This window comes from Botryllus schlosseri, chromosome 11 (assembly GCF_051294905.1).
Source record: "Botryllus schlosseri isolate E-star chromosome 11, Bs_hap1, whole genome shotgun sequence".
Classification (NCBI taxonomy): Eukaryota; Metazoa; Chordata; class Ascidiacea; order Stolidobranchia; family Styelidae; genus Botryllus; species Botryllus schlosseri.
This window is the reverse complement of record NC_137246.1, coordinates 26615058-26759236: the sequence shown is the minus strand read 5'-3', so window position 1 is coordinate 26759236 and position 144179 is coordinate 26615058. Positions and strand designations below refer to the sequence as shown.

Here is a 144179-nt window from a genome sequence, read left to right as displayed (position 1 = left end):
AAGAATTATTCACGAGTATTCGGGTTCGGAATAACTCAGGAACAGAACAGAATCCGATCGAATTCGGTGAAATATCGCGTCTTTAATACATAAATACACTTGAATTTCCGACAAAATCGATACATATATAATTGAAGAATTTACCCATGGTGGGACCCTAAAGGAAGATATTCAACCCCATCTGTGGACGTAAGTACCCCTAATAAAGAATTATTCACGAGTATTCGGGTTCGGAATAACTCAGGAACAGAACAGAATCCGATTGAATTAGATGGAATATCGCGCCATTCAATACATAGATAGACTTGACTTTACGACAAACTCGATACATATATAATTGAAGAATTACCCATGTTGGGACCCTAAAGGAAGATATTCAACCCCATCGGTGGACGTAAGTGCCCCTAATAAAGAATTATTCATGAGTATTTGGGTTCGGAATAACTCAGGAACAGAACAGAATTCGATGAAATATCTCGCCGTTCAATACTTAGACACACTTGAAATTCCAAACAAATCGATACATGTATAATTGAAGAATTACCCATGTTGGGACTCTAAAGGAAGACATTCAACCTCATCTGTGGACGTAAGTACCCCTAATAAAGAATCATTCACGAGTATTCGGGTTCGGAGTAACTCAGGAACAGAACAGAATCCGATTGAATTCGATGGCGTATCGCGCTGTTCAATACATAGATACACTTGAATTTCCGACAAACTCGATACGTATATAATTGAAGAATTACCCATGGTGGGACCCTAAAGGAAGACATTCAACCCCATTAGTGGACGTAAGTACCCCTAATTAAGAATTATTCACGAGTATTCGGGTTCGGAATAACTCAGGAACAGAACAGAATCCGATCGAATTCGGTGAAATATCGCGTCTTTAATACATAAATACACTTGAATTTCCGACAAAATCGATACATATATAATTGAAGAATTACCCATGGTGGGACCCTAAAGGAAGATTTTCAACCCCATTAGTATCCGTAAGTACCCCTAATAAAGAATTATTCACGAGTATTCGGGTTCGGAATAACTCAGGAACAGAACGGAATCCGATTGAATTCGGTGGAATATCGCGTCGTTCAATACATAAATACACTTGAATTTCCGACAAAATCCATACATATATCATTGAAGAATTACCCATGGTGGGACCCTAAAGGAAGACATTCAACCTCATCTGTGGACGTAAGTACCCCTAATAAAGAATCATTCACGAGTATTCGGGTTCGGAGTAACTCAGGAACAGAACAGAATCCGATTGAATTCGATGGCGTATCGCGCTGTTCAATACATAGATACACTTGAATTTCCGACAAACTCGATACGTATATAATTGAAGAATTTACCCATGGTGGGACCCTAAAGGAAGATATTCATCCCCATTAGTGGACGTAAGTACCCCTAATGAAGAATTATTGTTGATCATTATGCTTCGTAATAACACAGGAACAGAACAGAATCCGATTGAATTCGGTGGAATATCGCGTCGTTCAATACATAGACACACTTGAATTTCCGACAAACTCGATACATATATAATTGAAGAATTACCCATGTTGGGACCCTAAAGGAAGATATTCATCCCCATTAGTGGACGTAAGTACCCCTAATGAAGAATTATTGACGATCATTATGCTTCGGAATAACTCAGGAACAGAACAGAATCCGATTGAATTCGGTGGAATATCGCGTCGTTCAATACATAGACACACTTGAATTTCCGACAAAATCGATACCTATATAATTGAAGAAGTACCCATGGTGGGACCCTAAAGGAAGAAATTCAACCCCATCAGTGGACGTAAGTACCCTCAATAAAGAATTATTGACGATCATTATGCTTCGGAATAACTCAGGAACAGAACAGAATCCGATTGAATTCGGTGGAATATCGCGTCGTTCAATACATAGACACACTTGAATTTCCGACAAACTCGATACATATATAATTGAAGAATTACCCATGGTGGGACCCTAAAGGAAGACATTCAACCCCATTAGTGGACGTAAGTACCCCTAATTAAGAATTATTCACGAGTATTCGGGTTCGGAATAACTCAGGAACAGAACAGAATCCGATCGAATTCGGTGAAATATCGCGTCTTTAATACATAAATACACTTGAATTTCCGACAAAATCGATACATATATAATTGAAGAATTACCCATGGTGGGACCCTAAAGGAAGACTTTCAACCCCATTAGTGGACGTAAGTACCCCTAATAAAGAATTATTCACGAGTATTCGGGTTCGGAATAACTCAGGAACAGAACGGAATCCGATTGAATTCGGTGGAATAACGCGTCGTTCAATACATAGACACACTTGAATTTCCGACAAAATCGATACATATATAATTGAAGAATTACCCATGGTGGGACCCTAAAGGAAGATATTCAACCTCATCTGTGGACGTAAGTACCCCTAATAAAGAATCATTCACGAGTATTCGGGTTCGGAGTAACTCAGGAACAGAACAGAATCCGATTGAATTCGATGGCGTATCGCGCTGTTCAATACATAGATACACTTGAATTTCCGACAAACTCGATACGTATATAATTGAAGAATTTACCCATGGTGGGACCCTAAAGGAAGATATTCATCCCCATTAGTGGACGTAAGTACCCCTAATGAAGAATTATTGACGATCATTATGCTTCGGAATAACTCAGGAACAGAACAGAATCCGATTGAATTCGGTGGAATATCGCGTCGTTCAATACATAGACACACTTGAATTTCCGACAAAATCGATACATATATAATTGAAGAAGTACCCATGGTGGGACCCTAAAGGAAGAAATTCAACCCCATCAGTGGTCGTAAGTACTTTCAATAAAGAATTATTGACGATCATTATGCTTCGGAATAACTCAGGAACAGAACAGAATCCGATTGAATTCGGTGGAATATCGCGTCGTTCAATACATAGACACACTTGAATTTCCGACAAACTCGATACATATATAATTGAAGAATTACCCATGGTGGGACCCTAAAGGAAGACATTCAACCCCATTAGTGGACGTAAGTACCCCTAATTAGGAATTATTCACGAGTATTCGGGTTCGGAATAACTCAGGAACAGAACAGAATCCGATCGAATTCGGTGAAATATCGCGTCTTTAATACATAAATACACTTGAATTTCCGACAAAATCGATACATATATAATTGAAGAATTACCCATGGTGGGACCCTAAAGGAAGACTTTCAACCCCATTAGTGGACGTAAGTACCCCTAATAAAGAATTATTCACGAGTATTCGGGTTCGGAATAACTCAGGAACAGAAAGGAATCCGATTGAATTCGGTGGAATATCGCGTCGTTCAATACATAAATACACTTGAATTTCCGACAAAATCGATACATATATAATTGAAGAATTACCCATGGTGGGACCCTAAAGGAAGACATTCAACCTCATCTGTGGACGTAAGTACCCCTAATAAAGAATCATTCACGAGTATTCGGGTTCGGAGTAACTCAGGAACAGAACAGAATCCGATTGAATTCGATGGCGTATCGCGCTGTTCAATACATAGATACACTTGAATTTCCGACAAACTCGATACGTATATAATTGAAGAATTTACCCATGGTGGGACCCTAAAGGAAGATATTCATCCCCATTAGTGGACGTAAGTACCCCTAATGAAGAATTATTGACGATCATTATGCTTCGGAATAACTCAGGAACAGAACAGAATCCGATTGAATTCGGTGGAATATCGCGTCGTTCAATACATAGACACACTTGAATTTCCGACAAAATCGATACATATATAATTGAAGAAGTACCCATGGTGGGACCCTAAAGGAAGAAATTCAACCCCATCAGTGGACGTAAGTACCCTCAATAAAGAATTATTGACGATCAATATGCTTCGGAATAACTCAGGAACAGAACAGAATCCGATTGAATTCGGTGGAATATCGCGTCGTTCAATACATAGACACACTTGAATTTCTGACAAACTCGATACATATATAATTGAAGAATTACCCATGGTGTGGTCCTAAAGAAAGACATTCAACCCCATTAGTAGACGCAAGTACCCTTAATAAAGAATTATTCACGATCATTAAGCTTCGGAATAACTCAGGAGCAGAACAGAATCCAATCGAATTCGGTGTAATATCGCGTCGTTCAATTCATAGACACATTTGAATTTCTGACTAAATCGGCACATATATAATTGAAGAATTACCCATGTTGGGACCATAAAGGAAGACATTCAACCCCATTAGTGGACGTAAGTACCCCCATTAAAATATTATTGACGATCATCATGCTTCGGAATTACTCAGGAACAGATCAGAATCCGATTGAATTCGGTGGAATATCGCGTCGTTCAATACATAGATAGACTTGAATTTCCAACAAACTCGATACATATATAATTGAAGAATTACCCATGGTGGGACCCTAAAGGAAGACATTCAACCCCATTACTAGACGCAAGTACCCTTAATAAAGAATTATTCACGATCATTAAGCTTCGGAATAACTCAGGAGCAGAACAGAATCCAATCGAATTCGGTGTAATATCGCGTCGTTCAATTCATAGACACACTTGAATTTCCGACAAACTCGATACATATATAATTGAAGAATTACCCATGGTGGAACCCTAAAGGAAGACATCCATCACCATTTGTGGACTTGAGTACCCCTAATAAAGAATTATTCACGATCATTAAGCTTCGGAATACCTCAGGAGCAGAACAGAATCCAATCGAATTCGGTGTAATATCGCGTCGTTCAATTCATAGACACACTTGAATTTCTGACAAAATCGGCACATATATAATTGAAGAATTACCCATGTTGGGACCATAAAGGAAGACATTCAACCCCATTAGTGGACGTAAGTACCCCTAATAAAGAATTATTCACGAGTATTCGGGTTCGGAATAACTCAGGAACAGAACAGAATCCGATTAAATTTGGTGGAATATCGCGTCGTTCAATACATAGATAGACTTGAATTTCCAACAAACTCGATACATATATAATTGAAGAATTACCCATGGTGGGACCCTAAAGGAAGATATTCAACCCCATCGGTGGACGTAAGTGCCCCTAATAAAGAATTATTCACGAGTATTCGGGTTCGGAATAACTCAGGAACAGAACAGAATCCGATTGAATTCGGTGGAATATCGCGTCGTTCAACGCATAGATACACTTGAATTTCCGACAAAATCGATACATATATAATTGAAGAAGTACCCATGGTGGGACCCTATAGGAAGACATTCAACCCCATCAGTGGACGTAAGTACCCTCAATAAAGAATTATTGACGATCATTATGCTTCGGAATAACTCGGGAACAGAACAGAATCCGATTGAATTCGGTGGAATATCGCGTCGTTCAATACATAGATAGACTTGCATTTCCAACAAACTCGATACATATATAATTGAAGAATTACCCATGGTGGGACTCTAAAGGATGACATTCAACCCCATTAGTGGACGTAAGTACCCCCAATAAAGAATTATTGATGATCATTATGCTTCGGAATTACCCAGGAACAGAACAGAATCCAATCGAATTCGGTGGAATATCCCATTAGTCAATATAATAATACTTCAAGTTACTTCTACAACGTGATATGTACAATTCATTCATGTTGTTGTACATGATAACTAACCAAATTAGCGCCGGCTTTACATCGAACACAATTTCTTTTTTAAAACAGTTCCAAGAATATATAATCTACTAGTTAGAGTATAACGAAAAGTAACGATATAGCGTGTGAAATTGTGTTTCCAAATGTATAGGTGGAGGGGGGTATATTCAGTTTATTTTCGTCTACTCATTCGGTATAATTCACCAATGTAGATGAGCAGGCACCGTTGGTTGGATAACTAGCCAGCATTCTATCTAGGATTTCAGAAAACTTTGAAATATAGTCGCTCTTATGATCAAGTATAGTGCGGCGCGGATGGACAAATACTCTGATCTTATCTTTTCAATTCTCTGGCCCTACTTCGGTCCAACTCTAAGGTCGGATTATTGAAATGACCGTGATCCTATCGTAAAACCCCGATATTATTCATTTACTCACACGGCAGTGTTGGGATCAAGTCACTACCTTCGAGTCACGAGTCATCTCGAGTCATTGCACATTTTGACTCGAGTCAAATTAAGTCAATCGATTTTCGAAGGTGACTTGCGTCAAGTCAAATCACTTATTTTTTGGAGGTGGCTTGAGTCGAATCAAGTCGAGTCAAGTTAAGTCACGAGTAAAGTCACAATTCAAGTCAAATTGAATTTTCGAAGTATGAGTGATAAGTCAAAGTCATTAACATCACTCGTTGCGTGAAAGACAGATTAATTGAATTAAATTTGATTGAATCAAACAACGAATATAAATTTAAATACCTGAGTAACCGTGTAGCTGAATGCTACAGTCTGGTAGTATCAGCAGAACTAGGCAGTGGTTCTCAACCTTTTTGTCTCCGCGAACCCCTTGGACCTGTCACAGACCCCCACGGACCCCCAAGTTTTAGATCGGATCTAGCTCGATTATCGAGTAACCGTTATCTGCCTTGTGCAAATATCGACCTTATGCTAGGGATCAAGCAACCAGAATGCTAACACTCCCAACGGATTGTCTGATAGCATGCAAGGTTATGGTTGTCGAAGAGAGATTTCTAAAATATGAAATCTGAAGTTTCAAGCAGAGCAATAACTACCAATGGCATGTATATCGCGCGAAGCGTTAAAAAATTTTCAGTTCAGTGCAGCTTTGCGCCCCACTTCAGATGCTTTCACCTATCCTAGTTTGAGAACCAAAACAGATGAATGTGGAGAGTTGCAAATACTACGAAATCACCGTGATGGACCTTACTACTTCCATTTTTATTCTTTCCCCAAACCCCCACAAAACATTTCTGAGCAGCAATATGTTTGTATCAGTAGGCTGTTGGAAATTAAATTGAGTTCGCGTTGTAGGTTATTTGATCTCCGACGGTCATTCTGATTATGTAAGTCATGAAGTTTTGGTAGTAATAAAGTGAAACTGCCTCTTGATATCCCTAATTAGACAAAAATCCACCCTTTTGCAGATTTAGAGGTCTCGTGGACCCCCTGCAAATGCTTCGCGGACCCCCAGGTGTCCGTAGAGCCCGGTTGAGAATCACTGAACTAGAGGATCGAATAAGAATCTGCGAGAAGTGATACAAATTGATATTGTACAATACAATACCCATCTACACATACATGAGAATACAAACGCATCAACATATTCGTTTGAATCAAACTATACAAGAGGGTTGGTAAAGAGCAGCACCGCGCAATGTGAGCATCGAGCCGTCTGAGAAACAGAGATAGCCTACGTTGCTGTTAGATTAATCTGCTTCTACTATGACAGCGTAGGCTGTGATCATTTCGTTTCCGGAGAATTTATTTGAGATGTAACAATGGAGGTCCAGTGAGAGGTACAAGTACAATCAGTGAATGACTGGTTGCTCTCAGGACAGTCACGAGTGACACCGGCGTATATCGAACAATCGTAACATATTTAAGATTCGGGGATTTAATCGACACTGTGTACTTGATGACTTGATATTTACTCGTAAATTTTACTTCGAGTCACGAGTCAATCCACATTTTTGAAAGGCCGAGTCAAGTCAAGTCATATACGAAAAGGTTGAATCGAGTCATCCCAACACTGTCACACGGTGGTTTTGAATATTGATTGAAACAAAACAAACAGGAAATAAAAAAATAAAGAACAACCCCAACCCTAATCTGAAGTAGCCTAGCTATGTCAACTTGGACTTAGCATGTGGTTTATTTCTATGAATTGCTGTTCAGTGCAACTATTGATGCCAGGGCGGAAGAGAATAAGGCTGCCCTTTTCTTTGTGAAAAAGCACTGTTGTAGCTCCAATCCGGCTCCGGCAGAAATATATAAAATCCACCCGAATATACAAACCCGGCTTCGATCCGTACCTCGCTTTAGATTCTACCCACGAGCAAGCGACCAAGAAGCCGAACCCTCCGCCTCTGCGCTATCTCAGGGGTAAATACAGGACGTCATACGGGGAGAGGCATATGTGAGGCACCGCGTGTGTATGGTTGGTACTTGCATGGCTGACCGGATAAGAATACCGCGTGCCGTAGGCTTTTCAAATTTTCGAACAAAGTCGTTTTTTATTGCTTTACTGAATTTTTATGATTACCTCTGTTCTTTTGGCTCACGTACAAATATTAATTTAATAATTTTGCCGCCACTTTCAATCGTGCACTCGCGCGGAATTTGTAGTAACACATTTTCGTTTTATCGCAGTCTCGTGGTGCTTTGATATGATGAAAGTTGCAATTATATGACGATATCAGTATAATCTGGTGCTGTTTCGACCATATACATACAAGAACAGAGCGTGATACGAATATTCCTCGTTTGAATGATCCTGACAGTTACAGACTGTTCAACGTTATAGGCTAGTAATTGATCGTTTACAACATTTGACCACCACTCACTACGCAATCGGCATATTAATTGTTCAGAAATATATAGTGAAAGAAGAGACGAGACACAGTTGAGGAACAAACGAGCCCAACATCCACCTGATTGCGGACGAAATTGTGTTCCCGCGGTGGTGATATCATACTTTGACAGAGCGACGCGTTCTCTATTAAATTCTGCTGATCATGTGGTAATTGAACGAGAGGACGCGCGTATGTTTTTCTTCACGTGCCTTAATTCCGAAGTGTAGAAGTCGTGGGATTTTTCCGACATTGACCACGATGAAGCTGATACATATAACTAGACGATTTCTAGATTCCTCGTGTCTTTATATGTTCAGAATACCAGAGTCGTTGAGTAGCGATTCATGACAGGCCTTAGCGAGCCTAAGCAATGAAACGGAGAGCCTGATTTTGTAGTTTTGATGGGAATAAACATGGATAGAGTATGTCGAAGCCAAAGCGACAGCGGACAGTGAGCGTCTAAGTCGGCGGAACAGTCCACATTTTTGGTAATCGTGTTTTCGCGACAGTATGTATTTCGCACAGGCCTATTTAACGTAGGAAGTATATTTATCACTGACCAAGTGACCACTGACCAGTGACCATTGACCAGCGATGTCAATGTTCAGTGTGTCACATAATCTCGTGACCATGACGAATCATTGGGATTTACTTACATTGACACAAAGGCTGTTATGGGCCTATTGTGAACTTGAGGCATTTATTTTGGGGTGAGGGCATTCAGCCTAAAATGCGCATTGCGCGTTCAGGCCCAATCCGCCAAAAGACACATCGTTGTCACAGCATGCTGCAATGTATTAAATACATATATATCTACTGTATTGGATGATGCTGTTATCATACTAATATCTTCCATAATATCATGCATCCGCATTTCTAACGTAATCATAAAAACTATAGCACCGGTGCCCGTCACCAGTATCAGATGAATCTTTAGCAATTCTTGGTAGGAACAAATACCTTTTGCTCTTAAGTCAGATTTTACGTAGTTTCGAATTATTTTCTTTGCCGCAAGACGAATAGTTCGCAATATTGTCCTCAAACTCTGGAGGCATGTATTCCACATGTAGTGTATAATTGTATCACGATTACCATTTGAATATGCCGTGAGTTATAGTATTACTAACCTACTTAGGTTAGTAATCTATAGTTATAGGCCTACAATGTCGGGCTGATGATGTTGACGTTGAGTACTGAGTAGTTTTGTTCTCGTGGCTAAGAGTCGGATACATGGATATTCTACAGTTCATGAAACTTACGATGGAGCGACAAAATAACATCATGCTATCTGTAACCACTACCCGTAGTCCCGTGATGTCAATGTCATCACCTCGTACTATTCCATTATAATTCGCCGTTGATACTATTCATTTTATGATCGTTAAAGATATATCTTTCGTGTCTCTAAAGTTTAATAACAATTTATCCGACTATTCATGGTATGACAATGCAAAACTTTCCGTTAATGGAACATCAGACTTCAGCACAAATTATTTATTATGTACTGATGGCGAGTACTGGTTGTGTAAGATCGCGATCGTAACCGTAAGTGTATTCTATATTGCATCACGTTCTGACAAGAACATGCATTTGTCTAATTAGGCGCCATATTGTCTGCCCGAGTCGCCGCGGATTTAGTTGATTCTTGTCAATATCGCTATTTGTAGCCGGCAGCTTGTGCGTGGATTTTCTGTTACATGCTTCTACCTACATCCATCCTCCATTCGTATCTACATATTCTGATACTTGGTTGTATGTAGAAGTGATAAAACAGATCGAACGTTGTGAGAGATGATTAACCAGTTTTGCGAATCCATTGTAAGCCTTTCTGGTGGAATATATCAATACGATTTAGGAATAGCATACGCAGCCAACGCTGAATATTACAGTTGTCATCATGAATTCAGTTACCAAACATGCTCACAGCACAATTTTCACAATATATTTTCGGCCAAACCATCAGAAAGGTGAATGGATACGGTCTTTGGTCTCCCCACGGCTTTACTCGGAAAACGCCTACCACGCGTGTCGCGCATGCATATAGGGGAGATGTGGTACCGATGGATCACTGGGACCGAAAATACTTTGAAAATTCTCTATGGTAATTCCATGATTACACTCCGTGAACTTGTCCACGATGGCATGCTGGCAAAATCTTTCCGCACATACAAAAAAAATCGACGTGCGCGAGCTATGGGGTCTCTCCCAGCTGTTTTTTGTTTTGGGGGGTGTAAACTAAATTTAGATCGACATATACATTTTTCTTTGTAGCCTTCAACACGAACAAACCAGCAATCATTTTTATCGTGAAGTGTAGGGCTTGTATCAGGCTATATAATGGCACCTATTATTTTTTTCAGTACCTTCCTTGAGTGGAATTTTTTTCGATTCATGTAAAAAATTCGTAGGGTGGGGACCGATGATACAATAGCCGAAATAATCAAGCATACTAATCTTGAAACAAATCAAACATGCCTACGTACAGAAAATCTTTATGTAATAAATGCATATGATGTTTTATCGCTATAACGAGGGATTTGGAAGTCACACTGTTGATTTTCGGGCAATATATATGTACTCTGAAATTTATAAGTTCGAGCCTAAATCAAAACGTGATTTTATGACAACATTTGAGTTAATATTTATTCTATTTTTTGACGGTTGTGACCAAACATTCTTCTTTGATGTGCTGTAACTTAGAATATAATACTGAGCAAGAAAAGTCGTCACATCTGAGTTTTTAGGGTATATGTGTCATAGGTCCCCGGGTCGTGAGCCATTGGACCCACCGGGTGGGGACCGATGATACGTTCGAGCAACAAATTTTGAACGTCCATAAATAGTTTTTGAAAAGAAGGATATTTATGTATATGTGCGCGATAGGTAGAGCTTGCATCAAAGTGCTGAGCCAGCAAAAGATCTGCTGTTTTCGGCTGAACATTTTGGGGCCAGCGTTCATTTTCCAATTTTTGATCCATCGGTACCACATCTCCCCTAACTGATTGGCTATAGGCAGGGTTGCCATACCGTCCTTATTTCTAAGATTTGTCCTTATTTTGAAGGGCCACGTCTTAGAAAACTCAACTGTCCTTATTTCTAAGAAATGTCCTTATTTTCGACTTGCGTCCTTATTTTGTCTTATTTTCAACTGCTACAGAACTTCGATCTGTGTTGCATAATATTATAAAATTATGCTTTTCGTCGAGATTTTATGACATCATAAATGAAAGCTACTCTCGTGACGTGCACACCACAAGATTTGACTTCTAAGTGGTGAGATAGCTAGGGCAGTGAGTGGTGGTATAGAAGTTTCGTATATACCAAGCTACCGCAGCGGATGTCATTTTAGCAGTAAACAGCAGTACTAGGTTCCTGCTGTTTGGTCTACAGCAGAATAAGCTCAAGCTGTGGGGTAGGCAGCATTTATTGCGTAGTGAAAAAGGCGCGGTGCAGTCGACACACTGGTTAAAAAGTAGTAAAGCTATAAATCATAAATAAATTTTTCTAAATTATATTGCACTTGTGCATATAGTTTTAGCTGCAAATAAGGCTAAATCCGATTAGTTTGAATGAACAGGCGTAAAATCGTTTTTCGTTACGATTATGAGAGTGAATTCAAAGGTTTCTAACGAAGCTTGAAGGGCGAGGGTTTCGCACATAGCAACATCTGCAATTGTGACATTAACCTGGAGGCCATAGGAAAGACCGCTATTTCAACTCACATTTATACCCCAAAACACAAAAACTGTGTTATGATGATTAATTTGAGCCAGTCGATGAATAATTTTTCCACAAGCCGATCAGCACCAACGACCACAGACTACAAGGCAGCTGCTGCTGAGGGTACCTCGTACCTGGGCATTCCATACTGTCAAACACCAGCAATCATTCCTCACCAACAATTGCACATCGCAATTGTTCAAAGCAATATTCCCCGGTTCGAACATTGCAAATAAGTTTTCTTCGGTTCGTCCAGGACCAAGACTACAACATTGTTACTGGAATTTTTGCTCCATACGCTCAGAAATGATTTTGTCTGAACTTGATGTGTGGCCTACATCCATCTTGGTTGACGCCTCTAACGAGGTGAAGAAGTTTGGTTTATCACCCTATAGAGGGGGGGGGACGAAGACCAACGTTTTTTTTTTGGGGGGGGGGGCTGACGAAGTGCTGTTTCGGCCCGTCAGTAAAGGTAATCCTAGACCTGAGCTGTCGTGACATCCATGAAGCACTTTCTAATAACAAGGAGTTACTGGTGCAGATTGTTTCTGGTGAAAAGTATGGAATGTGATATGCCATAAATTATGTAAAAAAACGCTTTTTCATGCTAATCTCATTTTTTTGTCCTTATTTTTGGGTCGATGTCGATGGCAACCCTGGCTATAGGTGTAGGCTACTTGAAACAAAAATACATTTTCTAAAGAACAAGCGCGTTTCAGATTACGAATTAAACTCGCGAAAAATAAATAATGATAAAAATATACTTGAATGAAATCCATGCCAGGGATATTCCACAATCGAAAAAAAAATTGTAATTGACCAAATTTTTTACTACTATGAATTTTTTACAGTCAGAGAAACTAACCATTGCGAGGAGGCCGCATTTGCGTCCACTGCGTCTCCCAAATGCAATGGAAATATTTCATTGCAGGAGTCAGGTAACTATAAATCGATATAATCATAAAGCCAATCATTTACCCTTATACTACCTCATTTCATTTTAAGCGACCAAACATGCAGAGACTGAGCCACCAGTCAAGTTCACAGGTATTATGATGAGTAAATATTTCGCGTTTTGTGTAGGTACAATATCCAGTTTTCTGCAATGATTGTTTAAATTTTCTGCTCTATATATACGGTAGCGCGGAGCATTTTCTCATTTTTGGCCGGAGCCGGATCAGTACTTTTTCTGACACTGCCGGAGTTGGATCGGAGCTGGTTCAGTACTCTTTACTAATAATATGACAACCTTACCCTCTTCCTACCTCGAATCTATAGTTAAAGTGAAACGTTCACGGAAATAAACCATATGTCTAGTTAAAGTTGACATAATTACTTCAGATAAGGGTTGGCTTTGATATTTGAGTTTTTATTTTCCTGTTTGCATTGTCTCAATCAATATTCAATGCCATCATGTGAGTAGATAATTGTTATCAGAGTTTTTCGAACCGGATCATGGTCATTTCTAGAATCTGGCCTAGAAATCGGACCAGAGCTTTAAATTACAGGATCGGACTAGGACCATGCAATTTGTTGATTCGCTCCGCACTAATATGCGGCCTCTTCTGCAGGAAGATAAAACTCCGTGTCGTAGATATGAGAGAGCATGTTGGCTACTTTGTTTCTCATATTTTACGAATTTACGATGTATTAATTGTGATAATAAAGTAATATAGATTGACCAAATTATTGAAATTGAACTGTTTCAAATACATATATTATAAATATATATGTTTATTCACTCAGATATCAGATTGTTGTGGTTATCACCCATCAGCGACCGAGTGGAAGCTGTTGTCGGTAACGTATGTGTAACAAGACGGAGCTTGTGCTTTCTGTCGCATCAAGGGTGGCTAGATGATCAGGTTCGTCAGACAATACAATTTATGATTTGCTCAGTTTAAAATTCAAGGAATATTGTTTACGCAGATTATGGACGCTACGATGGAGGGATTGTGCATAAAGGTAATTTCGTTGATTTCACTACACATATATTTCTTATAAATATACTATAACTTGTAACATTCTGTTAATGGTAGGCCGGAAAAAGCGGCAGCTGTGTTTCGTGTCACTACTCGACAAAATGGTGGTACAACGGTTCCTACTGTGCCTTAAACACCGGAATGCTGGTACGAAACTATTAAATTATTTACCTGTGGTCAGCATCTATAGTAACCAACTAATCTTACACTTTCAGTTGGAAAGGTCATCCACACAATCAATAGTGACGTCACTGTATGTTGGCAATCACTGGATTTTCATGGTCAGTCTCATTTATTTATAATGTAACTTACATCGATTGTCCCTCTCAAACCCGTTGCACGCGGCTTAAGGGTTGATTTTCACTTTTCCTCAATCATCCCGAATTCATTCAGGCTAGTGACATTAACACTCGAACCCTCCTACTTTACGACCCACTGGGAAATGAGGAGAGCTACGCTCAGAAATTGGAGTTACATTGGAAGTGAGATTCTGCAATTATACTCTACAAGTAGCACAGTCAATAACGACGTAAAATATCAACCCGGTATTATAAATTTAGTGGTTTTTGGCGCCATCACAAAGAGGACTTCGCAACCCCCGGATGGACTATAACGTCTTGCTCTCATGGCTCGCAAGAAGATGGCTTCAACTGTGGTGTTCTCGTGCTGAAGGTAGGCCTTGCAATCATATGTATTCGAAATTTATCATTCATGTTATTTATCGGGTCAAATGTGAATTGTATATTGCTTATTATATTGCAACAAAAATTTGGTTACTTCATGCTGGCTTATCAAATAGTATCCCCGAATACTAAACCAAGTGCAATCAGGAAATGAGGTAGCCCAATATCTCAGAGTATGGGGAGAAATATTCCGCCCACACAATCATCTGCCTTCTACTCACACCGAGCAATGACTATATTAGCGCTATCTCATACAATATGGTTTGAAAAGTGACATCTCCTATTATATTTATACATCATCCTCAAATAAAAACATCTTTAATCGAGACGATGGTTCCCATAACACTATACGTGGTTAGGCCATGTGATTGATTGTAAATATTATTTTATTGGACAGTTTGCAAAGAATTTATTAGGCAATGACGGCTTCAATTTTTCGGCAAAAACTGAAGATTGCAGAAGATATCGAGAAGAAATCGGAAACATGTTGCTTGAGCTAACTGGTATCCTGAAACCTCGTATTAAAATTTGTTTCATCAGAAATATGACCATATGTTTATTTTTCAACCATACAGATGAGACAAACCTTCTCAGAAATCGATGAAGGTAGGTACTACTATAACTACATGGTTTTCTGTGGCTCAGCGATTCCTGACTTGGAATCTAAGGACCCTTAGGATGTCTGCGAAGCTGTATTACGGATTTATCGATACGACGAGTCCGCTTCCGAATGAGCTGTGGAGGCAACATAAACCTTCAATAAATAGACACATAGACACATATCCTTGATCCCGATGGTGTCAAGGCGTTAGAGGTTTATTGTGATATCGCTTCCCCCTCAAATTTCATGTAAAAATATTACACTATACTTGACTTACTCCATGACACGATCTTCTAACAACAGGTGTGTGGAAATTCGGAATTTAACTCTGCCTGCCATCTTCACATCACCACCGATTGCAAACGCTACCATGTCATGTATGCAAGACGATCGTTTGCTCATGCGAATGCTATAAATTTATCATTATTGTTATTGCTATTACAGTGTGTTTACTAATTTCTACATTTCTTTGATAAAACGTGATTATAATGCATTTTCATTTGTTTTATTTGATTTTGTTCTGTTCCCGAGCTATTCCGAACCTCAATGTTCGTGTTCTATTTGGGTACATACGTCCGCTGATAGGGCTGACTATCTTACTTTAGGGTCCCAACATGGGTAATTCTTCGATTAGGCTATATATGTATCGAGTTTGTTGGAAATTCAAGTGTATCTATGTATTGACCGACGCGATATTCCACCGAAGTCAATCGGATTCTGTTCTGTTCCTGAGTTATTCCGAACCCGAATACTCGTGAATAATTCTTTATTAGGGGTACTTACGTCCACTGATGGGGTTGAATGTCTTCCTTTAGGGTCCCACCATGAGTAATTCTTCAATTATATATGTATCGATTTTGTCGGAAATTCAAGTGTATCTATATGCGTAGAACGACGCGATATTTCACCGAATTCGATCGGATTCTGTTCTGTTCCTGAGTTATTCCGAAGCATAATGATCGTAAATAACTCTTCATTACGGGTACTTACGTCCACTAATGGGGATGAATATCTTCCTTTAGGGTCCCAACATGGGTAATTCTTCAATTATATATGTATCGATTTTGTCGGAAATTCAAGTGTGTCTATGTATTGAACGACGCGATATTCCACCGAATTTAATCGGATTCTGTTCTGTTCCTGAGTTCTTCCGAAGCATAATGATCGTCAATAATTCTTCATTAGGGGTACTTACGTCCACTAATGGGGATGAATATCTTCCTTTAGGGTCCCACCATGGGTACTTCTTCAATTATATATGTATCGATTTTGTCGGAAATTCAAGTGTATCTATGCGTTGAACGACGCGATATTTCACCGAATTCGATCGGATTCTGTTCTGTTCCTGAGTTAGTCCGAAGCATAATGATCGTAAATAACTCTTCATTAGGGGTACTTACGTCCACTAATGGGGATGAATATCTTCCTTTAGGGTCCCAACATGGGTAATTCTTCAATTATATATGTATCGATTTTGTCGGAAATTCAAGTGTGTCTATGTATTGAACGACGCGATATTCCACCGAATTCAATCGGATTCTGTTCTGTTCCTGAGTTATTCCGAAGCATAATGATCGTCAATAATTCTTTATTGAGGGTACTTACGTCCACTGATGGGGTTGAATGTCTTCCTTTAGGGTCCCACCATGAGTAATTCTTCAATTATATATGTATCGATTTTGTCGGAAATTCAAGTGTATCTATGCGTTGAACGACGCGATATTTCACCGAATTCGATCGGATTCTGTTCTGTTCCTGAGCTATTCCGAAGCATAATGATCGTAAATAATTTTTTATTGGGGGTACTTTCGTCCACTAATGGGGTTGAATATCTTCCTTTAGGGTCCCACCATGGGTACTTCTTCAATTATATATGTATAGATTTTGTCGGAAATTCAAGTGTAGCTATGCGTTGAACGACGCGATATTTCACCGAATTCGATCGGATTCTGTTCTGTTCCTGAGTTATTCCGAAGCATAATGATCGTAAATAATTCTTCATTAGGGGTACTTACGTCCACTAATGGGGATGAATATCTTCCTTCAGGGTCCCAACATGGGTAATTCTTCAATTGTATATGTATCGATTTTGTCGGAAATTCAAGTGTATTTATGTATTGAACGACGCGATATTCCACCGAATTCGATCGGATTCTGTTCTGTTCCTGAGTTATTCCGAACCCGAATACTCGTGAATAATTCTTTATTAGGGGTACTTACGTCCACTAATGGGGTTGAATGTCTTCCTTTAGGGTCCCACCATGGGTAATTCTTCAATTATATATGTATCGATTTTGTCGGAAATTCAAGTGTATTTATGTATTGAACGACGCGATATTCCACCGAATTCAATCGGATTCTGTTCTGTTCCTGAGTAATTCCGAAGCATAATGATCGTCAATAATTCTTTATTGAGGGTACTTACGTCCACTGATAGGGTTGAATGTCTTCCTTTAGGGTCCCACCATGGGTAATTCTTCAATTATATATGTATCGATTTTGTCGGAAATTCAAGTGTATTTATGTATTGAACGACGCGATATTCCACCGAATTCAATCGGATTCTGTTCTCTTCCTGAGCTATTCCGAACCCGAATACTCGTGAATAATTCTTCATTAGGGGTACTTACGTCCACTAATGGGGTTGAATGTCTTCCTTTAGGGTCCCACCATGGGTAATTCTTCAATTATAAATGTATCGATTTTGTCGGAAATTTAAGTCTATTTATGTATTAAACGACGCGATATTCCACCGAATTCGATCGGATTCTGTTCTGTTCCTGAGTTATTCCGAACCCGAATACTCGTGAATAATTCTTTATTAGGGGTACTTACGTCCACTGATGGGGTGTAATGTCTTCCTTTAGGGTCCCACCATGGGTAATTCTTCAATTATATATGTATCGATTTTGTCGGAAATTCAAGTGTATCTATGTATTGAACGACGCGATATTTCATGGAATTGGTTGTGATTCTGGTCTGTTCCTATTCCTGAGTTAGTTCAAACCATCTTTTATTGTAAATCTGTTTTGCAGTTGGGTACCTGTGTCTACTGATTGAGTCGCATTCTTGATCAGAAATCACTATAACCTGTCACAAAAAAACTATTGTAAAATCTGGCAAGAGGTTTTTGGAATTCTTGTAAAAATTCTAAACTGATAAATACGATGTTGTCCCTGATATTTGTTGTGTTTCACCTGAACATATATAATTCCCGAAAATTCTATTAGAATCACAGTGGTATGGAAATGGTCAGGCCTGGTCACTGGTCAAAGCTGACCAGTAACAGACCACTTACAGTTATTTTGGAGTTCTCAGGCAGATTTTGCCTGCTTGCATTACTTAGACTGAAGTGGTCCTGGCGGAATTTCGGCGGAATATTTGTGATCACGTGAAACATGGCGAATGATCACGTGAAACATTATGGTGAACGATTAGTCAATATTAACCCCTTGCGTATCAAGTGGTCGGAAATGTCGACTTCTCGGGCGGAATTTTTGACTAATCACGACTAATTTATTGGAGAAACTGAATTTGAAGACAGATTTGATGCAGCGTTATTTCCTCGTTATTTGCTATTTTAATAAATCATAAAATTATCACACAAACGGTATTGGATTATTCTTCATTACAAAATAATTTTCAGAGTCTACATAGTCCTGGCTTATTCAAAATATGAGACCGATATTTGTGTACAATTGAAGAGCATATTAATATTGAAATATACCCGAATGGTAATCGTTAACAACTGGCAGAGGATTGGAAAGGACATTGTATACCAACACACGCATCACCAAATATGACGTCACCGGCCTGCAATTCCGAATGACCGGGGCTCAATGTAGTCTACTTGGACAACTAGATAATTTTAGTTGTCTAATTTCATTAAATTAGAGCGAAATGCCAGTAATCTAATTCTAATCTAATCTGGAAAAGTTGTTGACGATTACCCCTGACCAGTGTCAGCTGAAATATTCGGGTATATTTCAATATGAATATATTATTCGATTGTACAGCTCCTTGGAGGTACATAACATCAATGTACATTTGATTAGCATAGTCATATTGAAATGTACCAGAATATTTTCGGCCGAAACTCGTCAGGGGTAATCGTCATCAACTAGTAGAGAATTCACAAGAGCATCGTATATCAACAATCGTATCACAAATTATGACGTCAACAGCATGGAATGTCGAATACGAGAGCGTTCAATGTACTATTTTTAGATGATACGCGAACTCGTTTTGTTGACACAGCGTTGGCTGGTGTATTTTGATAAATGAAAGAGTAAACGACCCTTTCCGAGTATGCGAAATCTGTCGTCTCGTGTCTGCCTACAAAAAGCTCGTCAATATTTTTGGTCTAAATACTTATTATTTCAGGCTTACGCGTCCATAGGAATAGTATTACTAGTAGCTTACTTTCAATATTTTACTTAGAAGTCTGGCACGTCTTCAAATATCACAATGAAACCACCCAGGAATCGGTATTGGATAGTTCTTTAGCACAAAAGTACTTCCAGTCAGAGCTGGGGTGTGAAATTATTTCTCACGAGGGGTCAAATGTGATGCAGAAAATACTTTGTTGAGTCAAACGTTGAATAATAGGTAATAAAGTGAGGTTATTTTACAAAAAATACTATTTATTCAGTGTCATTATTCTTGGTCGTGGTCGCTGCATTCCGAGGTTTGTGCAGTTTGGTAAAATAAGCCTGGTTTGCTAAGTCATCCGAAATTCGCGCTCTCTCTAAGCCTCACCCGAGTGTCTGTATTCCACTAGCAGTTTTTCTCATAATGCCGACTCAACTTATATGCCTTAACCACGGCAACTTGCTCACCACAAACTAAAAGAATGCGTTTATACTTGAGTACAATATTTATCATCATTGGTTTATTAGCAATTTTATGAGTTCAATACACCACAAAAAATGCGATACAATGAATAGACAGGAAGATGTCGAGGCACAAATCTCTGCAAAATGTCGGCCTCCACTTCTGTTTTCATGAAATTCTCGCACGACGCGAAATATAAAGCACGCGGCGTATAATTCTGAATGTAACAATGGAAATTTAAAAAAAAACATGGTTTGAACCAGTGATTCCCAACCGCGACCTCCAGCTAGCCTTCTTGCGGCCACCACAAACATATTGAGAAATCGATGTATGAAAAAATATATATATTTATAAAATACTCTTGCTTGGCTTGGAGTCTTGAGTTTTCAATTAGGATTGCAGGAGAGTTGTAAGTAGACTGCTAAGATTACGTCACTGCTGTTTCAATACCTATAGATAGAGATATAGATATAGGTATTGACAGGACCGTAACTGCCGCACCCCAAGCCCCCCAATTGGGGAGAGAGAGCTCGAAGGGAGCCAAAAATTATTTAGTGAATTAGCATAAATATAGAGTATTTTATGAAATTTTATGCAACTTTTTCCAAAATAATTCGCGCTGGGCGCGGTTTCAAGTTTCCAAGTAGGCTACCTCAATTATTGGGTACTCTTCCACCAAGATAAAACACGCAAGATTTATAGAAGTGGGCATATCGGCGTTGGCCATTACCGCGCCACGACGCACGGAGACATAAAAAGTTTTAGGCCATGTAACATGCGACTCCAAGAAGTGTGCCAGAACGATCGGCAGCGAGAAAACCTTGGCCGAAAAGGACTGCCCTTACGCTGACCGAAAACTTCGTTATGTATATGCAAAATACATATAGGTATAATTGACCATAGGCACCTAAATGACTGGCGCGCCGAATGTTCCTGTCTTGGCAATCTGAACCTCGCGAGACAAATAGGCTACCATCCCACAGGGAAGAATTATATGTCAGTGAAGAACTGCCAATTTGAAATCGTGTGCATCTTTTAGTTTAATACGATTCTATATTTTTTGATATAGCAGACTGGAGGTCACGAAATAACATCATGTAACGAAGTCGTACCAACGGGTCCGCCCGTCCGAATATGTTTAATTATTATTTACGGGCCCTACAGTTTCCAAGACACCTCACTCAGCTTTACCGGTAAATCTGATTACGTGAGCAGAGAGGACAAGTAATTGATAGCAATATATATGCAATTCCCGATCTTATTGACCTATTTTATTTTGAATTATCGAAAGAACGGGGATCCTGATGTCGGGACAGAAGCGAACAACGGACGGGGGGGGGGCGGTTTATCACCCTGTGGGAGCTCAAGACCTAAGTGTTTTGGGTGGCTTGATGAAGTGCTGTTTCGTTCCTGCCAACGAGTATACGCCTGGAGATGTTTAATTATTTATTGAGTGGTCCTACCTTTTCAAACACAACTCACTCGGCTCAACCGGTCAATCTGATTACGTGAGCAGAGAGGAAATAAAAATTGATACCAATATATATGCAATTCCCCATTATATTGACCGATTCAATCATGAATTATAGAAATTTTTCGCGCTTTGCGCGATTAGTCGAGAGAAGCTGCCTAAAACGGACACCCGATGTAGATGATAAATATAGCGGTAAACAGCCATCTAGCCTGAGGGGGGGCTGGGGGGCTTCGAAGTTCGATTTATCACCCTATGGGGGCCCAAGAGCAACGCTTTGGGAGGGCCTGACGAAGTGCTGTTACGGCCCTGGGTATTGATAACTAATTTACGGATAGATGTGCAACAAGTGACTCACGATTGAATACGCCGAGATGCGTAATGCTTAGCCGGCAAAAAGCAGCATAATTGGTAGTCCTATAGCTCGCGACCCAAGCGTCCGAATAATTTGATATGTCGGTGTTTATCGAAAGCAAGTGTCGCACTGATTCCAAAAATACGAATTGAAATCTCGCCACGGCAATAAAACTACTCCTTAATAGCCAGCAAAGGTTGATTGTACCGAACAACGGGAGCGCGGCAACACAATGGCCAATGGCGTCAAGCGAATGATTGTAACAATGCCAATTTTCATATTTTGGTGACTATTTTGGGTTCCTTTCATTGCCCTGGTATTCGTGCGGCCCCGACCGTACTCTGAACTTCTAAATTCGGCCCTGCCACCGAAAAAGGTTGGGAACCACTGGTTTGAACTATACTATATAGAAAGAGTGAGTTGCGACTTTATTTGTTACGGCATACCTTTTTATATTGGCTTTAGTTTGAATCTGGAGTATATGTATGCGATGTACGTAGGCTACGTAATGTAATGTAGACTATATAGTGTTAGTCCCGCATTCACATTTTCCAATCAACTTTTCGCGGAACTTAAAATGTCCAGGTATGGTCTAATGAGTCATTGTGTATTTAAAGTACGAAACTAATATTTGAGGGTAAATAGCCTACTTATTTCTTGCCTACGCGTTCATGCGATTATGCCTTACATTCAACATGCTATTTGAAAGTCTTGCGCGATTTCAGAACAAAAGTAAACTAACAAAACTACCAATGAAATGGAATTGGATAGTTATTCAACAAAAAAGTATACTCAAAATACGAGACGAAAGCTGCAGAAACGTAAGTTATAATTCATTATTTTCGCCATTCATATGGCACCTTCAGATTCTCCAAAACTTCTTCGTATGTCCTCTTCTGAGTAATGGACAGAAACATCAAAGTAACTTCTTGCAACACAACCAACTTGAAATACTTGTCGCTGCTGTGTGTTGGTTCTAATTTCTTCATGAGCTCACTGTCCTCACGCACCACAGCCTTGTTGAAAATTATTCGCGAAAATGTGTTGTATGCGACGTATTCTGTTCCTGTGTCCAAATATCTGATCCATTTCGCATGTAAGATGCCGGTCTTGTTTTTGATATATTGGAATATGACTTTGATTTCTTCAAGGTCATTTTGTCCAACAGGCACGATCATTTTCTGCAATTCAGTGTGTTTGTTTCGGAGAAAAAGAGCATGTCGCTGACTACGGACGTTCTTTTGCGACTCGTGTAATGTAAGATGACAAACATTTACAATGTCCTGAAATATTGTGTCACCGATTGCTTTAGCTTCTTCATTGATATCCATCATTTTTAATGGCAGACTTTTCATGAAATATTCATAATTGCGAGAGTTTTGCAGAGGTAATCTTCGCTTTATTGTTTTGAGATAAATAAAGAGGTATCCATTCCTTGACATGGCATTGAAAGCTTCTTTCGAATCCACAAATTCTACAATTTTGTCGTTGCATAGTCGTACCGAGCATTTCTTCTCGATTAAATATGCGATATTGTGTCCGTCTCCGTCCGATCCGATGTGTGCAACCACAGCCCTGAGCGAATATCCGATCCAACCTTGATCAGGTCCTTGAATGTGGAGGTTCCGGTTGGCAAACACGGTATTTTCCAACTTTCTACCTATAGAGTCCACACGATTGAGGCGCACTGTCACTAGATTCGGAACTTCAGTGAACTTGACATTAGTATTTATCGCGAAACCACATTTTTCACATATGATTTGTGAAATCTGAAATGCTTCTGCTACCGATGCAACTCCGCAATTCACGTTGAAGATTTTTTCTTGGTGGACTGTTGTTCCATTCGTTTGGCATTCGTCGCAGTGGATGATCCTCTCGTATCTCAATTCGTTCTTCCAACAAAGATCTCCCAATACTTGTGGCAGCGAAGATATTGGATAGCAGACATGGGGTGATTACTTTATGAATGTAATCGATTGCGATTACGATTACTTCGGAATCACGCGATTACGATTACGATTACGATTACAGCAAAATCAGGAAGTAGTCGATTACGATTACGATTACATTGGTTTAGTGTCATTTGCCATGATTTCATTAATATTTTGAATCATTTTCTCTGATGGGTTGGGGCAAACAGACATTATATCAGCATACGTCACAACGACTTCGAATTTCGAATTGATCGCTGTGTCTGTCAATTTCGTACCGACAGTCGACAAGGCGTGTTCTTGTATCTTGTATCGACGTTGTCGTCACATTGACTGTCCAGGTTGGAATGAGTTGCTGTTGCTGACAGCAATCTCAAGATTGCGATATCGGGTATAAAACGGAGACTGCAACTCTTGCTTTTTATCGACGGGAATTATTCCAGAAAAATAATCCTCGTCGTGGCTTGGCTCATTGAGATCATTTACAGCAGCATCAGTTGGATTCTCCTGTTCGCTCTGCAGTGATAACAGAGCCGCAAAGCTGGTATTAACAACTGGCGTACATTTTGGAGAAAGCAACACAATACAAATATGGCGCATTATCTCGTCCATTTTTGATAGCATATCTTGCGACAGTAACAGACCGATCCAATACATTGCAGTGGCAACAAATCCCTTTTTGTAGTGCTTGCGACACAGGATGGATGCAGCTTTCATGCTGTGACTGTAGCAATTTATTACGAATGTCTTTTCCATGTCATTTTGCGTAGCATTGCCAGTTACAATGCGATAGCATCGGTAATAATACTGAAGTCTATTTTCTCTAGTAAATGCATCCAAAACTGCATTCCATACCGCTTTACTACCGTCTATTACAATGATTAGAGGTTTCGTGGATCGCTCTCTACCCGAAGAATCGCGTAAGAAGTCTCGCAGAAAGTTTCCAATTGTGATTGCGTCATGCTTGCTTGTGAGAAAGCTTGCTACCGGCATTCCCGGTCGACACTTTCTTGGATTTCGCACAAAAAGCACATAGATTTGAAAATTTCCCAAGCCTTTACTGCTGCGCAAAACACCCCCTGAGCCATCGATAAAAAGGAAATCCACGCGGCACAGCTCTTTATAGATATTTATCTGCCCGTCATTGTACATAGTTACGGTTGGGGGATTCGCGGACCACGCACGCAGAAAATTAGTTTTCTTCTCATTCGTGAATATTTTCACCAATTTCTCCATGCAGAATAGCCAGTTTTTGGAATATTTTACCACTGGACAACCATCTCTTTTGATGTCTTTCAGAACGTCAGTCGAAGGTGCGAATGTATGTGAACCAAAAAATCGTTCATTTTCAGACATTGTATCGAATAAATGTCGATGCACTTGAGTCGGGGTTTTGTAATCAAGCTCCTCTTTCAGATGAAGCCGCTGTTCGCCTTTGACTCTTCTTGATTTAGTACATTCATGTTGATGATGCCTGTCTCCGGTTATATGAAAGTCGATTTGCGCCGAATTTACCATACTGTACAATTGAGCATGGATAGTGACTGTACGATGACTATCGATTGCGGAATCACTCACCCATGTTTCATTAATTTCGCTGTGCCCGGCAGGTTTAGAAATCGACGAAATCTGGGACTCTGGAAGCGGTTTGGTATGATCACATGCATCCCAAGCATTTAACATTTCATCTTGTCCCGTAAACTCATTGAGGAGAGGCGTGGGCGGCGTTGGTTCTTTATCGACATAACGATTGTCAATCTGAGGTGCGTGAGTATAAAACGGGCGCTGTGTGCTTGTGTTATGGTCGACCCTACAGTGCAAGGATACAGTACGCCATTGATTATGATCAAATTTCGATTCTTTACTGTCGGGTCGAAAGGCGCATGTAGGATGAAACCAACATTTGCAATCTTCACACTGTACCATGAATTCACCTCGATACGGTCGTTTGCAGTAACAATATACGGCTTCTGTGTCTTGACAGTGCTCAAGATTTGATTGGTCAATCGTGGAGATCTCCTCTACGCGGGTATTTCGTGTCGCTTCCGAAAGTTCTAGACCACTCTCCACTGCATGTACTTGGAGAGACTCCTCTCGAGATTCATGTACGTCGGTATTTAGCTGATGGTGCTCCTGGAAATATTTCAATACCATGGCCCTGAAGTCAGAGCTATTATTCCACAAATCGTAAACCGTCGTTATATTTCTGGGAGATGCGACTGTACGACGTATTTTCCATGCTTGTGCGACGACGGCACGCTTTAGAGGGGATTGTGGAGAAGGAATAGCATCAAGTGAAATCGCCAAAGAATATGCTACAGCTTTTATGTCAAACTTTGGCTTCTTCTACGCTGAAAGTATCGTATTTTCGTATCAATGGATATATTTGTATGGCGGAAATGCGACGTTACGGACCATCTTGGCGCTCTTATTTTGAATAAACTAAGACCCGCTATACTCTGAAATTACTTTTATATTGTAGAACTATTTAAGCACTTTGCCTTGGTATATTAGTTGTAGTATTAGCAAGTCCGCTCGACTCCCAAATATAACGCTGAAAGTATCGTATTTTCGTATCAATGGATATATTGGTATGGCGGAAATGCGACGTTACGGACCATCTTGGCGCTCTTATTTTGAATAAACTAAGACCCGCTATATACTCTGAAATTACTTTTATATTGTAGAACTATTTGAGCACTTTTACGTGGTATATTAGTTGTAACATTAACAAGTCCGCTCGACTCCCAAATATAACGCTGAAAGTATCGTATTTTCGTATCAATGGATATATTGGTATGGCGGAAATGCGACGTTATACGGACCATCTTGGCGCTCTTATTTTGAATAAACCAAGACCCGCTATACTCTGAAATTACTTCTATATTGTAGAACTATTTAAGCACTTTCCCGTGGTATATTAGTTGTAACATTAACAAGTCCGCTCGACTCCCAAATATAACGCTGAAAGTATCGTATTTTCGTATCAATGGATATATTGGTATGGCGGAAATGCGACGTTATACGGACCATCTTGGCGCTCTTATTTTGAATAAACTAAGACCCGCTATACTCTGAAATTACTTCTATATTGTAGAACTATTTAAGCACTTTCCCGTGGTATATTAGTTGTAATATTAGCAAGTCCGCTTGACTCCCAAATATAACGCTGAAAGTATCGTATTTTCGTGTCAATTGGTATATTCGTATGCCTCAAATGCGACGTTACGGACCTACTTTGCGCTCCTATTTTGAATAAACTAAGACCCGCTATACTCTGAAATTACTTTTATATTGTAGAACTATTTAAGCACTTTGCCGTGGTATATTAGTTGTAACATTAACAAGTCCGCTCGACTCCCAAATATAACGCTGAAAGTATCGTATTTTCGTGTCAATTGGTATATTCGTATGCCTCAAATGCGACGTTACGGACCTACTTTGCGCTCCTATTTTGAATAAACTAAGACCCGCTATACTCTGAAATTACTTTTATATTGTAGAACTATTTAAGCACTTTGCCGTGGTATATTAGTTGTAACATTAACAAGTCCGCTCGACTCCCAAATATAACGCTGAAAGTATCGTATTTTCGTGTCAATTGGTATATTCGTATGCCTCAAATGCGACGTTATGGACCTACTTTGCGCTCTTATTTTGAATAAACTAAGACCCGCTATACTCTGAAATTACTTTTATATTGTAGAACTATTTAAGCACTTTCCCGTGGCATAAAAGTTGTAACATTAACAAGTCCGCTCGACTCCCAAATATAACGCTGAAAGTATCGTATTTTCGTGTCAATTGGTATATTCGTATGCCTCAAATGCGACGTTACGGACCAACCTTGCGCTCTTATTTTGAATAAACTAAGACCCGCTATACTCTGAAATTGCTTTTATGTTGTAGAACTATTTAATTACTTTGCCGTGGTATATTGGTTGTAATATTAGCAAGTCCGCTCGACTCTAAAATACAACGTTGAAAGTATGATATATTATAGTCGACGCTTCTGGTTGCATTCGATAATTTCGCTATAGCGAAGAATATGTTACGAATCATGTCGACTATTATTCTTCGATTTATTTCATATAGCAATGAGCTAATGACGATGTTGCATTAAATTAAGCCTCGAAATTCTGAGTTTTTTCCAAATTAGACCCGAATAAAGAAAAAATTCAACCGTAGTCGATATTTCCTGAGTACACGATACGCTCGGGGTTAATCCCAGAATTAGTGATTTACATTATCATTCGTGGTGTTTCACGTTAGAGCGAAGATTCCACTAGAATTCCGCCAGGACCACTTCAGTTTACTTAGGCTATACTCTAGTGCAGTCACTGCAGTGGTGTCAAACTCAAGTTGTTTCGCGGGCCGCATTCAAACCTTCAGAACATAGGGGATTAGGGGTTCTATTCAAGCGACACGTTTATTCGCAAACAATGGAATTTGCAAAAATACAAATATTGACTGGTTGAATATAGTTACAAATCGCTAAAACAGGGGCTCGTACGACGTTATAAGCATATTTCTATGATCCCCTTGTTTCAGTCGTAATCTGGCGTTAACTCTACGTATGCGTTGGGAGGAGTACAAGAGATTCAACTGTAGACGTGGCCGTTGGAATTCGGTTCATTCAAATCGCGATTCGTTTTCCTCTGGTGGTCAGGAACCTTTTCAGTCAGAAGTGATACAGTAGTGCGAACGCAGATATTTGAATTACATTTTTGTAACTACTGTATTCTCCATATATTCATGTATGCAACGATTTCACATTGGCCTTTTTGCTTCTGTGAATAACTAATTCTAGGTCAATTTTTTCCATAAAACTCTGAACTCAGTGTTCTCCATTTTTGCAAACAGGCCTACTGCTAGAGCGAAACCACAAAATAATACACTACAAAAAAAAAATCAGACAAATTTGGTCTCAAATCGATTTTTTACAAAAAAAAAGTCTTAAAGACCAATAAGTCTTGAAGACCAATTAGTCTTACCAAGTACTTTATGTCTCAAAAGTAAGCCAGAAATTGATCGAAAATAGTAGCAGTGCCTTGGGGGCATCCTTTTCAGTGTTAGGGGTCTGAGCGGAGGAGGGGAAGGATGAGAGAGACCAGAAATTGCAGTGTTGAGATGATCCTGTACTAAGTTTACAAGGTATTCACTAGATATAGTTATCAAGGTACATGCCACTTACTACTCACATGTGCAATTCAGATCAATATATATATGGTTGTCTGAGTCGAAAATAGCATTTATGGTGAGTGGGTAAAATGAGACCATCAGTGAGACTGAAATTGCTGAAAATGAGACCAAATCATCCTCATTTCTCTAATTTGAGACCAAATATGTCTAATTTTTTTTTGTAGTGTAGTTAAAATGTGGCCTATGGACATATTTGACCTTTGTTGCATTGAGGGATTATTTAATAGAAGTTTCACGGACTAAAATTCGGAACATTTGTTAGAAATAGGCAGGACAAGCATTTTTCCATCAACTCAGAAATTTTTTCGCGGGCCGGATAAAATCGTCTGGTCGTATGTTTCACACCCCTGCTCTAGTGGTTATATATCCAGGGTTGCCATACCGTCCTTATTTCTAAGATTTGTCCTTATTTTGAAGCGCCACGTCTTAGAAAACTCGACTGTCCTTATTTCTAAGAAATGTCCTTATTTTCGACCTGCGTCCTTATTTTGTCTTATTTTCAACCACTACTGAACTTCGGTCGTTTTTCTCTGCATAATATTCTAAAATTATGCTTTTGCGTCGGGATTTTATGACATCATTCATAACTGAAAGGAACTCTCGTGACGTACACACCACAAGATTTGATTTCCAAGTGGTGAGATAGCTAGGTCCGTGAGTGGTGATTTAGCAGTTTCGTCTGTACCAATAAGCTACCCCAGCGGACGTCATTGTAGCAATAAATAGCGGGCCCAGATTCCTGCTGTTTGGTCTACAGCAGAATAAGCTCAAGCTGTGGGGAAGGCAGCATTTATTGCGTAGTGAAAAAAGGCGCAGTGCAGTCAACACGTTGGTTAAAAAGTAATAAATCATTGATAAATTTATCTAAATTATATAGCATTTGCGCATATAGATTTAGCTACTAGTAAGGCTAAATTCTGAATCTGTTTAGTTTAAATTAGTTTAAAGGCTGGAAGGGCGAGTGTTTCGCACATTGCAACATCTGCAATTGTGACATTAACCTGGAGGCCATAGGAAAGACCGCTATTTCAACTCACATTCATACCCCAAGACACAAGAAGTGTGTCATAATGATTAATTTGAGCCTGTCGCTGATTAATTTTTCAACAAGTCGATCAGCAGCAAAGACCACAGACTACTAGGCAGCAGCTGCAGAGGGTACCTGGGCATTCCATACTGTCAAAACCAGCGATCATTCCTTGCCAACGATTGCACATCGCAAATGTTCGAAGCAATATTCCCCCGATTCCAACATCGCAAATAAGTTTTGTTCGGCCAGGACCAAGAATACAAGCATTGTTACTGGAGTTCTTGCTCCATACGCTCAAAACATTATTTTGTCTAGACTTAGGGCCTTTTTCCATCTTGGTTTACGCCTCCAATCACAACGAAGTGAAGAAGTTTGGTTTATCACCTTATAGGGGGAGGAGTTCAAGACCAACGTTTTTTTTGGGGAGGGGGGCTGACGAAGTGGTGTTTTGGCCCTGAGTAATGGTCAACCTAGACCTGAGCTGTCGTGAGATCCATGAAGAACTTTCTAATAACAAAGTTGCTGGAGCAGATTGTTCCTGACGAAAAGTATGGAATGTGATATGCCACGGCTCGTATAAATACAAAGTATGTACAAAAACGCATTTTCATGCTAATCTAAATTTTCGACTGTCCTTATTTTTGGGTTGATGTCGATGGCAACCCTGTATATATCTTTGTACTACATCCAATTCTACTTGAAAAAATTTTAGGGAAATAATAATATTTTTTACACTTTGGATTTTGTAAAGTAGAGAGTAGTATTGGCACATGTTTCTATCACGCTTATAAGAATAATTGTCATGATAAATGTTCAAATAGCCCCACACTCCTTGCGAAAAGAGTGTGTATTCACTTCACGCCCGATGGGCGGAGAAGAGTGGTACAAGAAAACATAACCTAACTAAGAATTATATAGCGGTCATAAATCCTACGTGCCTATACGTGCATACCATTCTACCTTCTACGTTACTACGAGCATGCAGAATTTGGATTAAAATGTTGTAGGCTAGGCTACTGTATTTATACCGCGGTTTAAATCTGAGGTACTTTCAGGTTTTGTGTGTCATGAGTACAGTGTCGTTCAAAAATAACTTTTTTTCCAGATTCCAGCCATTCACTGATAAAATTGGTTCAATTCTAACAAGTATATAAGCCACCGCAGAGCCAATTTAAATTTTTAATTTATTAGAAAAAATGTTTGAAAAAATTTCAAATTTTCCTGTCAACCCCCGAAATTGTTGGATTTTCTTCAAAGAACATGCAAAACAAATTTGAATCAATTTTAACTAGTATAAGCGGAGTTATTTGAGTTTTTCGTTGATAATTCTCGGATTGTCTACCAATTATTCCCGAAGAATTCGACACGGCTCGGATTTCGTGCTAATGCGTGAGCCGAACAAAGCGCAGATGGTCGGAGTTTCTCATTTAGCTGTTTAAACAGTATTTACCATGTTTGTCGACTAGGCCTACCTGCGTATTCGATTAAGTTGACCGTCGCAACGCTCTATTTGTATCCGGACATGCTCCGAAGCTAACATCTGCTCATGAAAAAGACGCCAAACCTGATATCTGCGTGCTGGTTAGGGCATTATATGTTCAATGCTCATATAGGTGCTGATATCTGCGCACCATTTGTATCCGGACATGCTGATATCTGCGCACCAAAAGAGCCTAGGTATGTTCCAGACCTGATATCTGCCCACTATTTGTATCCGGACATGCTCCGGAGCTGATATCTGCACACCAAAAGAATCCAGGTATGGTCCAGACCTGATATCTGCGCACTATTTGTATTCGGACATGCTCCGGAGCTGATATCTGCGCACCAAAAGAGCCCAGGTATGGTCCAGACCTGATATCTGCGCACTATTTGTATTCGGACATGCTCAGGAGCTGATATCTGCGCACCAAAAGAGCCCAGGTATGGTCCAGACCTGATATCTGCGCACTATTTGCATTCGGACATGCTCCGGAGCTGATATCTGCGCACCAAGAGAGCCCAGGTATGGCCCAGACCTGATATCTGCGCACTATTTGTAATCGGACATGCTCCGGAGCTGATATCTGCGCACCAAAAGAGCCCAGGTATGGTCCGGACCTGATATCTGCGCACTATTTGCATTCGAACATGCTCCAGAGCTGATATCTGCGCACCAAAGACCCCAGGTATGGTCCAGACCTGATATCTGCGCACTATTTGTATTCGGACATGCTCCGGAGCTGATATCTGCACACCAAAAGAATCCAGGTATGGTCCAGACCTGATATCTGCGCACTATTTGTATTCGGACATGCTCCGGAGCTGATATCTGCGCACCAAAAGAGCCCAGGTATGGTCCAGACCTGATATCTGCGCACTATTTGTATTCGGACATGCTCAGGAGCTGATATCTGCGCACCAAAAGAGCCCAGGTATGGTCCAGACCTGATATCTGCGCACTATTTGCATTCGGACATGCTCCGGAGCTGATATCTGCGCACCAAGAGAGCCCAGGTATGGCCCAGACCTGATATCTGCGCACTATTTGTAATCGGACATGCTCCGGAGCTGATATCTGCGCACCAAAAGAGCCCAGGTATGGTCCGGACCTGATATCTGCGCACTATTTGCATTCGAACATGCTCCAGAGCTGATATCTGCGCACCAAAGACCCCAGGTATGGTCCAGACCTGATATCTGCGCACTATTTGTATTCGGACATGCTCCGGAGCTGATATCTGCGCACCAAAAGAGCCCAGGTATGGTCCGGACCTGATATCTGCGCACTGAATCGACCTAGACATGCTTAAGACGTGATATCTGCGCACAAAATTCCCCAGGCATGGTCCGGACCTGATATCTGCGCACTGAATCGACCTAGACATGTGATATCTGCGCTCTAAACGAAGCGCCCAGGTATGGTCCGGACCTGATATCTGCGCACTATTTGCATTCGAACATGCTCCAGAGCTGATATCTGCGCACCAAAGACCCCAGGTATGGTCCAGACCTGATATCTGCGCACTATTTGTATTCGGACATGCTCCGGAGCTGATATCTGCGCACCAAAAGAGCCCAGGTATGGTCCGGACCTGATATCTGCGCACTGAATCGACCTAGACATGCTTAAGACGTGATATCTGCGCACAAAATTCCCCAGGCATGGTCCGGACCTGATATCTGCGCACTGAATCGACCTAGACATGTGATATCTGCGCTCTAAACGAAGCGTGACTTTTATATGACCTCTATGTCTGCGGTTTTTGGTGATATCTGAGTATATCCACAGTAGTGATATCTGCGATATCTGAGTATATCCACAATGATATCTGCGATATCTGAGTATATCCACAGTAGTGATATCTGCGATATATGCGATACCTGCGATATCTGAATATATCCACGGGGCCCTAACTTCACCCTGGTTTTTTTTACATGTCTTTACACTCTACCGGTATTGTTTATCAGACCTCTTCAATGAGGCTTAGTTGGTCAGAGTTGATGAGAGCAGTGGCTAAAAGTGTAACAAAATAGTATAGGTCTGACGGTTTCATGATTTCTACCTAATCCCCTCCCCCAAAGAAAAATAAGAATAAAATATTAGGTCGGTTATGAAGGCTATATAATGCCACTGGATTCATCCCACATCCCTTATCTCAATTTGCACGTGTGTCTTCCCCAATATGGACTTATCAATAACACATGGGGATAGAGTTATCCCACTGGCGGCGGCGTCAGCAAAGCTTAAGTTTGTTACCGTGAATTATCGCTGATTTCAAATATTTTACTGTTCTTCGAAATTTGCACTTTCCTATGTCCTCTGATGGATATGTTTTGTTGTAATTTATGCCATATTCAGCGGGCGCATCTTTAAGAGCACTGTATGTGATGAGTTTTTTAAGTATCTTCCACCTACCGTATATGCAATCTTTCGGCTTATTACCTATACCATTTTTTTTACAAATTTTGGTCAACTCTGAGTTTATTAACCTTCTCATTCCATTTTCTAAAGCCATCAGGCAAGTTATAACGAATATAGTTGATGATACACTCTGACACAGATGAAGCAGCCACTTTCCAGAGCTCTAAAAATCACATTTTCCACTGTCCAAAGTTACCCCGTTCTGATAAAATGCGTGGTGGTAACTTGAGACATCGCATTTCTGCTGAGATATTTTCCCTGGATTAAGACTAATTAGAAGTAACAGCTACCAAGTTTTGATTCTACGGCTAACATGCTATAGGCTATTAATGTTTGGTTGTAAGAAGTTTAATAACACTGGTCTAGTTCATCTCCTTTTGTTGTAGAGCTCTTGTCATTGACTGGACTGTTTTCAAAGTAGTAAATGTTGCTGCTTGAGTAGATGTAGATAACGCTGTAGATGTCTACTTCGGCTGCCTACACATGCAAGTACCATTGTAGCGATTTCCAAGACATGCCATAGCTACTTTAGTGGAATTAATAAATAAAAGGTACGGCAAGAGTTAATCAGAGCTGTGTCTACTATGAAGTAGTCTAAAGACATATCCACTTGCGTAAGGAGTACAAATAGGCGGAAAGTAATTAAGTAGTTCTGAAAAAGTAGAAGTACTCCGTTACTTATTACCACCTCTGCACGCGTTACGCCGTTACATCACCTTGCAACTTGCAACAGCAGTAATATAACACTAATCATTTATAACAGAGGCCTTTTTGAGCAACTGAATATCCTACCCAGGACCAACCGTAATGTAGGACACTTGTTGGCATGTCACGATATTGTGCGTTGGGATTGACAAGGGTTAAGTTTCCAGTTCTTAATTAATGATTTTAAAACGAATGAAATGCTGTAGGCTACGTTTCTAGTCTAATAGAGACGAGTGATAAATATCTTACAGACATTGGCAATGTGATTTATTGTGAAATATTGACTAATGACTTCATATATTGATTATATTATTGCCTACGTGGCAATCTTTTTCCTAATAGCCCAACTGTCTAGAACGTTATTTTTAAAAGCTGTAACTACAAATAATGTTTTTGTATTTCTTTGTAAACCACAGAGTAGTAAAATGGATATTTATAGAGGAGGACTGTTCCCATAAATGGATGAATTTATAATTCTTCAACGATTATCATGCGTAAGATCTGTTTTATTTTTTAAGAAATAGTGTATATATTAGGGTGGAGTGAAAAATGGAAAATTTTGAACTTCAAAACGGACACTTGATATGTGGTGCCAAATATAAAAAAAATAATTTCTATAATAATTTTGGGCTCGTGCACCCTCTAGTGGCCGTGCAATTGCACCGAATGAGCCAAAAATAGCAAATTTTGCTATATATTGATTACCGCTTATGCTAGAAAGCTGGTTTTGGGCTTAAAAGAGGGGAAGCAACAAGTTTCTATCTCACTTCCACAGAACTTCGTCTTCAAAATGAACAGAAAAAAAGTTACGAGCAAATTTTTGATTTTTAGACCATTTTTCGGTAAAATTACGCGCTGAAGCAGGGTACGATGCCAAAAGCGTGTAGTGATTGATCTTATGACTGACAACTCTATATTAAAAGCACATAAATTGCAAATCCATATTGAAAACACAAAAACATCAATTCTATATTGAAAAAATATGTATTTTGAATATGGTTTCACTACCAGCGTATTAGTATGCACAACATGCAAACGCCCGTCTCCACACCATTTCAGATCAAATTGAAAATTTTCACATCGATCAGGCATTAAATTTGGTGCATAACAAACTTTTTTTCAAGAAAATCGGACAATTCGTTACAGAGTTATTGCAATTTGAAAAATGACATTTTGTGCTCACTCGGCCGTGACGCTATACCGCTTGGAACCTGTGTCTAATTGTAATTAGCATTATAGTCATAGGCGCCGACTTTTATTTTTTTACGAGGTGGCGAAGTGTTGTGACGTCATAATAGTTCCTCATCGATCGCATCATCGCTTCACTAAAACGCACTTTACTACTTGCCGCTGGTGTACGTGCAGGGTTAAACCATTCGCGTTTTTTAACATCAGCCGTGCAGCCTACACTCATTAATGTCAAACCATGCAGACGAGTTATTAAATGGAATCTTAAAACGGTTACTCGAAAGTGTAACTGCGGCCTGCGCTACCAGTATATCTGACGGAATGCATCGAACAAAATCAAAATTTACATCACTGAGAATCTGGCATTGTATCACTGTTATTCACGCGCAACGCGCCGACCTGCCAAGTAACATACGACAACTCTCGAATATTTCAAGCAGACAATGATGATGATTGCAAACGCGATATCGCGCAGCCAATCAGTAATTGTCTCTTTTAAAAATGGTTACTACCATTGAGCTGAATTCTTGATTATTGTGAATATGTGTCTATTAAGTAAATTTGATATATCATCTTGTCACCCGAAACTTATAATCAGAATTCTCGCACTATAGCCTATGTGGAAATATATGCCATGAAGCACCATAACTTGGTGGCTTGATATTGAGAAGCGATAATATAGCCTATCATGCATACAAACTAAATACACTCGGATAGTAATTTTACAAATGCATCACAGGATGTTATTTCATAATTATGGGAAGATTAGATGCGAAAAAATGATGTTGAAATTTTGTGTGGTTGCAGTTTTCATTCTTTTATAAAATAAATCTTTCAAGGAGCTTCTAGCAGGTAGAGAACTTCAATTTACAATTGAATAATATATTGATATTGAAATAAACTAAACTGAACATTTTCGGCTGACACTCGTCAGGGGTACTCGTCAGCAACTAGCAGAGAATTGGAAAGAACATTGTATATCAACAATTTTATCATTAAATATGACGTAACCGGCATGAAATTTTAAATAAGCAATGTGAAGAGATCGCCTAAACTAAATATTCTAATCTTTTATGTATTGATAAGTGAAATATATTCATCGGTTACAGATCACTGTGCTATCTCCTGAATCTTCCGGCCACTCGCCCGTCATTATGATCAACGACAACTTCCAGCCTGCTTATACGCTGTCCTGTCCGAAGAGTTACCTGTTGATCGCGACGTTCGTTGGCATCCTGAGTAAAAATATCAGTAAATGTTGTAAGGCAAAGTTTTGTCGCGGTTTTAACTGGGAGTGCTTATTTTAGGCGGATCCGACTCGTTTGAAGAAAAAGTTCGTCATTTTCGTCAAGAATTGCTCTCGCACCATAAGATACAGCGGTATTCTCGAGGACAAATTCACTTGAATATCAAGAGGAACGCAATACTCAACGATGTGAGTGACTATTACATAGCTTGTTATATCTGTAACTGTAGTCAATATGGAGTCGTTAGTTTTTTTTTATGTTTTTTATTTCAAGGTGTTGTGAAAATATTTTATTAATTTTATTAAAAATTTATTTTTAAAAGTTTATCTTGATAAAATTTGAAAGTAATTTTATTTATTAAATTCAAAAATTTCCATTGGCTCTTCGTTGTCTTCTACTTGTTGAAATTGAGCCAAATTTGGTGAGCAGAGTTTTTTAGGCTACCGAACAGTTTAATCAATAAGTGATTTGTGGTACAGAACTTCAGAATAACGCGAAACAATAACTTCATATTGTTAATTTATTCGCTAAAAGCTTTTCGACTACTCTCATCAGTAGCGAACGTTAGTGATGGGGTGAATCAAATTCGAAATGTAAGAACTATTTTGTCTGTATGACGTAATAATAACAAAAACAAACAACTAGTAGACGGGCTAGATACGGTAGTAACGGTACAAAACAAACGTTACGAGTACATATTCGGTTATAAATAACCGAAAACACAACACATAACATTAATGAAATATTCCAAGAGTGTAGAGGCGTTCCTCCTGGCGACAGAGAATCGGCTTTCGTAGCTTTATGATCGTAGATTCCAGGACCTTTAAATGAAAAAGAGAACGGCCACGAGCAAGTATAGAAAATTGACTGTCGTTGTAATGATCAGCACATTCTGGATGGGATAAGAGATGCTGTCCAATAGCCGAATTACAAGCAGTAACTTGATCATAATCACGCAGTGTGTCAACAGACTGCGATGAAGGAGTTGGAGAAACATTATTTATTCTAATTTGCCGTGGGACATGCTGGCGAATTCTTTGCTGTAAGCGCTGAGACGTGCGACCTACATACCGACTGTCACATCGGCACGTGTATTCATATATTATATTGCTTTGATTTGTCGCAGGTAGCACATCCTTTTGCGTTGCAGGCATCAGAGATTTCGTCGTGAAGATTATCTGAGGTTCTACTTGTGAAAAACAATGGCTCACTGACGATTTAATTTGTTTTTCAAACCTGTTGGACACTTTCCCAATCCAAGGAAGATGCAAATAAACAGGACATTTTCTAGGTCCGAACGGTTTAACTTTTCTGAAATCTTTTAGTTTACGATCTATGGTCATTTTAATGATATGATCAGGATAACCATTTGACTGAAAGATTGACCGAATGTTCTCCAATTCAGAATCAAGTTTGACTTTACTACAAATCATCAGAGCCCTGTGTACCAGAGTTCTTATCAAATTTACTTTACGTTTTACTGGACAGAAAGAATCCCACGAAATGTATTGCCCACTGAATGTAGGCTTACGGTAAACTGATGTAACAAAATTAGCACCCGTCTTTTCCACTACAACATCAAGGAATGCTAATGAATTATTAACCTCTTTTTCCATGGTGAATTTCAGTGATGGGTGAAGACCATTCAATTTGCTCAGAAACAAATCACACTGGGATTCATTTTCAAATATGGCGAAGGTGTCATCAACATATCTTTGATACATTAATGGTCGATCAATATCTTCGAATAACCGTTTTTCGTAATACCCCACAAAAATGTTAGCCAGAATGGGACCAAGCGGCGATCCCATTGCAACACCATCGATCTGTGTATATATGGTGTTATTGAAACTAAATTCGACATCACAAGTGATCAATCGCATTAATTTAACAAAAGAAGACCTTGAGAATGGAGGAGATGGAAGGACACCACCATAGAGTTCATTGGCACAAATCTCTATAGTCTCTTGAACTGGCACGTTCGTGAATAAACTAGATATATCAAACGAACACATAGAGATTTCGGACTCATCGAGATCAACATTACGAATGGTATCAGCAAATGTGAACGAGTCACGAATGCAGTTACCACCATAGAACAAACTCACCGGCTCAAGATATCTCGCAATCCACTTCGCGACTTTGTGATACGCTGATCCAACCATATATAACCATATGTACTCGTAACGTTTGTTTTGTACCGTTACTACCGTATCTAGCCCGTCTACTAGTTGTTTGTTTTTGTTATTATTACGTCATACAGACAAAATAGTTCTTACATTTCGAATTTGATTCACCCCATCACTAACGTTCGCTACTGATGAGAGTTAGTCGAAAAGCTTTTAGCGAATAAATTAACAATATGAAGTTATTGTTTCGCGTTAGTTTAATCAATGAATCCCCGGAATCCAGAACTTCTATGTTACGCTGTCATTACCATTATTCTGATGTCAGCAACTCAAAATGATTGCTTGAAATGCGCTTCTCAATTTCGTGCCTTCGCAATTTCAGTCTTACAGATGCACAGGCCACTTTAAATTGTACTTTTGGGTCTCAAAAGTACAATTTAGTATAAAATAAAATTTCTGTCGAGTATAAAATAAGGATTTTTTGTTTACCGTTTTTCAGTGTTTGTCAGTTCACGGGGTCTCTAAGAAACGAATTGACGGGTTTATCGCTTCCGTTCGGGCCCTGCTGGCTCCCACAGGTGCTGGCTGGCGGTTGGGTGGGGAGACCGGCAGCGGCGGGGGTGCAGACTTGTGTTCAGCAACTACAGAGCTTCGTGAGGAGGATGGCTTCCAGGGTGAATTACAATACGTCAGAGTGGAATCAGTTTCTGTTTCCATGACAAATGTTCAGTAGTTCATTCTCGACTTAGGACTTTTTGTGCAGGCCAAACTTGATGAAATCTCGGAGGCTACAAGGAAAACTGTTCTAAGGGGAGTCGGCCTTCTGGTTTGTACCCTACTTCATGGCGTCTGTGATCTTCTGGCAAACAACGCGGACATCAAAAACAACGAGATACCACCGACGCTCCCGAAGGAGCTGGTTAAGTTGCGTCGTTCAGCTGTCTCTGACTTGGTTCGCGAATCGCTAACAGTCAGGACGGCTTCGAGCAGCTGGGTGGGCCGAAGAAAAACTCGAGGATGTGGAGACGGAGCACGCTTAACTGCGGGACTTTTACAGAGACCATGACAATTTCCGCATTACGTCGGAGGAGGAGGGCCCTGACAGCATCTTCAGGGACGCTTGGGGTGTCCTCGAGGGTATAAACATCCACCTGCCCACCCTAAAGGACTTCTGCGGAACGCTCTCGACCGTGTTTCCAACGACGGCGCCAGTGGAGGCGGATTTTTCCGCCATCGGAATTGAAAAGGATGACTACCGGGAGAGCCTGACCGATTTCTCGCTCGAGGGCTACCTTCATGCAAAACAGTTTCAAGATATGCTGAAACTTGTGTGATTTTTGGTTAGATCATTAAACTTGAAACACCGGCAGGTGGAGTAACGCAAAACACGAGCTTGTTTTCACATAAAAGTCTCAGTATGGTACCCTCCAACGCCAGGAAAGCCATTTTTCATAAAAGTATAATTTAGTATAATTTAAAATTCTGGTTGAGTATAAAATAAGCTATTTTTGCTAAATTGTACTCAAGTAAAATTTAAAGACCCCTGCAGATGCACCAAGCATTTGAGCGTGAAAGATTGGGGTATACTTTTTCAAATCAACTTCGAGGGTGAACTGGGCGTCGACTGGGGCGGCCTTTGCAGGGAGTGGATTTCGGAATTGTGCAAAAATATGTTTATCCCGACTTCTGACGACGGTGAAGCCGTTGAAAGCAAAGCCGGAAGTCTTCAAATGTTCAGAAGGATGAAAGATGACAATCAAGGGCTGGTAGGAGAATTGTCGGATGTAGTTGATGTGTAATGTCTGATTCATTAATATATTGGCATTGAAATGAACCCGAGTATTAGCGGATGACACTCGTCAGGGGTAATCGCCAGCAACTAGTAGAGAAAGGAAAAAAAACTTGATGATAGTGCTGTTTATATGCTAAGTTCTTTTCAATTCTATACTATTTGCCTATGATTACCTCTGGCGACCGTTGTTGAATATATACAGAATATATTTGAATGTATTTGAATATGAATAAATTTTTCACTTTCATGTATTGTAAGCAGGGTTGTAATGACTCGAGTCACGATTTTCTGATGACTCGACTCGACTCAAGTCATTTTCTCAAAATACGGAAACGACTTGACTCAAACCAAGTCATATGACTCGAGACACCGACGGCTAAGACCGATATTTCATCGTGATTTCGAAGAATAGTAAAGTAACCACCCTATTGGGATTTCGTCTATTGGTACTAGTACTTGAAAATACGATCAGAAACTGTTAAAAGGGAGGAAAATTAGTATATTAAAAATGCGAACCATCCAACATCACCAAACACAGTTATAAAAAGTGAGCTTAACAAGATTTTAGCTGGAAACTGAGCAGTCAACACAATGACTTGGACTCGGGCTCGAGTCATAACACCATGACTCGGACTCGAACCTCTGCTCGATGACTCGGACTCGACTCGGTTGTGAGTTTAAAATGACTCGACTTGACTCGAGTCAAAACTATAAAAGCAAAATTGACTTGTGACTCGGTTACAACCCTGCTTGTAAGTCATTTGTAAGTTCTGTATCTCTGCTTCCGCCTAAAAAAGTTTTGACACATCTTCAAAATCGCTGCTTTTGGTATTTGGGTTGAAATTTAGGGTGTTACTCAACTTCTATCCGAGTAGCAACGATGATTACTTTAACCACCTGTATGTAGGTGAAATTTGGAGTTTGTAAGAGTTGAACCCAGTGGCTATCTTGAATCGATCATGTGAATGCAAGTTCCAGTGATTTTTTAGCGTCCGTACGCTGCGTTATTTTGACAAATAATATCTATGACGCAACATCCTTGGCGGGCTCTAATCCTAAATCATTCCGCGCGCAGGTTCTACCGGCTCCCTGTTCCTCGTCGGGCGCCAAAGTCAAATTCTTCGAGTTTGCCGGAAAAATCGTCGGAAAATGCATTCTGGACAGCTGCTTCGAACGCGACCAAGTTAAGTTTATCACGGCCAGGTTCGGACGTTCCTTTCTGGCGCAGATCATCGGCTTGGCAGTCACTTTCAAGGTAAATTATGTCTTGAACGTTACCCGAAATTTATCAACCCTTCAACCTCACACTACGGTTCAAAGTCACTTACGATATGGAATTATGATGAGTGTTATTTAAGGCTTGGCATAATGATTCGAGAACTCAAATCTGAATCGAGTATTCATTCTTACTATCCAAATCAAGTACTGAGAGATGATTTTTCAAGTGCCAAAATGATACGCTTCTTGTCGCTAGAGTTTATTTTTCAACGAAAATTATAGTTACAATGCTGTTTTTCATTTTGAAATTCTGTAAACCTCGATTGGCCGTTTCGCATCATGCAAAACATTACCGGTATTGCATGTGAAATTGATGTATCAGTGAAGAGTGAAGACGCTATCAACCCACGCCATCGTTATAAAGTGTAATGAAATAGGTACGGTCGAAAAAATACCAAATGTTGAACTGGCGTTATATCGTTTGTGGTCGCATAAGAAGGTGTTATTTGAACTTTTTACGTCATTCATACTGTTCTGATGACATAATGGGTGATACTCGATTACTTGACTTGAAGACAAACACTCGATTTATAATAGAATCACTCATTGAAAAGTATAAAACATAATATGTGATACGATTGTTGATATACAATGTTCTTTCAATTCTCCACTAGTTGCTGACGATTAGCCCTGACGAGTGTCCGCCGAAAATGTCCGGGTTCATTTAAGTGTCAATATATTATTCGATTGTATATTGAAGTTCTGTACCTCCAAGATTCTCTTCGGAATTGCTCGCGTACTCGATTTTGCGCAGCCCTAGTGTTGTTGTTATAGCCCAAACCTTTTCACTTGTATGTCATGTGTAAACTGAATTACTGATAAGTTTCTTGATGTGTTTGAAACTGTCCAATTCTGTTCTGTATGTCTCCTGATGGAGACAGATTCAACAAACGATCCGTCTATCTGGTCAGCACTTTGAAAGCGACGATCCAGAGCTTTTTAAGACAAAAATCCGATATATCATGGAAAACGATGTGGCGGATTTCGACTTGTATTTCGCCGAGGAGAAGTATTCGTCAGCTGGACAACTTTCAGAGGTGCGCTGTGGCAAATTATTTCTTCTGTTTTAATGTTGGAGCGTAAATTTGTCGTATTTTGTGTTGGGTGAAAACGGAATTTTGAGACCAATTAGTTTGCCTTTTATGGTATTTTGAAGATTCAACTATCACCGTCTCATGACTTATTCGAATTCATTCTTTTGTCATACAAAGGATGATAATAATCAGCTTCAACTGTGTCATTGAAATTTGCGATCTTGTCAGGTGTCATCTAAAGCAGTCGTTCTCAACCATTACTAACATACTAACCCTCACTCTAATCTGTAAGCCTTCATTGAACCCCAGATTTTCGCCAAGTCACAAAAACAAAAATGTACCACATAACACACATCTAATACATCACTGTCTATATCAGTGGTTCCCAACTGGTAGGGAATTCAATGGTTTCTGGTGGGGAATAGACACATTTGTTAAACACTGTATACAGGACAGTCTACATATTTACGAAGACACATTTGCAATTACCAGTTAACTGCTCTGGAATGATATATTGAAGATTATTGCGTATTGTTCACAAAAACTCATTTTCAACTCCGGATAACCAATGATGGCGGCACAAATGCATCCAGTATGACATGAAATAATGCTTTCGCTGAATTTTGACGGTTATCGGTATCGGTTCACGATATGTTTTATGTCGCAGTTGTAGGCGATTGTCTGGCGTACTGGCGTGGTTTTGTGTCTTGTGCACTCGAACAAGCAAATAGCTGCTTCGTAATGACAAAAGTGTTGGGTAGTGCGGAATGAAGGGTCAGAATAAATCTGAAGTGGGGATTGAAGATAAAAATATTGGGAACCACTGGTCTGTAGAATACTGGTGCACGAAATGAACTGTGCCTCAACAACAGTGTTGAAACAACAAATCCATTAAAACATGATTTTCACACAAAACAAAAAGATTATAATGCGTATTCACTTCGAATCGGCGGGACTTCGGCGACCCCCTGAGGTTTGTGTGATTACCGGTTACAAACCGCTGATATAAAGATTTCTTCCGTATTAGGAACTATGATTGTTATGTCAGTTTGTATCGTTGAAACATACTTTCTGCATTTCATTTCAGGAGGTCCTGCTGAAGAATAACGGGGAGAAAATTCGGGTCACAAACGGCAACAAATTAGAATACCTGAACAGGCTCGCGCAATACAGACTTTGCACTTCCATAAAAGACAAAATCGACTACTTCAATAAAGGTCAGTCTCGAATGAAAAATGATTCGATGATTGATATTGATTATATCCATTGCCCGATTATTCGTAAACATGGTAAAATTGAATAATATCCATATGGAAATACACCAGAATATTTTCGACTAACACTCGTCAGGGGTAATCGTCAGCAACTAGTAGATAAACATCGTTCACCATTCAGGTTGCCTTTGCAATCCAATGAAGACAAGTTTTTGAATAAATTTTTGCAAATTAGTATGTGCGTTTCCCAGAAGTGGTCTAAGCAATCAAGCGTTGTTGCTCACAGTAGAAGTAAGAGGATTTCCGTAAATTTCTACTCAATTACATGTAAAAGTAGCAGTAGCCATTTCCAAGTCATATTTGTGTCTGATCCAGAAATACAAATGACGAATTATCGAAAATATATTCAGTTGGCGAGTGTACAGGAATCTCTCCTTGTCAATGGCAGGTCTGAATTTTCTTGTTCCTGAGCACCTTCTCAGCATGTTTGACGAGAACGAATTGGAACTTCTCATGTGCGGATCGAGTGAGATTGGCGTGGACGATATGAGGAGACATTGTCAGGTGGAAGACGGAAGCTCGGCATTTGTTCACGTGAGCATCATCGTGCTATTTTGCGGATTTTAATCGGTATTTCTTGTGAAGGATCATTTACTAGCCTAATCAGTTTCTCAGTATATAGTACCAAGTGTTCAATTCAAGCCGAGGCCTACTGATTTTGTATATAGTCGGAGATGGTATAAATGTGAAAAAATGTAGTTTTGCCTCAAAGATCGTTTACATAGAAGTAGCAGTAGTCATACAAAGTGCCTAAAAAATTGACAATTGTTGAGTAGAAGTAGTCTAAAATCTTAGTAGTAAAATCAAATTTGAGTGCTCTGGCAGAGTAGGAGAACTTGTTACTGACCACCTGTGTGCAGACTCGAACAACTACATAATTCTAGTGGTCTAATTAAAGCGAAATGCCGGTAATCTAATTCTAATCTAATTTGTGAGATGTTTCGCTGCTCTCATTTTAATTGTAATCTAATTTCTTATTTTCCTGACAATGCTATAGGACAGGGGCGGGCAACTTCTCCAGTCGGCAGGCCGGATATAGGAAAATTAGGTACTTGGCGGGCCGGATTGCTGAATCGATACATTTTTCGCCCATTTATGAACATATAAAAGGTGTAAATCGTATTTAATGAATGTATTTTAAAGATCCAGCAATGTCACTTCGAAGCCATTTCTCGCCGGTAATGACGAAGACAATGTGGATTGAAAACAACATTGTCATACAGGCGCCGCCATGTCTGCTCCTCTCTGATCAATGAACACACGGTGCAATCCGTAATTAAGATTTCAAGGTGTTCGATAAGCCCGGTACCCCAAATTTACCGAGATATCAATTCATTAGGGCTGAGTAGGTGACTGGATAGCGTCGTTGTTCAACTGTGTGGCCTAGTTTAACTCGATATTTAATTCATGCGGACCGCGACTTCTATGACATTTGAAAAGTGGCCCGCGACCCGTTTTGAGTTGACCACCCCTGGCAAAAGCGGTGTCTTACAAAAACCTAGAAGTGTGCCGTGCTACAAGTCATCGGCTACGGAATCAAAAATAAGAAATATCGGCCTGGTGTGAATGACCATTGTAGTCGACAAAGACCACGATTACAACAAACGATATTAGGGTTGAGTACATCGTAAATGCTGATAATGCAAGTCTTCCCGCTTCGACGAGCTTACTCCACTCTCGCACGCTGCGCAACGCACATGCATGTGCATAGTAACATAAAGTCACTAAAATTTGACGTAGTAAGCAAGTAGTGGGGAATCTCGGCAGACTGTAGCCGCGGGCCACATTATCATATAAGACGGAGAACTGTCCGCGGGACGTATGTTGCCCGCCCCTGCTATAGAAGAACTGTATCTTGCAAAACAAGGCAAGCTTGATTTCCAGTAATTTGCCATTCTCGTGCCTATAAGGATCAGCTCTGATTTGATAGGAACTGAACTTGATTTTGGTTTTAGTTCTTTCTGATTCGAATTATCATTCAATGTCCTGATTTCTACAAATTCGGCAATTCTAATTCTAATCTATTTTGAAAAGACTATGTAACTAAAATTCCTATTTGAATCTGATTTGGAAATCTGTAAATTTACTACTTTTCCAAATTTCAACCACAACAGTACCTAAATTCTTATCTTTTTCAGACGCTCCAGTGGTTTTGGGTGGTCCTGTCCAGTCTTACCCAAGAAGAACTGGGAATGCTGCTCCAGCTCATCACGGGACGTTCGCGATTGCCACCGGGAGATTTCGTGGACTTGTCTCCCAAACTGAAAATCTTGTACGTTTTCTACCAAAAGATTGCGCTGCCTTCCGCTCACACTTGGTAGGTTGGATTCGGTTGGATAGAGATAGGATTACAACTACACAGAGCTCTCTCATTCGAAATTTCATGCAGGTGACGTCATATTTTGTAATGCAATTGTTGATATACAATGTTCTTTCCAATTCTCTACTAGTTGCTTACAATTACCCCTGACGAGTGTCAGCGGAAAATATTTGGGTTCATTTCAATGTGAAAATATTCTTCAATTGCATATTGAAGTTCCGTATCTCGAGAAGCTCTGCAACTTATTACTACAAACAAAATGCGGGTGTTTAATCCAGAAAACACCCTGCCACGTTGTTGGTTCATTGATTACGCTACAGGTCGTGGTATTTCCGGTTTATCGAATTTATTGTAATATGACAGATGTGTATTCCAGGACGTCCATGCTGTGACCAGCGAGCAAGAGAGAAAAATTGTCGGAACTATCTTCCAAGTTTCCGGTCAAAGCAATATTACTGCCAATCAAAAGCGTTGGCGTCCAGGTAATGAAATGACGTTGATTTGTTGTACTTGAAGCGGACATAGTTTGCAAATTAATCAGAATTACGAACCTCAAATCAGATGGTGTTTCTACGGAAGACTTCAGCTTTTTCGAATTATATTAGAATTAGAATTGCTGAATTCGCAAAAACTTGGTAATTGCATTAAATTCTCGAATAAAAAGCGATACAACAATAATCAAATTCATTTCATACCGAATCAAGAGTTCGTTCTAATGAGCATGAGATTGGCAAATGTCTGTACAGCAAGCTTGGCATCTTGTGCACTATACAAATCTGCAGCATTTTAAGGAAAACCAGAAATTAGATTAGAATGAGATTACCAGCATTTCGCTCTAATTAGAAGACTAGAATTATCTAGCTGTCCAAGTCATTGAACAAGTTTCGGAGGTGCATTGTAGCAAATTACTTCTTCTCTGCTTATGTTGGAGCGTGAAATTTGTCGCATTTTATGTTTGATACGAATACTCCGAATGAACACATGAATTTTCACGTTTTCAGTTAAACCGACGGTCAAAGTAGTTGTCCTCAGTACCTGAGTAGAAGTTAACATCACAAATTTTTACTTAATTTCAAGTAAAAGTACGTATTTCCGGATAGGTAAAAAAATTGAGTATGCTAGGTCCAAGTTTTGCCTGAAAATATCAAGATCTGTTGAGTAGACGTCGAAGTTGTCTCACACCATAACTACTTAAGTATGTAGAGCTAGTAGTAAAAACCTACTTCAGTACTTTGATGAAATAGACGTACTTCGTTGCGGACCACCTCTGACGCTTATTACAGGTTTCTAAAGTCGGCTGCAATCGACCAGAGTAATATAAGGAAATGAGAAAAATTGGTTAATACTTTGCGGGCGATACTTTGAATATCAACATTGCATTTGGACACTGCTGGTTTGTTTAAACAGATTTGATGAGTTAAACATTTTTGTAAGATTTGTCGCAGCTGGCACTTGCTGTGAAAACGGAATTTTGAAACCATCGTTCAAACGCAAAGGCTTGGACGATATCTCAATAATATGCCGCCATTTGTGGTATTTTGAATATTCTACCAACACAGTCTTGTTCGAATCAATTTTTATGTCATGCAAGGGATGAATAATCTGCTTGGACTCTATTTCGTTGAAATTTGCAATCTCTTGAGATGGAATCTAAAGATTTTTCTCTTCAAGTTTCTATCCTTGAAATACCATTTCTGCATTTTATTGTAGAAAACTGAAAAATAATGTGGAGAAAATTCGGGTCAAAACAAATTAGAATACCTGAACAGGCTTGCGCAATACAGACTATGCACTTCCATAAAAGAGGAATTCGACTACTTCAGTAAATGTCAGTCTGGAACAAAAAATGCCAGCATGATTGATATTGATATATTCATGGCCCAATTATTTGTAAACATGGTAAAATTGAGCTCATTCATTGAAATAAACCGGAAGATTTTTGGATGACTCGTGAGGGGCAATCGACGCTACTAGCAGTCCTAGACAATTGGAAATATTGCATACCATTCATGCTGCATTCTCCAAACCTATGACGATAAGTTATCAAATGTGTTTTTGGAAATTAGTATGTGCATTTGTTGGAGGTGATCAAAGTGCCAAGCGTTGGTACTCAAGTAGAAATAAGAGTTGTGCCCAAAATTTCTATTTGATTACAAGTAGAAGTAATGATTTCCAAGACATGTTAAAATTACTTCAGTTGGAGGTAGAAAATGACAGGTTTGAAAAATTCTCGAGTAACTAGTTTATAAAAGGCGGTTTTGGTGGATGGGTCACATACTTTTTGTAGCCAATCGCATATGACTGCGTTCAAAATTGCAAGATGTATCTTAGCGAAACGACTATCGCTAAAGGACTGATGACTCTACAAATGTTGGTATTTTTAGTAATATATTCGTTTGCTAGGATAAGATGTTATGTCACGTGGAATTTCACTCATAAAAGTGGTAGTAACTCAACTTGGCCCGGTTAAGTCAAAGTAAAGGCCAAACCTACTTGGGTACTCCAAACGAGTCGAGTAGTGAGATTCGATACTGGAATTACACGCTCCCTGCAACTAAGAGTTAATTTATCAACAAAAATAATAATTTCAATTCTATTTTCCACTGAAGAAGCCTTGAAACCTTGATTCATTGTATCACAGTATGCAAAAAATGCATAATACGGAGCTACACATCACCTTTATGTGGTGTGCAATTGTCGTTATATTGTTTGTGGTCGCATTAAAGGTACATATCTGAGCTCTCTGCTTCTTTTGTACTAATATGATAATGTTATAATGAGTGATACTCGAATGCTCTATTCGACTCTAAGCCTAAAACTCAATTCAGTACGAATTCACTCTGGCACTCGATTTTGCTCAGCCTTACCGACCTACCTACCTACTTATGGCATCTTTTCCCTATCCTGGCACATTTGATGTTTTGTTGGCATGTATTCGTGAATCTCTCCTTGTCAATTGCAGGTCTGAATTATCTTGTGGCGGAGCATCTTCTCAACATGTTCGGCGAGAACGGATTGGAACTTCTCATGTGCAGATCGAGCGAGATTGACGTTGAAGATATGAGGAGACATTGCCAGTTAGAAGATAGGAGCTCGGAATTCGTTCACGTGAGCATCGCAGAGCTATTTTGCGGCTCGTGATCGGCATTACCTGATCGGTATTACCTGATTGTTTTCTCAGTATTTAGTATCAAGTGTCCAATTCAAGCGGAGGCCGTACTAGTTTTGCACGGACAGTGGTAGTTGGCTTTGGTACTTGAAGTGAGCAGAAATAAGCAAGTACAAGTAGCGAATTCTAAGACATGTTAAAAGTAGCCAAGCTTCAGTTTTTAAGATATTTACATAATGTGTATATTACTAAAATGTATCTTAAGGGGACTAGCAACTCGGCGGCTCTATCTCACGAAGGGCAACCCCCATCACCATAAAATTTTCACAGCTGCTAGCTGTTGATATGCTGTAAACAAATTATCACGAATTGTAGTTCCAGCCCACAGAATTTGGATTTGACAGGACCAATAGTGCTTCGAAACGCAGAATACCGTGCCTCAAAATTGTGACACCCCTTTTATGATCTAATGCCTGTTTACGGAATTGATCGGACAGTCCTGCATGTTGTTAAAATTTTGAAGGATTGTGTGTGCAACTCATTTTGAAGAAATTTCGTTTTGAAATTTCAAAATTGATTTTTTTTCCAAAGCTTGCTGTGAACTTCTGTAACTCAGACCATGGTATATCTAGGCCGAACAAAATTTTGCAATATATAGAGCTGGATGTTGGCTTTTCAAAAAATCATAAGAGCCATTTACAACAAAAATTTCGTGCAAATTTTTGGTTTCTGATGAAGCCACATGACAAAATTTTACAATGGAAAAAATTGCTATTGAACATTTTCGCAGTAAAAGAAAATACCAACGGTATGCTAAGTGATATTGAAATTTTGCAATTTTTACTTATTTCTTTGGGTGAGATGAGGCCATGGCGTAAAAACAAGAGGAACCATGTTACTATTTCCAACCAAAAACAATAATTTTCAAATTGTACTTGCTATTCCCATTAAAGTAGCAATTTCCGAGACTAGTCTAAGCCACTTAGTAGTATAAAATGAAGATCTGGAAAGAATTCAAGTAAGTATTTGTAAAGAGTAGATTCGGTCGAGGTGTCACCCACTTTTACCACGTAATCAAAGTTGGCTGCTTCTGCAATTGCAAAATGCGTCTTAGCGGCTAACGCAAAATAACTAATGACGCAACAAATGAGCCCTAGTTCTGAAAATATAGTCAGATGGATGTTAGGGTTGGTGGATAACATATATTAGGGTTGGGGTTTCGGACGCTAGTTCGAGGATTTTATCACTCCTCACCCTAATATAAGTCATTCACACAACCCTAATATCTGTCATCCCCAAACCCTAATATCTCTCACCCACAACCCTAATATCGGGATACCCGAACCCCAATCCTAACCCATATCCAACCCTAATATCCCTTACCCAACACGGAAAAAAGAATGTATTTTTCCGTTTATAAATTTTGATATGTTTGCACTCGGGGGTTTATCGAAGAAGCGCCAGTAGTTTTACCTGAGAGTCTGCTCAAGCAGTAGAACTGAAAACGTAACCACTTGAATAAATGATGCAAGTAAGCAAAATCTACTTGAGTAATTTGACAGAGTATAAGTACTTAATTTCTGACCAACTCCATGTAGATTTGGACAACTAGATAATTTCAATTGTCCAGCTGGACTAATTGAAACGAAATTTCCATAATCGTATTCTAATGTAATTTGTGAAATGTTTCTATAGTCCCATTTTAATTCTAATCTAATTTCTGGTTTTCCTGAAAATGTAAAAAGCTATGCGAAACGAGCCAAGCCTGGCATAAACACATTTGCCATTCTCGTGCTTAGGAAAAAGGAACTCTCATTTGGTATGAACTGAACGGGATTTTTGTTGCAGTTCTTTTTAATTCGGGATTTTAATCAATTTTCAAGTTTTTGCAAATTCAGAAATTCCACTTCGAATCTAATTTGAAAAGGCTGAAATTTTCTTAGTTGTTCAACTCTGAACTACAGTAGTACCTGATTCTCGTCATGGGATGTCCGCAATTGCCGTCGGGAGGTTTCGCAGAATTGTCCCCCAAACTGAAGATTTTGTACGTTTTCCTCCGGAAGAACGTGTTGCCTTCCGCTCACACTTGGTAGGTTGGGTTCGATACTGTTTGATTTTGCTGACACGATATCGCTTGGTTCTATTCATATCAGACTTGAACAACTAGAAGATTTCCAGCAGTTGCCTATTGGATTATAATTATAATAATTTATAACTACATAGTTTTTTTTCCAAATTAGATTAGAATTAGGATTATAACTACAGTCTTTTTCCAAATTAAATTAGAATGAGGATTATAACTACACAGTTTTTCCAAATTAGAATTACAATTATGGCTACTCAGTTTTTTCATGTTGGATTAGAATTAGGATTATAACTACACAGTTTTTTTCCTAATTTGATTAGAATTAGGATTATAACTACACAGTTTTTTACAAATTTGATTAGAATTATGATTATAACTACACAGTTGTTCCCAAATTAGATTAGAATTTTTATTATAACTACACAGTTCTTCCCAAATTACATTATTTTGGATTATAACTACACAGTTTTTTTTCCAAATTACATTAGTTTTGATTATAACTATACAGTTTTTTTTCCAAACTAGATTAGAATTACTGAATTTGCAAAAACTTGGACAGTTATCATAACAAATCAGAGGTCATTCTCATAATCACGAAAATGGAAAATGTCTATATGCCGAGCTTAACTGGTTTCGCGCCATACAGTTCTTGTGTAGCATTTTCAGGAAAGCCAGAAATTAGATTAGAGATAAAATTAGATAATAGAACATATCACAAATTATAGCAGGATTAGATTTCGCTCTGATTAGTGTCATTGGGCCACTAAAATTACCTAGTTGTCTAGGTCTGGTCTGAGGCGGTCAAAGTAGTCGGTGTTGCTACTCAAGCAGAAGTACAAGTAAATTTTTTTTTCTGTTACATGTAGTGGTGGCAATTTCAAGGAAAAATCGTCGGAAAATGCATTGGCTGTCACTTTCAAGGTGAATTTATCTTTTTACTGTTAATCGAAATTTATGAAACAACTTACAATATGGAATTATGATGTTTGTTGTTTAGGGCCGGACCCAATGATTTGATTGCTAGTATTAACTAGGATTAATTCTAATGATTTGAGTCGAGTAATGAGAGATGATTTTTTCAAGTACTGAAATTATACGCTCCTTGCTGCTAAGAGTTGATTGATCAATGAAAATTATAGTATCTTCGTGTCACTTTGTATCACAGCATGCAAAACATGCAGCGCAAAGCTACGAACGTTCGTGGAAATGACATACCGGTGAAGTCGTGATCAACCCACATCATTGTCACAAAGTGCAATGGAATAGGTATGGTTGAAAAATACCAAATCATCTTTAATCTGAATTAGAACTGGCATTATATTATTTGTGGTTGCATAAAAGAGCATATTTGAACATCCAATGTCATTCATACTGTTATGACGGCATAATGAGTGATACTCGACTTGAAGCCTAATACTTAAAAATCAGATTCCAATAACTCGAGTACTCGCTTTTGTCCAATCATTGTGTTGTTGTTATCGCACAATGCTTTTACTTGTATGTCGTGTGTACGGTATACTGAATTGCTGATGAGTTTCTTGATGTCCTGTTCTCGATGTCTCCTGGTGTGACAAAGTCTATAAACGACCTGTCTTATCTTTTAGCACTTTGAAAGAGACGATCCAGAGCTTTTCAAGACAAAAATTCGATACATCATGGAAAACGACGGATTTTGATTTATATTTCGCCGAGTAGGAGTATTCTTCATCCGGTCAACTTTCAGAGGTGCGCTGTGGCAAATTGTTTTTTCTGTTTTGATGTTGAAGCATGAAATTTGTCGTATTTTGTGTTGGCTGAAAACGGAATTTTAAAACCTTCGTTCAAAAGCATTGGCTTGGAAGATATCTCCAATTGTGGTATTTTGAAGATTCAACTATTACCGACTCGGTGATCCATTCGAATTAAATTTTCTGTTAAACAAAGAATGAATAAATGCCTCGACTATGTCATTGAAATTCGCGATCTAGTGAGATGTAATCAAAAGCAGCAGCTCTCAACCTTTAATAACATGCGAACAGGGTTGTAACCAAGTCACAAGGCTACGAGTCACAGGTCAATCTCGCTTTTATAGTTTTAACTCGAGTCAAGTCGAGTCATTTTGAATTCACCACCGAGTCAAGACCGAGTCAAAGTCAACAAGCAGAGGGTCGAGTCCGAGTCATGGTATTATGACTCGAGTCCGAGTCCAAGTCATTGTGTTGACTGATCAGTTTCCAGTTAGTGTCTTGTAAAACACACTTTTCATAACCCTGTTTGGTGATATCAAATGGTTCGCATTTATAATATACCAATTTTCCTTACTTTCAGCAGTTTCTGGTCGCATTTTCAAGTACCAGTACCAATGGTGTGGTTACTTTACTATTCTTCGAAATTATAATGAAATGCTGGTCTTGGCTGTCTGAGTCTCGAGTCATATGACTTGGTTCGAGTCATGCACGATGACTCGAGTCCAAGTCGAGTCGAGGCACAGATTGACTCGAGTCTAGTCATTTCCGTATTTTGAAAAAATGACGCGAGTCAAGACGAGTCGGGTCATCAGAAAATCGTGACTCGAGTCGAGTCATTACTACCCGGCATGCAAACCCTTCTCTAATCTGTAATTCTTCAGCTAACCTCAAATTTTCGCCTAGTCACAAAAACAAAAATCCACCCCATTATACACATTTAATACAGTACTATAGAGTAACGGTGCACAAAATGAACTGTATGTCAGCAACAGTGTTTAACGAAGAAAACCAATAAAACGTGATTTTCACACAAAACGACGAGATTATAATTGACATTGAGTGCAAATCAGTGAGACTTGTGCTGATCCACTGATCGTAAGCTCTTTATCTGTTAAGAACTATGATTGTCATGTCGCTTTGCATCATTAAAACATACTTTCTGTATTTTATTTCAGGTGGTCCCGCTGAAGAATAACGGGGAAAAGATCTCGTCACAAACGACAACAAATTAGAATACCGAAACAGGCTTGCACAATACAGACTATGCACTTCCATGAAAGAGAAATCGGCTACTTCAGCAAAGGTCAGTCTTGGACGGAAATTGCTTCTGTGATTGATATATTGATATGTTCATGCCATGTCTTCAAACCGGACTGTAGAAGTTTTTCCAGCCCAGTTATATTACCATTGTGAAATTATTTGGGAATACGGTAGAATTGAATAATATATTCTTATTGAAATGAACCCGAATATTTTGGGCTGACTTTCCCCAGGATTAATCGTCAGCAACTAGTAGATATATGGAAACATTGTATTCCATTCATGTCGCATTCTGCAGTGCTATAAAGACAAGTTATCAAATGTGTTTTGCCGTGACACAGTGGCTCATTCACACGTTCTTTTAACAATTTGACTTATACAAGTGATGCAATCTTGTCATAAACTATTTTCCACTTGACAAAATATAAACTGCACAATTTAGGAGATTTGCCTGAATTGTTAAGTAGAAATGACAATAGTCCAGAAACTCGGCCACACAAGTAGAAGTAGTACAAGCAGGCAAAACCTACATGAGTGGTCGGAAAAAAGTAATTCGTTACTGACGACCTCTGGCATTTCCTAGGGTCTCTCCTCCCTACCCTGGTGCATTTCATATTTTGTTGGCATGCATACGGGAATCTGTGCTTTTCAATGGCAGGTCTGAATTTTTTTGTGCTTGAGCACCTTCTCAGCATGTTTGACGAGAACGAATCGGGAACTTCTCATGTTGAGGGAGATCGATGTTGAAGATGAGAAGACATTGTCAGGTGGAAGACAGAAGCTCGGAATTTGCTCGCGTGACCATCTTCCCGAGTTTTCGGGATTTGTGATCTGTATTTCTTTTGGAACATCCTTAGTATACGATCAATCTCTCAGTATTTTGCACCAAGTGTTCAATTGGAGCCAAGGCCGTATTGGTTTTACGTGGTCAGAGGTCAATTTATGGAACATTGCTACTTGAACAGTAGTAGGAGCAGACCTGGACAACTGGAAAATTTACGACTTTTCCAAATTAGATATGAAATAAAATTATAGCCACATGTTTTTTCAAAATTAGAATTGAATAAGAATTAATGAATTCTCAAAAACTTGGAAATTGAATAAATTTCAGTTCGTATCAAATCAAAGGTTTATTCTGATAAGCACGAGAATGGCAAAGGTCTGTACACCAAAATTTACTCGTTTTGCACTATACAGTTCTCCTGTAGCATTTTCAGGAAAACCAGAAATTAGATTGAAATAAAATGAGTCCATAGAAATATTTCACAAATTAGATTCGAATTAGATTACCGGCATTTCACTCTAATTAGTGTAACTAGACAGCTAGAATTATCTAGTTGTCCAAGTCTGAGTAGAAGTAACTCTGTAAATTTCTATTCAATTACAAGTAGAAATGCAAATTTCAAAAACATGTCAAATCTTATTCGAGGGGAAGTTGAAATTTAACGGTCTGAAATGTACTCCAGTAAGTAGTTTCAAAACATTCGTTAATCAGGTAATCCAAGATAGCTACATCGAAATTGCAAGATACATCTTTGCGACTAACGCAAAATGACTGATAGCCCTACAAATAGACACGGTTTTTGATAATTTAGTCTGTTACCAGGATACTAGGCTATTCTATGTGGTTCCTATGACAATTTCACTGATAGTGCTGCAAAGTCATCTGAAAACTACTTCTTACTTTTCAAAAATCATAAGTGTGAAAGTAGTTTTGCCTAAAAGACTGCTCAAGTGGAGATAGAAGTGGTTCAAAAACGCAACCACTTGCGTAAGTACTGCAAGTATTTGAGTACTCCGTCAAAGTAAAAGTAATTACTTTCTGACCTCCTCTGTGCAGACTTGGACAATTAGATAATTAAAATTATAGTTTTCTAATTATAGCGAGATGCAATACGAACCAAACTTGATTTTGTCGTGGATTCTTAATCGGAATTCAATTCGATTTCCAATTTTGTGCGAATTCATGGTAATTCCAATCTAATTTGGGAAAAAGGTGCGTAGTTCTAAGTATAATTGGAAAAAGCTGAAAATTTTCTAGCTGTCCAACTCCGCCACTGGCATACTCTACAATGGTATAGGATTCTCGCCTTTTACAGAGGCTCCCGTGGTTTTGGTGGCTTTGTCCAGCTTCACTCGAGAAGAACTGGGAATGCTGCTTCAGTTCATCACGGGATGTTCGCAATTGCCGTCGGGAGGTTTCGCAGACTTGTCCTCCCATAGTGAAGATCTCGTATGTTTTCTACCAGAAAACGTGTTGCCTTCCGCTCACACTTGGTAGGTTGGATTCAACACTGTTTGATTACGCCAGACACGGTACCGCTTGCTACTCTGCATATCAGACCAGGAAATTTCCAGCTGTTCCCTGTTAGATTATAATTAGAATTATAGGTACACATTTTTTTCCAAATTTGATTAGAATTAGGATTATGAATCCATTTTTTTCCCTAATTTGATTAGATTTAGGATTATAACTACGCAGTTTTTTCCAAATTTGATCAGTTTGGATTATAACTACTCAGTTTTTTTCCAAATTAGATTAGAATTAGGATTATAACTACAGTTTTTTTCCAAATTAGATTAGAATTAGGATTATAACTACACAGTTTTTTTCCAAATTAGATTAGTTTGAAATATGATTACACAGGTTTTTCCAAATTAGATTAGAATTAGGATAATAACTACAGTTTTTTTCCAGATTAGATTAGAATTAGGATTATAACTACACAGTTTTTTTCCAAATTAGATTAGTTCGGATTATGATTACACAGGTTTTTCCGAATTAGATTAGAATTATGATTATGAATCCATTTTTTTCCTAATTTGATTAGATTTGGGACTATAACTACGCAGTTTTTTCCAAATTTGATTAGTTTGGGTTATAACTACTCAGTTTTTTTTCCAAATTAGATTAGAATTACGATTATAACTACAGTTTTTTTCCAAATTAGATTAGTTTGGATTATGATTACACAGGTTTTTCTAAATTAGATTAGAATTAGAATTATAACTACACAGTTTTGGATTACGATTACACAGGTTTTTCCCAAATTAGATTATAATTAGGATTATGAATCCATTTTTTCCTAATTTGATTAGAATTAGGATCATAACTACTGTTATTTTCCAAATTAGATTAGAATTACTGAATTCGCGAAAACTTGGACATTGAATCAAGTTAAGTCCATATCAAGTAAGATATCATTCTCATGAGCATGCAGCAAATGTCTATATACCAAGCTTGGCTAGTTTCATACAATACAGTTCTCGTGTAGCATTTTCAGGAAAATCAGAAATTAGATTAGAAATAAAATTAGATCATAGAACATTTCACAAATTAGAACAGAATTAGATTTTTCTCTATTCAGTGTATTTGGGCCACTAAAATTACCTAGTTGTCCAAGTCTGGTCTGAGGCGGTCAAAGTAGTCGACGTTACTACTCAGGTAGAAGTACAAGTAAAACTGTAAATTTCAATTCAATTACGCGTAGGGGTGGCAATTTCAAGGACGTGTTGAAACTACTTCAAGTGGAAGTAGAAAATGAAGATTGGAAAAGCATTCGAGTATTTAGTTTCAAGAAGTAGACATGGTCAACAGGTCGCTCACTTTAAGCGGTTAATTGTAGTTTGCTCCTGAAATTGTCTTATGTATCTTTGTGACTAAATAGCGCAAACTTACTACTGCTTTCTACTTGTCTAAATCTGAATTGTAAAATGCAAGTAGTTTTCCCTAAAGAACTGCTCAAGTAGAAGTGAAAGCAGTCTAAAAAGCAGGGTTGTTACCAAGTCGCAAGGTTCCGAGTCACAAGTCAATCTCACTTTTATAGTTTTGACTCGAGTCAAGTCGAGTCATTTTCAATCCACCACCGAGTCAAATCCGAGTCAGTGAGTAGAGGGTTGAGTCTGAGTTATATGGTGTTTTGACTCGAGTCCTAGTCATTGTGTTTGCTTTTGAGTTCAATTCGGTCCAACCCACTGTTTTCGACTCTGCTCGAGTGATATAGAATGGCTCACATTCATAATATACTAATTTTCCTCGGTCTCAACAGTTTCTGGCCCTATTTTCCAAGTATCAGGTCTGATAGACTAAATACCAATCATGTGGTGACTTACCTATTCTTCGAAGTTACAATGAAATGTCTGTCTTGGCCGGCTTGGTCTCGAGTCGTATGACTTGGTTCGAGTCGTGCACAATGACTCGAGTACAAGTCGAGTTAATACACAAATTGACTCGAGTCGAGCCATTACATGCATTTCAAAAATGACTCGAGTCGAGTCACCAAAAAATTGAGACTCGAGTCATTACAACGCTGTTTACGGCATTACAAATCTGATACATTACTATAAATTGGGCTGTGAATCAGCAACAGTGTTGAAGGAACAAAACCATAAAACATGATTTTTGCTCAAAATGAAAAGATTTCAACGGATATTTACTGTAGATCAGAGTGACTTGAGCTGTGTGTGCCTTGACCACCAGCGAATCCCCTTAGATCAGCAAACCCCTGATAAGAACCACTGGTCTAGAATCAGTTTCCAAATGTCCGTATTTTGCAGGTGCTTGCCCATCCATGTCGATGATGGCGTCCTGTGAAAAAACGAGTCCAACTTGGTGATCGAGTCTCTGTAACGTGCGGGAGTGGAAGCCAAATTGATCAAGGCCTCGCACATCTTCTATAACAGCAGCATCGAACTGCTCGAACAAAAGGCAGGTTCGAAACCAAGAAAGCATGGTTCCTATCATTTTACTTTAGAATCATGTTTAATTGATGATTTGAGTCAGTAGTAAGTAGTAATTGAATGATATATTTATATCGAAATAAACTCGGATATTTTCTGCTGACACTCGTCTGGGGTAATTGTCAGCAACTAGTAGACAATAGGAAAGAACATTGTATATCAACAATTGTATCACAAAAAATGACGTCACGGGCATGAAAATTTGAGTAAGTAATTTGAGGTGTAAGAATATGAAAGCAGTCGGCAAAGGTTGTCTGTAACAAATTACTTCTACTTGACAGTTTTTTAGGCAGAAATATTTGCTTTCTACGCTTTGGAATTTGAAAATTAGAGCGTAGTTTTTTGTTAATGTATTGTGACTTTTGTGAGAACAATAGCCCCGGAATCATGGAAACTACCGTATTTTTGAAGATTGTACCTATCTTCGAGTTCAGCTTGAAATAGTCTGGAATAGCGGACATGTCTTGGAATTCGCTGCTTCTAATTGTAATCGAGAAAAAAAATTCACGGCGTTATTTCTGCTTGAGTAGCAACGCTGAATGCTTTGACGATCTGTGGTAATGAGTAAATTTAAATCCAGTTACAAGTCCAAAATACTTTGCCGAACTCTGGACCATTAAGAGAAAAGGAAGATTATCGGCGACACTTTCATGGACATCGTCAACGCGGAAGCGGAAAAACTGAGACTCGATATTGGCAAGTGCTTTTTAGCTCAAGGTATTGTGAAAAGATTTTGCTGAGTTGTCCTGCGCTGATCAGCAGATGAAATCACAGAATTTGAGTGCTAGAAACCGAATTGGGAATCGAATTAAACTCAACTTAATTCGAATTGGCAATGCGTGGGCTGAGTTGCAGTTAGGCTTTAATCATATTTTTTAAAACTCTTGAATGCCTCGCATTCATAACACTAAACACGTATTTTTAGGCAGACAAATTTAAAGTAGCTTGGGGGATCTAAAGGGCAATGATTCCGAATATGGTGTCAGTATTTTCAAATTGGCTCTGGTTTTGGTGATAACGGCTGGGGTTATTTTGACTAAAATCTCACATTCTCCCTGTATGGGCTGGATGGGAAAAAACAAGTCGTAATATAAAGTTCAGAAATTCAATCTAATTGTTATTAGACTTTCACGGATATCGTGCACATGCACATAAACCCCAATCATATATAAGTATCTACATAAGATACTTACAACGTTGCAATAATTCAATCAGTTTTATGTCATATAAAGCACCTATTGCAGATTCACAATAATCACCTGGAATACAATAATAACAATTTATCTTAAAATCAATTTTTTTTATGCGATTTGCGCTTGTTAGCAATTGAAGGCAGGCTCTCGAAAGGTTTCAGCAGTAATCTGTGATCATAACATGTTCATTTCATCTGCCCTGATATCTTTCTGTTATTGTTTTGGTGTCTTGGTGAAACATTACCCCTTGCCCCTCACTCTGATCAACAAGACGATCAGAAAATATGTCAAGATGAGTGAACAGGTAGTGAACTTTAATGCTCAAGTTTTCCATATGTACAAATAACAATTGTGGTGGACCAACTGTTTGTAGTTGTGCTTTGTGATTTTCCAAAAACCTTTTATTAAGTCGATGAAAAATTGCCGGACTCGAGGCGAGACTTGATTCGAGTCATTGTGATCCTGAATAATACCATCAATGTTCAGGTACTCTACGGCCCGACCTGATGGAATCGATACGCGCGATTAAAACTCGTCATAACGATATCCACCTTGTACGATTGCTGCGTGAGAGAGGTCGGATTATCGAACCGCTGCAAGATTTCCACAAAGACGAAGTGAGGCAGCTCAGAGCCAAGTTAATTTTCTAGAGGCTATGCTTCTCAGGTTGGTTTTTATATGCTGTGTACAGTACGGGTTTCAAAAATGCCGGTCGAATGCCGTTAATCACTGAATACATGTATTGGATAGTGGTTTTCAACTGTTTTCTCCTCATGGCCCAATGCTGGTAGACTGAGCACTAGGGCTCTTCAAAAATGACTTTTTTTCTCAAATCGCACTGGCTACTTCATAAAATTGTTAGGTTACCTAATTTAAGCCTACACACCAAATTTGGTTCAATTCCAACCAGTAGCCGCATTGCTACAGGAGAAGAAAGTTTCTATTTATAATATAAAAATAAATAACAAAAAATTTGAAAATTTTCTGTTCACCCCATGAAAGTGTTAGGTTGTCTATAGAAACGATGTTCACCAAATTTGATTCAATTCCAACCAGTACAAGCGGAGTTATCGCCGTCGCAAAATTTGGATTATGAATGAAGTAGTATTTACGGTGACCAATTCTTTAATTATTTATTATATTGGTGCCCGCTGTAAATACTATTTTATTGAAATCGAAATTTTTCGACGGCAATAACTCCGCTTGTATTGGTTGGAATTCAACCAAATTTGGTGAACATCGTTTCTATAGACAACCTAACACTTTCATGGGGTGAACAGAAAATTTTCAAATTTTTTGTTATTTTTATATAATAAATAGAAACTTTCTTCTCCTGTAGCAATGCGGCTACTGGTTGGAATTGAACCAAATTTGGTGTGTAGGCTTAAATTAGGTGACCTAACAATTTTATCAAGTAGCCAGTGCGATTTGAGAAAAAAAGTCATTTTTGAAGAGCCCTACTGAGCACGCGTTGACGATATCCTCGGGAATCAGCTTGGTCTCCTATAGAGCCAGCCTGTTGTCAGATTTTTGAGTCTCAACCGATAACTAGCACATCCCCAATAACGCTGATACCGGTATTCAATAGATGAGGCATTTAATTTTAAGGTGTGTCTAAAACTTCAGAGCTTTTGAGCAGCGTTACAGCCATTGCTATGCTTGAACATGAAATAAACTATAAAGGCTGCATCTGGACTCCTGTAAGCGATGAGAAACAGATGAATATTCCTAGTGTAGCGGTCACAGATCGTAATTCTCTGACTCTCTACGACCATACTGTGATGTCCTGAAAATTACCGATATATTTTACCTTTAATGTCCGATACAGATATCTCTTTCAAAGAGTGAGATCGACTTCATAGTATAGGCCAGGGCTGGCCAACCTTTTTTGCCAAAGGGCCACATTCGATTGAAGAATTTTTCCGCGGGTCACGATCCGCGCGAAGCGCGAAAATTTGTGGAAGTTCATTGATCAATAATATTGTCATCTGACTATATTGCAGGCCTGCTGTATATCGTTGGGCTAAGTTTGCGAGAACTGGGCTATTCGGTGCATGGACATATCGAAAGCTGCGACCAACAGGCGTCAATCATTTCGTGCCTGGTTTCATAGTCGAAGCGAGCGCAAACGCAAGGTCGCATATGTTGAACGACACTTTGTCTCGTAATCGCGAATATGGTTAGACTCAATCTGATACATTAGGTGTTTTTCCATTTTCAGAAAATGGCAACAATATTAAAAACAAGAAATCGAGTGAAAACATATTGCGCTAAGCTTGCAGAAAATTTGTACGTTTGATAAATCTATCGCCAATTATTCTGCTTTATTGTAGTGTACGAAGATATACCAATATGTGAATGGCTGATGGTTCTGTCAATGCGTCGGAACTGATACTTCAGTCATGACATCTCAAGTATTGCGGCCAGATTAATCAAATTTTTGGTTGGCCTTGCAAGTTAAAAATATATGCAATCCATTTTTGATGATATTAGAAATTTCGGAAATTACCTCGCGGGCCACTCAAAACCTTCTCGCGGGCCACGGGTTGGCCGGCTCTGGTATAGGCGAACTGATAGTAATAGATCTAGTTCTAGTATCATCATTAAGGTAATGATATGCCACTAAATGGGCTCTCGGTTTGCCTGCCTTTTACGTTGCATTTGTTTCTACGAAGTCCATAATTGTTTGTATGCAATGCAGTTATATAGATTTTAGAAGTCCTTATTTGCTGACGATTACCCTTGAAGAGTGTCTCCTCGAAGACCTTTGGGTTTTAATTTATGTTGACTATGAATATAGTATTAAAATGCATATTCAAGTTCTATACCCAACAAAGCCTCTAGTATGTTGAATAACAAACACCGCTTTTCTGTGTGAAGTCAAAGAACATGTTAAAGCTGATCCGCTAGATGTCACTATTGGGCCAAAATCAAACCAGTCGCCTGAATCGCGTATTTCGAACAAAAACAAAGTCTGGATCGACCTTGTATATGTTGAAGCAGGTTAAAGGTTTCAGGAATGGAAATGTCACTCTATTTGACTGCATTTGGTATCCCTGCCCTGTCTAAAGTCCACTTTGTGTTTAACAAGCCCCAGGCTACATCAAATAGTTTTGAACTTTAGGCCATGCATACTTGATAGGATGTTTGGTTTTCACTAGATGCCCACTTCTCAGACTCTGTTCTGATACTGCTTGAATACTTTTCTGAAACAAGGAACTGTGGTTTCCTTTGTACTTGGTTAGAGATCACGTCACTATATTGTGTTATGTTGGTGACAAATTTGTATGGTTCTGATGAAGAGTTTGTTGGATCCATTGTATGCCTATGCGTGAGTCCGCCAAACCACTATTGTACCGCCGATACGTAGATGATACATTTGTCATTTTCAGGAATGAATCGGAGTGTGACCAATTTCTCATTCGCTTAAACTCGCTTCACCCGGCCTTGCAATTCACAATAGAAAAAGAACGCAATAACTCATTATCATTTCTGGACGTATTAGTTGAAAAGCGCAATACCAACAAATTTGAAACGTCTGTTTTCAGAAAACCGACATTCACAGGCCAATACCTTCGCTGGAATTCATTTAGTCCTCGGCGCAGAAAAATTAACCTCATAGGCACACTCGTGCATAGAGCGTTGATGATATGTTCGGGTAACAAACTGAGTTTAGAACTTGACTACATCCGAAAAATCTTACTTGATAACGGTTACCCTGAACACGTCATCAGCCGCGGCATGGAGAGGAAATTAACGCAACTCAACGCAGAAAAACGAACAGAGCCCACCGCACGAACAATAAAAGATGTTTATATCCATCTACCTTGGATTGGCCCCATTTCCACCCGCTTTGAAAAACAATTGATTTCTGCTGTCAGTAAATGTTACGATACAGTCAAAACCAATGTGATTTTTACAACAACACAACTGCTCCCTTCAACACGCAAAGACGTGCTTCCTGCACTTCAACAAAGTAATGTAGTGTACGAATATAGGTGCCACTGTGATTGTGGCTACGTGGGAAGAACGTCAAGACGTCTGCAGGACCGCATAAACCAACATGTCCCCAGATTTATAAGAACACGTGCGTCACGCGATGTGAAAAGCTCACCCTTAACTCATCCACTTAAGATTGATGCTGATCGATCAAAGGCAATTAATTCTGCCATCGGCAAACATCTGTTGGATAATCCGATTTGTGCGAATAATTATCGAGACGACCGATTTCGAATCGTAGGTCGAGGCCGTTCACAATTCCATTTGTGTGCCTTGGAATCAACTTTTATCAAAATACACCAACCAAAACTCTGTCAACAAAAGGAGTTCGTGTATCACCTAAAAATAGTACATTGAACGCTCTCTCATTCGAAATTTCATGCTGGTGACGTCATATTTTGTGATACGATTGTTGATATACAATATTATTTCCAATTCTCTACTAGTTGCTGACGATTACCCCTGACGAGTGTCAGCCGAAAATATTCGGGTTCATTTCAATATGAATATACTATTTAAAAGCCTTATATTATGGACTTCATTCAGACACCCATATCCTGGTCTAGGACTAGCAATTTGCGTGATTCACGCGGAAGAACGTTACATCTGCCCGGACTTCTCACAGACGCAAACTATCATCAGGCTGATAGTGGATTACATCAATAGCCTCACGTTCTTTTGCAGGTACAGTAGCCTGTCAAGATCTAGAGTAGTGGTTCTAAAACCTAAATTACTAACCTGGCGAATCCTTGCGCTAATCTGGAAGCCTTCGGCGAACATAAAATTTTCGTCAAGTCACAAAAACATAAGTCTGCCATAGTACACATCTAATACTGTACATGACTATAGAATACTTGTGCACAAAATAGCTGTGCACAACAACAGTGATAAAAGAACAAAACCATTAAAATATAATTTTTACACATAGCAAAAATGTTCTAATGAATATTTGCTTGAAATCAGTGCTATTTCTGCTGTGTCCTCCAGTGCAGTGGTTCTCAGCCGTTTTGACCTCACAGATCGGTTAACCTTCAAAACTTGAAAAATTTGACCCGAAATCTAATTACTACAATCTACAAATGTATGCAACTGAAATGTAATATTGGAAACTTATTTAATGCTGTCATTTTGACATTAGATATTTATACGTGGTTCTATTTAACCGATTGGCACCGGCTGCAATTTTCGAAAAATTTTGCTGCAATTTTCAAAAACGAAAAACTGTACCTTAATGGGATTGGAACACGGTAGCCAAGGTAGCGTTCGAATCAGAAAGTCAACGCGGATCCGATTGCGCCACTCAATTCATTTCGAGCCCTGTGTCTGGCCGCTTATATCAAGAGCAAGCTGAGAATTCGTTGATGAGAAACGTATTACACTTACTGCACTCTTTATAAACCTTAACATGGATATCTGGTGACATAGGCTTCTTGTGAATCATATCGGCGAGGAAATCATGATCATGGAGATGGCTCAGTCGATCTAATACGCCCTAATATCGCCATTATCCAAAAGATACAGTACGGACGGTTTGCACAATAAACACGCACCAGGCCGCAGAGTGAATGAGTCATCGGCGAGTGAGCGAGTGACGCGCGTGTATTTATTAGGTAGCGTAGCCTTCCAGGGCAATTACAAAGCTTATAGAGCACGTAAATGGGTCACTTTAGTAATGATAAACGGAGATTGTCAAGACCTAACCATAAGGACAAACCACAAACGCATATCTCACTACTACGTAAGGTTTATGACGTTAGTTGGTAGCACTTCATACAAACATGCTACACACGTTTGCGCGGAATACACTGCGTGTAGAATTGATGTTGTTGCCATATATACATCACTATTAGCTGTTAGTCTGATGTAGATATACTCTTATGGGCATGTACTCTCCACAGAAACAATCTAAGAATGTCAACTACCGATAAAATTCAGGATATAACACATTATGTTACGGATATTCGTCCCTGCGTTTGACACTAGTGTGGTAGTCTGCAGGAATTCTCTTCACGATTTTCAGAAGCGGCCTTGGGGTGACATAGGCACAACTAATGTTGTTTATTTTGACCTTGAAGGTGGGGATTGGCTAGTTCTATTGAAAGAGACAATCCGTAAATGCCTTTCATTACTACAACGTAAGATATATATCGTTATACGACAGCTCTTTGTATATCCAGATGCGTACTTTTGCGTAAGTATATGCGCTGAGTAATATTGTATTTATTCCGAATTATACTTGACTATTAGCCATTATTTAGAATCGTATAGGCAACAACTATTCACAGACACAATCTATGAAGGTATATCACTATTAGAACTCGATATATATCCCGTTATGTGACCAGTATTCATCCATCTGCTTGAAGCTGGTACGGTAGGCTGCGAGAATTCTCTTCCCGATTTTCAAATGCAACCTTGAGCGATGCAGACATAACTAGTATAGTTGTTTTAGCAAGAAAATCAGAAGCTGACAAGCGCTATTCATAGAAACAATCAACAACTGGCTATGACGAATACAACCAAATATACGACCGGGTATATGATGGGCATCGGGAACGCGCGTTTCCGCGAAATGATGCGGTCGGCAGATATCTTTGTCACGCGGCGTATCACATAGATTTTGAACACCTTATATGTAACTAATATCAGATATGAAGATATGTGTGAACTTGTATGGACACTAGCTTTTCACAGAAAGAAACAACTATGCTCTAAGACGGCTAGAACAAAACATACAGTACGTTATGTGAGAGTAGTCAATGACGCGTGCGTTGCCGAGACAGTGTATTTTGCAACATAATTATCTACGGTATTTGATATCCGATTTCGACGTCTTAGATAAAATAAATATCAAATAATATGGCATCAATGAACTTGCACAAACAATATCTATCCGCAGAAATGAACAGCAGCGACCTAGCACGATTAGAATGGGATATATAGTGGTTCTATTACAGTACGCTTCCCTCGTACCGGCAATGGGTAAAAATACCCACGCCGGCGCCAAACGGTCAAGTTCCGGCAAGGTGAAGCATGCGTAGTCTTGTTGAAGACCACTAAATTGATTGTGATTGTTCGGTACCCTTTGCTATAGCCTTTTTATACTGTAGAGTGCTAGCTTTATCGTACTTTCGGAATTTGTTTGAAAATTTCCGCAGCTTTCACATATAACTTGTTCGAAACAAGGCTACTTTTTAAGAGTCTCGTACAACACATGCAATGCACCGTTGTGAGGTACTTCCAAAGTAGAGCATGAATTCTCTACCATGAAAATAATACTTTCCAGACTTCTGAATCAATTTAAATTCCGATGTTATTCGATTATATTCTACAAATTAATGGACAAGCGTCCAACTTTTTGTATTCTGGAATTGAGATATAAAATTTCTAATATATTTGGGTGCCTGCAGGAAACTTGCCACAGACCAGCACCTGTCCGCGGATCAGTGGTTGAGAATCACGGCCAGCCATTGCTTCGTAGATAACATTGAGATGCAGCTAATCAATCACATAGCTCTTTGTTAAGTAAATGAAAGAGAGAACCATACTAGAGATAGTTTTATTGCATGTTTTTTGAATTGCTCGTTTGCATTTTCCGCAATACTTGCTAAAAGTTGCACAAAAAAGTCGCGTGAAAAAATAGAAAAAATTGCTATAAAAAACGCCTCGAAACAGCTTAAAACATCATACTACAGATATTCTGCGTATTTAGGAAGATCCGGGAAGCTGTAAAAAAAGTTGCAAAAACTTTCCTAATAATTATAGTTATCTAATTATAGCAAAATGCCGTTAATTTTATTCGTGAAATGCTTCTATGCTCTCATTTCAATGCTAATTTAAAATCTACCAGGAGATTTGTATAGATCAGAAATGAGTGGTGAAAAGACGTTTGCCATTCTTATACTTACGAGAATAAACTATGGTTTGATATCAACCGAAGTTGATTTGTTGTAGTTTCTAATTCGAAATCGAATTCAATTTCCAAGTTTTTGCGATTTCACAGTAATTCTAGTCTGATTGGGAAAAGCTGAAAATGTTTTGGCTGTCCGACTCTGCCGCCGTGAATAGTCTACAATGGTTAGGATTCTCGCCTTTTACAGACGCTCCAGTGGTTTTGGGTGGTTCTGTCCAGTTTCACTCAAGAAGAACTGGGAATGCTGCTTCAGTTCATCACGGGATGTTCGCAATTGCCTTTGTAAGGTTTCGTAGACTTGTCTCACAAACTGAAAGTCTCGTACGTTTTCTACCAGAAGAACATACTGCCTTCCGCTCACACTTGGTAAGTTTGATGCAATACGGATTGATTTTGCCAGGCACGATATCGCTTGGTACTCTACATATCACACTTGAACAACTAGAAAAGCTCCTGCTATTCCCCATTAGATTAGAATTCGATTTATAGGTACACATTTTTTCCAAATTCGATTAGAATTAAAGTTATAGCTAGGCTACACAGTTTTTTTTTTCCAAATTAGATTAGAATTGGGCTTGTATCCGCACAGTTTTTCCAAATTAGATTAGAATTAGAATTAGAATGAGATAATAGAATATTTCACAGATTATAACAGAATAGATTTCGCTCTAATTAGTGTCATTGAACCACTACAATTACCTAGTTGTCCAAGTCTGGTCTGAGGCGGTCACAGTAGTCGGCGTTGCTACTAAGTAGAAGTACAAGTAAAACTGTAATTTCCTATTCAATTATATGTAGGGGTGGCACTTTTAAGGTGTCAAAACCACTTCTGCTGGAAGTAGAAGATGGAGATTGGAAAAGTATTTGAGTGTTTCGTTTCCAAGAAGTATATATGGTCAATGGGTCGCTCACTTTTAGTAGTTAATTGTATTTAACTACTCTTCAAATTGTTATATGTGTCTTTGTGAGTAAATGGTGCAAACTTACGATTGCTTTCTACTTTTCTAAATCAAAATTGTAAAATGCAAGTAGTTTTCCCTAAAAGAACTGCTCGAGTAGAAGTGAAAGTAGTCTAAAAAGCAGGGTTGTTACCGAGTCGCAAGGTTCCGAGTCACAAGTCAATCTCACTTTTACAGTTTTGACTCGAGTCAAGCCAGTGAGTAGAGGCTCGATTACGAGTCATAGTGTTGTGACCCCAAATCATTGTATTGACTGTTCAGTTGTGAGTTCAATGCACATTTTTCAACTCTGCTCGAGTGATGTAGAATGGCTCGCATTCATAATATCATAATTTTCCTCAGTCCTAACAGTGTCTAGCCCTATTTTTCAAGTATCAGGACTGATAGACGAGAAACCAATAATGCGGTGACTATACTATTCTTCAAAGTTACAATGAAATGTCTCTCTTGGCCATCCTAGTCTCGAGTCCTGCACAATGACGCAAGTACAAGTCGAGTCATTTTACGCATTTCAAAAAATTACTCGAGTCACCAAAAAACTGTGACTTGAATCGAATCATGATCCCAGTCATTGCAACCCTGTCTGCCGCATTACACATCTAATACAATACCATAAAACAGGGGCGGGCAACTTCTCCAGTTGGCGGGCCGGGTATGGAGCAATAAAACACTGGGCGGGCCGGAATCCTGAATCGATACATTAAACGCGTATTTACTCACCTATATGAGGAATAATCGTACTTAATGTAAACTTTAAGTTTGAAGCGTAGAAATCGAAGCAGTATTCAATGCATTTATTAACGTAAGCTCCACTCTCGCACGTTACTAACACACGTACGCTAAAGAACAACCTACGGTCACTATGATTTGACGTAATAAGCAAGTAGTAGGAGATTGCGGCAGACTGTAACCACAGGCCCCGTTATCATCTACGACCGGAAACTACTTTTGAAAAACTGCTTTGCCGTCATGTTGAGAATGCACAAGCCACGAAACCTGACACGCGGTTGCGGCCTTATTCAGTCCATGTCATGAAAATATGCCAGGAAGGGAAATAGGAAATTCCCTGCCAATATTGTAGATTCTATAGCTTCCCGCAAACTGTGCTTTCAACATAACTACCATGAACTCTCTGTACGATTGATCCAACTGACAAAACATTTGGAATTATGCATTATGTGTAGGTCTGAGCAAAATCGAGTGCCCGAATGATTCGATTCCGCTTAGATTTTATTACACTTTGAGCTGAGTATGCTCGCAGCAAAAGTCATTATGTGATGAAAATTTGTTGATGTCAAAAATCAGTCAGGTATGTTGTAATGATCCTTGTTCTATGACTTATCGACGATGTAGGTGTAACAACAATATTTCTGTGTTAATGCTAACTGACTGGTATTTAGTCAATTTGCTACAACAGACAGGATATAACAGTAACAATGTGCTTCTACTGTTCTACATGAGTGAAGTTTTTGTAAGATAAGTAGTAAGTAAGATAAGTAAGTAAGAGTGTATTTTGTAAGATAAGTAGTTCCCTGCCACACTGGACTAGTTTCGTATAATTTTCAAAATTGCCCCGCTTGGTAGTAGGCTACAGACAGTCGATTGTTTTTTGTGAAATTTAGAGACATGTGCGCTGTCTTTTTATTGATGGCAAAATATAAGTCTGTAAAGCAACATATCAAATCACTCTATGGCAATGGCAATTACTTCAGTGGTTACTGTGGTCTGCTATGAACAACACTCATATCTGTTATCATTAGGAATTCCTCTTCGAGGCATGGTAGGATTTATTAGAAATAATTATCATTTTCCCAGATCCAATCCATGCGTTCTCGCGGGAAAGACTTCACCGAGTAGACTACATCCCATAGCCATGCCTCTAGCAAAAAATTCCCCTCTCCATAAAATTGCCCGCATCGGCGTTTCTCTTGTTATTTCCTGGCGCTTCTGTAATCTGTGGTATAATTCGGTTGCTACTTTTTGTGGATTTGCTGAAATGCAAAATGTGTCTTTTGTGAAGTGCATCATATTACTTATGGTTTAGGTGAAAATCTGTGAACTCGTGCTGAAGTTTGACTTTAGAAACCGGCGATATTGCTATTTCGATCGGGAGATGATCATTCGTTCGCCTTCGTGTCAAAGGTCGGTCGTTCTACGTCCGTTCCTTACCAAAGATTCCATGACCAGAATGCCGATTTGTCCAGAAGATCACGTCCCCGAGCTGATCGTACTTGCGGTGGTGAAAAAAATTGAAAACGTGACCGGCATATCGAGGATGATGTAGGATTTGACGGCAAAACCTCCCGACAGACGCAGTCAGGGGGGGTTTCGAGGGTAGAACCCTCCTCCCTTTTGAAAGGCGGAAACGCGTCCTTTTGAAATGACCATTCTGACGCTAGCATTCAGTTGCAATTCAATACGTCGTATTAGTGTCGCGCGCGTCCAATTAGCGAGGAGCGTGTTTCCAATTAGCGAGATTCGTCTGTTCACAATGTAACGAGAAGTGATCTTTCACTGAGATGATCGCGAAATTAGGTCATTTATTTCCGTGCGCTCGACAATCGTCGCTGGCCTGATTTATCGCGTCTCCAACGAGCCTTGCTCCGCTAGCTTGAAGAATCGCATCTGCAATAGGCCCAGTGTGCACTATACCATCGCCGGCCTGCACAATCGCATCTGCATTGGCCTGGTACGAAAGATATCATCGCCGGCCTAACTATTGCGTGTCGGGCCTAGCATGCGTCAGCTCCTATCTCTCGATGGCTTGGAGACAATTCCGTTAAGTGTTGCTGATTACCGATTGTGATTAAAGAGTGACATCGCGAAACTGAATGACATTGAATGTCCGCAAACATGTGCTACACGTAAATGATTTCCGCTAATACTCAAACATAACCATCAGAAGATGTGTGTCAAGGCTTGAGTTATATATTATTATTAACCACCTGAAATCGGTGCCATTATAGAACAGATTCCATAACAACTCGGACATTTTTGACTCACGCAAATCGTTGCCTAGTCTTCATAATACGCGTTGATAAGCGCACGTATTTAATTGTTCACGAGAGATTGGAACTCGCTAATTGACAGCACTTCCGGACTCGCTGGCAATCTTATCATACGCGTAATTGTTTGTCAACACGAGGAGATTGTATAATCGGCATTTACGCATGTACTTAACCCTGATGAATTGATGCTACATTCGTAGATTCGAAAAAAAAACTTTTTCTGCTGGCTACGCGCCATCCTCCATGTACCGCGGAATGGGAATGAAATTTGCTTTTTTTGTATCGTTATGTCCAATTTTGACGATTTAAATACAGTTTCCACAGTGAAGTGAAAGTAGCCTATAAGAGTATTTCTGTTATAATCGTGTACCTGCAGATTACATTAAAAGAGATTTCAGCTGGTGTTGTTAATCTTTTACGTTATAACTGTATTAGCCATCGATTACTGCAACCGAAATCCAGATTCAAAATAAAGTCAATATTGTTGGCCGTAACTGTTGAACTCACAGGAAGTCATTCTTTCCATATAGTTAATTCAAACCTTCTTTATTGCTATTGTCACATTACATATTGCTATGAGTCATCATCATGAAAGGTCATGTCAAAAAAGTTTGACTGAAATTCCAAAAAGGTTTGTAGCACTAAATATTTGTTTATTAGAGTCGGAGGTGAACCCGTCATTTTAGTTGGTGCCGAGCAGGTAGCCGTGTTTAAGGAGTATAATTTTAATCGGATTTGTGGCAACAACACGAACACAGACAGCCGGAAACGGCGGACCTGTTCGTTCTGTCCTGTAACAAATAATCCGGAGAACGTACCCGTCTGAGCATTGCCGCATCAAAGTATCGAACCATCTACACCAGGGGTCGCCAACTCAAAACGGGTCGTGGGCCTCTTCAAATTTGAGACCGTGGGCCGCAAGAATGCAATATCGAGACAAAGTGGACCACACTTTTAGCAACCAATTTTTTTTTTAAATCATTTACGTCAGTACAACACTGTGTTTTTTTACATGGGCGACGGGCATAGTTCCAACAAAAGAAGTAATATTTTATTAAAGAAATAAAAATTCCACAAAAAATATCATGATCATAAATTTAAATTATTTCGAAGTATGAGCTGCAGACGATGCCCGACAACGCGGGGAGACACTGTCCCAGTACCTAGTATAGCTTGATCTTGCGGGGGCGCTGAGCCATTTTCCAAGGGTATCGGTCTTTGCAGTGTCATGGCATTATGCCCAATTGCCGATTCATATCAGCTGATTCTCGCTCCGTTGATGCTGTAGCCATTTCATCTAGTGAGGAATAATGATGTTAGACACAGGAGAATAGCTTATTTTGAAACAGCTACAACAATATTTTGATACTGAAATCAATTTCAGAAAGCCTTAGCAGCTAAGCACCACTCCTCACAAATAACCCAACCACAGACGCTTGGTCCAAGGAAAACGAATTTCAGCAAAACTGCAAGCTTCGCTAACAAGACTATTTCACCAATTAAGCTGCACAGTGCATACTGCCCGGAAGGCAGCGACCAAGACAATAAGCTTTGTAGTATCCTAAATACATTTTAATTTTTTGATAGAGAAACGTGACTAGTGGTTTGAACAGAATTGAAATGGTATCATATTTAACGTCTTTTCGAATTATGACACCAAATAAATATTTTTTGTTAATTATTAGCCTACCTGATATGAACACATCCACTGTGCAGCATTTATTAACAATATAATTCACTGCTTCCAATTTAGAAATGAAATTAATGCGGTGGAGAATATATAGGCTTACCATATTTTGGAAATCTAAAAAGAGCACACTTTTTCAGAAATTTGAGACTTGCAAAACCAGAGAAGAATTCTCGAAAACCGGTGAATTTTTCCCACTTTGTGATCGGTTGACTAAAATGAGCTAAAATAACCGTTTTTCACTCCGAAATACCCGCCGGAGCGTCAATTCTGTGCTAATTTACGGCATATAACTCGCAATTTGCTCTAAATCGAATGCTTATGCTGTCGAAAACTGGATACCTCCTGACATGCATCAATATGAACCGAGCTCGGCACCTTTCGCATAGCTCAATGTGCATTTTCTGACAATCCATGTGAACGAATTAGAATCGTTTTCACAACTACTTACTTGTGTAGATTTTTAAAGTCAGTAAATTCTACTTCGAGTAGTTTTAGATCGCTGATGGAAGAAGTACTTCTACTCAGAAGTAGCGACGAAAAATCTACTCGAGTAGCTTTCTTGTAGACTTTGACCACCTCTGGACAAAACTGAATTCCAACTGAGCTACTTGGAAAACTATTGGGCTATTTATATTAGCACTGAGATGTTTCTTTTTTCAAGTTTTATTAGCCAGATATTTTTCAAATGCACAATTGCATACAGGTTATATAAATATCCATTGTGGATCGCATAGCAATATTAATTATAAAATATGGTTCGAGCAGCAATTGACCATCCACACTCAGTTTGCAGAAATGAAGTAATACAACAAGGCGCGAAAACTGCCAATACACGATGCGACAAAACTCAGAAGGTAAAAATGTCTACCGTGATGAGGATCAATACAGGCGACTAACAATAAATTTCACGAACTTGTCGCATAGATTATTATCCAGCATTTCCGTAATCAGGAACATATAACAAATTGTGTGCATAAGAAACAGCCGTAAACAGCGACCCAGTGTTTTCAATTAGCACCAGCATTCAATGCCAAGGTATTCTGTGTGTAAATGGCTGATAATAAAACTTGACAACTGATTATGGTAAGTAATAATAAAAAAGGGTAGCGTACATGATTAATGAAACTTAAATTTACACAAAAGAATATTTGAAATTAGTTCAACAAGAGATTAACATCACGGTATTTTCATATCCCGGTCCGGTGTGGGGGCAAGGTAATGAAGACTGCCGGGCTAGTATTTACTTAATTCATTTTAATAGCTCATTTGAAATTCAGAGATTATCAACACAAAAATGCCCAATAGCAACGTACACTGTACGTGTACGACGGTACACGTCTATATCCTTATGAGACAATCTTGAAAATTCAGTCATGAAAATTCACGATATACATCGCATATTATCATCAAAGTTTTACAGGGTGATTGCTCAAAATGTTTCGAACAGATTCTTCATTTCTTCACCACAGCGTAGATGTCTGCGGCAGCAGGTCCATTTTCTTCGGCTGATGTTGAATCTGAAATGTATTGATGATTAATTACTTCATCTCTATAGTTTGTAGGTTCAGTTTTTGACATGAATATTTTGAAAAAGTTTATTTTTTAACATGAAATTTGTTTCCATGCGTTTAGGTATTACCGATTGCAACCGGATTTTATTGGCATGTCTATTGCCATCGCTGTAACCAATTCCTAATGAGATGGTGGGCCTTGTAACTACTGGAAAGTCTGTGTGAATGGTGCAAACTGCGGTTTTACGGTGTTTATTCAGATATGGTCAATTTGTCAAAAAGGATGCAATGCCTGGAAGTGATAAAAAGTTTTAAAATGATCTTGTGTCGCTAATGTGATTACACCCTGGTGTAAGATATCAGGCAGCTAGGCTTGACCATTTTCAGGTCAAGTTTTCATTCAGGCATTGCTATTTGATACGTCAGTCATAAGAAATATCTCGATGAGGAAATACAAATAAGCAAACGGCCGTTAGGGCACTAATACTGTGGTGAGATATCATGCAAGAACTGACAATTTCTTAGAACTTGCTTACATTAATCAGTCGCGTACAACTGCATACAGTTGATTATAGAGAAGGGAAAATTTACCACAATGGACTTGTGCTCGAACAAGGATTCAATCGATTTAATAAAACGGGAAATATAATACTTACAACTATATTATAATTCATTGAATTCGTTATTAGTATTGTTATTATTGTTGATGCCGTGCGTTAGTATCCCAGTAATTGAATTTTTATGCTACAATGATGGGATTATCACATCTCTGAAGCCATGTGAGAAGGTATGAGAGAATATATGGAGATTCACAAGAAAGGGCATTAAGATATATACGTCTTGAACAAGTCATATAGTATGTCTCGGGTTGTATGACATGGTCGAATTGATGCTCATTTCGGCCAGAAAACTTCAAAGTAGGGCTACTGGTACTGAAATATGCTCTCACTTTCAAAGATGGTTGATGGCGACTTTCATAGATTTGAATTACAATTTCTAGTTTGAAACTTTCGGTTGAGAAAACTCGCTTCTAGTATGATACAACTTTGCTGAACACTGCAAACTCTACAGCGTATTTACCTCCTGCCAGTGTGTAGACGATTCCAGTACTATGAGGTCCTGGATTAGGCGTTGACTCATCAATGTCATCAATTAGTCCTTCTTTCTCAGCAGCTTGGGAATCTAAATGATAATGATAACACACATTGTCACATATGAACACTGAACACTGCAGACTCTACAGCGTATTTACCTCCTGCCATTGTGTAGACGTTTTCCGTATATGGTCCTGGATTAGGCGTTGACTCATAAATTTCATCAGTTCGCTTTTTTTTCGTAGTATCTTCGTCCCTTTCATCGGTCTTCATCTCAGCCTGGGAATCTAAATGATAACACACATTGTCACGTATGAACACTGAACAGTGAACACTGCAGACTCTACAGCGTATTTACTGTAATATAGTTCAATGTATTTAAAACGTTTCCGTAAAAAACGCACAACCAGTCCTATCGCCTTCGAGCCCGTTCTGTCGATCGCGTGACAGGAGCGTCGGGAGCACACACATAATAATTACGTTAATCACAATCACACTTCCCCTTGATCTAAAGATCACACGGGGAAACCAACACATAACGCAACGATGTAACTTCAAACGTGAAAATCAGGTGAACAATTCTAAAACAGTGTATACATGAAACGGCAAACGTCCCCTTGGTCTGAAGATCGCACGGGAAGCCAAGTCAACGTGATAAGTGTGGAAACAAAAACAAACTAATACGCAGTGTACACATATCGATACATCAAATTGAAAGTTAAATTTCGATATATGCCTGTGATCTATTGACGGGGACGGGGAGTCATTTGGTCTTCCTACCCCCGTGATCTATGGACCACTGAACCAAATTCAAAGCTTTTGAGTGTAACCCCGCAGTGTAGCCTATATAAGACTGTCTGGCCAATGGGCTAATTCTGAATAAATTAACACGACTCGTTTGCTATTAGAAGCACACAAAGTGGATCCCACAACTAAAACATACTGGCGTACAAAAAACGAAAAACTGCGGTGTAGGTGTGCCTCAAACGATGGACGAAAGCGATGATAACTGGAATTTGTAGCATACAGAATTCGTACTTGAAGGCTAAAACTTGCAAGGTATATGCAATCATCACAAGGCATAAGCACTTACGCGCGAACAAATCAAAATGTAAAAAAATCACTTTTTCTTAGTACAGATACACTCAACATCTAGCCTACATAAAAATCAGCCAATCATTGTGGCGGCGCTCGATCCCGATTTGGTCGCGAATGTTCAGAGTTATTTCTCTCAATATCTTGGTCGACATTGTCATCATCAGGTTGATCCAGATTAGCTGACAGAGTTATTCCCAACGGTGATATTCTCTTCCGTACCGACTGGGCCATTAGCTTCACCCGAGTTACCGCTGTTTTCCATATCAATGGCATCAGCTCCTCTGCTACAATTCAAGTCGATTTCGCGCGTCGTAACACTTCCTGGTGGGTTAGGTAGATCCCCGACGGCAAGTCTAACGTCAGAAAGATGTCGATTCATCCCGTCAACCTCGACCACCACGTCGGCCACAATCCTGGTAACGACACCTCTATTCTATGGAGTAGTACATCGAGCATTTGGTGGCTTTACGAACACTACATCACCGAGTCGGTATGGGTTGGAACTATTTTGTCGGGCCAATCTCTTTCTGCTTGCGCGGATCATTGAAGATGGCAAACCAGATTCATAGCGAAACACCTTATGCGCAGGTACAATATCCTCTGAATTCGGAGTGTGATTGTACTACTACACCATTCGTTTAACACTACCTCCAGATATCGAGGCCATTCTTTTGATAGTTCTGTGATTCCGCTCCACAATCCCGTTTCCAGAATGCCGGTAGGCGCAGCTGAACACATGTTCCACCCCCCAACTGTTCAAAAACTGGCGCATTTTCTGGCTAGTAAAACAAGGTCCGTTATCACTCTGAATTTCACTCGGCGCACCTCTTTCCGAGAAGACTTGTTCAAGGATCTGGATGATTTTATCGGCCGTTTCATTTCGCACCGCCCGCCATATCGCAAATCGACTAGGCCCGCAGTCGATCAAACTCAGGTATGGTCGAGTGTTGACGTAAGTAATGTCAAGTGCCAGGCGCTCCCAGACAACGGGAACGGAAAGCTGCCGTGTTCCCATCTCACGGGACTCGGATCAATTCTGCGACAGATGTTGCACTCATTGATTACTCGTTGAACAACATCACGAGTAACACCTTCGCCAATGCTTCTTTTGGCCACGAAAAGCGTCCGATTCACACCTAGGTGATGCACGTTATGAAGAGTCCGTACCTGTTCCATCACATTCGCATTACGCCGGTTTACTCCAAGACACACCTTCTTTAGCCAGCGTTGTGGGACTCTCGTTAGTGCATCTGCGAGATTCTCCGACGATGGTACTTAACGGATTGTGACCTCAATGCAGTATCCCTGAAAGAGCTGCGCGATAATTCCAAATATTTTTTTAATAATCATTTCACTTGGCCCACTGACTCTAGGTCGGCGCGAATCTTCCAATATTGACGTGACCCAATGGAACACACTGACCGAGTCGGTCACAACTTCCACATTTGTGAAACCCCATCTCAGCACCAAACTCAATCCCTTTATGACAGCGTCGAGCTCCGCGACATTTATATGCGTTCCGTCGTTCTCTTTCCTCATCCATGCTGCATCTTCGACAACCTTCACATTTACGGTCAAACAGCATGCCACCGCCATATTGCTCGCATCGCACCATATTTGCGCTCTGCCATCACGATATACTCTCCAGTCACCTCTTACTGGATCGCTCTCTCGTACCTTTGTCAAGATTTCTTCAGCCAAATGCATAACTGGATTTGGTATTACCGCATCCTACGCTATCTCGTTAGTAAGTCGTGTTACATGACTGCAGGCAGTTCTCAACCACCCGGCCACGGGATAATGCCCTGTGAGCTTGCCGAACACAGAAAATAGCCCCCTCTTCGTCATGTGACCGTTCAAACTAGGCAGATCACCATCTCTCCTCCACTCCAGTACTCCATCCTGGGTCTCATTCACCCGCAATCCAAGTACACGTGCATCACGCAACGGAACTGGATCCTTCGTCGCTAACCCATAACTTGCCAAATGCCTGCGCACTTTCTCAACCACCACAACATTCTCATCAACCCATATGTCGTCGATATAATGGTCGGTTCCCCTTGCTATATCGTATTCCAGTGACAGTACGGTATAAATGATCTTGGTCATCACCTTTGGGCCGATGTTCAAACCGAACCCCATTCGTGTCATAACGTAAACTTTTCCTTGATGTCTCGCTACTTGGAATTTTTGCAGCGTCTCTGACACGTGAATCAGTAGGTATGCCTTCCGGAGATCCAAGATAGATGCGCGATTACTTCGCTTACGCCAATTGCTCAATTTATCTCGGCATACAGCCGCATCCATTCCGGGGTGACTCATGACATCACCGGTCGTACCTTCTGCTCTTTGTTTGGTTGCTTGACCGCCAGCAGTGGGATTATTCCCTCGTGGGACCCGTGACGAGCAGGTTCGTACTCCACCAACCATCCGTCTCTGATCCATTGACTCAGTTCTTTATCAAACGATGTACGACACTCCGACGGTATCTGACATCCGGCATGTTGATTCGTCAACTTCGGCTCGCCATTTTCCCATCTCCACTCCATAGTCCACTTCGCTTGATCAAATTTTGCAATGAAATCTTTATCGTCAATTTGCAACTGTTTATTCGTCCCGACCACCGCACTTGCTACACACACCTTTGCACCAAACCACACGTCCAGATTTGGATCAACGAATACCCCGCCCAGTTGCTGAATAACATCAATACCGAGAATCAAGCCAGCAGCACATACCAGCTCGGAGGCCACCAGGCATCGCACCCTGACGTTGGTCTCGCTTACAACCATCGTTACCATGGTCTCTCCGTAACAGCTAGTACTTTCTCCATTTAGCATCTCGACAATCCTTCTAGGACCAGAAGCGGTATATCCCATACGACGACACACGTCTTCAAGAACAACAGATTGCTGACACCCAGTATCCACCAGAGCCTTGAGAGGTTTTCCACCAATTACAACTACAACAAACGGAAGCACCTTTTTCGCTACTTGTGAATACGGGAGAACGCGTCCGGTGCTGACGGTTCTCCTTGGTAGTTTTCCTGCTGCGGTTCGTTACGTTCATCAGCTCTGCATTGTCGAGCTACATGGCCAAGCTTCCCGCAGGAAAAACATCTTGGTTGTCTCCTGACCATTTCGTTACCGTCATTTCTCTGCTCTTTCATGGGACATTCTGTAGCAAAGTGACAAAGCTTCCCGCAGAAAAAACAGTTGTACTTCCGCTGACGCGAGCCGACCGCGCACGATACACTGAAGGTGGTGCGGATCGACATTATTTCTCGTGCCCGTGCAACAAGATCACTCAAATTCATTTTGTCCAATCCTGCTACAGACTTTAACTGGCCTGAAACTTCTGATGGGAGTCCATTTACAAATGCGCACCGAATTAACGCCTCGGATGCATCCACCTTCAACCCAATCAATAGCGCCAGCCTTTTTAGGTCGGAAAGGTACACATCGACAGGCTCGTCATCCAGCAGTATTCTTCGCTGGAATTGGCCATACGCGTCGTAACAATTTACCCCGAACGCATTCAAAATAGCTTCTTTTGACTTGCTGTAATCCTTTCTGTCCGCCTCTGGCAACTGCTTACGTAAGATATCAGGCAGCTAGGCTTGACCATTTTCAGGTCAAGTTTTCATTCAGGCATTGCTATTTGATACGTCAGTCATAAGAAATATCTCGATGAGGAAATACAAATTAGCAAACGGCCGTTAGGGCACTAATACTGTGGTGAGATATCATGCAAGAACTGACAATTTCTTAGAACTTGCTTACATTAATCAGTCGCGTACAACTGCATACAGTTGATTATAGAGAAGGGAAAATTTACCACAATAGACTTGTGCTCGAACAAGGATTCAATCGATTTAATAAAACGGGAAATATAATACTTACAACTATATTATAATTCATTGAATTCGTTATTAGTATTGTTATTATTGTTGATGCCGTGCGTTAGTATCCCAGTAATTGAATTTTTATGCTACAATGATGGGATTATCACATCTCTGAAGCCATGTGAGAAGGTATGAGAGAATATATGGAAATTCACAAGAAAGGGTATTAAGATATATACGTCTTGAACAAGTCATATAGTGTGTCTCGGGTTGTATGACATGGTTGAATTGATGCTCATTTCAGCCAGAAAACTTCAAAGTAGGGCTACTGGTACTGAAATATGCTTTCACTTTCAAAGATGGTTGATGGCGACTTTCATAGATTTGAATTACAATTTCTAGTTTAAAAGTTTCGGTTGAGAAAACTCGCTTCTAGTATGATACAACTTTGCTGAACACTGCAAACTCTACAGCGTATTTACCTCCTGCCAGTGTGTAGACGTTTCCAGTACTATGAGGTCCTGGATTAGGCGTTGACTCATCAACGTCATCAATTAGTCCTTCTTTCTCAGCAGCTTGGGAATCTAAATGATAATGATAACACACATTGTCACATATGAACACTTAACAGTGAACACTGCAGACTCTAAAGCGTATTTACCTCCCGCCATTGTGTAGACGTTTTCCGTATATGGTCCTGGATTAGGAGTTGACTCATAAATTTCATCAGTTCGCTTTTTTTTTGTAGTATCTTCGTCCCTTTCATTGGTCTTCATCTCAGCCTGGGAATCTAAATGATAACACACATTGTCACGTATGAACACTGAACAGTGAACACTGCAGACTCTACAGCGTATTTACTGTAATATAGTTCAATGTATTTAAAACGTTTCCGTAAAAAACGCACAACCAGTCCTATCGCCTTCGAGCCCGTTCTGTCGATCGCGTGACAGGAGCGTCGGGAGCACACACATAATAATTACGTTAATCACAATCACACTTCCCCTTGACCTAAAGATCACACGGGGAAACCAACACATAACGCAACGATGTAACTTCAAACGTGAAAATCAGGTGAACAATTCTAAAACAGTGTATACATGAAACGGCAAACGTCCCCTTGGTCTGAAGATCGCACGGGAAGCCAAGTCAACGTGATAAGTGTGGAAACAAAAACAAACTAATACGCAGTGTACACATATCGATACATCAAATTGAAAGTTAAATTTCGATATATGCCTGTGATCTATTGACGGGGACGGGGAGTCATTTGGTCTTCCTACCCCCGTGATCTATGGACCACTGAACCAAATTCAAAGCTTTTGAGTGTAACCCCGCAGTGTAGCCTATATAAGACTGTCTGGCCAATGGGCTAATTCTGAATAAATTAACACGACTCGTTTGCTATTAGAAGCACACAAAGTGGATCCCACAACTAAAACATACTGGCGTACAAAAAACGAAAAACTGCGGTGTAGGTGTGCCTCAAACGATGGACGAAAGCGATGATAACTGGAATTTGTAGCATACAGAATTCGTACTTGAAGGCTAAAACTTGCAAGGTATATGCAATCATCACAAGGCATAAGCACTTACGCGCGAACAAATCAAAATGTAAAAAAATCACTTTTTCTTAGTACAGATACACTCAACATCTAGCCTACATAAAAATCAGCCAATCATTGTGGCGGCGCTCGATCCCGATTTGGTCGCGAATGTTCAGAGTTATTTCTCTCAATATCTTGGTCGACATTGTCATCATCAGGTTGATCCAGATTAGCTGACAGAGTTATTCCCAACGGTGATATTCTCTTCCGTACCGACTGGGCCATTAGCTTCACCCGAGTTACCGCTGTTTTCCATATCAATGGCATCAGCTCCTCTGCTACAATTCAAGTCGATTTCGCGCGTCATAACACTTCCTGGTGGGCTAGGTAGATCCCCGACGGCAAGTCTAACGTCAGAAAGATGTCGATTCATCCCGTCAACCTCGACCACCACGTCGGCCACAATCCTGGTAACGACACCTCTATTCTATGGAGTAGTACATCGAGCATTTGGTGGCTTTACGAACACTACATCACCGAGTCGGTATGGGTTGGAACTATTTTGTCGGGCCAATCTCTTTCTGCTTGCGCGGATCATTGATGATGGCAAACCAGATTCATAGCGAAACACCTTATGCGCAGGTACAATATCCTCTGAATTCGGAGTGTGATTGTACTACTACACCATTCGTTTAACACTACCTCCAGATATCGAGGCCATTCTTTTGATAGTTCTGTGATTCCGCTCCACAATCCCGTTTCCAGAATGCCGGTAGGCGCAGCTGAACACATGTTCCACCCCCCAACTGTTCAAAAACTGGCGCATTTTCTGGCTAGTAAAACAAGGTCCGTTATCACTCTGAATTTCACTCGGCGCACCTCTTTCCGAGAAGACTTGTTCAAGGATCTGGATGATTTTATCGGCCGTTTCATTTCGCACCGCCCGCCATATCGCAAATCGACTAGGCCCGCAGTCGATCAAACTCAGGTATGGTCGAGTGTTGACGTAAGTAATGTCAAGTGCCAGGCGCTCCCAGACAACGGGAACGGAAAGCTGCCCGTGTTCCCATCTCACGGGACTCGGATCAATTCTGCGACAGATGTTGCACTCATTGATTACTCGTTGAACAACATCACGAGTAACACCTTCGCCAATGCTTCTTTTGGCCACGAAAAGCGTCCGATTCACACCTAGGTGATGCACGTTATGAAGAGTCCGTACCTGTTCCATCACATTCGCATTACGCCGGTTTACTCCAAGACACACCTTCTTTAGCCAGCGTTGTGGGACTCTCGTTAGTGCATCTGCGAGATTCTCCGACGATGGTACTTAACGGATTGTGACCTCAATGCAGTATCCCTGAAAGAGCTGCGCGATAATTCCAAATATTTTTTTAATAATCATTTCACTTGGCCCACTGACTCTAGGTCGGCGCGAATCTTCCAATATTGACGTGACCCAATGGAACACACTGACCGAGTCGGTCACAACTTCCACATTTGTGAAACCCCATCTCAGCACCAAACTCAATCCCTTTATGACAGCGTCGAGCTCCGCGACATTTATATGCGTTCCGTCGTTCTCTTTCCTCATCCATGCTGCATCTTCGACAACCTTCACATTTACGGTCAAACAGCATGCCACCGCCATATTGCTCGCATCGCACCATATTTGCGCTCTGCCATCACGATATACTCTCCAGTCACCTCTTACTGGATCGCTCTCTCGTACCTTTGTCAAGATTTCTTCAGCCAAATGCATAACTGGATTTGGTATTACCGCATCCTACGCTATCTCGTTAGTAAGTCGTGTTACATGACTGCAGGCAGTTCTCAACCACCCGGCCACGGGATAATGCCCTGTGAGCTTGCCGAACACAGAAAATAGCCCCCTCTTCGTCATGTGACCGTTCAAACTAGGCAGATCACCATCTCTCCTCCACTCCAGTACTCCATCCTGGGTCTCATTCACCCGCAATCCAAGTACACGTGCATCACGCAACGGAACTGGATCCTTCGTCGCTAACCCATAACTTGCCAAATGCCTGCGCACTTTCTCAACCACCACAACATTCTCATCAACCCATATGTCGTCGATATAATGGTCGGTTCCCCTTGCTATATCGTATTCCAGTGACAGTACGGTATAAATGATCTTGGTCATCACCTTTGGGCCGATGTTCAAACCGAACCCCATTCGTGTCATAACGTAAACTTTTCCTTGATGTCTCGCTACTTGGAATTTTTGCAGCGTCTCTGACACGTGAATCAGTAGGTATGCCTTCCGGAGATCCAAGATAGATGCGCGATTACTTCGCTTACGCCAATTTCTCAATTTATCTCGGCATACAGCCGCATCCATTCCGGGGTGACTCATGACATCACCGGTCGTACCTTCTGCTCTTTGTTTGGTTGCTTGACCGCCAGCAGTGGGATTATTCCCTCGTGGGACCCGTGACGAGCAGGTTCGTACTCCACCAACCATCCGTCTCTGATCCATTGACTCAGTTCTTTATCAAACGATGTACGACACTCCGACGGTATCTGACATCCGGCATGTTGATTCGTCAACTCCGGCTCGCCATTTTTCCATCTCCACTCCATAGTCCACTTCGCTCGATCAAATTTTGCAATGAAATCTTTATCGTCAATTTGCAACTGTTTATTCGTCCCGACCACCGCACTTGCTACACACACCTTTGCACCAAACCACACGTCCAGATTTGGATCAACGAATACCCCGCCCAGTTGCTGAATAACATCAATACCGAGAATCAAGCCAGCAGCACATACCAGCTCGGAGGCCACCAGGCATCGCACCCTGACGTTGGTCTCGCTTACAACCATCGTTACCATGGTCTCTCCGTAACAGCTAGTACTTTCTCCATTTAGCATCTCGACAATCCTTCTAGGATCAGAAGCGGTATATCCCATACGACGACACACGTCTTCAAGAACAACAGATTGCTGACACCCAGTATCCACCAGAGCCTTGAGAGGTTTTCCACCAATTACAACTACAACAAACGGAAGCACCTTTTTCGCTACTTGTGAATACGGGAGAACGCGTCCGGTGCTGACGGTTCTCCTTGGTAGTTTTCCTGCTGCGGTTCGTTACGCTCATCAGCTCTGCATTGTCGAGCTACATGGCCAAGCTTCCCGCAGGAAAAACATCTTGGTTATCTCCTGACCATTTCGTTACCGTCATTTCTCGGCTCTTTCATGGGACATTCTGTAGCAAAGTGACAAAGCTTCCCGCAGAAAAAACAGTTGTACTTCCGCTGACGCGAGCCGAACGCGCACGATACACTGAAGGTGCTGCGGACCGACATTATTACTTGTGCCCATGCAACAAGATCACTCAAATTCATTTTGTCGAATGCTGCTACAGACTTTAACTGGCCTGAAACTTCTGATAGGAGTCCATTTACAAATGCGCACCGAATTAACGCCTCAGATGCATCCACCTTCAACCAAATCAATAGCGCCAGCCTTTTTAGGTCGGAAAGGTACGCATCGACAGGCTCGTCATCCAGCAGTATTCTTCGCTGAAATTGGCCATACGCGTCGTAACAATTTACCCCAAACGCATTCAAAATAGCTTCTTTTGACTTGCTGTAATCCTTTCTGTCCGCCTCTGGCAACTGCTTGAACACTGCAAATGCAGCACTATCCATGAGCAATGGGAAAATAGTTGGCAATTTGTCCGTCAGTTCTTGAAGCTCGGCAAGCAGTTCTAGTTTCTCAACCCACTTCGCAAAATCCCCAAACGTTGGATAATCTACGTAATTCTTCACAATATCAGTTAACTTCATATTCGCCATTGGGCCGCGATAGTTTGTAATATAGTTCAATGTATTTAAAACGTTTCCGTAAAAACTGCACAACCAGTCCTCTCGCCTTCGAGCCCGTTCTGTCGATCGCGTGACAGGGGCGTCGGGAGCACACACATAATAATTACGTTTATCACAATCACATTTTATAAACCCAAATTCAATAGGACAAGATCGTTTTCCCCCAGCCCACGTCACGAATGTATCATATCATGTATAAATTTATGGAGAGCAATCATTAATCAGGCAAAAAAATGACACACCAATTGAAAGTTAGCTGAGATCACCTTCATACTCATGTTTGTTTCATCAGTTGGGAAAACACAAGTTAATTTAACAAAACTACGTTCAGCTTTGTGGACAAGTATCTCGGTAAAGCTGATATGACTTGCCAGTCCATATTAGATCCACCTAGCTAATCGGTGCATCTGTTACCGTATATTTCATGATAATAGGACAGGTGGCAATATGCTTTTAGTTATAGCCCAGTAAATTTAGTCGGATTTATCCCTTAGGGGCTTAGAACAACAGTGTTTCCAAGCCCAGCTTAAAGCACCTGCAATCTCTCTTGAGGGTCGTAATTGGAAATGATATGGCACTAAATAGAAATCTATCGCATCTGTTCAAAGGGAAGCTTTGTCAAAAAATTCTCCCGATGCATACAGGCTAGGGTTGTTCAGAATTGACCGACTTTCAAAAAGTCATGGTTTTCAGCTTGTTTCTAATGCCTTATCCCCATAGGTGGTCAAAGTGGTCATCATCGCTACTCAAGTCGAAGTAGAAGTAACACCGGAATTTCTACTCAAGTAGAAGTAGGAGTGGTGGTTCATAAGTAAGTAGGTAAGTAGGTATTCTAAGCTTATTTTTGCCTACAAAACTGAAAACTGTCAAGTAGAAGAAGTCTAAAATCATACCTACTTGAAAAGTAGTGCGAGTAGGAAAAATCTACTTTAAGTACTTCAAAAAGTACCGTAAAAGTACTTCGTTACTGACCACCTCTGCTTATACCTTAAAAACATATGTGGAGCTGGAAGAAAATAGGCTGAAAATGGGGATTCCCCTAAGATTTGCGTGACGCGATTTTACCTAGCCTACTAAAATGCCATATAAGTCAGGGTTCAAGCAGCTGGGGTGGTTTGGGGTGATGCAAAACCTCACTGTAGATATTTTTCTGAGTTCAGGACACCATTTTCATATTGCAGACTACCTTGGAAATCTTTAAACTTACCTAAAACTTGACATAATTATACACGATTCACCGTGTAAAAGAATATAACTGTAAATGCACCATCCAGTTGCACAGCGGCATTGTAATTATTTTATTATTCAATGAAACGTACGAACATAACGGGAACGAAATAACTTGACAAGGAAATGGATTAATTTGACAAAAATCCAATACCAATCAGGTGGATAAACGGATTGATTTTTCGAAATTTTGTAATCTTTGCCGGAAATCTTCCCCGGCTTGTAAGAGACTTGCTTGCGTTTTCTGTCGTCAGATATGTACATAGCGTGGTCGGTCTTTAATTCCATCATATGCGCTGCTATATCGTTTAGTTCTTGACCACTATTCACGAATTCTCGAGCACTCATGAAACGCGGATCATTATGCCATTCTAACACTGGAAGGCTCGACCTGATGGTGCACTACAGCTATAGCATCAATATGAACCATGATTCTGTTCCAATCAAATATACAACTAAAACATGACATAGGTCTCTGTCATTGAATAGGTTTATTTGAGCATTCAGAGTCACAAATGTAGATGAATGATCAGATCAGATCGAGATCCATGCTATGGGGGGTGTCAGCTGCCTGTGAATATGATATAGATCTGCTCTAGCTGTAAGTTCACCTTCGTTAATTCATGCTGCTGCTGGTCGTCTTCTAGTTATGTTCAGTCGTTTTTTTGTTGTCTGATTTCAACTTTCAACACTTTATCGTTGCCGCAAATCGTTCCTAATCTGGGACCTCCCTAATCAGGGTAGAAGGTTATGACTTATAGTTCTTTATTCGGCTCAAATGAGCATTTTTGCATCAGTTTTCGAAGTAGCTTCAGGGCTCCTATCCTATATATCCCATAGCTTACGCAGTACAGCTACAAAGTCACTTTGCGATGTTGCCACACATATTTGGTCTGGGATAGTTGAAGCAAACAGCCTTTGGCAGATGACAGAGAAATTTGGAGGCATAGCATTTTGTCATGATCGGGGGTCCCAGATTACGAACGATTGGTACCAAAGATGAAGAATTATTAGTTAAACTCGGGCAACAAGAACAAGACTGAACGGCTAGAGGTGCAACGGATCAGCAAGTGGCCAAGTAAACATACAGAGAACTCTTCTATATCAGCACAAGCAGCTGATTCTCCTCCTAGCAGTGATTATGAAGTTGCACAATATTTATCCGATTATTCATCCAAATTTCCTACTCTGAAAGCCGCTGTAAACCAAATAAACGACAGAGATCCATGTCAGGTTTTTGATCGTTGATTTTCTTGAGACGGCTTCTTCGTTTACACTAATGCTATGGTGGTAAAACACCATTGGACAAGTTTGCCAGTTTCGGAATGGCATAGGTATCCGCATTTCATAAGTGCTTGGGAACTCGTGAATAATGGTCAAGTACTTAAGAGATCCAACAGAATGTATGATAAAATTAAATACCGACCACGCTTTGTACACACCAGACGACAGAAAACAGCAAGCCTGTCTCTTACAAGCCGTGGAAGATCTCCGGCAACGAGTTCAAAATTTCGAAATATCATCCCATCAATCTAATTAATTGGTATTGAATTTTTGTCAAATTTATCCATTTCTTTGTTATGTTGTTTCGATTCGTTAACCATTTCCCCGTTATGTTCTTGCATTTCAGTGAATAATAAGATATTTATAATATCGCTGGGCGATTTGGATGATGCATTTACAGTTGTATTCTTTTATACGGTGAATCGTGCAAATGATGCTCAGTTTTAGGTAAGTTTGAGGATTTCCAAGGCAGTGTGCAACATGGAAATGGTGTCCTGAACTCGGAAAAATATCTACAGTGAGGTTTTGCATCACCCCAAACCACAACAGCTACATAAAACCTGACACATATGGCAATTTAGTAGGCCAAGTAAAATCGCGGCACACAAATTTTAACGGAATCACCCATTTTCTTCCAGCTCAACATGCACACAGATGCAAGGGTTGAGTTACAGAAAAAGTAGCTAGAATATGTTTTCAAAGCATAAGGCATGGGAAACGGACGAATGAAAACCATGGCTTTTTGGAAGTCGGTGTATTCTGAAAAACCCTAATACAGGCTTACAGTTCTGTGAGTGTGGCAGCTGACATTGGTACAAAATATATGAAATGTAGAATGCACTCCATGACTTACCAGGACTCGATTCATCTTCTGAGGTTATCCCAGTATGACCTGAAAATTACAGGACAGAAATGAAATGACAGTTAATTGTAATTCCAGAATTACAAATTCAACTAACTATTTCTTTTTTCGTCGCGTCTGTCAATTGTATACACATTTTCAACTGCTGGTTGGTGAGGGGAGGCTTCATAGATGACATTGGTCGTCGTCTCACGCTGAGAAGCTAAATTTAATACACTTGTTGCATGGAAATATAATTCAAGAACATCCATTGCGTTCATACTTTCACCTGATGCAGCGTAGACTGCTTCAATACCGGGTCCTGGGTTAGGAGAGGCATCATAAATTTCATTCATTCGTATTTCCTTTACATCATCTATGCAAAGTGTCAGCCAATATTTTAGTGCTAATCGAAAAATTATAATTACATGAAGTTCTACCACGATTTCTCTTCGAGAAGCATGTCGCTCGAATGATCAAAAGTAAGGCCGCCGAACCGCTAACAACTGCTCCAACTATGATGCCAATGCGACTTGGTTGCGGTTCCGGATTTCCTGATCCTACTGTTGATTGCTTTGTTGCTTCAGTGCTATCTTGTTTGTCAGTACTTGATGTTGCGCTACAAATATCTAGCCTTGAGCAAGCTACTCCCACTGGGTCCAAAGTTGCTGCACACACATTGTATGCTCCGTAACCATCAGTTGAAGTCTGTTATGACAAAATTGAAAAAGTCAATTGTCCCAATAGAAATTCGACTGAAATTCTATTCAAGAAATGTGAAGTGGCCTAAAACAGCTTAATACAATGGTTTGCATCGGGACACTTTCAGTTAATGAAAATATTTCAGTTTTATGAACTGAAAGTTTTACTTGTAGTGAAATAATTGCACACATAATGGTGTTCCAACCAGGGCTTCGGAGCAGCCGTAAATTTGCATTGCTCCAGCTCCGGAGCTTTCTTCTGTCATAGAATAGCTCCGGCTCCAGCTCCGGAGCCGCATTATTTCCACTGCTCCGGCTCCAGCTCCGGCTCTGAAAACTATCGAGGGTGTCTGTCTATATCATGGATGGGCAACCCGCGGCCTCTGGGCCATATGTGGCCGCGAGAAGTTTTTGAGCCGCCCGCGAGCTAATTTCCCATTATATTATCGAAATCCTGTTACATTATCGAAATTGAATTGCTCAAATCGTAAACTTGCAAGGCCAACCAAAAATATGATTAGTATGGCCGCGATACTTGGGATGTTGATGACTAAATAACAGTTCCGACGCATTGGCAGATCCAGGATACAGTCACACTTTTAGTAAAGTAGTAAAATTATTCTTCACGCTTCGCGTGTTTAATTGTCATACGATTTCTTGCTTTGTAGCCTACCTCCTCCTGAAAATCGAACTATAATCGCAATTACGAGGGAAAGTCTTTTCGCGTTTGAGCTTGCAGAAGGATCGTCGACGATGAAATGTTGGCACAAAATGATTGTCGTATTGGCGGAAATCTTCGATATCGATATGTCCAGATGGCCCTTTAGCCGAAACTGTTGCCCCCCTGGTCTATATAGATTACTAATTTACCCGTATGTTAGTCATCTATAGTAATCTAGAGACTGTCAGCCGTCAGTAACATCGGATGCAGCGACGAAGACAGGTGCTGCCGTGCTGACTTGTGACGTCATAATGAATACGTGTCAATTGTCGATAACATCGCAGTTGCACTAGAACGCACTTTACTCCGTGCCATTGATGTGTACATCATTAAAATTCTGATGCGGCGTTTTTTCACTGGCCCTGTAATCCTTAACGATAAGCCATACAGCTCAATTCAATCTATAAATTTGCGATTATTATTCAACTGTAACTGTAGTAAGAGCAATATGGGCGGATATCACGACCTGATCAATAGAAATTCGATTTGTACCAAATGGCCAATGGTTCGACGTTCGGTATTGGTGCACTCGTTACCAGTCCATCCGGTGTCGATCAAGTTTATCGGAATATAATATTTTACCGTTTTAACGCATCGAATCATCGAATTAAACACTGTGCCATTATACTCTATAGTGCCATGCACATTGCGCCATGCCCATAATGAATGAAACTATATGCAGTATGTACTTTTCACATTTACAAGTCACAGTGCGTGATAATCCGGGAATACCAGAGTATCAAGCAGACATCAAGATTGAATTTACGAAACAGATGATTAGAAATTGGAAATCACGTATCAAATCAGTAATTTGTCTGTAACATAAAATACCATGGGGTCCTGACATCGCATTAAGTAGCTCGCACCGCGACGATTGTTTGCTGAGTGTAACGGCATTTTGGGCTACTTTTCTGCCATCCCCTATTTACGCTCGAAAATCCTCACTGGAGTGAATGACGATCATGCGCAGTAATGAATTCCATTTCGCAGGCATAATTGCATACAACTATAGAAATTAAACATGGAACGGCAGCGACCGATTTTGCAGCTTCGTTCCGCTTCGCCGAGGCTGGAGTGGAGAATTGTTTTGCGTAAGCGACTGTAGGATATCTGGCAATCCAAAAGCTATCTTCCCGAGCGCAGAAATTACTGAATCTGGTCTTGACCGAAAGCTACTGTTGCACCGATTCCGAAAATATAAATTAAAATAATGATCAGGCACCGATCCACCTAGAATCTGTCCTCCAAGTCTGAAATATCGGCATTGTTCGGAACAATCGGGTAACCGCAACACAATGGCCATAACAATGACCCGTCGCGACTCTCCGATTGTTCGAACAATGCCGATATTTCAGACTTGGAGGACGGATTCTAGGTGGCGAAAGATGACGAAAGAACGAGTATTTGCTCATCCGATTCATAGCAACGATGAGATGGAATTTCTTGGCTTGTGAAATTACGTTTTCATCCTCTCTCCCATTTCGCGTAATACATAGTGATCAATATTTTCGAACCGTACAATTGGCCAACAAGGTTGTGCTGATGATGAAATTGCGGGTATGCCGAATACCCACAATATTCACAGGCTTACTTAGCATACCGAGATTCGGTACTCATTAGGGTTGTCCATAATTTGGAAAATCTCAAAATTTATGCGTATCCATGTCTCATTTTATAGATTATGGATAAAAAACGTCAATGAACCTGCAATAAGCTCACGGGAAAGTCGTTAACATTTGTCTAAATGCGTTTGAAAATAGCTGCCGTAGAGTGGGCGTGTCAGCGACCATAGAACGACAAGCAGACTAGTAATCACGAAATCACGGCGCTTGATTGGCTAATCTGCTATGCTTCAATGATCACGACGGTGGCAAATTGGTGATCAGCTGGTCAAGGAGTCGGCTAACGGCGGTGATTCTGTAAGCGCATTGTAGGTTGGTCCGCAGATAGTGATTTAAGATTAATTCTGAACATGTTGAGCGACGAAATACATGATGAACAAAGAACAGCTGCTTCACAAAATCTTTAAATACATGACTTGATGGCTTATTGTGAAGGCAACCGTTGTTACCTGTATGCCATATTTTCATCGAGGGAAAACACAAAAACACGAGAAGAAATATTGCAAAGGCGCTTATGCAAGTGGTGAACGAACTTCTAGTTTCAGAGGGGATGTACCATGATTGAATACAAATATAAAGCTTGACATTGACACTACTGTGTCTGATCTTATCTTGTCGTGGTAGCCTATATAATTGAACTCTTAAAAGCTGTGCGGGCTGGATGAATCAGCCATTTATGCTTGACACTTGTCACATTCTTGCAGCATAATGAATCATACCCGCGAGTGCTGTCAAAGTCCTCAATGATGCCCCGGAAAAAGTATAAAGGCAAGCATTGACTATGCTGGTAGGGTCAGCAAAAAGACTGTTCGCTTGCATTGTTTAGCATGTCCATAATGAATCTTAGATCATTATACCGGCTGCATCACGACTAATGCTTGAATCAAACCAGACATGGACATAAAAAAGAATGTATTGAAGCTGTGCGGTAGTTAAATTTCTTCAGAGTCTCAATGTAAGCTACCTGGTCGGCCCACATATCTTCTGAGCATACAGGATTATGTCCAGAATCCATCTCACATGGTGTGCTGCACCAGTTGGGCGATAACTAATATACCTTACCTGCACTGCACCCAGAAAAGCAGGACCACTTAACGTACTCTCAATCACATCAGATAGGTATTTCTGGGATCTATAAGTTCACAAGCATTCGCTGTTTCACCTCTGTCATGCCTGCAAGAGGGTGTTGTTGTTCTGAACCTATCGTTATATAGTTTTAACACTAAAAATTCAATGACCAAGTGTCTCATTTTATTATTTCATCACCAACGTACAATGCGCTTACAGAATCATCATTGCCGTTAGCGTACTTCTTGAACTAGTAGAAGCACATATTCAGCAAGCCGCCGTGGTCGTGATCATTCAAGCATAGCTGATTAACCAATCAAGAGCCGTGATTTCGTGATTACTAGTCTCCTCGCCGTTCTATGGTCGCTAACACGCCCACTCTATGGCAGCTACTTTCAAACGAATTTAGACAAATGTTAACGACTTTCCTGTGAGCTTATTGCAGGTTCATTGACGTTTTTTATCAATAATCTACAGAATGAGACATGGATACGCATATTTTTTGAGATTTTCCAAATTTTGGACAACCCTAGTACTCATATATGAAAATTGAGCATTGAACAAATGACTGCTCTGCTGTTAAGTCCCCAGGAACATGCTTAGTCGGAAATGGTAGCGCCAAAGAGGAAAATATTCTTAATTTCGCGAAGTGCTGCTGTTGTATTATGTGAACTCAGCAGATATGATTGTTGCATCTTATGAAATACGTCGGAGCCGGAGCTAACCCTCAAATAACTGGCTCCAGCTCCGGCTCCGGCTGAATTTATGTAGAGCTCCGGCTCCGGTAAAAATGCACGGCTCCGGGGCTCCGAAGCCCTGGTTCCAACAACGATTTACACCAAATTTGAGCATATTTTGAAAACAATATTATTTCGGTGTGTGCCCGCCTATACTTCATCATTTCCATACCCACTGACAGACAGCTATACTTTCAAACGCTCTGCATGAACTGTCTATGATTTTCATGTGGGCTATTTGTGGTCTCATTTATGTTTTTTATCAATAATTACAGAATGAGCCTTTACAACGCCACATTTTCGAAATTTTCAGATTGTAGATATCCCTTCTGGGTATGCATCATGTCCATACCCACTCACAGAGGCTACTTTTAAACCCTCTGCATGAACTGTCTATGATTTTCCTATGAGCTATTTGCCGTCCCCCTAATGTTTTTTTTTCTTATCAATAATCTACAGAATGAGCCTTTACAACGCAGCATTTTTGAAATTTTCAAATTGTGGATATCCCTTCTGGCTATGCATTATCCAAATCAGTGATTCCCAAAGTGGGCGCCATGCCGCATGACTCGAACCAAGTCATATGACTCGAGACTCAAGACGGCAAAATACAGACATTTCATTGTAAATTCGAAGAGTAATAAAGTAACGACACTCTTGGGATTTCGTCTATAGGTACTGGTATGACCAGAAACTGCTAAAAGTAAGGAAAGTTAGTATATTTTAAATGCGAACCATTCGATATCACCAAACAGAGTTATAAAAAGTGGGTTTAACAAGACCTTAACTGGAAACTGAGCAGTCAACACAAAGACTTGGACTCGGACTCGAGTCATAATACCATGACTTGGACTCGACCCTCTTCTTGATGACTTGGACTTGACTCGGTGGTGATGTAAAATGACTCGACTTAACTCGAGTCAAAATTATAAAAGCGAGATTGACTTGTGACTCGGAGCCATGTGACTTGGTTACAACCCTATTGCCGCCCAAGAGTCCATTGTGTAAAAATTGTTTGGTAAACACTGATCCAGACCCACACATGATTGCTCGGACTGTGGCAGAGATCAGAATGATCAGACACCATGCCTAAGGAACAAAACTTTTCCATACGTAAATTTGATGACGTACAGATATAACAACTCACCACTGTCACACTAAATCCATGAATTTGACTAGTGCCTCTCGAATAATTACTTGTCCAGGATAATGCGGCAGATGAAACATCTAAATACATTGTAGGAGATAACGCACACTAACAGGTACAACACACTATTAGCAGAGCTAAATACCATTTCCTGTGATGCGTAGGAAGCTCAATGATATATCTCGGTCCCGTGGATTTGCCGAGAACGTAAAATTGAGATCAGCTGATCCATTCACCTCAATGACGGGAGATTCATCGGACAGTCGAGGATTTTCAGGGTCGTCTGGCATATAATAAAGGTTTCAGAGACCAAGTAAATTATCATTATTCTCAACTTACAATACACTGTTATTGGAATGACAGGAGACACAACGACAGTATAGTTAGATTCGACCGTACAGGAAACATTTTCCCCATTGTCAGATGATGTCAGAATATAGTCACCGAAAATTTCCTGAAAAAGAATTTGCCAAATTAATGCATTACGCCTCCATAATGTCCCTAAATGTCCCATGCCCACTGCCATGATGGTCCTATGTAGGCTATTTCCCAAATCTCACTCGCCTGAACGGGAAAGTTAAGTCGATTTTCTTCAAGCAAACGCGTTGACAGGGCGTTGATATGGCGATACCACAAAAAGAACTAGATTGGAATAGTACTTTTCGTGAAATTTCTTTAGTTGCCGTTAGAATACCGTGGATTTTTGAGGAAAACGGCTACTGCTAAAATGTTTTTCACTGTTGCAACTATATAACTTGAACCACGTCATATTTAGAGTGCCCCTTTAAACTGAATTGTACTCAAGTTTACGGTAAGAAAGTATGGCTTGCATAATTAATCGCGAATCCCTTCCAAAAATTTAAGCTTACGAGATCGTACAGTTATTTGGGATTTCATTCCAAGCTGGTGACGTCATATTTTGTGATACGATTATTGATACACAATGTTTTTTCCAATTCTCTACTAGTTGCTGACGATTACCCCTGACAAGTATCAGTACTCAGTAGGCTATTGGCAATTAAAGTGAGTTTGCACAGTAGAATATTTTATCTCAGGCAGCCATTCTGTTTAAGTGACTTTTGGAGTTTTAGCAGTCATGAGGCGAAACTGCCTCGTGATTTCTCTAATTAAAAAAAAATAAAAAATTCTGATGTCAACCATTTTTCAAATGTGGAGGCTTCGCGGCCCCCTGAAAATGCTTCGCGAACCCGCGGTTGAGAACCACTGTCCTAGGAGGACGCCTAAATGTACTCTTTTTGGGGAATTTGTCCTCTTTTCTAGAAAAAGTTTTAAAATGCAATCAAAAACGCAAAGCCGACGCAGCAAATATCAGAGTTTCGTAAAATATCGAGTAAATCGGGAGTCGAGTCAAAGTGATGACTTTTTAATTTTTTTTTCAGTCAACATAGTAGCCTACTATTGATAGAAAACTTTTCAAAATCAGCAGTTTTCTTGTCCGGTCCTGGAGCTTTCAGAATTTTTGAAAAGTGTCCTCTTTTCGGATCTCAAAATATGGTAACCCTAACATATGTGTGTTTCAATGAGTTGTCATGTAGTTGATACACAATACGTCCTCAAATATAGGATATTGTAAGATGTGAAATGAATTGTTAAAGTGCCAACGACATGTAGGTATTTAAAATCATACCAAGTCTTGGAGGTAATACCTGCAGAGCCTTGTGTTATACCACGCTGTCTAGAACAGCTATTCTATTGCCCAAAACCAGGACAGAAGCTAAGGGGAATGTAATTGAAAACCGTTGTCATGTCAGTACCAGAATGTAGTAACTAATATGATATATTTCGCATAGCAGAATTGCTATTGCATCTGTTATGCAAGGGAGGGCGATAGATAATTTGAAAAGGTCATCATTGCACAGAAAGACCTTCAACTTTTTATTGCTCTCTCTGCAAACAAATGAGTCATCAAATTCACGTTCATTTCGCCCGGCTACCCTAGGGTAACTAAAAGATCAATAAAAAAGTTGAAGGACAGAAATAATAAACTTACAACATTGTTCTTCAAGAAAACATGTGCATCAGTAACTGAAGGAAAGCCATCAGTATAGTTACAGGCAAAATTCGCATGATGTCCAGCTAACTTGTTACTTTGCAGAACACTCACATTTGCGGGACCTGAAAAACAATTTTGCAGTAATTGCTTGCACAATGGGCAATGGAGTTCATAAAAATTGCATTTTAATGAGGAAGAGAGACTGAATTCAGGAATTTTGTAACCATGACTACACATAAGTGCAATAACAGCATGATATTACAAGTAAAAACAGAAAATACTGTGGTCAACTGTTAAGTCAACGCCTTGACAGCTAAACAAAAAATCTCGAAGCTCATTACTTACTTGACCAACACTGCATTTTATCACTACATCCACCCGACCAAAGAGCCCCAGCACTACACTTGGTCGACGTATCAGGAATGGAGCCATCAGAAAATCTGAGTGTCTGCGACTTTTCATTGCAACTGCAATTGCCTTCAGCATGATAGCCTGGTTCCTTTGTGACAACTGACGAGATGTTGTAGCTAGAATTCTGTTTGTATGTTTCTACCATTTGTTGTGTTTCACACGCTGTTAATAATAGATATATCAACTATTTAGAAAAAGTGAGAATATTTTTGTAATAACTTCCATCAACTGCCAAGAATATATGACGTTGAATACATAGGCCCCGACTTTTATTTTTACATGGGGTGGCCAGATGAAAAAGAGAGGTGTTTGAATAACAGGGAGGTGTTTGAAATTGTTTCAAATATAATAAGTTAGCATCAATTTAATACCGTTAAGTACGTGCGTAAATCAGTAGCTTCCCATAATATTTGGACAGGACAAGCTTTATCGTGTTGACGCATTTACGCGTATAAGTACCGTAATTTTCCATGTATAATCCGCAAAATTTTCACGATTTCTTGCCCTAAAATCGGGGGGGTGCGTATTATACATGGGAACAACACGCTTGAAAAAATCTCCCTCGATAAAAAAAAACTTGAAATCACACCTTTCTTCATGTTTGTTTCCAATCGCGCATCACTTTCAGCCATCGTGCCCAGTAATTCGTATCATCAGTGTAACGCGCTACCGATTAGCAAAAAGCGTGTTGGCAATTAACGAGAGTCGTCTGCACAGCACGCAATCTCCGGCAGAGTTGGTTTGCCGTTTGCACGCGAGCGAAATTAGGTCATTCATTGATTGCTGAACGCGCGCGCGGCAATCCTCGCTAATTTATCGACAGGCCATGTGCGCAAAATATAAGCGCTTGCGTAATCAGTCACACCTCCAACAGGTGTGGTGTGCACGACATAACCGCTGGCCTGAGCAATCGCATCTGGCCTCGTGCGCAAGATGTCGCGTCGCCGGCTTCGCAGGCTTTGAATGCTATCTGCTATCGTATAGAGCAGTGCTTTTCAACCTTTTTGAGCTCCAGGCACTGATCCACCTAGAATCTGTCCTCAAAGTCGAAATATCGGCATTGTTCGAACAATCGGAGAGTCGCAACGGGTCATTGTTACGGTCATTGTGTTGCGGTTACCCGATTGTTCTGAACAATGCCGATATTTCAGACTTGGAGGACAGATTCTAGGTGGATCAGTGCCTGATCATTATTTAAATTTATATTTTCGGAATCGGTGCAACAGTAGCTTTCGATCAAGACCAGATTCAATAATTTCTGGGATCGGGAAGATAGCTTTTGGATTGCCAGAAATTCTACAGTCGCTTACGCAAAACCACTCTCCTCTCCAGCCTCTGCGAAGCGGAACGAAGCTGCAAAATCGGTCGTTGCCGTTCCATGTTTAATTTCTATAGTTAGAGACAATGCCGTTAATTGCATAATGAATAGCGATGGTTATGTCATGATTGTTCGAAAAATCGAAAGTGACATCGCAAAACAGAACACCATCGTGTACTAAAACACAGCTATTCCTGTACTGCTGTACATAGGCGCTGTACGAGCTGTTATGTATTTTCCGTTAAATTGTGGTATGTGATAGCTACTAGCATAGGCTGCATTATCGTTGTCTGTGGCCTTTATGCTGGGTTCAACTGCAATACCTATAACCCTTAATTGTGGCATGTGATAGCTATATACTTACATAGCCTGCGCTGTCGTTGTTTGTGGTCAGTGGTACCACTCCTAGCGATTTCATACTAGATCTAGTGTATTTTGACTTGACCTATTGTCCTAGAGTATTTTCTTTCGAAATTCGGCAAATCTAGTGTTGTTTTTTTTACTGAAAAAATATTTGTAAATGAGGATGCTATTTTCGTGTGCTTCGAATAATTTATACCGGTACTTGAAGAGATAGTAAACTTGCCCATTTAGCACAATAGCGACCAGTCCTACATGTATTGTATAATTGAATAGTATATTCAGATTCATGTTGAAATGAACCCGAATATTTTCGGCTGACACTCGTCAGGGGTAATCGTCAGCTGATTGACGATTACCTTTGACGAGTGTCAGCCGAAAATATTCGGATTCATTTCAATATGAAATATGAATATACTATTCAATTGTATATTGAAGTTCTCTCCAAGAAGCTCTTCAAGTATTTTATAATGTGGAATTGCAACGGCTATCAGTATGCAAAGAAAATGCTCTCTATACCCGCTGCTGTTGCTATATTGACATTTCGGGTCTCTTTATCAGGTACAATTGTTTGTTTGTGTGTGTGTGTGTGTGTGAGGAGGGGTCCGTGCTTCACCAGCCATTAACCTCACCGCACGTCACTGTTTATACCTTTTTGAATACTGCATTGATGAAACCTGAATGTCGCGGAGCTAAATGAGTATAAAATTGTCAATTTTCAAAATGACGTAATTTTTGACCCCGGAATTCAATTTTCCTCGAATAAAGCTAATTGTGTTCAAAATTGGCTCATCTATGCATGTACCAAATTTCATAAGATTTGAAACTGTGTTGGTTCCCACTTTGTCCAGGTTTGGAAGGGCCCCTGTGTGATAGTTCTGTAGGTTAATCACGAGATCATGACTCCACAGAAATGTCATTTCCACTAACGTCTGTAGGTTTGTACTATAGGCCTACACGTTTCGGATGCTGTGATACAGCAGCCAATCAAGATTTCAAGGCTTCCGATATAGGAAATCAATATCGAAACTATAATTCTAACTGGTAAATTATCTGTTAGTAATTGTAGATATCGAAAAAATTGCCCGACTCATTGTGCCCAGCCCCACTCGTAGGATGCGGTCAATATGAATGTCGTATGGGCACATAGGCACTTGAGCAGTGAGCACTCTTTCTGCACATTACAATTGACCCATGGTTTGAAATTAGGCTGCCACGGGCGGCTGGACACTAGGGGTCTTCAAAAATAACTTTTTTTCTCAGATCGTACTGGCTACTTGATAAAATTGTTAGGTTACCTAATTTAAGCCTAAACGCAAAATTTGGTTCAATTCCAACCAGTAGCCTCATCGCTACAGGAGCAAAAGTTTCTATTTATTATACAAAAATAAATAACAAAAAATTTGAAAGTAGCCAGTACGATTTGAGAAAAAAGGTCATTTTTGAAGACCCCTACTGTACACACTGTGTTAGATTTCAAAGTTAAGACCATACAATCTAGGTAAATCTTGAATGGAAGAAAATGCAGGAATTGACGATTAATTGGGCCTACCTGATATTGTGAACTTATGAAGAGAGATTTGGTTCTTCATGGTTAAACTATTGCTATATATCAGCTCCGAAGCGTCCTTTGTTGTGTTGATGTTATCGATGCTGAATTTCACCGTTGCGTTTCCATTTGAAGTGTCGAAAACACAATCTATGCATCCCGGTCCCTCTGGATCCAGGCAAACCCCTTTTGTCGAGACGTGATAAGAGCAAATAGCTGTTTCATTATCATCTGCCAGGCTAAGGCTATAATATAACTTGAATGGCCATTGCTGATTAGGTTTGAAATGGTGGGTGATGTTCAAGTAAGGTGTGTAAGCCGCCCATTTCGAGGATGCCGAGCAATTCTGGAAATTCTGAAACTCCACGCAGAGATGACCTGTGAAAAATAATCCTTAATGCCAAAATCTCTTCAGTATGATGATATTAGTATTGTTTTATTCAGGCTGATTACTACTAGGCATATATTTGTGATATTGCACATGCTTTCATCACAATAACGTACGCAAGAACACATTTGTCATAACTCGAAGGCTTTTCGGTTGCCTATAATACTGGTATGTTTGAGATTGCGAGAGTACATGCACTTTACATAAAGGAATTTTAAATTCTAAGCAAGCTGCAGTGTTGGGATGACTCGTGACTCGGAGCAAAATTCACGAGTCAATTTCAAGTCATTAGTAAACGGCAGTGGCGGCTCGTGACAATATCGGGTGGTGGGGCAAGGGCTGCGAGCGACTTTTATCAACATGACGTCACAATGGCGTTTTCCAACGTAAAAAAGTAACTTTATGATGGTCACATGAATTTCCCGACAACAGTGATTTTAACGTAGGTGCCGCGAGAGGTTTGCCGGTGAGCCGTGACTTGAAGTGTGGTAACAAATGTTTTATTCATTTATTTTTAATCAAAGGATTATTTTACAAAATGTACGTGAACTAAGAATCGTCCCTATGCCACGAATCAAGTATCAGGTCATCCTTAGTAGCATGCGTTTTGATTTCATGGTAGAGTTATAGATTACGCAAATCGATAGACCCTAAAATCCGACCGTCACCCCAAATTCGAAATCCGGATCCAGTCCGGCCAGGTAAAAACACATTGAAATCCTGCTCCTGCTCCTGAACCGGACTGTGGCCATCTCTGGTTACGACCAGGTGATAACAGGCAACCAAAGCGGAGGCACCCGGCGTACGATTGGATCAATAGACTGGACAACTTCTAGACCTCTCATTTTCGCTCTAAAGGCAACTGCGTAAACTACGTACTAGCGTTGGGACCCCGGGATCCCGGGATTTGAAGCAATCCCGATCCCGGGATTTGTAAAGAGCATTTTCCAAGGCTTACGTAGCGCCATTTCTCTTATTTTGGTAATAAAGCAATGTCACAAACTCTGCTGATTGTCTAAAACAATTCACAATTATTTGATATTAAAGCCAGCTATGGCATAACAATGTACTACACCAAGGGTCGGCAACCTACGGCCCGCGGGCCGGATCCGGCCCGCCAAGCGAAATCGTCCGGCCCGCGACATAATAATTAGTTATCACAAGAATAAGGCCGCCGTTTCATAATGAGTTTCAATCTGCAGTGAAGCACTGCATGAAAAGAATGCGGCATTGATACGATATAATAGTAGCCTACATCGTATTGGTCTATTGCTACGTCATAAAACGAATGTGGTTCAAGTAGAAGATGGAGATAGACTAGACTGGACCAGTGCTTATCAATCGGGTGTATCTCGCAACCGAAGGTGTTCCATACTTTTTAAAGGGTTTACCACTCTAACGGGGTGTGACAATAAAGCTGTCCTTCCTTTGCTTCAAAAACGCTTGGAACATCTCAGACGCAATGACAGATTCTCAAACTGTTCAGTGTTCAATTACAGATAACTAGCCTCCGTATGTTAGTTAGCCTATCTATAGTTTAATTCTCCAGAAGCCATCTTGTGCCAAGACAAACCTGAATAGTTTTTTGGCCACAATGGTGAAAACTGTTAATATGATTTTTGTCTCATTAACTGAATCAGTTACGCCAGGTATTACAAGAAGCAGTGAATGAATATGGTGATGTCCTGTAGGCCTATATCTGTCATGTTCGCGCATTAAGTCGAGCAGCTATGCTTACACGAGTGTAAGAATTGAGAAATGAAATAGCAACTTTCCTCGAAAACACAAATATCGCCGACTCATAATCTTGTAATCGTAAATGGGTATCTCATTCCTGGTACATTCAGCGTCACATCTGAACAAATTGAATTTGCAACTTCAGGGGGAAAACAACTAAATACGTGAGATGTTGAGGCGCATTCAAAACAAATCTGTGACTCTGGAAATGTCAACAGTACAAAGAAAATTATGCTCACTATCCTATACTGGAGGGGAGAAAACCTAGTTCCAACACTACATTTGTAACTGTTATACGAAATTTAACTACTGAATATTCACCCGCTTTTCCGACATTCCTTCTGTACAAAATGAATTCTGACTATTCAGTACTCCGAATAATATGGATGCCAATATCATTGCCTGAAAATTTCAAATGAGCCTTTCTGAAATGCGATGTAGTTGAATTGAATGACAAATTTCATACAAAGAGCATATCGCTGAATGACTTTGACAAAGAGTACGTTCTTGAAATTGGTCTTTACCCCAGCTTGACCAACAATGCAAAAGAAATTGCATCGATTTTTGGAAGCACGTACGCATGTGAACAATAGTTTTGAACAATGAAATTCACCAAGAGCAAGCAAAGATCATGTATTTCGGACGTCCATTTTGAATAGGGTCTGATTCTTGTTTCATCTGACTTGTTACCAGAAGTTGAAAACTATTCACAAAGCAAGCTGCGTCAATTGTTACAGTTATTATGTGTTGTTGAAGTGTAAATACATGGGTCTTCTGATTGGTATGATTGAGATTGCAGCAATTTAGGATGATATATACCAAATTGGGCGTAAAATATAGTACTAAGAAAAATTCCGGCCCGCCAAAAGGTTGTACACCCGAAATTTGGCCCGCGACTAGCAAAAGGTTACCGACCCCTGTACTACACAATCAATACAGGTCGAATATTGGCGAATTTCGAATGTCAATGCAAAGAGAAAATCACATGTTTAGCGAAACTGTTTGTTTTATTAATCTACATAAAAAGCCAAATGCAACTTGTGTCAAGACGTTTTGAAAGCTTCAGTGTCTAGCACAAAAGGACTAATAGCGCAGTTAAAGGTCCGTACAAATGATAGCAATTAAATCATGCATGATTCAGTCGGACACATCAAAGAAAGATCAGCTAAAAATAAAGATGAGGAAGATCGATTCCTATAAAATAAATCGCATAAACCTCGCCTCGATGAACTTCTTACCAGTTAACTGCTGTGGACGGGTTAACATTTATTCAATTACCCAAAGTGAGTGAATTCGTCGGGCCTTCAAGGCTTATGGCTATGACTTATCAAGATGTCGCAAACGGGTTCGTGACTTGGTGATCGAGCACAGCAAATAAATCCGTAAGTGTGTGGAAGAAGAGCTTATGGCAATGAAACGCAGCATTGGACGTTTATCGATCACGTTTGACGAATCATTTTCTACACGAAACAGGCGGTACATGAATTTAAACGCTCATTATCCGGGTGGCCTTCGGTCGCTGGGTCGCTGGGTTTCTTCGGTCGCTGGGTTGTGTGTGTAGCTTGTATGTGTATTTTACTACTTTGCTAATCCCGGGAAATCCCGGGATTGAGAAGCGCAAATCCCGGGAAATCCCGATCCCGGGATTTCAAATTTGATCTCGAAGTCCCAACCCTACTACGTACGGAATAAAGATTCAATACGATTCATGCTCGCACTTGACTTGAGCTGACTAATTCCAATGACTAGAACTCGAGAGATTGCGTAAGCCTAACTGGAAAGGTCAACGAGTTCGGACACATACGCAATTGTTATCTCATAGATTGGGCCTGTCATATTGAATCCAGAACATCAATTTGAATGGTCTTTGAAGAACTAAGGACAGCAGCCTCGGAACTTCGGTCTCGGAACAACGTAGGACATTTTGGCCTTGAAACTGGAGACTGTGACACAACACATACGGCTCACTGTCTATAAGTCTGCTGCGAAATCGCCGTTGGAAAATATATTAATATATAAATACATGAATAAAAGCCGTAACTTAGTATACTGTTACAAGAAATCATCGAGAAGTAGCATACGTAATCTCATAACCCATTCCGGTATGGTACACTGTCAAAATCAATGCAAACAGACGAACACCGAACTTTGAGTAAAATAGATCGAGGAATAGGCTGATCGAATGATCAGCTGTTAGCCGACATCGAAAATGAAATAGCTATCGCAATTGACAGGGGATTGTAAGCAAATGGTTTGAAGGCCACAATTTCACAGTGAAATGGACATTGGCGAACATAAAATTATATGCGAATACTTGAATGCAAACCGAGAATCTTGGTTAGCTGTTTCATGCGATCATCGAGATATACCATTGGAAATATCATCACCGATCTCGTTATGGAACGCAGACTATAGATTAGCACAGACCGACACCGGCTTTTGCGTGAGATCCGTAATGACGTAGGTAGGCTAAGTATCAGATCAGCGCGCATCTCTACCATACTCGACCTCGAAAACGAAATAACTGCCTCAATCATTGAGTGTCAACTTTAAGACTTGGCACCGCGTTCGATACTAAAATCAAGACATACCGTGTGAAAGCTCATGACAGATCTAGGTATGGAACATCGTTAAAATCAATAGAGACCAATAACGGCTTTTGCGTAAATTTGTTGGCGATAAATGAAGAGTCAGCTCTTACTCGACTTTGGAAACGAAATTACCACCCACATAGTTCAGTGACAAACTTAAAACTTGTTACATCGGTCGATACTAACACTTACCGTGCCAAATGTCATGACCGATCTCGGTATAGAACATCGTCAAAATCAATGGAGACCAATACCGGCTTTTGAGTAAAATCCGTTTGCTGTACTATGTACATGATAGATCAGCACACACTGAACTTCGGAAACGGAATTACTACCATTATCTTTAAGTAGCAAGCCTAAAACTAGGAGCAGTGTTAAATACTACCTTCACGACATATCATACCAAGTTTCAAGAATTATCATGGTGCGAAACACCGTCAAAATCGACCTATACCAGCAAAGGTCGACTCAACGCATATTACGGTAACCGAGTTCAGATATAGATACGATTGTTACATCACACCTTAGGGGCGAGTAGGCATATTTGCCCCGGTTGCTCGGCCATTTTACGAATAGGAGAGAGTAAATCACCGTTTTTTTATTGTGCGCGGCTTTGAGAGAATAGATAGTGAAAGCTTGTTATGAGCGCTACCGGGGCAAGCCCCGGCTAGGCATTCACAAAGCGAAAACACAGAAGAGAATTCGATTTTCGCAGAGACTTCGCTATGTATGGGCGTTTGCAAGCGAAAGCACAAGAAGAACGCGGGTTTCGCTGTGATCTCGGTATATATTGATTGCTGTGCGTCTATAAATGGTTAAATTGGTATTGAACATAATTTTAGGTGGGGCAATGCCCCAGTTGCCCTATAGGACGAGCCGCCACTGGTAAACGGTGTCGATTAAATCACCATATCTTATGTATGTTCGGGTTGTTCGTGATACGTCGGTGTCACCTGTGTCGCCTGTGAGAGCAATCAGTCATTCACTGATTGTACGCTTCACTGGTCCTGCATGGGGTTTCATCACAACTATATTGACCGCTAACGAAACGATCACAGCTTACATTGTAGTAGCAGTGAATTAATCTAATAGCAACGAATCTTTATTTCTTAGACGGCTCAGTGCTTACATTGCGCAGTGCTCACATTTACCAACACTCTTGTGTGATTTAAATCGAACGAATATAGTTTATGCCTTTATATTCTCACGGGTGTATAGATGGGTAGTGTCTACTGTACCACATCAATTTGCCCAACTTCTCGAGGCTTTGTATTCGATCCTCTTTATTGGCTAATTAAAACAGACTTTAGCATGTAGCTATATAGTTACTCACATATCTTATTAGCAGTTCTACGTGTGTGTGTGTGTGTGTGAGCGATGCAACAACTTTTAGCAAGTATATTTAACGTTATATTCGTTATTTGATTCAAGATAAATGGCCAATTAATTTGTCCTGCCCCCAGTTAGCAAAATGTAAGGACTTTGCATTCACTCATACTTCGAAAATTTTAAATTCAATTTGACTTGAATTGTGAGTCGTGATTTGACTCGTGACTTGACTCGAGTCACCTCCAAAAATCGAGTGACCTGACTTCACTCGAGTCCCCTTTGAAAATGGATTGACTTGACTTGACTCCAGTCAAAATGTGCAATGACTCGAGATGACTAGTGACTCGAAGTTAATGACTTGATCCCAACACTGGCAAGCTGTTTAGTTGTTGTCCAAAGGGATGCATACTTCTTGGTTCCACACAGAAAAATAATAAGGGGGCAATAAAACTAACTGCATGACCCAACCAACGAAATCATTCATATTGCCTAGCCTTGATGGCAGAAAGAATGGCAAAAAATATGCTGGACCTGGCGTGTGGAACAGTTTCCCGCCGGCCATCCGACAGTCGACGAGCATGTCCACATTCAAGTTAAAATACAAGCAATTACTACTAAATAAATACTAGTCCGCCCGCAAGATTACCGGACCACGACCTGACCTATCGATCTCGCCTTTCATGACATGCCATCCCATTTTTGTCGCTTGCTTTTTTCTATACTATCTTTTTTTACTTTCAATCAGTGTGCAAGCCTCCTCTTTACATCGCCAAGGCCAAGGTGGGTGTCTGATTCCTAAGACTACTCAAAGTCGTTTCGAAACCTTCCTATCTTTTCATTGTATCGCATTTTTTGTGGTGTATTGAACTGATAACTTTAAAATAAAATGCTAATTATACCGAACACTTATAAACAGTTCATCAACAGAGTGTTAAAAGTACGAAACCAATGGCACGTTGAAATTGAAAACTAGCAAGAATCAAAAGTGCAATGCACAGCGAGAGATCGATCACCAGCCAAGATGTTGCAAAAGTTGGAAAACACCAACAGTCAATCGACACTGCACTATAAAAACAAGTGACCTAACTGACAGGTAGTGGTAAAAGTTTATTTATATTTGTTATAAACGTACAAGTCGAAAATGTGAGGGGAAACGGCGCCCCCCCCCCCTGCCGGCTATGACAACCTACGGCAAACAGCAACAAAACTAATTTCGAATAGGTCTATATATTTAATGGAAGTTAATGCTGAAGTAACCAAGTATACCGGCAGTGTCATACATCGTATGCCCTTGAGAAGGGTGTGCGTGTGTCTTAAACTAGATCTGGAGTGCATTTGATGTAAATTTATGGTTGACCTACTTCGGCATGTCGTAATATTGTAACATAAAAATAGCCACAATTGCAATATATTATTATCAATTGTAAACTTCCTGTGGAAGTATACGGCACCAACGCAACGAATCGTAATGAATTGAGGATTTAGCACAGCAAATTAATCTTTGGAGTCGGTCTAAAAATGCCCGGCCTTGAAGTCATTGTACATAATGTAAAAGTAACATGAATTGATTGTATTATTGGATTTAATGTTCTGACATCGCAACTTCAATAGGCGCAAGACATACCATATATACATTGTACAGATGGCATGTTAAAATTTCTTTCTCCAATTCTCTGTAGCAGTGCTTTTCAACCTTTTTTAGCTTCATTCGCACTTTTTTTGTAAAATAAATTTCATTCGCACAAACTAACCGAAAATTGTTATACAAAAAGAAGGTGAAATACAACATTTACTTGTGCAACAAATTGGATACTATGTATCTTAAGCTATCAAGTATCTCATTAAAAAGGCTACTATTTTCGCGCTCGTTTTGATTTCAGCTATTTCACTAAAACCCTTCTCGGCCAAACAAGTTTTTGGGTTTTGTAGAAGAACGTCTACTAGTGCTTGGACGGCCAGATCTGTGCTGGACTCCTATCAAAAATACAACGTATTTTTCACGAGTGAATAAATGCTTACTGGAAGGAATCGACTTTGAGAGCTGACAAAAAGGTCTAGGAGGCTCCAGATTGTCGAAAGGGTGAAAAAAAAAACACTTGCTTGTGTTGAGGCTTTTGCCTTATCTCTTGGAAAATAAGGTCCAAACGATCAAGGAGACTATAGGCACATTAGAGCTCGCTACCTTATGATAGTTGCCTGAACTGTTTTTTTCGATTTCACACTTTCTGTCTCGCGAATATGTGGAAGCGCAAATATACTGACGATACTGTGTGTTCTGCTCTTTAGGTCAATCTAACTTGAGATTCATAGCAGTTTAATAATGTTAAAGCAGCTTTTTAGACTACCACCAAAATCTGGGTTTTTGTGGCATCTCGCGACCCGAGCCTCGCCCACGAAAGGAATTCATTTTTAATAATACAGTAGTAGTATGCAGCGATTTTACGGACATACATGACATATGCAGAACGCGCACACCACAATTCTATCCAACACAGCTCTATACAAAATATGTCCGACGCACGCGATCTCAAATTCCTCTGCGTAACGCAGTTGTACTACTGTCTACTCAGATTGCAAGAACGGGACTATTCCGTGCCGACAACGGAGCATGTCCATCCATATCGAATGGTTTAGCCATACAGCATCGGTCATTTTTTTTACTGAGGCTTTGTCGACGCTTATATTTTGGCACCGCATTTTACCAGCGGTTTGTTGGCCAAAACTTTACGTCTTCATGTGACCCGACGCAGAAGGGGTTGGCCTCGAAATGAATCAGTCTCATAGACCTGAAATCGCTCGTTGCAGACCCCTACACTAGTTTATCCCAACGGTCTTCGACCATGTTTTCCAGAAAAACCAGTCGGACAAATCTTATCATGAATTCTCATGACAACGCCATATTTTTTGCGTGTCTCGCTTATTGGCAACAGTAGGCTACTCAACACCGTGACCTCGGATTTGTAAAAACTATTGCAGGATTTTTTGCAATAAATTCAACAAATATTACATACATATTTACAGATAGCTCTGGCACCGTGTCGACCCAAAATTATACCCGTTGCGGTCCATACTTTAATAACCCTTGAAGGGGTAAAAATTTGCGTTGCAGTAAATTGCAAATGTGACTCTGTAGCCTAATGCTGGTATTTACTATTATCCTCGTGCCTCGAACTAATCGAACAGTTATTACGAAAGTATGATGATTGTTTAGCGAAAGAAAGCAGAAAGTCAATTTGACGTTATTTTTCCAGCCTGTCGCAGGCTCAGACGGGCAAATACGCTGTGTGTCTGCCACTACACAAGCTTCCAAACCAGGATTTAGGTTACATAATAATTAGCCTATAGTGCGAAAATATTAATTCACTACGGCTTGTGAGAGCTACGATTAGTGGTACGCCGTAAGTTAAAACAAGTTTTTACAATTGCGTCGCAACAACAAAAGTTACACTGCCTTTGAATTTCCTATGAGGTTTACTTGAATTATTCCAGGTCAGAAAAATTAATAATTGGCAGTGGCTACTCGTCCGGACCCGGACGAATAATTTTCTCAGGCTATTCGTCCGGCACCGTGTGACGTAGGCCCGTTACTATGGAGACTGTATGCGTTTTTGACAGGCTTCGGTTTTGTACATTATTTATTCGCCCTTCTGGTTACTGATTTCAATGGTTACTGTTACTGGTTTGTATGCTCATAATTATAGCTCCGAGGGAAAGTTTACGCCATACTAATAATTGCAAATAGCTGTGTTGAAAGTACCAGAACTTGACGCCCACCTTTACCTTTACAAGAGATGTTTACCTACGCTTAATGTAGTGAGAACAAGTAGGATAGTGATTATTATTCACGATTTTCATTCGCACTCATCCAGGATTTTCATTCGCACGATTCGCACTACCTTCGTCGTTCGCACTGCAATTTTTTTCATTCGCACAACTGCGAACCGTCACACAGGTTGAAAAGCACTGCTCTGTAGTATCTCATTCACCAAAGAATTGTTAGAATTGCGATTTCATGCCCATACAGGCCTACATTTGAATATGATTAGTGAAAGAAAATGTGCATATTTTAGGAAAGAAGGCATATTGGCGACGGCGATTACCACACATTGAACAGGACTATGACTCCAAGATAAGAGATGGACCAGAGAACATTTTCAAACCCGAAAATGGGCGACGGTTAAAAGAAGGCTGAGAACCCCTGCCTTAGACCGAACTTCGCCCAAACCTATACTCACGGGCGCATGTGGAAAGGCGGCGAAAATGTACGCAGTAATAAGCCATGTTCAAGCCATCCGGCCAAGACTACTCACACTCATACATTGAAATGACGATGCATTATACTCCCGCACAAGTAAGTTGTACACCTCAAGACTGAAGCATTTCAGCTATATCAAGTGATGCTAGGAATATACTGTTCTCTCACATATGCGCACTGTGCAATGTGTGCATACAGTTCGATTATTTTCTGCAAATTACGGTATGCGTATTTTTTAATTTTGGCAAGCGGGTGGTACTGGTATCCATATTAAAACAAATAAAAGAACACAGTAATCAATCGTCTCAGTGGTTCTCAACCGCCGGTCCGCGGACCGGTGCCGGACCGCGACGACTTTCCAGCCGGTCCGCGAGGTATTTTGCAATTTTATAACTAAACTTTCAAGGCAGTGCCACTAAATGTCTTTATTATTAGGCGACCTTTCCTCAAGATATACTCATGAATTATAGAAATGGGCATTTCGGCGTCAGGCCATGCCCCATCACGTAAGAAATACCAATTTGGAATCGTGTGAGTCCTTTAGTTTAGTACGCTTGGGTGATTTCAATATCTAGTCAAGACAGTAGGTGACGAAATATTGATAAGAAATGAGGTAATTATTCCAACAGACCAACCCAACTTATTAATTACGTGTCCTAAATTTTCCAACACGACACCTCAATCATCTCCACTGGAAAATCTGACAATTCTGAGAGTATAAAAATTTACAACAATATATATGCAATTAACAATTTTATTGATCGATTCAGTCATGATCTACCTATAGTAAAACTCTTTGCCTACACTCAGTAGATTGAATGTGTTCACAAGTACTGGTGGAAACAACAAACCAGCTGTGGGGTCTTGGGACGATGCCCCCTAGAAGTATTGGTTTATCGCCCTGTAGGCCCAAACCACCGTTTTTGAGCAGTTGAACTGACGATCGGCTTGTGATTCTGTGGATCGCCAGTATACCTGTGGTCGGGTGTTTTCGTGCGGCGCATTGTTTTCATAGTAAGTATGGTGTGAAACTGTCAAAGGTTTAGGTTCGTGTGAACGCGAACGTTACCCCAGCAAACACAAAACCGTAAAAGGATCATCCGGGATCATCTCGATTAGGTTCTGATTTTCTAAGTGTCGAGGGAATGTCTAAAATACGTAGTAGGATGGTCTTGTGGTTATATTCAATCAGAATAAATTCATACTCGGTGTTGTTCCATCTCATGCATTAGGCTTCGTTATATCCGGTAGTTAACCTAATAATGCAAATTTTCTATCTCTCGCGGGTACGACTAAAATACGTAGAAAGGATGACTTTTTCGGTACATTCAATAACGATGAATTCTATCCGGTTTTGTTCGATCTCATGCGGTAGCTTCGTTCTATCCATTAGAAAACAATGTTCTCCCTTCGTTTTATTGCGTGAGGATGTCACCGGTGTTGTATATTCGTGTTGTTGCTCTAAGGTCGAATAGTTTTGTTTTCCTCTGATATATATGATCTTCATTATATATATATTCGCTCTTTCGGTAATCTCGCATGTTCAACGAGTATGGTTAATAGTTTTATTCAGAGAATAACTAAATAAGTGATATGTTGTACGTTTAGGAATATGATTATCGATGCGTGACTTCTAGAATATTCCGGCGATTCAAATTTTACGTCATCGCGCCATACAAAGATTTGAAGCGCAACAGGTCGCAGCCAGGCATAGTTCGCTCTTTCTGTATGGTAAATGCCGTAAATATATAGGAATTGTGACTGACTGAGGTAGCGGGTTAAAGGTATATATGCAGTAGCATATAGCTTATGGGGTATTTCGAATTGCCTGTAGTATATGACGCCTAGAGCTGTTTGACTTTCTGCAAAACAGGTGTAGACAACTATAGAAAAGTTTCAGCTTTTCCAGGTTAGAATTAGAGCTAAACCGTTTTTCCGAATTAGATTACAATTATATTGCTGGCATTTCGCTCTAATTTAGTGAAATTAGACCACTATAATTCGCTTCAAACATCTGAATTACCGGTACCTATACCTACGGTATATCATAATATTTATGCTTGAATTTTCTAGGTATATAAGTCATATAGATACATTCCTGTAGAACACTGATTCATGATTTTATAAAAGTTGGTGCAAGAATGGACATTTTCAACTTGATGTTGATTAATGGAGCAAAATTTGATATTTAAGTGCAATTATACCTCGAATCCAGTAACAAGATTATTAATCGTTGAAACCAAACGCAGCTTGATTATGTTGGCCCAGAGAATTTGGCTAGCCAGACCATATTGATGGAATATGGTCACAGTAAGATAATATTTTGGGCTATTTTACATGAACTTTCCAACATTTGATTTGATATGTCCACTAAAACAGTTGTTATTCTGCTTTCGAATAAGACCTTAATTGCTGGTTTCAATGGTAACTGTGTTTGTCAAAGGCTGCAAAGGTAATTTCTTTTCCTTGTTAGATGTTTATTTGTTTGTTTGTGGTGTTCATGGTGGTGGTTCGACTACACTGGTCATTTTACACCAGGCCGGTTCTTCTTATTATTATTCCGTATCTGCCCGATTACCAGTGAACTCGGCACTTAGTGAATTCGGCCGCACAAACTCGGCACTTGGTGAATTCGGCCGTGGTAGATCTCGTAGCGGTACCGGTCACCATGATTGGTTACTGGAATGTTTGCCGGTGAACTTGGCACTTTGAGTGGTTGTCAATGTTGTACGGCGGTCAGGGCATGCGTAGATCACACAGTCACGGCGTGATTAGATCACAGATTGCGTAATTGCGGGAAATAACGCGACGCTCTTCACTTGGTGAACTCGGCCCTTGGAGGAATTGGCACTAGAACACCTTCGCATTAGAAATGCATTAAGTATGAATGAACAGTATCAAAAAGGAAATTTAAACGTGTCGTGGCTCGTGGTAGATCTCGTAATCTTGGGATCCTTCAACCGTGTTATCGAGACACCCTAATCCCAGAGTGGAATCGTCTCTCCAAAGGCGAAAAATAATTTATTTTGACGTGATCATGCGAAACATTTGTTGATGAGGAACACTGGCTTGTCGTGATCGATAAACGAAGAAGCGCCGCTTGATGTTCCACAGTGTTGATCTCACATACAACGCCAAGATCCATCTTCTCAAAACTTACACGACACAGGCCCGTGACTCACGCCATCGATTCCAAGCAGACCGCGCGTGGTCGGTATATGAGCGCTGTGTTATTTCCCGTGGCTACGCAATCCGTGATCTAATCACGCCGTGACTGCGCGATCTACGGATGCCCTGACCTCCTTACAAGATTGACGAATCACTTGATAATACTATTATTAGTTTGATAATTCATATTAATAGCTGTAAATACACTTCATTTCAAAATTTCCCGAGGGCCGAATTCACCAAGTGCCGAGTTTGTGCGGCCGAATTCACCAAGTGCCGGGTGCATCGGCAACCATCTGCCCACTTACAGCACGGCCCACTCCTAGGCTTTTTAAGACATGGCTATGCGAATCAGATGGCGAGGAGGAGCCTAGATAAACGGCCAACACTTCGGTAGGAATTATGGAGTCGACGTGTCACGCTCGAACCCGCAATTCATTGGTGTTTAGCTATAATGGAACGTACCACTACGTTTCCTCGCCATACCTTGTAAAATGAGACCGTAGCATTTGGCATTTCGTGTGGCAATTGACTTTTGTGTGGAAAATTGTGTTCGTTTTAGAACTTATCCGAAACTTTTATTCCGCCATAGATTGTATATGATAAAACAATATCGGAATTGATCCTAGAAGAATTCCAAAGCAACTCACCACAAAGGAGGATTTAAAGAAGTTTGATGGAAAATTGAATGAAAGCAAAAGCCTTTGCAAGAGATGTGGTATGTTGAATCTGTTTTGGTATTTTTAAATAGGCCTACTTTGTTGTGCCGATAGCAGACAGTATATATAAACGTAAGATGTGGAAGCTATCAAGGTGTTTTTAGAAATTCAGTCAGTCAAAGTGGACGATCGTATTGCTTGGATTATATTTAGGCTTATTTTAGCATCTTTGAGATGCAACTCTAAACGTGGACGGTCATGAACAGTAGGGCTCTTCAAAAATGACTTTTTTTCTCAAATCCTACTGGCTACTTGATAAAATTGTTAGGTTACCTAATTTAAGCCTACAAACAAAATATGGTTCAAATCCAGCCAGTATCCGCTTTGCTACAAGAGAAGAAAGTTCCTATTTATTATATAAAAATGAATAATAAAAAATTTGAAGATTTTCTGTTAACCCCATGAAAGTGTTAGGCTGTCTATAGAAACGATGCTCACCAAATTTGGTTCAATTCCAACCAGTGGAAGCGGAGTTATTGCTGTCGAAAAATTTGGATTTTAATAAAATAGTACTTACGGTGAGCACAATTTTAATAAGTAAACAAAGAATCGGTCACCGTAAATACTATTTTATTCAAATCCAAATTTTTCGACGGCAATATCTCCGCTTCCACTGGTTGGAATTGAACCAAATTTGGTGAGCATCGTTTCTATAGACAGCCTAACACTTTCATGGGGTGAACAGAAAATTCTCAAATTTTTATTACCTATTTATTTTTATATAATAAATAGAAACTTTCTTCTCCTGTAGCAAAGCGGTTACTGGCTGGAATTGAACCAAATTTTGTGTTTAGGCTTAAATTAGGTAACCTAACAATTTTATCAAGTAGCCAGAACGATTTGTGAAAAAAAGTCATATTTTAAGAGCCCTAATGTCCATGTCAGAGAAACGTTTTAGGGTAGGCCTACTCATATGTCTCGCAGCGTTCTCTACATAATTGTCAATTGCGATACAAACTGTTTGCTTGTATTGGTAAAGCCATCCAACTTCGAATTGTAAAATGTTGGGAGTCTTGATATCAAATTTTTGAAAGGTGCACTTTGAGAAGATTTCGGAATCTGTCAAATTATACAAAAATTTAGCAAATTCTTTGACATATTTCATCTATTTGGGACTCGATCAACGTAAAAGAATTGGTAATCATTTTATACAATATAGGCCCTATTGTATTTGTAGTTGAAGTATAGTAATAATTCTTATGGTTACCGCACTTGTAACGATTCACGGCCATAACTGGAATAATTAGAATGATGTAACTTTCAAATTGTCATGCATTTTGCAACAACATTGTTCTCAATTTTCAAGGTGCTGACCATTCGAGGAAGAATCACCCACCGGGAATTCACGATCCGTAAACGCGGCCGACTGTTTCTCTCCTCAAGCGGAAGCGACAGAGAAGAGGAACGAAGAGAAAAAAGGAGCAGAAATAGCAAGAGTGTGACAAGTCGCGTCCGTTCGCTTTAATGCGTATTTCCATCCGCGAAGTAGTAGGTGGGAAAACTAATGGGCGTTTGGTTAGGGCTTATATAAGGTTGACTCCAGCGCTGTATTTGCTAAATGTTGCTATGAAATAGGTGTGGTGTCATTTGGTATCAATATTGACTATTGAAAGACCATTTGTTAGTGGTCATGGATTTGTTCGGCCAGTATGCAGTAATTTCTGATGGTCACTTCCCGGGCTTCTGTTCTCTAACCCCTCATGATTGTTATTCTGCTTCTAGTAAGACTGTCGATTCTAATGTTTTATCGTATCATTTGTCGGAGGTTTCGCTCGCTTTATTTACAACGTTTTGCTCTCTGCTAGGTCAATTACTGGCTGAGTATCACTACAGCCTAAGAAACTGCACTAATTCTCATTTTAATGTCTTGCTGGTTATCTTGCTGTCAATTCTAATAATCTAATAATGTCTATACCAGTGCCGCCACTCAAATGTTTTGTTCTCTGTACACAATATTGTTAGGTCTTCAGCTTTCCAGGCAGAGTATCATTCCACTTTCTAGACTTGAGTATATATCTCTCCAACTAGCTGCCAAATAACTGATTCATTTGGATTGTTGAATTGATCATTTTGGACAGAATGTGAAGAAATTTTAGTCAAGAATTCTTTTTGTGTTAGTGGCTGTTTTCAAAGAGTGCTGAAGTAGTCATCGTTGATCTTGATAATCAAGTAGAAGTGACGATTGAAGTCAGTTCTGTAGTCATATAATATTAAAAAATATAATAATAAAACTTGAAAACTTGAGTGGAAATAGTTCAGAATCGAATCCATTTTAGTAAGTATGGGCGAAAAAAATGTAGGAGTCATTCGTTAGTCGCTACCTCTGCCATTTTCGCAGTACGAATGTCTTAGCTATTAATCATCATTTTCATTTTATTTCTGCAGGGTGTTGAAAAAAAAAGGCCGCATGCTGGTTATTTAACTGGCTCATCAGAAGATGAAACCTGATGATAAGGACTGTTTTCACTTTCTTTCTAAAGACATTCGTTCGTTTGTTCGTTTTATTTTTTACAACGGCATTATTGCCAATTCGTTTGAAATTAAATTATCACAAATGTGATTAATATGTAGTAAATAATGTGGTGTGTGTACGCAGCCGTGATCAGGTTAAGCCCATAGTGGTAGAAAACAGGTTATTATATCAGGATCTTCTTCTTCTAACGTAGGATCTACATTCTACTCACCATGTTTAAAGGCTGTAGCATCTGCATAATATTTACATTATTGAAGGACATGGAAAAGACGTTGAATTGAGTCGACACAAAATCCCCCTTTCTACGACCTGCCGAGATCTAATATCTACTATATCGGCTCGGCTTTTCTACATCTTTGGTCTGTACTGTGTTTGCTGGGACGTGACGTCATATTGCAAATTCCAACCTTACATATTTCAATTAAGTGATATATTAATGTACAGCGACGAGTGAGACCACAATGCTGAAGTACATGCTGACTTTTTAAAAGTCACCAATACGTATCAACTGGAGCAATCAAATGATATAATATTCCCATAAAATTAATATCTTCCGTCGCTTTGCCAACAATAAATTCGACGAGGTCCTGCAAGGTAATACAAGCTTACGGCTTAAGGATGTGTGCCAGACCGGACAATGTATTCGGCGTCTGACTATTGATGTATTGATATTGAGCTGAGTGTTAAACGAGCTTGTATACTTGCATTCCATTAACACGTTATACAGAGGCCAACGCACCGATCGCACGGATTTGGTTTTTATGATACAATAAACATAAAATCAAGATGGATCCCGTATGCTTGTTAGATTTTTTACAGTAGACATTGATGTATTCTCTACATCAATTGCATTGATTGGTGGAATGAAGCATGATTCGCTGTCTACCTGTAGCGTAGGCCTATTTCGCTCATGACGTTGTGTGATTGCGGGTCAAGCTCAAAGCAGAGAGTCACTAAATATTCACAAACGGAAAGCTGGATATTTCGTGCAAACTATAGTATGTACATTGCCAGCGTCATGCATAGTGACCCGAAGTTGAAAAGCAAAGAATTTCAACCAATGATGTTATGATGTGAAAAACTGTAATGTATGAAAATGGTTCACAGTGCAGAACCTACGAAGATTCGTTTGTGAACGTGAACCTCTAAATTTGTGACGTTCACACACAGAACGCGAACACGAATCTCACGTTCACACCATCCGTACTTCATAGTATATTCAAACCAACCAACGGCTAGTGGTAATGGGCAATGAGCAAGGCAGCACGTCAAGGTGCTTAGTTCGACCCCGAAACGTTTGTTCTCTCGATATTGTCGAAGAGAATATTAATATTCGAGTTAGCGTGGTCGGTTAAATCCATGAACTTCGGCGCGAAAGACTGGAAACGACTCTCGGCGTTAGCACGTTTATCTTGGCAAGGCAATTTTACCTCGACTAAGCAGACTCACTACGGTAAAATCAGATGGATGCCGCAATGAACATAATTAATTACGATCAAAAGCATCAAAATGTCACTCTCTAGCACCATATACTTGCATAAAACAGTTGCATACTGCACGCTATGAGTAGATTTCAATTTTTGAAAGTACACCGGTCCGCCGAATATTTTTTGAAATTTTACCGGTCCGCGAGGTGAAAAAGGTTGAGAACCACTCTACAGGACGAGAAAAATTATGACGAAATTACGAAATAATTTTCGTCACCCTGGAGCTCGCCTCCAACTGCGTGGTCTGGGTGCAGCAGTTACGGTCCTGGCACTACAAGTACCCTGAATGCAAGATTTTGGAAGCGTGTACCTAGCCGAGACTAAATCGTCGTTGAAAAAAGTAGGATTAAAAATTTTGAAAATTGATCAAGGTAACATCAATTTATTAGGGTAAAGTACATAGTGTAGAGTGTAGACCAGTGGTTCTCAACCGGGGGTCCGCGAAGCAATTTCAGGGGGTCCGCGAGACCTCTAAATTTTTAAAATTGTTGATAACCTAATTTTAATTTTATTTTTTAATTTGAGAAAGCATGAGGCAGTTTCGCACCACAACTGCTAAAACCTCATGACTCATATCATCATAATAATCGTCTGACATGGACTATCGTAGTGTGGAAACTCATTTTCATTGCCAATTTTCCAATAACCTACTGATACAAACATATTGCTGTTTAGAGATGTTTTGTTGGGGTTTGCGGAAAAAATAAAAATATGGAGATAGTAACGTCAATAAGGGTGACTTCGTAATGTCTGCGAAACCTTCTCCATTTGAAGTTGTCAGTCTCATCAAATTAGTGAACAGTCGTTTGAAATAAAAAATTTCCGAAGTATTTCCATAATTTGTCCCAATGCAAGTAACAGCTTCTTGGAGGTACAGAACTTTAATGTACAATTGAATAGTATATTCATATTGAAATGAAACCGAATATTTTCGGCTGACACTCGTCATAAATCGGACAATGATATACCTGCTCTTAAAGCTCGGCTATCAGATTTGGCGCATTCTTATTGAGGATGACCCATCAACAAGGCTGATTTTTTTTATGAACAAGGAGTGGTTCGTGGCTATCAAAGCATTACGCTCCAACCCTGAAAAAATTCATATCACCAGTTTTATTGGTATGCAGCCTTGTCTTGTTAATGTTCAATTGTTCATGGTCGAAAATGTTTGCTCGTAAATATATCTGTAAACCCGAACGGAACAAGTCGTTTCCTGACAGTCTTTCTCTGGTTGGAAAACGTGGATCTATTCTTTGGAGCATAAAATTTGTCTCTACTTTTAGATTAGGATTTCACTTTGACGGTAGAAACTCTCTGCGGGCCGGCTCGCGGTCCGTATGTTGCCCGTCCCTGCGCTAGGTGCTGGACGTGATATGTCCATAAAATATGTGTTTCTTCATTTTGGTGCCATAAATGTTGCGATCACACCAAAAGTATCGTCGGAAGCGTCCTGCGTTAATATTGCATTAGCTTCCATCTATCTTTGCGGAAATGGTTTTCGGCACTCCTCGATCGAAGACGCGGATTTTCAAGATACGACCACGTACTTCAAGAAATACAGCAGCAAAATTAGCTTTGAAATAATAAAAGTCCACCAATTTCTACATAAATAGTATGATGTTATCTTCAAGAAAAATCATTATTTTGCTGTTTATCACAAGCCGATACAGTTAGCACAAGACAGATGAAGGTTGCACCATAATAGAGCTAAAATTGAACTAAAACTTGAGGGGGTCCGCGAGGGTCCGTGACGGTCAAAAGGGGTCCGCGAAGCCAAAAAGGTTGAGAACCACTGGTGTAGACTGTAGGTGTAGATACTTATGATACAAGGATCAGACAAACTTCGTATTGACGAATCTACACGATGTATATATAATCCAGTATAACAGTGGTTATTAACCTTAACTAACCCGCGGAACACTTAGGCTAATTCGAAAGCTTTTGTGGAACCCCAAATTTTCGCCGAGTCATAAAACAGAAATCTACCATACTACACATCTTATATATTACTATAGATTGCTTCTGCGCAAAACGAACTGGGCTTCAACATAGTATTAAGAGAACAAAGCCATGAAAATATGATTTCCACAATAAACTAAAACAGTTTAATTAATATTCATTGTAAATCTACTCTTCCCTTTCAGATACCAGTTCAGAACTACGAGGCGTCCCTCTAAAACAGTGGTTCCCAACCTTTTCGTCTTCATTCCCCACTTCAGATTTATTCCGAGCCTTCATTCCTCACTAGGCCTACCCAAAACATTTGTCATTACGGGTCAGCAGTTTGGTTGTTTGAGTACAAAAAGACACACAACCACACCAATACGCAAGACAATCGCCTATAACTGCAACATAAAACGCATTTTCTACCGATACCGGTAACCCTCAAAATTTAGCGAAAGCGTTATTTTACGTCAGTGGTTCCCAACGTGGGCGATATCGCCCACCAGGGGGCGATTTGGCGGTCTAGGGGGGCGAAAATGGCGAAGGGGGCGATAGGGGGGCGAAAATGGACAAAGGGGGCGACGGGGGGCGAAAATAGGGAAGGGGGCGACGACGCGTTAAAACGGCTATCTTGGAGTCAAATCGGAGAAATGTAGTTTGTAGCATAGTTGCACCATAGTGTCCTATATGGTGTCGACACAGGCAAATCTCACGCCTCAGTGAAATTGTATCACGTCACAATTTCCATTTGGCTACAGGCAATTTGACGGTCATTTTTGACCGGCTTGCCGAGCATTAAATTTGGTAAAACGGGTATCAATCGAAAGCTGACTCTGCACTGATTACGAAAATATAAATTTTATTCCGCTCGTGGCCCTGGAACTCCCACCATCAACCTCGATTTTTTCATTGTTATGGAGATTGGCATTGGGACGCAACAATGCTGTCTGGCGAAACGAGAGAGTAGCTCAGGACGTAACAATGCTGTCTGGCGAAACGAGAGAGTAGCTCAAGAGAAAAAGAGCCAGAAACCATTGTTGCGTCCCAATGCCAATCTCCATAACAATGAAAAATTCGAGGCTGATTGTAGGAGTTCCAGGGACACGAGCGGAATAAAATTTATATTTTCGTAATCAGTGCAGAGTCAGCTTTCGATTGATACCCGTTTTACCAAATTTAATGCTCGTCAAGCCGGTCAAAAATGACCATCACATTGCCTGTAGCCAAATGGAAATTGTGACGTGATACAATTTCACTGAGGCGTTAGATTTGCCTGTGTCGACACCATATAGGACACTATGGTGCAACTATGCTACAAACTATTAGAGACGGAATGGGAATTTCAAAATGACAGTTTGGAATGACAGAGGTTTCGACCACTAAAGCCCCTTCCCTGACTACGCAACTAAAGCCCCACTATGTATAAAAGAAGTCTCACAACATTCGACTGATAGTTCTTTGAATGTGGGGGCAGGCTTGGGACAGTTTTCAAAATTAGCGGATGCATCTTCACAATTTAAAAAATGACAACCAACGCCATGAATTAAATCATATTCTATTGTCAATAATATAACGGTTTCCATCGCCCAGCTGTGATTTCTCTCAAAAAGTGATGCTACCCGGCGTAAGACAATAACCTTTGACCACCCATTGAATTGGAAATTGTGATTGACAGGTGACAAATGCGCATGTAGGTTTCTGGTTTAAATCAGGCTGATTTAAATCAGTGTGATAATACTCAGGTTTTTTTTTCGTTGATTTTTGATTTTAATTGTACCATTTTGATTTTATTTATTATTTTGGGTTTTCAAATTCAGACGAGATGCGTGAATATGGTTTATAATCGGACAATCATGTGCATTTTATATAAATAGGAGATAGCATCTCATCACCGGCACCGGTATAGTTAAGCTATTTGACATACAGACGGGAAAGGAGCAAAGAGGAATTAATATGTTAGCGTTTTGTTGTAGATACTAGGTAGTTGTCTGCGACATGCTGCTGCTATTTCCGCGAGGCACTGGTGGGATACCGCAAACGAAGCGCAGTCCGGAGTCTCTATCGAATTCGAAATATTCCCTAATCTCTGATCCTGTTTGCTGGCAGTAACCACTCCATCGATCAACATGAAGAATGAAGATGCAACTATTATGGATGCCCCCGATTTGACTCAACATGTTTCCTCGCTACTGGCGACCCATCATTATCACTTAGGTTAAACGTTTTCAGCTATCTGGATGATGATTCGCAGCCCTACATTATTAAAGTTCAAGCGTTATCCTTCATCACCTTGATTGACATTGTCGTCATTCATCCCATTTTCTTTTGTTCGTGTTGTTGTTATTATGTGTAAAAAAACAAAAAAATAATCAAAAAAATCATGATTTGAATTATTTAATTGATTAAAGTCGATTTATATCAAGGGCAAATGATTTTAACCAGAATCCTATGCGCATGATGTAGAAGAGTAACCCATATCTCGCGATTGCTGACGGATTGCAGATTACAGAATGCAGATGAATGTTACAAATAAATAGCTGAGATTATGAAAACATTCCTAGACTACTAGCATATTCTAATAATAACTTCTTTTGCATTGCACATTGAATGCAAATTGCCATAAATCAAGTCTTGTGAAGAAAGCTCACTAATTACGGTTTACTGAAGCACATTTGATAGCACGAAATTAATAGACACGACATCTTGGATTCACATTCCGCCTCTCAACAAACAAGCCACAACAACTGCCTGCGATAAAATGCAGCACACTTACATTGTATGTAATAGCATTGTGCCAGACTTGGGGTGATTGAATTTGTGATGAAAATCACGCTTTTCGCATTATCAGCTCACCTGCGACTATGCCTTACAAAACAAAACGAAAAGTATTCATACGCTAAATATGCATTAGACAATTTGAAATGATAATTAGATAGCTCAATTCCTTGTCGCGTTTTAAATCGCGATGGGTACGAAAACACTGTTGCATCCGCAACCACAGGAGTGACATGCCGCCTGGGTGCGAAACTGAGCGCAATTCGTATGCGTATACGAGCAGTTTTGTTCGGACTTGAATGGAATCTGCTAGTCTGATGATTGATGGAAAATCATGCGAAATATACTGGCACATACTTACTCACCTCAAATTTATCGCTGTTACTGGCGAAAGTGCTATTTTCATTGGCGACAGTAGCAGCTTAGCAAGTAATAGTTTCAAAATATCTTTAAAATATTTAGGTTGCTACACAAAATACTCTTACCTTCACATGGCTTTCCTATTGCGAAAAAAAGTATGAAGATGTAGAGCTTCATAACCATTCAATTAGATATCAACCTTACAACCTGAAACATGCAATTCACAACCATTCATATTCAGTTATTTTTGAGCTGAGGTGGTTCAGCTCAGTTCAATTCAGTTTATTGTAAATAATTTGATACCAGATACAGACACAGACCTTTTGATACCAGACAGTATGCCCGAAAATTTTATTTGCCCATAACAAACTTATACTTCTGATTAAAATGAAAAAGAACTCACACAAATATAATGTTCATTACGTGTAAGCGGTATTAGGGGTATTCAAATCGATGGAACGTCTTACCCCCTTCACATACCAATGAGAGGCTTAAAGGAAACCGCACAAAAACACTGTGCCCGGGAAATGAATTAAAAACACCGTAATCATCGAAGGCGGGGATACCCCCTGCAAATTTCGACTTCGGCTGTATGACGTTATTCATATTCATGACATCACGTCATTTTATTAAAAACATGGACCCCAATAAATTGCATCCTGACTACCAGGGCATGTTATGGTATGGAGCGGAAAATTTCCCTACTCTATACCCGCCTCGAACGTTCCATACCTTACTTACAATTTTCCTTACCATAGCAACATTCTTCCATGCCATATTTGATACTTTTTCCATACTTTCGCAGTTGGAAAGGAAAGGACGTAGTTTATTTTTGTCCTTGATGTTTCCTTGATGTTGCCCAACCAAATAGATTTTATTCTATTTCTCATGTGTGAAAAATTTTCGGCGTTTGTTTTTTGAATATTTTGGATGAAATTCAAGTAACTGTTACATTCAGAGAGTCTACGATTTAAAAACACTTCTTGGTAATTTACAGAGTGGAAGTTACAATAAGCGAAATGTAAGCTGTTAAACGCGACAGCGGTCTAATATTGTTCTTTTTTATGATATTCAGATTGGAATAATTATATCACTAGTATTGTTTTCCTTCATATGCGAGTTGCACAACTTTTTTTCTTCAAATAAATGTCGACCACGGTGGGTGGGACGGTGACTAGTTGAGTATGAGTCGCAATTTGGAATATGAGCATAGACCTGTCAATAAACGATTTTTTGAGGTATGCAATCAATTTGACAAATCGAAAGTTGAATTACTGTCATGGTTCTGGCGTCTGGCCACCTGGCAAAACTGCTGAAGTGGGCTATGGAAGTTAACTTCCATATCATACTTTCCATACCATATACAATACTTGCACATTTCCATACTCGAAATTTTGTTCCATACCATCCCATTCTATGCCCTGCTCACTGCTGGCTGCACCAGGGATATATAGAGCTGAATATCCCGGAGCTATAGGCCTAAGGTAGTTACTGAACATTGAACAATGGTTCCTGTCCCTGATAGCTAAAGCTACCGGTAGCCTACATCCCACTGCATATTTCCTCTCTCAAATTTGATCAAAAAAGTATTATATGTTCTCTTTAGGGTAGGTATAGACTATAGAATTTGGACTTTTATGACTTGCGAGATACGGGCTGGGAAGGAAGACAACATACACGTTATAAAAACTTAACTTTTCACTTTCTTTCATTGACAAACTGCCCGTCGTGGCCTGGTTAGACGTTAAAATGGACTCACGAACTTCATACAGGCTGCTACAGACCACATGCCGTGACAACAACATCCCTTGACTAAATCCAGCTCAATGATATAGGCTATATACGTTATGCAATGATTGGAAACTCCCGTGAGGTCTGCGTTTCAGCGCGTCTCTATAGTTATGCTTAGCCGGCGGTTTATGCGCGACGTAACAAAGCCTCCTCAGCAATATTTCGAATAGGAACTAGCGCGAAGGTAGTGGAAAGTCTCTCTCAGCATTTCTTTTCAAGGTGAAGTGTGTGCATACTCTGCAGCTTTTATCCACTACCATGCACAATTGCGCATGGCTTGATATTTAGACAAAACCGATTCACCAATGGGCCAAGGTGATGTACATCGTGATCGGAGGTGGTCTCAGTAGCAAGCAATGGACCATATATAGTGACCTATAATAGTGTGCGACACAAGCAAATCTCACTACGATCGTGTTACGTCATTATTTCCATTTGACCAAAGGCAAGTTACGAGACTACTTAGGCTGGATAAGACGGACTTTCAGCATTCCCGTGGCCACTTACTGGCCACGGATAATTTCGTGGCCGGCCACAGATATTCCGTGGCCGGCCATGAAAAGTGCTATTCTGTGGCCGGCCATGGTGATTTTCATGGCCGGCCATGACTTTTCAGTATGGCCGGCCATGAAATTTCCATGGCCGGCCATGTCAAACTCATTCTCATGGCCGGCCATGACTAAATTTCATGGCCGGCCAGAGCCAAATTTCATGGCCGGCTGCAATATATCAAGTTACTATCGATGATAAGTACTGTATGTGGCCGAATCGTGGTCAAATGCGTGATCAATTATGTTCTATTATGGGCGTACAGTAAATAGAACTAGGTGAGAGCGGGAGTTTAGCTCAGTTTATATGCATTTTCACCCGAAATACCAGAAGAATAGCGATACAATGAAACGATAGGAAGAGGATGAAACGATCTGGAATAGTCTCTATATATCAATTAAAAACACAAGAAATGATCTAAAGAATGCATTAAAAAGGGGGATATCTGCTAAATGAAACAGGAAATAATGGTATAGAAAGCTAGAAGCGATGAAGACATTATCAAAACTGATAACATGTAAGTGTTGATTTGTATCTTTCTTATAGAAATAGACCTAAATATTCGGCTGACACTCGTCACAGCTAATCGTATGCAACTGCATAGAATCGGAAAAAACAAAGTATACCAAATATCTGTCAGAAAATCTCTATAAGTTCCCCAAAAGCTGTGAGATTCACATGACATTCTGTGGCCGGCCACAGAACAGATCAGAGCTCGCTGTGGCCGGTGCTTCCCCCGTTCTGATATTGATTTTCAACCTTTAGATGTGCATTGTGCAGTTGCAATCGATTGTATAGTTAGTTGTAAATATGCAAACCTACGATTAAACTATAGAAATTAAACGTGGAACGGCAACGACCGATTTTGCAGCTTCGTTCCGCTCCGCCGAGGCTGGAGTGGAGAGTGGTTTTGCGTAAGCGACTGTAGGATTTCTGGCAATCCAAAAGCTATCTTCCCGAGCACAGAAATTATTAAATATGGTCTTGATCGAAAGCCACTGTTGCACCGATTCCGAAAATATAAATTAAAATAATGATCAGGCACTGATCCACCTAGAATCCGTCCTCAAAGTCGAAATATCGGCATTGTTCGAACAATCGGAGAGTCGCAACGGGTCATTGTTACGGTCATTGTGTTGCGGTTACCCGATTGTTCTGAACAATGCCGATATTTCAGACTTGGAGGACAGATTCTAGGTGGATCAGTGCCTGATCATTATTTAAATTTATATTTTCGGAATCGGTGCAACAGTAGCTTTCGATCAAGACCAGATTCAATAATTTCTGGGCTCGGGAAGATAGCTTTTGGATTGCCAGAAATTCTACAGTCGCTTACGCAAAACCACTCTCCTCTCCAGCCTCTGCGAAGCGGAACGAAGCTGCAAAATCGGTCGTTGCCGTTCCATGTTTAATTTCTATAATTAAACAATATGATGATGATAATGTCCTTCATTTTTCAACCATGTTTATCGTTTATGAGTCGGCGATGCGAATAAATAATACATATATATTTGATCATGTAGTTTAAGGATGTAGGGGCACTTTAAAATCTTTCATGGATTGTCCTGATGAATTTATGAATAATACAATACTGTACTGGAAATTTGTCTTAATTCACTGCAGATATTTTTCGATTTACGCTTAAGTAGACTCGACTATATACCTCCTTGAATGCATAATCTGTTTCATCGAGATACTGGATCGGTCAATATGCGGTCTATTTACCTGTTTTCTTGTTTTCAACACTAAATACCGTAATCAAAGTACCCGAACGAAACAATTAGGGAATCAAAGAACCAAGAATATGTGGAAAATACTCTTTCAAGTTCCAGAAAAGCTGTGAAATTCACATAACATTCTGTGGCCGGCCACGGAGCAGCTCGCAGCTCGCTGTGGCCGGTGCTTCCCCCGATGTGACATGTCTTTCCAACGGTATAGGACATGTAGTTGCAAACAATTCCATAGTTTGTTATCTTTCGTATAGCTGAATAGCTGTGAAATGGATAATCCCAGGCTGATACAATCCTTCCTTTCTGTATCAGGTCTATGATGAGTCCGCGACATACGGTTATATACATATTTGATTATCGTACTGCTATACAATACATACGACGTTCGAGATCCTCAACATCAATGGAGCTTGCACTCATTTGCACGATGAAAATTGTGTCGATGAATCTATGAATATTTCTATGCTGTAGCAGCACGTGAACTTGACACACTGCAGATGTGCTGTATATGTAGAATAAAGGCGACGATGTAGCCTAACCTACCGGTAATATTGGTAAAAACTGGATGCTGCAAGAGCAAGATTATATCATAGGAACTAACCGAGTTTAGAAGTTTGCTGCGAAAACTGAAAGACTCGTTATCAAGCCAGCAGGTATGACAACTTTGGTAATGACTAGGGCAATTTTTTTTGACCTAAAACATGAAGATTTTGACCTAAAAAATCTAAATTTTGACCTTTTTTGACTTAAAAAAACTGAAATTTGACCAAATTTTGACCTCACGTATGCAAATTAGGTGTTTTCGCATATAATGTTAAAATTGTACTACTTATCTTCATTTCTGGTTGGAACTGTCTGTCCTTACAAAGTAGATTGGGCTGAAAAAACGTTTTTGGCTCGAAAACTGACAGATTTTTACATGAAAAACTAGTATTTTAACGAAATCTGGCCCTATGAATAATTCCAGTAGTTACATTTCGTATTCTGGTGGAAATAATTAAAATTTGTTGTAGTACAACGAAAGATCCTTTCCTACATTCTCGGGTAGAAAGAACGGAAGAACGGAGAAAGAACGTTCAACAGCAGCATTTGTTGGCTGACAACACTCAAGTTGTGTGCACACTGCTGGTGACAAACCGTGTTGCTTCATTCTGACAATGTTGTCTATATCACAATTTTTAAGCTTGCGCTTCTTGATATAAGAACCATGCAATGTCCAAGCATTCTTGCTTCAGCTAGGATATTGTGGTACGTTGACCATAAAACCATGTCCATATTTGTTTCATTTGACCCTTTATGATTCACAATGAGCAGACGATGGTCCGTTGACAACGGTAGGCCTATAAAGTAGGCTACAAGCTGTAAAATATCAAATGATAAGTTCACCGACAGTGCAAAATCTACGATACAAACGAAATGCAGAGGTCAAAAAATGTTTCACTTTGTAAACAATTTTGACAAATTTTGTGAACAATTTTGACAAATTTTGACCTAACGCTACAATTTTGACCTAATTTTGACTTTTTTTGACATGTCAAAAAAAAATTGCCCTAGTAATGACACCTGATGTCAACTTTCGTAGTCGCATCTATGAGGTAAACCAAAGCAGAGATGGTCAAAGTTACCAGCGTTGCTACTCAAGTCGATGTAGAAATACCAACTTCAATTTATACTCGATTACAAGTAGATGCAACAGTTCCCAATACAAGTCAAAACTACGCCAAGTGGAAGTAGAATACGAAATGTTGGAAAAATAGTCAAGTATGGTACGCAGATTTTCAGAGGATTCTACCTTGAAAATTGCGATATGAATCTTCGCGACTAATTACTAATGGCATATGACACTACTAACAGCAAGAATCTTCAGAAATATATTCAGTTATTTCTGATATAGGCGGTGTTGCTAGTATTCTAGTTGTCTAATTATCCTAATTGAAGCTATTCTAATTTGTGAAATGTTTCTATGCTCTAATTCCAATTCTAATCGAATGTATGAAATCTTTCTATGGTCTAATTTTAAGTCTAATCTAATGTCTGGTTTTCCTGGAAATGCTACAGGAGAACTGTATAGTGCGAAACAAGCCAAGCTTGCTGTACAGTAGGGGTGTTAAAAATGAATCTTTATTCTCAAATTCTTCTGGCTACTTGGTAAAATTGTTGGATTACGGAATTGAAGCCTAAACACCAAATTTGGTTCAATTCCAACCAGTAGCCGCATTGCTACAGGAGAAGAAAGTTATTTTATTTATTATTTAAAAATCAGTAAAAAAATTCAAAATTTTCTGTTCACCCATGAAATTGTAAGGTTGTCTATAGAAACGATGCCCACCAAATTTGGCTCAAATCAAACCAGCCGAAGCGGAGTTATTGATTTCGAAAAATTTGGATTTGAATAAAATAGTATTTACGGTGGGCACAACAGTCATAAATGATTAAAGAATCGTTCACCGTAAATACTAAATCCAAAATTTTGTGACGGCAATAACTCCGCTTCCACTGGTTGGAATTGAGCCAAATCGGTTGAGCATTGTTGCTATAGACAACCTAACAATTTGATGGGGTGAACAGAAAATTTTAAATCTTTTTTCGTTCATTTTCATATAATAAATAAAAAACTTTCTTCTCCTGTAGCAATGCGGCTACTGGTTGGAATCAAACCAAATTTGGTGTGCAGGCTTCAATTAGGTAACCTAACAATTTTATCAAATAGCCAGTAGATTTGAATGAAAAAGTCATTTTTGAACACCCCTACTGTACAGTAGACATTTGCTATTCTCATGCTCATAAGATGAACTATGATTTGGTGATAACGGAGTTTGATTCAACTTTTGGCAATTTCAGTAATTCTAATTCTAATCTAATTTGAAAAAAACTGTTAGGTAGAATTATAATTTTAATCTAATTTCCAACTGTGTAGCTCAAATTTTAATTCTACTCTAATTTGAAAAAAAAACTTGTAGTTGTAATATAATTCCAATCCAATTTGGAAAAAGGGAACGTTTTCTAGTTGTCCAAGTCTGCCTGTTAAATGCGGTTTGCATGAAAACTATCCATCAATTTCCATCTTGTCGATGCCTAATTGCCCACACATACAGTGATCGTGTGTGAACATGTTTCCTATAGCGGTAAGTTCACCCTATCGGACCACAGTCTGTGCTGCAATTCCTTAGCAAGTGTAACATCCGATTTTTTGTAAGTACTTTGTGAAAATATATATACTTTGTAATGGCTTCTATTTTTGTGGTCTTTCAGTAAGTTATGCATGTTAGCATATGTGCCTGTTATTTGGGTTGTGAATATGCATTTTGATTTCAGGATGATGCCACAAGTTCTTGCTGAAGATAGTGACTCAGCCTTCGCCGTACAAGAGTGTTTTTCGGAAACCTGGAGGAGGCGACTTCCCAATACTACATGGGCAATGTTCTTCGAGCAGTATTTTCAGTGAATTTTTTTCTCCGTCGCTGGGATCTCTGTTTTTGTTATTTCACGAAATATGTTTCCATTTTATGTTATTATGGTTCAATTGATATCGAATATATGCCATCAAGAAAGTTTATTTGCAATAGCGTGCCATTTGGAAGAAGATGCAGGATTTCAAGTGGGGTGTATATACTGAAATTCCGCCCCAATCAATTCTAATGGCTAGGGTGAGATATCCGATATACACCGCAAGGAATGGGGTGGATTCTGGTCATTCACACCGGCAGGGTTACATAAGTTCTGTTTTCGTGTACCACCTTTTGGGGTGTGTACAACCACTCTTTTCGCTAAGAGTGTAGCACACCATGAATTGATGATTGTCACCGATTTAGCGCCACTTGGGAACGGTTGGCAGTTATGATTTCTCCTCCATAAGGCTAGCATCGTGGGCTGTGCTATAGGCCTACTTGTTGTTATTTTCTTCCTTTTGGAGTTACTGCGAAAGTATGGGCTGCTAGTCATTGGACCACTATTGGTGACCGATTTCTTGTAATTGCCTGAGAAATCAGGTCCCTACTTCTTCACTAGACGTCTGACAAGTCATTCCAATGTCAAAAACAACAGAAGCACTATACCAGGGGTTCTCAGTCCATTCTTGGCCGTGGCCCATTTCCCGGTTAGAAAATGTGCTGTGGCCCACCTTTTATCTCAGAGTCATAATCCTGTTCAATGCGTGGTAATCGATATGGATATGACTTTATTCCTCTAAATCTAAAATATGCGCATTTTCTCTTAATTTACTGATGATATTTAAATCTAGACCCCCGGGACATGAAATCGCGCGGCGGTGGCGGCGAAAATTCTCAAGTTGAATAAATATCCACCAATAAACGACCAACGAAATAATCTTGGGCCCCTCCGAGCTACCCAGTTGGGTGTGTGAGTGCGGCAGTAACGGCCCTGGTAGATCATAGGCTAAAACTCCTGTTTATATTATGATCGTCCGCTGCTCCATTCGCGCCACGAAACACAATGATCAAATCCCCTCATCCACTGCGTGATTGGGGTTTTAGTTCCACTATTGTGAGGAATAATATAATCATTCTGGACCAGTTTCAAACAATTCGTTGGTGAATGGGGTACTACAGAGACGTGGAGAAAGAGTTTTTTAATATGCATGCTGACAATGTACATTGTATGTCTTGTACCAAACTGTTATGTTCGTGCATTTTACGTTGGTATCGTTTGTCTCTTATTTGTCTAGGGTTAGTAGTTACCGCCAATCATTGTTTCCTCGTGTGTCGTGCTTTGTATTTATACCCTGTGTTCTGTTCTCTGGTGGTCTTTTCATTTAACTGCACTCTGGATCGTGTCGCCTGTCGTAAAGTATTCTGCTGTTTAATATACTGATTTCATATTGCAACCTCGTCGCATTGAGTTATTGTTCAACCAAGATCAAGAACATAACAATTGGTGTCAGAAGTCGGATCCAAAGTTTTTTCTGCGACGAATATATATCATGGAATCGGGTATTCTGAAAATTCTTGAGAAGCAGCAAGAGATGATGGTGCAACAACAAGCGAAGCAGCAAGAAATGATGGTGCAACAACAAGCAAAGCATGACGAAGCAATGGCAAAAGTCATGACAGAAATGGCGCAATTGACGCAGAGGTTGAATCCCGGCGCGTCAACATCTGAAGCTACCGCTCCCAAGTTTGATTCATTCATCAAATCAAAGGAGAAGTGGGACCAGTATCTGCAACGATTCAACCATCACCTAGCAATTTACGGCATTTCCAGCATGGAGAAGAAAAGAGCGTGTCTACTCTCATGGGTTGGACCTGAAGCCTACTCGTTCCTACGTAATTTGTTTGTTGCTGCTGATGTCAGTGCGCAATCCTTCGACGCGTTGACTGAGAAGTTGTCTACACACTTCAAAGACTCCATTCATGTGCAAGCTGCCAGGTACGAATTTTACAATTGCAAAATGCAGCCGGGACAATCATATGCTGATTGGATCGCTACTCTACGCGGAATCTCCAGGATTGCAACTTCACATGCTCAAGAGATGGCTGTGATCAGAGCTACGTTGATGAGCTAATGCGCGATCTCATCATTAAAGAAACGCCGCACGCGGATGTGAGACGGCATTGTCTAACACAAACCAATCCATCCCTCGACGACGTTCTCAAAGTAGCCGCAACATACGTGAGAACGCTGGAAACTGATAGGGTTATCCAGGGCGAGAGTAACGGTAGAGATACTTCCATCGTCAACAAAATGACGGGAAGTTATCAGAAGGGGAAAAAACCTTCCAAATCCATCCAGGGCAACTTCCCGGAAAGACTGAAATCCTGCAGCCGCTGTTTCATCGATCACCAGAGAAAAGACTGTCAATATCGACATGCAGTATGTCAGAAACTATAATAAATAAACAAAGAATCGGTCACCGTAAATACTATTTTATTCAAATCCAAATTTTTCGACGGCAATAACTCCGCTTCCACTAATTAGAATTGAACCAAATTTGGTGAGCATCGTTTCTATAGACAGCCTAACACTTTTATGGGGTGAACAGAAAATTTTCAAAATTTTTATTATTTATTTTTCTACAATAAATAGAAACTTTCTTCTCCTGTAGCAAAGCGGTTACTGTATGGAATTGAACCAAATTTTGTGTGTAGGCTTAAATTAGGTAACCTAACAATTTTATCAAGTAGCCAGTAAGATTTGAGAAAAAAATGTCATTTTTGAAGAGACCCTAATGCACACTGAATGAAAGTGAAGAAGATAGCATTTCCACCTTTTCAGAGTACTATGTAATATTGCATACTTGCCGGAGTGTTATATTTTTAAAGTAGTTTTAGGACATGTTTGCGGCACTTTTGTGATGTGTGTATTGATAGATATCAAGAGTCCCTATTCTACCAAATCAAGATCACTAATAGACTTGAGCATTTATGAAGAAAGTCTTCATTTTGAAATGAGTCGGTGATACTATAGTACTTGCCTAGCATCACAAGTACTTTGACAAGTGCAGGGCAGCTTGTGCACTGCATACTCAAAACTTATTCCATTTATTTGTTTTGGACCCGACGATTACCTCAAGATTCTGAATAGAAGAACTACCTAATTCTGATATAATAATATTTCCACAACAATACTTTCTTAATCTTGCATACTCTCGCTTGATTTTACAAAATTCTAAGAGTGCTGACGAAATCAATAACTGGCAAATAAATTCGACAAATTCACAACTTGAGAATGTATTTCCTTTGTACCGAGAATGAAACAAATAGAGTGTAGGTATTGGTCACAGATTAGGTATTCCTGATTAATGTTGCCAACTTGCCATAGACGGATGCAGTTTTGACTCAAGCTATACACTGCTACTGTGGAGGTAGTCTCAAACTGACGACTCACTTAAACACACAGAGTTGGCTTGAAAATGGGCAGCCATAAGCAATACAATTGATAGGACTGTGTTGGTATATTGAAATTGACGAGAATAACAGCAAGCAATATAACTGTGAGTACTCCATGGCAATCTGTGGTTATTGCGTTTCTGCATCGCGTCGACGTAAGTATCTCCCATTGACAAGCCAAGATCCTGAACAGCGTTTGTGTAAATTTAGGGTGCTCTGGCCCTGAGAACGACGGTAAGGGATACCAGTGTTGTTGGGTCCGTATGGTTACGAGGCTGGTCTCACACAAATGACCGTCTGGTGGCATTGATGTACCATATGTCGACAACAATGTCAGTTCCTTCCCAGCGTTTTGAGTGGATTTCTACCAAGTTCAGGAAGTATATGTGGTCCCGACTTTTAAGGCTGGAAGCGTCTTGGAGTGTTCGCTCCACCTCCCTACGGTGACGTCATTTTATAGACAGTTGAGCTGCATTTTCTCACCGTTCAAGGGGTAAATAGCGTGCGTATGTGCTTCTCGTTCTTGCGATAAAGGAGATGGTGTCTTCTGGAGAGCAGTTTTTGGCAGAGATACCGATTGCATCATACAAGATGCCGGGATCAGTGATGCCCCGGATATGGTTTACATATAGCGCACAGTGCAACTTCACTAGCACAGTAATCAGGTACAGATTAGTGAGGCTAGCATCAATGTTTGCATTGATTTGATAAACATCTGAAAGTAGGTATCTATAAAGAGAATAAAATGGTCATGAATTAGCCTACCCTCGGATTTTTGTTCAAGAAATTTGTGTAAATTTTGTATAGGGCAATGCAAAAACTACTGAAGGTAGAAAATTTTAAATTTGGTGAACTAGCCCAATTTGCTATACATTTTTTTGAAAACTCAACCATTTCATGGCATAGCCAGTAAAATTTTATAAAATCATTTTATTTTTTCAATAATTTTTTTTTGAAGAATCTGATAGCTTCACTTCTGCATGTTGGAATTGAGCCAAATCTAGTGTGCAACCTTTCTACGAGCCAACCTAACAATTTTGTTCATGAGACAGTGAAATTTGAAAAAAAAAAGTTGTTTTTGAACAAAACTGATGTATAGAAACTTGATAAAAATTTAAAAAAAACATTGGCTACAGTGCCAGTACTAAATTATACGAAGTAGTGTCATGAGTAACAGCAAGACCTGGTCTTCCATTAAAAGAATATTTACATTCCAGAGTTAGAATGATACCAAATTTTAAATCGCTGCATCATCACAAATACCAAGTCGAAAGTACGGTACTCTTGTCCTTGTCCGGCAATAGCAGTCTTCTCAGCACTATCCTTGAAACAATCAATAACTTCCTTCTGATTGGCATGGTTAAACATAAATTTGGCTGACCGAAATTCTTGATTATATTTTTCGATAAATGGCACAGATATCTTAATAGCTAACCGATGCCTGCAGTTGATGCATCTATTCTTAGACTAATTTTACTATATAAACACTTTAATAAAAATCTAATAATTGTGGGTTATCTTAAATCATTTGCTATTGAAGCTGGCTTGATTACGCTGTCTTGGGGCACACAAAATACCGGTGTGACATTTGATACCACCAAACAAACAAGTCAACATAGATCAAATGTTAATTATATTTATCATTCTTGTGTGATTATCTCTTAGTACTATCTCTCTCTCTGATAGTTTCCCTAAACGCATGAGCGATCTCATCTTCTTGTTGTTGTGATTGTGCGTGCATGTATGTATTAGCACCTACGTCTTGTGAGTTGTTGGAGTAATAGGGATTAGACTAGTCGATGCAACTGTTCTTTTGTATTTCAGTTTGATCATTTATTATGGTATTTAACCTATGAATAAATGCAAAGTTGCACATGATCAAACTTAATACGGATTAACCATGCCGAAGCTTTCTTGCCCAATCGAAGACTGCAATTATGAGACTGAATCCGAAGATACGGCCGGCGCCGCCACACAGCTCTCTATCCATGCTACAATCCACCAAACAGGTCCTCATGTCTCGCGTTCGAGACCCCCTGTCATGGAACGACCCGTCATTTCGCGTGGCTCCACTGCCGAGGAATGGCAAATATTCCTCAGAAAATGGGACGATTTTAAAAAAGGGACCGAGATACCCGACAAGCTAATCAAGAGCCACCTTTGGCAATGCTGCGAGATAACTTTATCGAACGACCTCTTCAAACAAGTCGGCGACTTTAATCAGGTCAGTGAAGGTGATATGCTGAAAGCTATTGAATCTCTAGCAGTTGTCAAAATCGCCACAAGCATGCGCACCGTTGCTCTATTTTCGGCCCAGCAGGATCAAGGACAATCCTTCAGTGCATTTCTCGCCGAGGTGAAAGCGTCTGCAAGAATTTGCTCATTTCAAATGAATTGCACGAAGCCTGACTGCACCCAAGTCAATGACTTTTCTGATAGAATTGTTAAGCATATTGTCATCGCCGGCCTGGCTGATGATGAGGTTCAGCGGCAAGTCCTTAGTGTTGCAAATCTCGATGCAAAATCGCTAGACGAAACTGTCCAGATTATTGAAAGTAAGGAATTAGCTCTACGTGCCACCTCCTCCACAATGAGAAATCAGCATGAATCTAGCGTTGCGGCCAGCACTTCTACTGGCACGCCGTTGCCCGATCTCTCTCAAGTCGTCAAATGTGGCAAATGTGGCAATGTCATGAAGAAGTATAAATTCTTGCATGGGAAGTTTGGTAAGCCGAGGTTGCGCGAGTTTAAACAATGTCTAGCCTGCTGGAGACAAAGCAAACAATCGGAGACGCCGAGTACTGGCACCGCTTCTAGTATCAATATCGCTTCAGTATCAAACCGTACCAATAACACTGTCGAATCTCATGCTTCGGAAGTCATATTAGACCACCACATCTTCGATGGCACATACGGTTGGTTGCTGAAAGACTGCAAGGCACAACCGACCATTGATCTTTTGGTCTCCACCCGGCAAGCCGATTATGCCCAGTTCAATATCCAGCGTCCCAAAATATCGCCCAAGAAGATAAAGGCGATATCGGACACTGGTGCACAATCATCCTTGATGGGATTGAAACTGTTTCGAGCATGCGGCTTCAAGGACCAGCATCTCATCCCGGTAAAGAAACGCTTGGTTGCAGCTAATGATGAGTGTATTCACATCCTGGGCGCTGTGTTTCTGAGACTTTCGGGTGCAGCAGTTTCTGGCGATGTCATAGAAACCGCTGAGATGGTATACATTACGGATTCTACGAAACTCTTTTACCTTAGTCGAGATGCCATGCAGAAGTTGGGCATCATTGGGCCCGATTTTCCTCAGATTGGGGCAGCGGCACTCCACACGACACGAGAGTCAACCCTTGAGGGTAACCCGCATCAAACCTGTAGCTGCCCACGGAGGTCCACGCCTCCTCCACGCCCCCAGCAGCTGCCATTCCAGCCTTGTGCGGAGAATGTTGATAAAATGAAGCAGTGGTTACTTGAGAGGTATGCATCATCCACTTTCAACAAGTGCAAACACAGCCCACTACCAACCATGACTGGGCCGCCTATTTCCATTCATATCGATCCGTCAGCGACACCGACTGCAGTCCACACACCGGCTCCCATTCCACTTCATTGGAAAGAGGAAATCGAGAAGCAGTTGGAGGCGGACGTAAAATTAGGGGTGATTGAAAAAGTGGAACCGAACACGCCAACGACCTGGTGTCATAGGGCCATATGGGTCCGCAAGGCAGATGGCAGCCCGAGGAGAGTTGTTGACTTCCAATCGCTGAACCGCTTCTGCTCTCGAGAAACACACCATGTTGTGCCTCCTTTCAAACAAGCACGCTCGATACCTCCAAACACTTACAGGTCTGTCACAGACGCCTGGAATGGTTACCATTCCGTGCCCGTGCGTGAAGAGGATAGACACCTTCTGACATTCATCACTGAGTTCGGGAGATATCGGTATAGAGTGGCCCCGCAGGGATACCTGGCCAGTGGCGACGGGTACGCGTACCGCTACGACAGCATCATTGCCGACACACCACGCAAAACGAAGTGTGTGGACGACACTGTCCTCTGGGACGATGACCTTGCCACGCACTGGTGGAGAATGATTGACTATCTAGAATTAATGGGCCGTGAAGGTATCATACTAAACGCCTCCAAGTTCCAGTTCTGCCGCAGACACATCGAGTTTGCCGGCTTCGAAATTACTGCCGAGGATGTTCGGCCTCTGCCCAAATACTTAGAAGCAATACAGTGCTTCCCACGGCCAACAAAAATAGCAGATATTCGTGCATGGTTTGGGCTGGTCAACCAGGTATCCCATTATGGCCGGCTTTCTACCATTATGGCACCATTCAAACCGTTACTAAGCACGAAAACTCCATTTTGCTGGACTTCCGAACTTGATGATGCATTCGCCAACTCCAAGCTCGCGCTCATCAACGCTATCAAAGATGGAGTACGTATCTTTGACCCCACTAGAAGAACGTGTCTGACCCCGGACTGGTCAAGGTCTGGCATTGGCTACTGGCTGCGACAGAAGTACTGCAAATGCGTTTCCTTGACCCCTGACTGTTGCGACCATGGGTGGAAAATCACTCTCGCTGGCTCAAGGTTCCTCCGATCCGCCGAACAACGTTATTGTTCTATAGAGGGCGAGGCGCTTGGAATCGCATGGGCATTGGAAGATACGAAGTTCTTCACCCTCGGATGTGACGATCTCATCATCTGCACTGACCACAAACCTTTGGTAAAAATCTTTGGGGACCGCTCCCTTGATGAAATTACTAACACAAGGATTTTTCGTCTGAAGCAGCGCACATTGTCATGGCGCTTCCGTGTCGTCCATGTTCCTGGCAAACTCATTCCTGCATCTGATGCATTCTCCAGGCACCCTGCTCCCTCGACTCCAGTGGATGACATGCCATTGGACCACTGCGACAGTATCGTGGCTGCCCATGAGGACACCAATCTGATTGAAATCAGCATTGTGGCCGCCTCCCGCGCATCATTGAATGCCATTGAAGTTGTCTCCTGGGACGATGTAAAGCGCAGTACTGCATACGATCCTGTCCTCAGTGAGTTAAAAACTCACATCATCTCAGGATTCCCAGACAAATCGGACAAACTGCCTTTTCAACTACAATCATATTGGCGGTACCGCGACAACCTTTCGATCGTAGACGATGTTGTCATGTATAATGACCGGATTGTCGTTCCCCCGCCGCTGCGAGGGGTTATCTGTGAAATCTTACACTCGGCACACCAAGGGACTGCTGCCATGTCACAGAGGGCGCAAGCCACAGTATTTTGGCCTGGGATGACTGAGTGTATAGCACGTACACGAGCACGTTGTGGCAACTGCAGTAAAATGGCACCGAGTCAAGCATACATGCCTCCGGCCGAGCCATTCATACCGACCTACCCTTTCCAAGCTGTTGCCGCTGATTATTGCACCGCCGCAGGCCACCACTATTTAGTCGTTGTTGACCGCTTCAGCAACTGGCCAGAGATATTCCATGTGAAGCACGGTGGGCAAACGTCTGGAGCCGTCGGACTCCAAGATGCATTACGAAGTTACTTCGGCACGTTTGGAGTGGCCGAAGAACTTAGCAGTGACGGGGGACCCGAATTTGCTGCGCACAGCACTCAGGAATTTTTTCGAAAATGGGGGGTGCGTCACAGGCTGTCGTCGGCCTATCACTCCAGGTCAAATGGCCGCGCGGAGGCCGCGGTGAAATCGATGAAACGACTCCTTCTCGGCAACATTTCGCAGGATGGCAGCATCCGGACCGATGCAATTACTCGGGCATTGCTACAGTTTCGCAATTGCCCCGACCCCGCGAATGGACTCTCCCCTGCAGAAATAGTATTTGGCAGGACTTTGAAAGATGCGTTGCCAATCAAAGCATGGGTCCCAGTTTTTACCCAGCGCAACATCAGGCCATTATGGAGGAACCTCTGGCAGAGTCGCGAGCACACGTTACGTACCAGATTTGCGAAGCAGCTGGAATCTCTGTCGTTGAACACTAAGCCATTATCACCGCTTCTTGAAGGTGATGTCTGTCGCATTCAAAACCAAAACGGTCGTTATCCCCTTCGCTGGGACAGAACCGGCACTGTGGTTCAGTGCCGGGACCATGACCAGTACCTCGTGAAAGTGGACGGTTCCGGCAGATTGACGCTGCGTAACAGGAAATTTCTACGCAAGATTGAGCCGTACTTCCCGAACCAAGAGCACACATATTTTCAGCCAACGGTCTCGTCTCCCGGCACAGCTACGTCACCTCAAGTCGTTTCGCCACCCGGTCGAAGTGAACAGTCACATGAGGTAGACCCTGGCGTGCTGAGATCCGCCGAATCGAGTGCAGAAGATCATCTACCAGTTGAAGTACCGATCGACGACACCAGTGTTGCCGCACCGTCTAATGATAGACGCCAGCGCTCGGGCAGAAATGTTACTCCGCCAGTATGGCACAAGGACTACGTTATTGGGGCACAGATTTTATGTTGATTCCCGCTTCAATCGCCTTCAGAGTATTTGGTTGGACGTTCTCTACATGCTGTATTTTGAACTCCTCACTCAATGCTCGTTGATTTCGTTAGGAGTTGGGGGGGATGTGTGATTATCTCTTAGTACTATCTCTCTCTCTGATAGTTTCCCTAAACGCATGAGCGATCTCATCTTCTTGTTGTTGTGATTGTGCGTGCATGTATGTATTAGCACCTACGTCTTGTGAGTTGTTGGAGTAATAGGGATTAGACTAGTCGATGCAACTGTTCTTTTGTATTTCAGTTTGATCATTTATTATGGTATTTAACCTATGAATAAATGCAAAGTTGCACAATTCTCACTAGCTTTATTAATTTCAGTCACTTTCCTGTCGTTTTCTGGCAATTCAGAAGTCGATGGAAAGACTATTCCGAATTGTTTTCTCATCCATTATAACAAATTGGCACGTTATACCCTGGCATTTTGCGCGGCTGCACAACAACATAAACCTACCTAGTTAGTGTCTAAAAGTCCTGAAACTAGCTAATAAGTCATAGAAGATAACATAAAACCCAGAACTGTACTTCAAACAACCTCACTGAGACAGAAAATACGATTTGAAAACAGACCAATATCGCAAATTAACACAGGGAGCGGCTATCTAATATAGTTGTTTGGCCCCAGCGAACCACAAGTCACGTGA

General features: G+C 40.2%; 2 protein-coding genes and 3 long non-coding RNA genes across 9 annotated transcripts; 4 read left to right on the top strand and 1 right to left on the bottom strand.

Moving 5' to 3' along the window:
* The first annotated feature begins 36665 nt into the window (after window positions 1–36665).
* On the top strand, window positions 36666–66472 carry LOC145450089 (E3 ubiquitin-protein ligase SMURF1-like). The gene is made up of 16 exons (XM_080328572.1): window positions 36666–37390; window positions 37447–37574; window positions 39898–39936; window positions 40015–40189; window positions 40265–40439; window positions 40573–40813; window positions 40861–40972; window positions 41043–41281; window positions 42383–42562; window positions 43497–43622; window positions 44707–44836; window positions 45282–45427; window positions 47032–47210; window positions 60716–60852; window positions 61815–61994; window positions 65874–66472. Exons 1-14 carry the CDS (start codon window positions 37294–37296, stop codon window positions 60753–60755), a joined length of 2007 nt encoding a protein of 668 aa, XP_080184698.1. The 5' UTR covers window positions 36666–37293; the 3' UTR covers window positions 60756–60852; window positions 61815–61994; window positions 65874–66472.
* Window positions 52299–55444, top strand: LOC145450042 (uncharacterized). The gene is made up of 3 exons (XR_013918409.1): window positions 52299–52411; window positions 54013–54133; window positions 55311–55444. It is a non-coding gene; the product is annotated as an uncharacterized LOC145450042 (long non-coding RNA).
* A 9072-nt stretch (window positions 66473–75544) lies between the features above and the next one.
* Window positions 75545–126286, bottom strand: LOC145450035 (uncharacterized). 5 transcript variants are annotated; one of them, XM_080328488.1, is made up of 16 exons: window positions 126197–126286; window positions 102849–103223; window positions 99553–99780; window positions 99205–99329; window positions 97533–97647; window positions 97339–97476; window positions 97194–97273; window positions 91638–91905; window positions 91481–91573; window positions 91316–91420; window positions 91210–91248; window positions 83106–83234; window positions 82927–83028; window positions 77661–77789; window positions 77489–77590; window positions 75545–76414 (listed from the first exon to the last, which is right to left on the bottom strand). In XM_080328488.1, the coding sequence occupies exons 1-16, from the start codon at window positions 126252–126254 to the stop codon at window positions 76350–76352; spliced, it is 2151 nt and encodes a 716-aa protein (XP_080184614.1). In that variant the 5' UTR covers window positions 126255–126286; the 3' UTR covers window positions 75545–76349. The 5 variants fall into 5 exon arrangements, with proteins under 5 accessions (XP_080184614.1, XP_080184615.1, XP_080184616.1 ...); XM_080328489.1 differs by having other exon boundaries at window positions 91641–91905; XM_080328490.1 differs by lacking the exon at window positions 82927–83028.
* Window positions 115612–119596, top strand: LOC145450044 (uncharacterized). The gene is made up of 3 exons (XR_013918410.1): window positions 115612–117031; window positions 118339–118524; window positions 119418–119596. It is a non-coding gene; the product is annotated as an uncharacterized LOC145450044 (long non-coding RNA).
* A 4410-nt stretch (window positions 126287–130696) lies between the features above and the next one.
* Window positions 130697–133692, top strand: LOC145450045 (uncharacterized). The gene is made up of 2 exons (XR_013918411.1): window positions 130697–130794; window positions 133457–133692. It is a non-coding gene; the product is annotated as an uncharacterized LOC145450045 (long non-coding RNA).
* Window positions 133693–144179: the final 10487 nt, after the last annotated feature.

Excerpts from the sequence above, each read along its gene's own strand:
- LOC145450089 (XM_080328572.1), top strand. The coding sequence starts at position 37,294 with ATGATCAACGACAACTTCCAGCCTGCTTATACGCTGTCCTGTCCGAAG. Across the intron at positions 40,440-40,572 it reads CTCCCGAAGGAGCTGGTTAA|AGACCATGACAATTTCCGCA; the intron begins GTTGCGTCGTTC and ends GGACTTTTACAG. Across the intron at positions 42,563-43,496 it reads GCTTGGCAGTCACTTTCAAG|CACTTTGAAAGCGACGATCC; the intron begins GTAAATTATGTC and ends CTATCTGGTCAG.
- LOC145450035 (XM_080328488.1), bottom strand. The coding sequence starts at position 126,254 with ATGGTTATGAAGCTCTACATCTTCATACTTTTTTTCGCAATAGGAAAG. Across the intron at positions 97,274-97,338 it reads CCTACGCATCACAGGAAATG|ATGTTTCATCTGCCGCATTA; the intron begins GTATTTAGCTCT and ends CAATGTATTTAG. Across the intron at positions 77,790-82,926 it reads CGTCTACACACTGGCAGGAG|ATTCCCAGGCTGAGATGAAG; the intron begins GTAAATACGCTG and ends GTTATCATTTAG.